This window comes from Neltuma alba, unplaced genomic scaffold (genome assembly GCF_004799145.2).
Source record: "Neltuma alba isolate B1F8T4 unplaced genomic scaffold, ASM479914v2 tig00010380_pilon, whole genome shotgun sequence".
Lineage (NCBI taxonomy): Eukaryota > Viridiplantae > Streptophyta > Magnoliopsida > Fabales > Fabaceae > Neltuma > Neltuma alba.
Window position 1 is genome coordinate 202,462 of NW_021635284.1, and position 144,179 is coordinate 346,640.

At 32.6% G+C, this 144,179-nt stretch overlaps 4 protein-coding genes, 1 long non-coding RNA gene and 3 pseudogenes across 5 annotated transcripts; all 8 read right to left on the reverse strand.

Moving 5' to 3' along the window:
• Positions 1-24,084: 24,084 nt before the first annotated feature.
• LOC114756264 (uncharacterized) lies at positions 24,085-25,127 on the reverse strand. Its single transcript, XR_003741434.1, has 3 exons — positions 24,993-25,127; positions 24,671-24,878; positions 24,085-24,298 (listed from the first exon to the last, which is right to left on the reverse strand). It is a non-coding gene; the product is annotated as an uncharacterized LOC114756264 (long non-coding RNA).
• Positions 25,128-25,971: 844 nt separating this feature from the next.
• LOC114756269 (G-type lectin S-receptor-like serine/threonine-protein kinase At1g11300) lies at positions 25,972-27,046 on the reverse strand. The gene is made up of 2 exons (XM_028945194.1): positions 26,638-27,046; positions 25,972-26,537 (listed from the first exon to the last, which is right to left on the reverse strand). Exons 1-2 carry the CDS (start codon positions 27,044-27,046, stop codon positions 25,972-25,974), a joined length of 975 nt encoding a protein of 324 aa, XP_028801027.1.
• Positions 27,047-37,910: 10,864 nt separating this feature from the next.
• On the reverse strand, positions 37,911-54,469 carry LOC114756270 (uncharacterized). Its single transcript, XM_028945195.1, has 16 exons — positions 53,185-54,469; positions 52,682-52,789; positions 52,234-52,397; positions 51,951-52,161; positions 51,270-51,507; positions 51,043-51,193; positions 50,645-50,926; positions 48,532-48,789; positions 42,289-42,410; positions 40,611-41,453; positions 39,918-40,063; positions 39,509-39,672; positions 39,215-39,422; positions 38,572-38,809; positions 38,338-38,488; positions 37,911-38,222 (listed from the first exon to the last, which is right to left on the reverse strand). Exons 1-16 carry the CDS (start codon positions 54,467-54,469, stop codon positions 37,911-37,913), a joined length of 4,881 nt encoding a protein of 1,626 aa, XP_028801028.1.
• On the reverse strand, positions 40,290-41,639 carry LOC114756263 (G-type lectin S-receptor-like serine/threonine-protein kinase At1g11330). The gene has a single exon (XM_028945191.1). The coding sequence runs from the start codon at positions 41,600-41,602 to the stop codon at positions 40,298-40,300; it is 1,305 nt and encodes a 434-aa protein (XP_028801024.1). The 5' UTR covers positions 41,603-41,639; the 3' UTR covers positions 40,290-40,297.
• A 21,984-nt stretch (positions 54,470-76,453) lies between the features above and the next one.
• On the reverse strand, positions 76,454-79,119 carry LOC114756262 (G-type lectin S-receptor-like serine/threonine-protein kinase At1g11330; annotated as a pseudogene).
• Positions 79,120-84,139: 5,020 nt separating this feature from the next.
• On the reverse strand, positions 84,140-87,535 carry LOC114756271 (G-type lectin S-receptor-like serine/threonine-protein kinase At1g11330). The gene is made up of 7 exons (XM_028945196.1): positions 86,176-87,535; positions 85,959-86,066; positions 85,604-85,809; positions 85,294-85,504; positions 84,936-85,173; positions 84,703-84,853; positions 84,140-84,597 (listed from the first exon to the last, which is right to left on the reverse strand). Exons 1-7 carry the CDS (start codon positions 87,455-87,457, stop codon positions 84,289-84,291), a joined length of 2,505 nt encoding a protein of 834 aa, XP_028801029.1. The 5' UTR covers positions 87,458-87,535; the 3' UTR covers positions 84,140-84,288.
• Positions 87,536-90,741: 3,206 nt separating this feature from the next.
• Positions 90,742-93,807, reverse strand: LOC114756272 (G-type lectin S-receptor-like serine/threonine-protein kinase At1g11330; annotated as a pseudogene).
• Positions 93,808-116,413: 22,606 nt separating this feature from the next.
• Positions 116,414-119,608, reverse strand: LOC114756273 (G-type lectin S-receptor-like serine/threonine-protein kinase At1g11300; annotated as a pseudogene).
• Between the last annotated feature and the right edge of the window lie 24,571 nt (positions 119,609-144,179).

Here is a 144,179-nt window from a genome sequence, read left to right on the forward strand (position 1 = left end):
AACTTCTAAGGGCACTGGGAATAAGGACGCTGAGAAGATTCGGATTTGAGAGAAATTATCGCCAGAAAGAGGGAATAAGGATCAATGAAGAATATACAAAAACTAACACTGCACACCATTTCAAATAGGGAAAATTTCAATTAATGGTCCACTATAGCAAATTTATTTCAAAGAGGCCCTAAAACAATTTGAAATGTCATTACAGGACCAAAGGAGCAAATTAATATTAATTTAAGAACAAAAAAGACATTGTTACCCCTTAAAACTATGACCTTGATATTAGGTCAAGCTCTTCCCCCCTCACTCTCTTAAACTTGTCAATGCCTCAAGCTTTTTCCTCTCTCACTCTCTAAAAAATCCCCTGCACACGTTAAAAGAGATCCTTCGCTATCATTCTTGTTATGGTAAGGAGAGTGTTTGTTGTCCCCGCTATTCTATTAAGGAGAGCTTTTGCCGTCTGTGCTGTTTTGGTAACAACAACCTTCGTGTCGTTGTGACCTCTTTCATTGCCTTTCAATTTGAAAATTTCTATATAAATATTGTCAAATCCTTCTCCATTTTTTCTATTATAGATTTTATGGGTTTGGTTTGGGCTGTCATTATATTCTAAACTAGTGAGAAATTTTTTTACTACTCAGATTTCAGATAGAATTATTCATTGGATTGAGTTCAGATGGGTAAATCTTTCAATTCCTATCATGGATTATATTATGAACTTGCAAATTTCAATGGTCTAGGGAATGGTGATTTGGTGTTTTGAAAACTTGTATTTCTATTGTAAATTTGCAAATTTCTATTGTAAACATATATTGTGTTTAATTATTAAAAATTGATTAAAATTGATACTTGAATGATGTGCAGCAACATGTTATATATGGTTAGCAGCAGCAAAAAACAACTATTTTGCATCTTCTAGGTGAGAGGCAAATTTGTGAAGACCTTAGAAGGCAAAATGATATAATGAAGTACTACACTAAAATTGAATGGCAACTATGTAAATGCAATACAAATTAATCTGCTTGCAAATGGATGTATTTACATTGTTAATAGGCATATCCGTATCGTAAATGTCCTAGTTCCACATGTGAACCATCACCCCTAAAGTTGTGAACTGTTTGTTCAACTTTATGAATGAAATAAATCTACTTGCAAATGGGTATATTTATGTTGTCAATGGGCGGATCTGTGTTGCAAACATCCTGATTCCACTTGTGAACTATCGCTCCTAAGCTTGTGAATTATTCTATTCAACTTTATGAACAAGATAAATCCAGTTGCAAATAGACATATTTACATTGTTAATAGGCATATTCGTGTTGTAAATATCCTATTTCCACTTGTGAACCATCGCTCCCAGACTCATAAATTTTTCTATTCAACTTTATAAATGAGATAAATCTATTTATAAATAGACGTATTTATGTTGTTAATAAGTGTATTCATATTACAAATGTGCTAATTTTGCTTGTGAACTGTTGCTACTACACTTGTGAATTGTTGTGTTCAGTTTTAATTAATCAACTTGCAAATGGACGTATTTATGTTGTTAATGGGTGTATCCATGTCACAAATTTCCTAATTCCACTCGTGAACCATCGCTCCCAGACTTGCAAATTATTGTTAATGGACATATTTGTGTTGTAAATTGCCTAATTCCACTTACAAATGAACATGTTCTTGTTGTTAATGTATGTATCTGTCTTGCAAATTCCCTAATATCATTCATCAATAGTACATCATATACTTGTTAACTAGTGGGGATAGGCAAAGGATTAGAATTAATTGACATGAAACATACTCATAATAATACATACTCTTTAAAACTAAAATTGTACAAATTCTCTATGCACAAATTTAAACACATTCTAAAGTAATTTAAATTGTACAATTGCTATGTCATCGCTTTCTTTTTAGTTGTGCCTTTATTTGTTGAAATAGTTTTGCAACTGTGAGTAACAAACCATCACAACAACTCAAATTTTAGTGCAATGTGTTCTTCCTATGGCACAAGGATAAGAACCATCAATATATTTGCACTTGATGCAACAATAAAAACCCAAAATAATAAACGAACTCATAAACATTTAATTCTACTACCGTTGGCCATATATAATATGTTGCTGCAAATCATTCAAGTATCAATTTCAATTAATTTTTAATAATTAAACACAGTACATGTTTATAATAGAAATTTGCAAATTTACAACAAAAATACAAGTTTTCACAACACCAAATTACCATTTCACTAGACTAGTGGAATTTGCAAATTCACAATACAATCCATGATAGGAATTGAAAGGCATACACTCAACATTCAACTGTGTGAATCTGAACTCAACCCACTGAATAATTCTATCTCAAATCTGAGTAGAAAATTTTTTTTTTCACTGGGTCAGAGCACAATGACAGCCCAAAACCAGACTCATGAAATCTACAATAGAAGAAATGAAGAAGGATTTGATAGTATTTTATGCAGAAATTTTTGAATTAGAAGGCAGTGAAAGAGTTCACAGCGACAACAAAGGCTCTTGTTACCAAAAAGCACAGACGGCGAAAGCTCTACTTACTAGAATAGAGGTGACAAGAAACACTCTCCTTACAAAAATAGCAATGACAATGAAGGATCTCTTTCAGCGTATACAGGGGATTTTTTAGAGAGTGAGAGAGGGAAAAGCTTGAGGTATCGACAAGATTAAGAGAGTGAGAGGGGGAAGAGCTTGACCTAATATCAGGGTTATAGTTTTGAGGGGCAACAACGTCTTTTTTATTTTTAAATTAATTTCAGTTTGCTCATTTCGTCCTGCAGTGACATTTTATATTGTTTTGGGGACCTTCAAAATTAATTAGCTACAATGGTCCTTAATTAAAATTTTCTTTTTCGAATAAGTGCCGCGGCCGCACGTTTCGCAGATTGGGAATTAATTTTACCTCAACGTATGAGATAAATCTGACCACTAAGATCAGCGCAATTCTTGCACACCGCACAAAGCACATTTGAGGTTATCCGTAGGTGCATCAATTTTTTTAGTCTAAAATAAAAAAAGTTTTTCAAAAAAATTTTTAAATGTGTTTTTATTACATGTTTTAAGAACAAAAAATGAAAAATTATTCTGAAAAATCAAAAACTGAAATATATTTTTTTTTACCAGAAATTGAAATATATTTTTTGATGTTTTGTTATCTTTTTTGTTTTATTCTCCAATTTTTTTTTTGCCAGATATTCAAAAAACTTAAACAATGCGTGGAGAAACATTACATATTTTTAGTGACACTTATGTAAATATAAAAAAATAATTTTTCACTTTCCATTTCATTCTTTTATATATGTTTTTTAAAATACTTATTCGAACAAAGTTTTCAAATATTTATTTTCAAAATTTAATCTAAAAAATTAATTTACGGAATTGTATGCGGAACATGAAAACAGAAAACAGAATTAAAAAATCCGAAATGTCCATAAATGCTCCAGATTTTTACCTATTTTCCTTTGAATTTAAAATTTCCAAAATATACCCTAAAAAATTGATCATACTTTCTTTTGGACAAAAAAATTGATCATTCTTTTGTTGCTAAAGCACTTAATTAAATTAGGTCCAAAATAATTATGTAACTTAGAATCAATCTAAGTCATTACTTTTTAGGAGCAAGTTATGGATTTTCTTTATATATGAATTTAAAATAAAATGGATCTAAACTAGAATGCAAGACACTAATATCTAAATGTAATGAAACTAAACTAGAGCACACTATTGGAACTTTGGGGTCTTTATATATAGGAAGAAAAATTAAAATGCTAAATAAAAGAAATGGAGGGCTAGCTAAGCAAATTAAACCACTAAAAAATTAACAAGGATTTGATCTACTTAGCTTGAAAGGAGATAACTTATAATTCACATTAAGTTAATTTTTCTAACCTAATTCAACTGACTAAACGAAAAGGGAAATAATAAGTAGTGAAAATAATGAACTTAATTACCTAATTGAAGTCTGGAAACTCTCAAGCGGTATGGCTAACCCCCATTCCACTAGAAAACTTATGATAGAATAAATGCTAAACTATGAATTAGGATCATTGTACCCATTAAAAATCAACAATAATTAATTCAAAGTAATTCTAGAAATTATTATTCAAATCAATTCTAGAAATTATGGTCAAAATTAGCTAATTAAACCCAAATTTGTAACTCAATTATAAAATTAATTAAAAATATAAGGGCTTTTTAAACATAAATTTCATCAAACATTAAGCACAAATCTAAACATCATTCAAATCCAAAAATAAAAATGTTTGCAATCTGGAACTAGATTGTCTTGAAGCATTACAACTCAGCTATTTGATGTATGGAAAATCATCCCCTTATGATCTTGAAATGTAAGTCCAGAACTCCAAATTCCTCCATACTTATCCCAAATTCCCTCCCACTGCTAATTCAAGCTACAATCACTACGAAAAGAAAAAGAGACTCTTAGTGATGACTTTTAACTGCGACTCAAAATGTTGCCGCTTGACATTTAGTGTCAGGCAACCCTTAATGTCATCACTGAAAGTGACTTTTTAGAGTCGCTATTGAAGGTCAATTTTTGAAAATGACACTTTCAGCAACAACACCTAATGTCGCCACTAAAAGTCACTTTAAATGGTGTAACATCTCAAAATTTTGAACTTTAAAGTACAAAAAGGAGTCTAAGACACAAAGGCTATTAGATGCCCTTTAGTAAGGGTCCTAGAGGTTTCCTAGAGGAACAGAAGACTTCCTAGGGATTAAATCGCAAAGCAAAAATTTTCTAGGATTGAGAAAAGAGGAAGATAGAGACTCCCGTGAAGTCTCAGGTGGTTGAATATGAGGAATTGAGGAGATTAAGGGCTAAAGGTTGTGCTAGGAACATCAGTGAGATGATTCTTGAGGTTAAACCCGAGAAGGGACCTATTGTAAATTCAAAAAGTTTCAAGCTGGAAAGGGAAGTGATGGAAAGTATGCCCAAAAATTTATAAAAATGGAAAATCAAGTTCAGAGGCCCATATGAAGCTAAAAATGACAAAAATATTCCTGGAAGGAATTTGTGGAATTCTTAGGGTTTTGGCTAATAATGAATATTAGTGAAAATTGAATTATTTAAAATACAAGGAGGCCTCAGATATTTGGAAAAAATGGAAAATAATATTTGGGAAATTATCATAGATTTTAAAAATAATTGCATCCCCAGAAAGCAAAGAGGTTGGCTTTAATAGAATTAAAAGCCTATTTACACACTATGTAGGGGAAGTCAAAATAAACTGTCTAAATCACGTAAGTATGTACACTTGCATCCATCTTGTATGCATAAATGGTAATGTTTGCTACTGAAATTCTTCTAAATCTTATTGAGTGATGGCCCGAGAAAATTCACAGATGATTTTACTCTGGTAGCGTAATTAGTTTTTGTATATGGTCTTAAGGTCACCTCCTTGCCTTTTCCCTTTGATGTTGCATTGATACCCAGAGACGTATTCTCATAGTTATGAGCTAATAGAAAGAATCCAGTCAAGTTTATTCTGAAATAAATAATATCAAATGATTTTAATCAAAGATAGAGGAAAAGGAATTTCTCCCTTCATGGCAAGCATATATAATGCTATGTGGACCTATTTGAGATGAGAAAAAGGTGCCAGAACATGTCCCAATGGTTCTAGACAAGTCAGGACCTAGAAAAGTACCTGATACAATACAGAACGGCAAGATAGGTGGAGGAATACCTAGAGGCTGCATTTTGTACAAATTTTCTATTAATTTCCTCTATATTTTAATGTCAAAATGATAAGGGGACATGCAAGGGATTATGTTTATGGTTGGATAGGAGGTAAAGGTATTACATGTAAGGTTAGATGGAAGATGAGATAAAAGGAGAGACACATGGCATACTTGATGTAAGCATGATGATATAAGGCACGATGATGTCATTTGACATTTGTCAATTTTGATTACACTTGGCAAGATAATAAGGAAGGAATCAAAAATCACCAAGATCATGCTACACATACATAAGATCAAGGGCTAGGATTTAAGCAAAATTTCTATAAATACCTCCCCTCCCCATTTAGGCCAAGTTTTGGCCAACATAGAGAAAGGAGAGGGAGAAACCAAATTGAAGAGGAAGAAGGAGAAGAGGAAGATCAACGGAAACCAAGCAAGATCAAGCTCCAAAACAAAGTATGTTCATGGTTTTTGGTATAGTTTTATTACCCTTATTGTTGTTAAGCTTGGTTATAGGTTTTGTTGGATTTTGAAAGCTTGAAACCTAGGGTATAGTGCTGCACAAAATTAATTGAATAAGAAAAAGATGAAATTGAAGTTAGAATCATGTTTAAAGCCTTGAAAGGAACAAGAATTAAGTGGTTTTATGATGAGTTTGCAAGAAATCCAACTTTCCCTAACTTGGATGAATTTTGGCTAGACTTAGGGTTTAAGTTACATCTATATTTTGATGATTCTGATGCTTTCAATGAGTTTATAATGAAAATTATGTGGAGTAAAGGTGAGAAAGCAAGTTTGGAAGCAATAGAATTGAAAATGAAATTTTTGCCCTAAAAACCTATAGTGTTCGGCCAAGTTGAGTTGAAAGGGAAGAAGTTGGAGTTTGTTTATTTTGAGCTTGGAAATGGATTGTACATGTAAAATTGTGTGGAAATAGTATATGAAATTAAATTTAGAAAGATTAGAAACCAAGCTCAAAAGTTAGAAGTTAGTATGAAGTTAAAAAGGATTAAGTATGAATGTGTTGATTAGAATTGTGATTGAGAATGCCTTCTTGAATGCTTGATAGGCACTAGGTATTGGCAAGAGCAAAGCTCCAAGAGGAAGAAAAGGAGGCAAGAGTTAAGGCTTCAAAGAGGTAGCAAGAACCTACAACTTAATATTAACTTGCTTTGTGTGTTGTTTGTTATTTGTCTTATGCCATAAGGTGGTTGAGCTAGATGTGTTATGATGTGTGAAACTCTTTGCATTTGATGCCTTGGCAATATTCATAGTTGAGTTGTGAAATAGAATGGTATGATGGCATGCTCCCTTTCCAACGCATGGTAATGAAATAATATGCATGAGAAGTGCATAATGAATATAATGATGCATAAGATGTGCATTGATATATAACATGGCATGCATTGCATTGTTGACATTTTGTTATGGTTTATTGCTACTAAGATGTCCTCCAAAATTTCACCCCTTCCATGTTTAAATTATACCATCTAGGGACTGAAAATTCAAGTGGCAAAGAAAAGAAATGAAGTTGGCATAAAGACTCCTTTGATTAATGACGAATTATGTTCTTGAGACTTGTTTTATATAATTTGTAAAAGTTATGTATGAAAGAACTAATGACTATGTAGTGATGCAAGACATAGCTAAGTTGTATTTAGTGTCATTATATTTGAGTTATAATTATATGATTTGAGAAAAGCAAGAGTTCTCAAGAAATGGCATAATAAGGGATAAAAATGACTTAACAAGGGTCTAACTTGATCACCACATGAATATAAGCAAATGGTGGAATTTAATCATGAAATTTGGCATGCTGTTAGATCTCATTTTAAGCTTTAAACTGAGTAGTAATTCATTAAAATTAGACTTTTGTACAAAAAGTCATGTTTATCCAAATTAAGCATAAATTCTGAAAAATTAGAAAATGACTAAATGACCAATACTATTTTGGCTTAAAACTGGACTTGAATGGTGAGGTAATGAGACCAATGAGTATTTTTTCCACATAGACAATTAATAGAGCTTCAAGCAAAACTTAGAGCCATGGTGTTTTGATTTTTTGACAATTAGTTATTATTTTCAAAGTTGGCTAAAATTTTAAGAGTTACCGTGAATAGTAACTTGAGAACACAATTTTTGAAAACTTGATTGTTTTAATCTTATGGCCAACAAATGTGATTCCAAATGCCTTCACTTGATGCGCTATTAGGTATAAAAGTAAGATGTTATAAGTGGCAATACTAAATGTCAATACTAAAAGCCCTTTTTTGACTCATCATATTGCCACTAAGAAGCACTTTTAGAATGGCAAGATAGTGACACATGGCATAGGCAAGGTGGCAAGTGATGTGATGACACTTGGAGGTGACATAGTGGGAGTCAGCAGTCAATGATGATGTAGCGACTGTACTATTTTTCTTCAATAACACTTAACTTTGTGCCGCCATTGAAAGGGTCTTTTAGTAGTGACTTCTTTGTTGCCATTGAAAATGACTTTTACCAGTGACTTGTTTGTCACCACTAAAGGGTATTTCAACTGCGCCTCACTTTAACCCTACTGAAAAGTGTAACATCCTCATTTTTAGGCCTAAAAGTATAAGAAATAGCCTGAATGAGTAGGCTACCAAAACCTTTTGGTAGGAGTTCGAAGAGTTCCCTAGAAAGACAAAAGGATTCTTAGGTATTGAATCGCGAAGTAAGAATTTTTTTATAATCAAGGAATGAGAAAGATAGAGATTCTAATGAAGTCTTTAGAGTCTAGTATGAATATAGACTAAAAGTTATGATAGGGATCTTGATGAGATGGTTTATAGGGCTAAACACTAGCAGGGACTTGATTGTAATTTTGAAAAGTTTTTGGTCGAAAAGGGTAATGAAGGAAAGTATGCCCAAAAATTTTAGAAAATGGGAAATGAGGTATGAAGGCCCATTTGAGGTTAAAAATGACAAAGATACTCCTAGAATGAATTTTAAAGAAATTTTAGTAAATCAGTTAATTTTGAAAATTTTGGCTGATTGAGGAAAAATTTGTCAAAATTGATTATCTAAAATATGAGGAGACCTCGAATAATTAGACAAAAATGGGGATTAATTATTTGAGGAGTTATATAAAATTATAAAATTATCTCTAACACTTGAAAGAAAAAAGGTTAGCTTTAGAATAATTTAAAGCCAAATCTTATAAAAAGGGTATTCGAGAAAAGTCAAAATAGACTACTTATATGCCAAAGTTTGATTTGAAAAAAATTAGAGAAATTCCCTCTGATAAAAAAAATTTAGTGGAACCTAGAGATAGATTTTTAGAATCATGGACCGTTAGAAAGAATTTGATCAAATTAAATCCAAAATAAATCTTATTAAATGCTTAATAGGGGATAAAGGGAAAAAAATATTTATTTTCTCTTGTACATGCATATATAACACTATGTGAAGTTATTTGTGATGAAAAAAGAGTGTTAGAAAATGTCCCAAGTTTATCATTAGGACATGAAAAGGTACTTGATACATTGTAAGATTATAAGATAGGAGGAGGAATAGTCAAGGGTGAAAAGGAGCACGAATTTCTCCCTATTTTAATGCTAATTTGATAAAGGGACATTAATTTAATTTTAACTTAAAGTAAATAGTAACTAAAGCCTTATAAATAGTCCTTTCTCCCTCCTATTTGTGGGTTTGGATGGCTAAGAGAGGAAGAGCAAGGGGAGCACGAAATTCTAAAGCCAAGAAGGAGAAGGGGAAGAGCTTCAAGTTCTATGCAAGACCAAGCTTCAAGACAAGGTAAGATCATGATTTTTAATATAGTTTATGATGCTCTTTGTCTTGTAAAGCTTAGGTATGATTTTTAATGAGACTTTAAAGCATGAAAACCTAAGATGATATGCTGTCCAATTGTGTTTAAACCATTGAAAGGATTAATTGATGTTAGATTAGTGACTAAGAGAAAGAAAAGAGTAAGAATTAAGTGGTTTTGTAATGAAATTGGAAAGAATCCAACTTTCTCTAACTTCATGAGGACTTTGGCTAGACTTACGGATGATTTTAGGATTGGAATTTGATGATTTCGATGCTTTCAATGTGTTTGGAATGAAAAGTTGTGTAGGATACAAGTGAGAAAGCAAGTTTACAAGCATCAGAATTGAAAATAGAATTTTGAACCCTAAACCCTATACAGTCGGACTTATTGAGTTGAAGGGAAAGGAGTTAGATTTTTTTTAATTTGAGTTTAAAAATAGATTCTTCATTCAAAATTATAGAGAAATAGCATGTGAAATTTAAGTTTTAAAAGGTTGAAATTAAAGCTCAAAAATTAAGGTTAAAGGGTTAAAGTGTATTTGAGGGAGTTATGTATGAATGTTACTTGTCATCATGGCTCTAGTGAATCAATGACAATAATGTGTTTAGGTATTTCGAGTCATGAGACATTAAGAAAGAGAAATGAAAAGATTGATCAAGCAACATTGATGGTTGGAATAAAAAAAGAGCAAGAAGAAAAGTATAGAGTTACAAAGTAGCGAACTTACCCTTATTGTGTACTTGATATATATACTTGAATGTTGACCTTTCTTGGTGATGATTTAGAATATGAAAGATTGAATGTTACTCTGTTTCTTGTATGTTCCATGGCCATGTGTGAATAAAACATTGAGCATGAAAGTATGTCATTTTTATAAGCACGACCATAATAGCATTTATCTTGCATGCATATTGGGTAATGTTTGCTACTAAAATTTTCCTGAATCACACCCTTCTTTAGCCAACCATAATAGGTATGATGTGTAAAGGAAAAGGAATGCACAAAGAAAACAAAGAAAGAAGAGAAGAAAATGATAATTGTGCTTACGTATTTAATGTATTTTTTTTTTATGTTAATGTATATATAAACAGGCCAATGACGTTATGTAATGTTAAGTGATGATAATGGCAAGGAAGATTGAATGTGGTGATACATGAGTATGATTTGTGTAATGTCAGAATAATTATATATATGCAAGAAATGAATATGAATTTTTAAATTTGAGTCAAGGGGGATAAATCGCTCATAAGGAGTAGGCAAGTTGAGACACAGTAAAAGTAAAGTAAATAAATAAATCTGCCCATAAAATTTAATGAGTAACTAGTACACATCCTGAGCTTAAAATGGATGTGTGTGCTAAGAGCTATGATTGCCCAAAGTTAGAGCAAAAACTCTAAAAAATACTATTTGACCAAATGAACAGTAAAATTTGGCAAATTAACTGTATGAATTAAAAAGGTTTAAGTCCAGATTTATATTTTTTTCCTATAAAGAATTAAAAGAACTTTAAATGGGGACTTAGATCATCTCAATATGATTTTTCTATAATTACTTACGAATTTTCTAAGTTGAATCAAAAATATAAAATTTACCAGTAAATAGTAACTCAAGAATCAAATTTCAAATTTCCAATCTGCATGCTTATTTCACAATTCACTTGTATCATAACACTTCCAGATACATGCTAAAAAGGATAAATGGAAGAATGTTTCAAAAATTATCAGTGACAATTATTATAGCAACAACTTGGTGATGACTTTTTGTCACCATTAAAACCTTCCAGAGACGATTTTTTGACTTTCAGCAGCAACTTTTGTTGCAGTTGAAAATGAATTTCTTCTAATACATGAAAATCATCCTTCCAAACTCCCTTGAGCAAATCATAGACATGAAGAATAACACAAAGGAATAAAAGGCGGAGGTTAGATTATAATAATATGAAGATCCACATGCCCTGCTCAAAAAATCTTTGAGTAGGACATGCTCATCCCCCAAACTATAGCGTTTGGGTGATGAGACAAGAAGGACTTTTTTTTAAAAAAAAATTTTATTAATTTTTATTTTCTATTTATTCGAGTTAAGTTATATTAAGCATCTTAAAATATTTTTCATTATTATCTAGTATTTTTAGTACATCTAACATTGTAAAATATTTTTTCAATGACACTTAGTATCCTAAATTCATTTCTAACATTATAAAATATTTTGTTAGTAGCACTCGGCATTCTAAATTAATTCCTTTTTAGTGCATCTAGCATCTTGAAGCGTTTCTCAGTAACACTTAGTATCCTAAATTTATTAATTTTTAGTGCATCTAGCATCTTGAAGTATTTTTTAATAGCATCTATTATCCTAAATTTAATAACTTTTAGTGCATTTAGTATTCTCCAATATTTTTCTAATAGCATCTATTGTCCTAAATTTATTAATTTTTAGTGCATCCCAAGCCCTAAAATATTTTTTTAATAACACCCAATACCTTGAATTAATTAAATTTTATTGTATCCAGCATTTTGAAGTATTTTTTTTGTAATACTTAATATCCTAAATTAGTTAATTTTTAATACTTTCAGCAGCTTGAAGTATTTTTTTTTCAGTCGTACTAACAAAATTATCATAAAAATATATGAGTAGGGTGTGATAAAATATAAAAAAAAATTATCATTATCAATCGTCCATGTAAATCTTGATATATTTATATTTTAAAAAGAAAGCTGCATAACGCTTGTAGAGAGGGATAAAAAAATAAGGTTAAAATATACAAAATTCTCCTAAATTTTAAGTCAACTGCACATGATGTCGACTCTCCTATTGTTAAAATTATAATTAAAGTTATAATTTTATATTTTTTATTGTATATCATAACATTTAAAAAAATAATATTTGGTACTTAACATGTAATTTTAATATTTTTTATAATTAGAAAATACCTAAAAATTTAAAATATTTTTTGACCATGTCTTTTTTAAATAAAATAAAATAAAATACTTCAAACTAAATTTCAAACACACAAATATTATTAGGAGAATAAACCCCCTCGGTTGCTAATTAATATCAGTCAACTCCCAAAAGATTTTAACATTTTAATCCACCCCTAGGACCAAAATAAAATTAAAATTTAAGGATAAAAATATAATTATACCACTCCTTTAAATAAATATTAATTGTAGCCAGAGCTCTGGGTACCTGAGCGTTGGTGGCCGAACCTTCGACCTCCGATGGCTAGTCACCAAAGCTCTAGTAACCAGACAATTTTTTTTAGACAAGGTGGCCAAGGAAGAGTTTAAACCCATAACCTCTTAGCGTAGCAAAAAAAGGAAAAAATATAACCACCGAGCCAGCTAATCATCTTAGTCACATGATGCAAAGAAAAATATACGTAACAAAACAAATCCAAGTGTCAAAGTGTGAATAGGCAAGTGAAATTTGATGATTTACAAAAACATAAGGGAATTTATAAACCCAAATATAAGGATTCAAATGTGAATGAAGAAAGAAATTCAGTGATTTATAACAAAAATTTATCTGTTCACAACTCAAATTTCAAATTATAAGAAACATGAACACTTGTATTTGGGTTATAAATTCTCTTATATTTTTTGTAATTTTAATATTTCTTGTAAATCATCGTATGTGAGTTATGAACCAGTGAATTTTGCAAATTGTTAAATTTTATTTGTTCATTCACACCTAAACACTAGCATTTTAGGTTATGAATTTTCTTATATTTCTTCCAAATTGCCAAATTTGGGCTATAAATTGCTAAAATTTTGTTATAAATTGTCAAATTTCACTTGTTCATTTATTCTTAAACGCTTGTATTTAGGGTTGTGAACTCCCTTATATTTCTTCCAACTAGAATTTTTTGTTGTAAATCTTCAAATTTCACTTATGCATTCACATCTAAACACTTGCATTTAGGGTGGTGAATCCTCTTATGTTTTTTATGAATCACTGAATTTAGATTTTAAATCATTGAATTTTTATTGTAAGTTACCAAATTTCGCATATTCATTCACACTTGGACACTTGCATTTCGGGTTATAAATTTTCTTGTGTTTTTTTTTTTGCAAGTCTCCAAATTTTAGTTGTGAATTGCTGAATTTTACTTGTAAATAACTGAATTTTACTTATCCATTTATACTTTGATACTTGCATTTATTTCATTATATATATTTTTCTTTTCATTATATGACTAAGTGGATTAATTTGGCTCAATCATCACATTCCTTTTAGTGTGAGTAGAGGTTATAGGTTCCAACCCCTTTAGCCATCTTATTTATTTAAAAAAAAAAAAATCCTCTGACTACTAGCTCTCAAGTGGTCAGCATCAAAGGACAATTAATATTTTTTAAAAAAAATAAAAAGGAGGGGTATTATTATAGTTTTGCTCTTAGATTTGAGTTTTATTTTGGTTCAAGGGTGTGCACTTAAAGTTTGGAATCCTCTTAGGGTTGACTAATATTAATTAACTACTGATGGGATTTGGAAATTGTTCCAGTATTATTTTTGAAAAAATCCTTAAAAAATACTTCTAAAATTTCAAAATCTCATATCAAGAATGACTACAAAAATAAATATTTTGTCATTTGCTTTTCAAATATTGTCAATTGTTATTAAAATATAGTAAACAAGACTAATATGGCATTTTGAAATTCAAAAGTTATTTTTTGGGATTCTCCCGTTATTTTTCAAATGATATGGTATATAATAAAAAATATAAAAATTATGACACGTCAAAAATTATTAACTTAAATGACCGTAGGAGAGATGATAGTTAAAACATGAAATATGTTTTTAATTTAAACTTTTAAAGTAATGAAAGTGATGTAAGCTGACATAAAATTTAGGGACTTCTATATATTGTAGCTTAAAATTAATGAGTATAAAAATATTTGTCACCTATGAAATAATGAAATGAGAAAACACTTACAAAAAAACTCTTAATTTTTTGTATATTTGACGATTCAATTTTTAGCTATTAAAGAGATTGAACTTTTGTGCTTTCAGCAGAAATTTTTGACACCGAGAAAGACGAGGTTTCTCAACTAACTTCAATTACAAAACATGTGGGACAAAGGAATTTTGAAAAATCACTGCACTGCAGAGGCATGCGTTAAAATTCTTTTGTTGGGAAAAAACTGGAATCGACGAATGATAAGATTCAATGGCTGACTAAATAGGACTGGTTTAGTTAACTAAACCTTGTTGAGAAGACTGGAATCGATGAATGAGAAGATTCAATGGCTGACTAAATAGAGGAGAAAAACTGGTTTAGCTATTTTGAAGTCTTTGGCGTGGTGATCAAGGCCTTACGACTATTCCAAATTTTTGCAGGCTTTCTTCTTCACCACTGCAGCAGCAGTTCAAGAAAAACTAAAAAGTTTAGAATGCTATGCATATTTAAGATGTAGTGATATTGCTAACTTTTCTTGCAGAGTAGGATGACCGAAGTAGAAGAGGCTGCTGGTTATGCTTCATACCATTTCGAAGCTTATCTTCTTCCTCACTTCCGATTATCATCATGTTCCTCATGGGATTCAGTAGAGATATTTGCTCGTCAATTTCTTTTCTTATATATTTGTTATCTTTTATTCTTCTGGTCTGTTCCTTGGACACCATCTTGCCGCCTGTGTTGATCCATGAACCTGAAACACTGAGCTCAAATAATGGCATCTTCAAACTGGGATTCTTCAGTCCGAAGAATTCAACAAATCGCTATATGGGAATTTGGTTTATGTCTAAATCCAATCTCATTGTTTTGAATGGGCAAAAACAAATTGTTTGGTCAACAAATGGCTCACATATTGCAGCAAATTCTAGTGCTCAACTCTTGGATTCTAGAAACCTTGTCCTTATAGATAAAAAGTAGAATGACAAAAAAGATGCTGGAAATTACTAAATCCCAAATCAGATTTAGTAACAACATTTTATTTGTTATTGACAACACTGAATTTACAAATGACAACAAAATTTTGTTGATATTTTGTATTCGATATTTACAAATTTTCAGCTTATTTTGCTGTCATTTTCACTGGATAAAACTAGAGGAGTATCCATGTGGCAGAGTTTCCAACATCCTTTTAATACACTATTACAAGACATGAAAGTCAGTACTAATAAAAGAACAGCTGAGAAAGTGCAACTTATATCATGGAGAAGTCCATCTGATCCATCTTATGGAGAATTTTCTTGCTGTCTTGAAACGCGTAATGTAACTGAAGTATTTGTGTGGAAAGAAAATCGTCCTTCCTTTTGGACTGGTCCCTGGGATGGCATTGGGTATGTTTCGATTGTCATTCCAAACGCTAAAAGCACATAGGAAAGGCTGTAACGGAGGTTGGTGGCTTATTTGAGGCAAACTGATTGTTTGGACGAGTTGCTTTTGAAACTGACTTGTAACAAAAAGCAACTTATTTTCGGATGCCCCCAGCTCCAGCTTTTCCACCGTTCAGAATGCATTTTACCGTTACTAGGGCAATTAATGGGTATTATTTCTCTCACCTATCATTTTCACCCAACCCGAAGCCTCAGAACACTCGACCCTCAACACTCGACCGAGCTCTCTTCCTCTGCATTCGGCCTTGGAGATCACTCTCGGCACTCTCACGCCTTCTCCCGTGGGTCTCCGTCTGTCTCCGTCTGTCGCTCTCTGGCGTCCCCGTCTGTCGCTCTCTCCGGCGTCTCCATCCATGGATCTCGGTGGCTGTTCTCCCTCCAAGGCCGAAGCGACAGATCTGTGTCATCCTTCCTTACCATCACCGACGTGTGCGCACAAGGAATCGCGGTTGTCTTCCTCCGCCGATCAAGGTACCATGGTTGCCTTTCTGTTATTTTTCCTGAACCTTAGAACCACCCCAAAATTCAATATTAATTTAAACCCGGCCTCTGTTTTTGGACTTTTGGTTGTAATTACCAGTTGAAATTTATATACATAATCGACAACATTCATCAGACGTCAAATGTTCTTGTCGAAGCGGGTGTTTTTTTTTTCCCTTTCTCCTCCGATCAAGGTACGAAGGCCGAAGTGGGTGTTTTTTTTTTTCCCCTTTCTCCTCTGGTTGTAGCTGCTGTTGTGTGTGCAAAGAATCATGTCCTGTGTTTTTTTTCCCCTTCTCCTGCGCACGTTTAGTTTGACCGAAGTGAACCAGTGCCGGTGTGCCCCTGTCGAAGTGAACCAGTTTCTGATCTGTGGATATAATATTTAGCTAGGATATGTGCAATTTTTGATCTCCAGTGCAAACATATGCTTCGGTCAAAATAGATATGTGGATATATTTAGCTAGGATATGTGCAATTTCTGATCTCCAGTGCATACATATGCTTCGGTCAAAATAGATATGTAGATATATTTAGCTAGGATATGTGCAATTTCTGATCTCCAGTGCAAACATATGCTTCGGTCAAAATAGATATGTGGATATATTTAGCTAGGATATGTCCAATTTCTGATCTCCAGTGCAAACATATGCTTCGGTCAAAATAGATATGTGGATATATTTAGGTAAAATTAATTAGAGACGGAATGAATTTTAATTTATGTTCATGTTTGTCCATTATATATATTTAATTAATTATCTAAAATGTGTTTTTAAATTTTTTTATCTTATAATCTCACAAATAAACTATTTTTATTTTATCATAATAATTTTAGATATTTTTTAACAATTATCACATTAAAAATATCAAATACTACTATTTAATAAAATATATGTCCTTTTTAGTCATTTTACAACTGAACTAACTTTTTTATTCATCCAAACAACTTTTAACTTTTCCAACTGACTTTTTAAAAGCACCTATCCAAACATACCATAACTGACTTTTACTCTAACTTCAGTTACAAAAGTCAGTTGGACTAGAAGTCAGTTTTGCCCAACGCCAATCCAAACATACCCATTGACTTACTTGGGATACCTGGGATAGTTTCATCTAACTCCCAAAATGGGTTCCAGGTGAAAGGAGAGGAAGGGAGTTTTGAACTATCTTTTTATGTAGACGAGTCCTTCTGGACTTTTACATTAGATTCTCGAGGCAAAGTAGAACAGCGTTGGAATTTCCAGACAAATATATGGGAACTTCAGCGAATAATTGGTTCTTCAGAGTGTGATGTTTATGGCAAATGTGGCCCATTTGGGAATTGCAATTCGCAGAACTCCCCAATTTGTAGCTGCTTGAGAGGGTTTGAACCAAGGAACAAAGAAGAATGGGGAAAGCAGAACTGGACCAGTGGGTGTGTGAGAAGAGAAGCACGTCAGTGTGAAAGAGACAAAAATGATTCTCAAGCTAGCAAAATAGATGGGTTTTGGATGCTGAAGACAGTGAAATTACCAGATGATACACAAGTGTTACCTTCTTACCTTGAGGATATTGTAGATTGTCAAACTTCATGCATACCTGAATAATTGCTCTTGTATAGCTTATGCCCGTGAAAGAAGCCTTGGCCGTATGATCTGGAACGCAGATTTACTTGATATACAGAGCTTTCCAGATGGAGGAGTTGATGTTTAGATACGTTTAGCCAACTCAGAGTTAGATAAACAATTTAATTATAGAAAGCTTTTTAGAAGACCCAAGAACGTACTTGTTTTCTTTCCAACATGTCTTCAATAATCAACTAGGATTTTTGTTCCGCTTTAAATTTCGTTTAAGCATTATATATCTTGTTGTATTATATCCGTGGGAACCATGTTATTTCTTCTTCACTTATTTTCAATTCATGACGTTCTTAATTTCTTCAAATGAATTATAAAATCTGAGGGCAGTTTTCATTCAAGAAGTCTTGAAGTTATTGTCGGAAAATGAAGGCTCTCAGAATATTCTTTTCTTTGGTACAGGCATTCGCAGTAGTAAAATGACAGACCTATATCAGTTTTGATAGGAACAGGTCTCATTATTGTGTCTGAATATTTCTCATGGAAAAAAATTCTTAAAGCAAAAAGGTGATTTTCAATTTTCAATTTCACTGTAAGAGTTCATTCATGGGATTAGTGATTGATAAACCATATTTTCAATATGCTTAAAATGTGCATTTTGGGCTATTTTAGGGAGCTAATTAGATAATATTTGCATTATTGTTTAAATAATATCATGAATGCACATGGGTTGAGAATTTAATCTAACATGATACTTTATTAGTGTTTTGAATGAATTTCTAGTTTGGGAATTACATTTGAATTAACTACAGGCGCAAAATGGGAAAGAGAGCACATTCTGGATCTGCAGAATTGCTAGACGGTTTTGGGCCAGGAACAGTGACAGAGCTCAAGCCCAACCCAAAGGGAAGGACTTGCTGATTAGTGAAGCGTAGAGTTTCAAGGGAGGAAAAAGCGAGGGGATTCTGTTATGGATCGTCGGAGGGAGAAGTGGTTTTAACAGATCAGATACGAAGGAAGAAGTGGGACGCTGATTTTAGGCAAGCGGGGAACTGATTTGCTCTCCATTTAGATCTGAGATTCGATTCTCCATTTTCCTTTCGATTTCTCCTCATCTATGGCTGTCGCATCCATGAGACGAAGCCTTTTCCAAATCCAGATCATACGTAGCTGAACTTTTTGGTTCTCTTTAGAGATGTGAATGCACCGGAGCCTTGGATCTTTGAGGACGGGGAGTTTCTCCTTCTCATATAGACTTGAGCTGAGTTCTTCTATTTTGTTGGATGAGTTGTAAGACTAAATGCTAGAATTCAAAATTGTGATGATTGATACTATCTGAGTCGTTGAGATTGATAGGAATAATGATTGATGAATCATTCGTAGGCTCCAGTTGATGTTTACTTCCTCTGTATAAACTGATTTGCATCTGAACATTTTTCGAGTTGCTTTATTGTTCTTGAATGAATTCAGTTAGTTTCGAAATGAACCGAGTCGGTCATTGGTGCAGGAATTGATTTGCTGATTATTATTCCTAGGCCGAATTATCTGTTACTTGCTGTGATTCCTTCGAGTTGAGTGTTCACAGTTAGCAAGCTTGCGAGTTGTGAGTCAATCTTTTATTCCGTTTTCAACTCCTGCTATCAATTAGGCGAGGAAGGTACAGATTATCTCTAAGGGAACATTCTCACCATTGTTTTTGCTCAAGTGTTATCGTAGTGTTTGATCTCTTCTTCAATTGACAACTGTTTTTCTGAATATATAACTGAAGTTCCAACACCTTTCTTTTAGTTCAGTTAAAGTCAGAAATTTGCAGAAACAATCCTTTTCTTTTGACATTCTTTACAATTTTTAAATTGTTAACTTGTGGTTCATTGGACCTGTTAGGGAATTTAGCATTAGAAAGGCTCCTTGAGACATGACCTAGGCTAGTTCCTACATTGCTGCATTTTAGCTTAGAATTTTGATGGGCATTACGACATGCTTTTTCAGTGATTTTGTTTTAATCGTTTATATAGGTTACAAAATCATAACTTTGTCATCTTAGATAACTCTCAATCGAATAGTTGACTTTCATCACTTTGATACAGAATATATGAGAATTTCATATAGCTAACTTATTACATATCAATGAACAGTATTAGAATAGCAATAAATGTTTTTCAAGGAAATAAAATGGGAAAATCTGCACACAAAAAAAAAACATAAGGGTAATGCAAATGCAGACTCAAGACCAAATAAGGGTTATGTCGCTGAAGCAAGTCCATATTTTAGAGCTATTATTATTTGATTTGAAAGAGTTGGCAATTTGATTTGAAAGAGTTGGCAACTACAACCAACAACTTTAACATAGCAAATAAACTTGGGCAGGGTGGCTTTGGTCGAGTTTACAGGGTGACTTCCATTTTTTTTTTTTTAAAAAAAAAACTTCATCATCTTCCATTTCATGAGAAACTAATGTATTTTATCATCTTATTTTAGGGAAAATTGAAAGATTGACATGAAATAGCAATTAAGAGACTGTCTAGGTCATTTGGATAGGGCATGGAAGAATTTATAAATGAAGTGGAATTGATTTCCAAGCTTCAACACTAAAACCTTGTTAGACTTTTTGGTTGTTGCACTGAAGAAGAACGATCAAGAATAAGTATCTGCTTCCATGGATTGATGATCTGTTAGAGCAGCTAGCTGGCGCAACCATATTTTCCAAGATCGATATAAGATCTGGATATAACCTGCTTAGAATTAAGGTAGACGATCAAAGATCGCTTTTAGGACCTGATACGAACATTATGAATTTTTAGTGATATCCTCTGGTTTGACTAATACACTTGCTATTTTCATAGACTAAATAAATCAGATTTTTTGATTATATCTAGACTATTTTGTTGTATTCTTTATTGACAATATCATGGTTTACTCCAAAACTTCTGAGGAACATAAGCAGCATCTGAGAATTATTCTAAGTACCCAGAAAGAGAAGCATTAATGTTTGTTAAACTCAGTAAATGTGAGTTTTGCTTAAATCAAGTAAAATTTTTAGGCCATGTAATCTCACGAGATGGAGTAGCCATCAATCCTAGTAAAATAGAAGCTATATATTGCAATGGGAATAGCCTAAGACAGTTACGAAAATTAAAGATTTTCTAAGATTAGCAGGTTATCACCGGAGGTTTGTTTGAGACTTTTTCTAGATTGCCCAACCACTAACCAGACTTACTAGATAGAATCAACCTTTTATGTGGGATGAGAAACATGAAGCTAGCTTCTAGGAAGTAAAAAGGAGGTTGACTTCAACTCCTATGCTGATTATCCCAGATCCTACACAGACTTACATCCTATACACTGTTGCTAGCAAGCAGGGATTGAGATGTGTACTAATGCAGCAAGGTTGAGTGGTCACCTATGCCTTATGACAGCTCAAGTCACATGAAAAAATTATCCCACACATGATTTGAAATTGGCAACAATAGTATATGCCTTGAAGATATGAAGGCATTACTTATACGAGGTAACCATTGAACTATATTGTGATCATAAAAGTGTCAAATACCTCCAAGATCAGAAAGAATTGAATATGACACGAAGGAGATAGATGGACTTACTTAAGGATTATGATTATCAAATCAAGTATCATTCAGGTAAAGCCAATGGTGTGACTGATGTGCTAAGTAAAAATGTTGTGCAAGTGGCGTCACTAATGGTCAAGAAACATGAATTATTAGAAGATGTAAGAGATTAGGGTCCTATCTACTAAATGCAGTTAATAACCAAAGAAGTTGGAACACAGCAGGTAGATATTTTGATAAAATTACAGATCGAGAAAGCATAGAGACAAGACCCCAGCATATTGTATTTTACCTTCTATATTATTAATATTTTGTCCCCTTCTATGAAGGAAATAGAATAGCTACTTTCCACTTGAAGTTGACATCTTTCATATCAACCTATAATATGCACTTATTATTGACAACTAAATTAGTTATATTGACAACCTTTGATACATCTATCAACACCATTTTTCTTTTCACATGCCTATCATATTCATTCGTTTTCACCAGAAACAAAGGATCATATACTAAAAAACAAAGAATAAATTCATAACCCTACCCGCAAATCATGAGACCACACTTAAAATGATTAAGACCACATATGATTAAAATGGGTCACTCCACATGAGCTGAATCATCTCCTCAATACCCACACATCCACACCCAATTAACTTCCAAACCAAGATTAATCTTTCAAAGATTGTGGGGAAAAAAAAGATAAATGTTGTTAATGATAAGATCTACAAAGAAGATAAAGCAAAAAAAAAAATTGCCTGGAATAATAGAGATGGTTGCAAATTTTCTTTCCTCCTTTACCAAGCTTCTCTTCCTCATGTAGCAACAAAATAAGAGAGAATTGAACCCTCTTTCCTTTTCTTTTTCCTTTTCAATTAATAAGGGCAAAATCATCTTTTCATAATTATACTATTTTGTTCTCAGGTTCCTAGGAACTCAAGAATAATTTGAGGATTTGAAGAGATTTTGGATTACTAAATTGTGTCGCTTGGAACCTGTGTGTAATTTTCTCAACCATATCAACCAATACTACACACTTTTACTACTCTAATGCTGCAACACAAGCAGTGAAAATATGAAGACCGTGTTTAATTAGCGAGAACAGCTTCTCTTGTCTATCCTTCCCTTCCTATATCCTCTTCATCACCATTGGATCAAATCTTAATTGTCCATATTTAATATTTTTTAAATATTATTATTATTTACCAAAAATTATAATTTTACTTAAAAGACACAAATAAATTTAAATTGCTAAAATTTGATATGAAGATTTACAACTATAAATTATTATAACAAAATAGATTATTTTCTTAGCAATGTTCAGATCATATTTTAGCAGTTCAGATTTATTTATGTATTTTTGAAATGAAATTATAATATTTTTTGTCCAAAAATAATCATGTTTTTTAAATATTAAATTTGGACCATTGAGTGTTGATCCAATGGTGATGAGGGGAGTAGAAGAGGGGTAGAGGAGGGGAAGAACAGAGGAGAGAAGCTGAGAACTTTGTTAGCGTGGTCATATTTAGAGAGGATCTAATAGTACATGAAAATAAATGGTCAGCGGATCAAACCAATAAGTCAAATTTTTCATTTTTAGGAGGGACCATAACTCCAGGTATTCATTATATACCGTAAAAACATTTTAAACAATTGGGGCTAACAAAATAATTTTTTTGTAGCTAGAAACAAGGTTTGCAGCTACCCTATTGAACATCATCAAAGTATGTGTATATCAATATCAATGAAGAATGCATTTTACATCTTTCAAATGATACATAATGACAACATATTAATTACAAACAAAAAAACAAATTAAATGTTTAGGCCTAACAAAATAAAATAAAAATTGTAACTAGAAACAATGTTGTTAGCTGCCCTATTGAATATCTTGAAGATGAATAATTTATTGTATTTTACATCCCCAAATGAACAAAAATCAATTTGTACCCCACTATCTCCCCTTAAAATTTGAGAGAGTTACATTATTGATGGACCACAACTCATCATTATTTGGAGTTGGCCATACAGTACAAGACATAGTTTGCCTAATCATGGATGCAAGTTTGCTTGGTGGAGAAATATCCATAATCTCACTTTATAGCATTGCCATTACAGAGGACATAGGGGGCCTATCTTTTGCAAGTTCTTGCACACATAAAAGACCTATATGTATGCACCTCAACAAATCCTTGTAAAAGCTTGCTTCACATATTTGTGGATCTATTAGAGGTATAATATTGCCATCCATCCATAATTTCCATGCCTAGAAAAATTTACAAGAAAAAAACAATTACAGTAGTCAAATTCCAACATTGTATTCATCAAGACAAAGGCAAAGGCAGTTAAGACCCTTTGCAAGAAAGGAAGATAAATTAAAGAGACTTACAAAACCTAGAAGTGTAAAAGATTCGGTATCTTTGTAAAAGCTAGTATTTTTTTCTTCCACTAATAATCTCTAGTAATAAAATGCCAAAACTAAAAACATCTAATTTCTTTGAATAGAGTCCTTCTGTTGCATATTCAGGACAAAATGTAGCCGCTGCATTTAAACACATTTTTGAGCTCTTAATATGCTATCAATATTCTTATCTAGGATAAAGGGAATGCTTTCTGTATTTGCTTGGTCTTGACCACCTTTGAAAAGTTTAGCCATTCTAAAATATGATATTTTTATATTCATCTCTTCATCTAACAATATGTTACTTGCCTTTAAATCTTTATGTATAATTCTTAATCTTGAATCTCTATGAAGATATAGTAATCCTCTAGCTAATCCCTCAATTATGTTGAAACACTTTCCCCAACCGAAGCATTTTTGTTGCAGTGGATCTACAAAAAGATTTATTTTAGCAATAAGTGATGAAGAAGGGAAAATTTTCAGAAGAAGACTCCTCATTTACATCCAAAAATATGGCAAAAAATATTAAATATAATGTTGGTAGCATTTAGCATGTGGTAGGCGACTTCTTGTGACTTGGTTATCTCTACCTTAACAACTATTGAAATCACACATAAATAGATGTGAAAGCAACTTTATGTGGCTACAAATATCAAAGAAGAGGTAACACGTATAAGGTAAAATAAGAATTGAAGTGCAAAACTTGTATTTCTTTAAATAATATTCTTGGACGCCCAATCATGTTTTCTTCCTGTCCCCTGTTTCTTTTGCAAGGCATGCATGCACAAAAGATGGGAACTAACCAAAGATGTATGCATCTAAACTTTTGTTTGGTAGATATTCATAAACCAGTATCTCTTCTCCTTCAATGCAACAATCAAGAAGTTTAACAAGGTTTCAGTGTTGAAGCTTAGAAATCAACTCGACTTCATTTATAAATTCTTCAACACCCTGTCCAGATGATCTTGATAGTCTTTTTACTGCAATATCTTGTCCATCTTTAAATTTCCCCTGAAATAAATTGACAGAAAACCTCTTATAAAAATGATAAAAGCCTTAGTCTAATTAATTTCTTATGAATTGGAAAATGATGAACAGGAAAAGAAAAAAAACAATGAATATCACCTTATATACTGGACCAAAACCACCCTGCCCAAGTTTGTTTGCTATGTCAAAGTTGTTTGTTGCAGTTGCCAACATTCTAAAATCAAACAGTGATATCTCTTGAATTTTCACTTGCTTTAGTTCTGTAATCCTTCTTCTGGTTTGCACATTTCCAACCGTTTCATTAATATGTCATCAAAATTATAACAAGCTACAGTTTACAAGTCAGATGTAGTATATCGTTCATACTTTCAAAAGCACAAGAAAGTGTGTCTAGTATTAGCTTCTTTAAAAAAAAGTATAAATAATTAACTACATTTTTCTTATATAGTATGTGTTTTTAGACGGGGAGAGAGTAAAAAGAGAGGGAGAAATGTCCTTCAGTCACCCAAAACAAGGATTTATTCACCTTATGTCTCAAATAATTGATGCCTTGAATGAATTCTTAGAGTAAATCACAGAGTATAACCTTTCTGCTTTGACCATTTTTGGCACAAGAAAAATCCAAAGACTGTAATGAGAACTGTTCCTGTCAGAACAGATATTAGAATTGGTGTTGTCATCTTCCTTTCACTCGTGCCTGTGGGTTCTGCATGAAAGATAAGAAGAAAATTCGTTCAGACTTCTTTTTCTGACAACTCTATACTGCACATATTGCAATCAAAAGAGGTTAAAGAAATAGAGAACAAAAAAAGCCAATAAGGCATTCAAGTGCATATATATAATTCAAATTCGTCCATAAATATATAAAACGTGCCGTTGTTTGCATTCAATGATCACAATAGTTAACTCCTTAGAAGAACAGCACCCCATATGTCATATATATATTGAAAAGGCATACAAGTTCTGCACCAAGTCCAATGTAAATTAAGCAAAACTGGTCTATTCCTAGGCGTTTCAGTGAGTTTTTTATAATTAAACAGGGTACCTAGTTCTGAGGAAGCAAGACGTCAGTAAAGATCCACCCCTCCAGGTGAGTTGCTTATTATGTCAACTAAATCTACGTTCCAAACATACAGCCAAGGCCTGTTTCGTATGCATAAGCTTTGCAAGAGCAATTCTTCGAGCACGGAGTTTGACAATCTATAGCATTTGAGAAGTTATAATCAGGTAACATTTCTGCATGAGCTGGTACTTTTACACTTTCCAACTTTAAAAACCCGTCTACTAGGCTACCTTGAGAACCATTATTATCTCTCTCACACTGAAGTGCTTCTCTCCTCACACACCCACTGGTCCAATTCTGCCTCCCCAATTCTTCTTTGTTCTTTGGTTCAAACCCTCTCAAGCAGCTGCAGATTGGTGAGCTCTGCTTATCGTAGATCCCAGATGGGCCACATTTGCGATAAACATCACACTCAGAATCCACAATTGTCCACCCAACTTCCCATATATTTCTCTGGAAACTCCAAAGCCTTTGTTCTAATCTACCTTGAGAATCTGTTGTGAAAATCATCAACAAAGACTTATCCGTGTAATGAAAAGATACTTCAACACTTCCTTCCTCTTCTTTCACTTCAAGCTCGTTTCCAAAAGTAGATGATTTCCCAGGTGTTCCAAGAAAGTCTACACCATTCCACGGACCACTCCGAAAATAAGGACGATTTTTTTTTCCACACCAATAATTCTGTAACATTACGGGGTTCAAGTTCAAGAGAAAATTCACCTGAGGACGGATCAGATGTACTTTCCCATGATGTGAGTGTCACTTTCTTACCTTTTTGTTGATTAGTGCTGAGTTTCATGCCTTGTAAGAATGTATCACAAGGATGTTGGAAACTCTGCCACAGCGTTGCTCCAGTAGCGCCATCAACGAGTACAAGGTTGCCAGAATCCAACAGTTGAGCACTGGAATTTGATGCAATATTTGAGACATTCGTTGACCATATACCCTGTTCTTGCCCATTCAAAACAAGAAGATTGCCATTACTCCACGATGTTGTGAGAATCCCTGAAGAATCCCTTAGTGGGTTGTTTCTATTCGCTACCCAAACAACATTGGATTCAGACATTAACCAAATTCCCACATAGCGATTTGTTGAATTCTTCGTACTGAAGAATCCCAGTGTGAACATGCTATTATTTGAGCTCAATGTTTCAGGTTCGTGGATCAATACAGATGGAACGATGGTGTCCAAGGCACAGACCAGAAGAGTAAATGACAACAAATATATAAGAAAAGAAATTAATAAGAAACTTTTCTACTGGAACCCATGAAGAACATGAAGAAAATCGAAAGTGGAGGAAGAAATTGGATTTGGAATGCTGCGAAGGATAACCCGTAGCCTGTTCTACTTTGGTTATCCTACTCTGCAAGCAATGCCAGCAATATCATGACATCATATAATCCATAGCGTTTTGAACAATTTAGTTTTGCTTTAACTGCGACTGCACTGGGGAAGAAACAACCCTGCAAAATTTTCGAATCGCTTGGGGCCTTGATCACCAAAGACTTCTAAGATAGCTAAACCAAATTTTCTCTGCTATTAGTGATTTTTAATTAGTACAGCCTTGTCATTCATCGATCCTAGTCTTCGAAACAAGAATGTACAGTATACCTCTGCAGTGCAGTGAGGAATTCCCCTGCCCCCACATATTTTATAATTGAAGTGACCTGAGAATGTCCAGTATCTCCTGGTATTAAAAAAATTTGGTAAAAACAAAAGAAAGTTCAATCTCTTTTGTAGTTAAAAAGTTTAATGGTCAAACTTAATATCAAAAACTGAAAATTCTGTATGCGTGTTTTCTCTCTGTTTTTTTCATTATAACATTAACATATCCCTTTGATTAATAAAGGACAACAATGTAAGTTCTGCATTTTAAAATCTGATTTATTCATTATGACTAATTTAGAATTTATAAAATTCAGATGATTTTTGGGCTTTTGAAATTCAACTATCATTTTTCTATAAATTTTCCCATTTATTAAACCCATCCACGTGACTAACAGATTGTTTTTTTTTTTTTTTTGCCATCACCAACGGATTGTTATTCAGTAATTGTGTGAGACCAAAATATGAAAATTCCAAGAAACATTATATATAGCCTCCATCCATTATTGATCAACATGTATATTTAGATTTGATGCTATAGATAATGTTATAATATCAGTCTTCCATTATTTTTCATTTTATTATTTATCTACCCACAAATTTTCAATAAAGCAAAACAGTGACTTATATATAATTTATCATTAGTGTTGCGTAACACTTCTAATTTAATTAAGCGCGTAGATCAAGTCAGTTTGTCTGACTTATTCTTTGTGGCCAAAAAAAAAACAATTTTCTGACTTATTCTTCGGAGATGATTTGTTTTTAAAAGGAATTCTTTTTACTGGCAATCTATTAGGAGTGGTGCGGGTTCAGATGCAAGGTGGCCATGCGTCAGAAAAATTATTAATGACGTGCCAGATGCGACTGCAGTTTTCTATCCATATGCTTAACAACGTTCTCCCATAGCAAAAAACAGTTTTGACTTAGGTTCGCTCAATCTCAGACTAGGCATGGAGACTTGTTTTTTTTGAACAGGATGGTATCACTAACTCCTCCGGTATCCCACACCATATTGGGTGAGCCCATGACATGGTAGGAACGTGGCGCCTTGCCTTTCCCGTTTGCGACCAGTCGGACCTGTCCTCCCGGGCATGGAGACTTTTTTTAATTTGCAGCCAAGCACGGCACTATTTGACCCCACGCTACCCCAAAAAACAAAAACAGCATTTTATAACGGTTTTTTGTAATGGCCTTGAAGATAATAAGATAATTAATTAATTCTCGATTAATATTTTAATCATTTTTCGTAAATTTCTAACAAAAGTAAATATCCCAATCATGTTAAGAGAATAATTTTATTATGGGCTAAAATATACATTTGGTCTTTTAACTTTATATAAAGTTCAGTTTGATCTTTTAACTTTAAAAAATATACTTTTAGTCCTTTAATCCTAAAATTATTAGTCTTAAATGATGTTTTTTGTTTGCAACAATTATGATTGTTTTGAATATTAAACTTGATATGTAAAGATTTAGTAATATTTTATTAGCATTTAAGAGTTCAATATCATCATTTTTTGTTAACAATTTTAGGGTTATAAGACTAAAAATTTACTTTTTAAAGTTAAGGGATTAAAATGAAACCTTGTATAAAATTTAAAAACTAAAAGTATAATTTAACCTTTTATTTTGTATTATTAGTATGAAATTACCATAACGCTCTTGTGTAATTTTGCCTACGCTTGTTTCATAGCTTCTAGTCGTGCTTGCTTGGTTACTTACCTTTTGTGTTTAGCTTTGAGTCATGCTTCATTGGTTAATTATTCTCGTGAACTGTTTGTTCACGCTTGTTATCCATTTTAAGGAAGTCTTATAAAAAATGAGATTTGAAATTTATTGATTTTTAACTCATACGGTTGAACAAACTATTTAATTACGTGTTTGCTTTTATTCGTTTAATGACAATTTATATAGTCTCTTGTATATATATGATTGTGTATTTGAGAAGTCGAAATTTGTCATGTTTTTGTTACTCAAGGTAAAATATATTTTAATTCATTCTTTTAGTATTTTTTTTTTAATTTCGATAAGTGGGATGTTATTTGCTGGAAAATAATTTTGGCCTAAAGTACTTTTCATGTGTTGATCAAGCTTATCTTCCCGTCACACATTTCTCCTTCTAAAACTCATTAGTCTTGCGTTTTTCATTCTTCAGTTTATAGCTTTCTTAATTCTTAGATAAACAATAGTAGTTTTTTGTAATTTAATCAAGGATTTTTCCTTTCAAGACTTAAAGCACAAAACGTTTTTTTGTCTCTTCCAACAAGTATATTTCTTGAGATTTAAACTTGTGTTCTTCGTCTTAGGAGGTGAAGTTGCATACCACTTCAATTAATAGTTTGTTAGTAGTTAAGCAATAGTATTTCTAATTTATGATATTGAACCTTAATCTTAGTGTTTAGTTTGGCTTCGTTCTCAACCACGACCTTCTTGTGTAATCATAATAAACCATGCAAAATGTAATTTATCACAAATTCAAAATAAACTCTCTTTTAATCCTTTAAATTTAAAAAAATATATTTGTAGTCCTTTAAATTTAAAATAGTTAACATCTCTAATGAAAAATGCTGATTAAGCAATTTCAAAAGATAAAATACATAAAACTCAAATTTTAGATTAGCTAAATATTACCTCTCTAACCTTTAAAAGTTTAAAGTAAAGATTTTGACGTTTCGTGGGTAGACCATCAATTCTTCTATGGTTAAAATTACCGTTAAAGTTATGATTTTCATGATGTCATATTTTTTTTTATTATATACCATTTCGTTTAACACATAATACTTGGCATGTAATTTTATATATTTCTTATGCTTAAAATAAAATACTTTAAAATATAAAAAAATTTAAAATATTATTTAACCATGTCTTTTTCAATTTTTTTTGGTAAGATGTCTTTTTCAAATTTAAAAATCTTAAAATTACATATCAAATGCCAAATATTATTTTTTTTAAATGAAATGATATATAAAATATAAAAAGTATGACATCTAAAAACCCGCTAAGCTTAGCGGCAACTTTAATGATAGGCGAGTTGATAGTCAAAACTTGAAACATCAAGATCTTTAATTTAAACTTTTAAAAGATAGGGAGGTGATGTGCAGCTGATCCAAAGTTAATCAAGAGATTTTTTTTTCCTTATTTTAGTTATTTCAATGCCTTAAATAAGATTAATTTCTAATAGGAGGATACCTATATGTAGCCAAAAAAATGATAATGTTGACATGTTAATTTTTTTAATTAAAATATGTAAATTAAAACGTATTTAAAATCAAACATAATTAAAGGTGCCGTCAAGCATAATTACTTCCTACTGCGAAATTTTCTAACATAGTTTTATAAGATTTTCTCTTAATTTTTCATAAAATAAATAATTTTAAAATATTTTAAATTGTAACTTTAAATTTTTTATGATAATCTTGTTAAATTATGATGGTAGATCTAGTGTAAAAGTTTATAATAATGCTAATCTCCCAAATAATTATAATTTTTGAAATGTTTGAATATAAATGTTTAAGACCAATTAGATCATTTTTTCAATGAGTAAAGTAAGAAAAGAAAATTGTTTATCTCATAATTATTAAATTGTGTATAAATTGTTGATAAAAGTAATGTTTTATTTTAAATATTTTTATTTTATATACTTGAATTGAAAATTAGTATCTCAACATTTAAATATTGAGTCATTATTCTAAAATAATTGAATTAACATTTTCCATTAGTAAGATTAGTGATGTTAAGTCTAAAAGAAATATATTTTTAAACTTGAGGAACTAAAAATGTACTTTTTCTTGAAAAACTAAGCTGAAACTTCGATATAAATTTAAAGGACTAAATGTATATTTTAATGGGCAATGGAGTTTTATAAAATCCTTTCTAAAGAGGAGAATGTGAGGAGAAGAATGGCAAGGTTGGTTCCTACCATGAGCACTTTTCCAGCACTCGCTGAGGAGAATTTGAGTACAATGAGATCCGCTGTTATGAAGGATGAAGTGAGAGAGTCAGTTTTCAGTATAGAGGTTTTTATGGGCCCAGGCATGGATGGTGATTCAACTATTTTTTCTTTTTTCAAAAGGAATGGGAAATAGTTGGTGAGGAGGTATGGAGGCATATGCAGAAGCTTTGGAAGGGTGGGAAGGATATGCAAGAAATTAATGAGACCTTATAGGTGTTAGTACCAAATATTGAGAGACCTGAAAGTTTGAAGCAAATGAGACCTATTGCACCGTGTAATGTGGCTTATAAATGCATCCCTAAAATTGTAGTGAAGAGGATGAATGATGTTGTGAGGAATGTGGTTGCTCCTAATCAAGTGAGTTTTCTGCCAAGGAGACATACATAGGACAATATTGTGATAACTCAAGAAACTCTTCATATCATGAGAAGTCTAAGGGGGAAGAAGGGGTTTTTCGCTATAAAGACTGATCTAGAAAAGCCTATGATCGATTAAAATGAGCTTTTGTAAAGGAGGTTCTAGAGGAATTGGGGATAGAAGTTTATTTCAAGAATCTGGTCATGTGATGTATTGAATTGGCGCTTTTGTAAAGCCAAGTGTTGTGGAATGGCGTGAAGACAGAGGATTTTTTCCCGGAGAGGGGAAATTCATCAGGGGAATCCCTTATTCCCTTTTATTTTTGTCTTGGGTATGGAAAAATTGTCCCACATTATTCAAGATGCAAGAAGAGAAAGGCGATGGAAGTCGATTAGAGAAGGGAAAGACTGAAGGTGAATCACTTAATGTTTGATCATGACCTCATAATTTTTGGGCGAGTTACAGAGAAGCAAATGGATTGTACTTTGAGTTGTCTGCAGAAATTTTGTAAGTTTTCATGGCAGAAAGTGAATTTCATGATTTCATGAAATCGGCAATACTGTTATGTAGAAATGTGAATAATGAGGAGAGGAAGAAGTCAGCGGGGATGGCAAGTTTAGAGGTTGTAGAAGATTTGGAGAAATATTTGGGTACCCAAATATAGTAAACTTGGGTTTATTTTGGATAAAGGAAGGGGTCGGTTAGTTAGTTAGAATGCAAGATGCTTGAGCATGGTAGAGCAAATTACCTTGCTAAATCTATAATTAGGCTAATACCTATCTATCATATAATGGTCATTGAGTTGCTTAAAGGTTGATTAATGATGCGGAAAGATTTTAAAGGAGCTTTATTTGAAGGCATAATAAAAGAGATCAAAAATTGCATTTGGTTAATTGGGGAAGAAATTCAATTGCAGAGGCAGTATGGGGGGAGAGGAGTGTTAAGCCTCCATGACATGAACAAGGCTTGTATGATGAAGTTGGCTTGGAAGCTTAAGACACGAAAAGAGGGACTATGGAGAGACGTTATAATCCATAAATACAATGAAGGGGCAAAGCTGCCTTTAATCCCAAGGGTTTTAGCATCAGTGTCTCCAGCTTGTAGAAGGAGCTAGCAGAGAATGAGAGCTAGTGAACCAGTTTTCATGGAACGATGTTAGAGATGGGAGAAGTACTAGTTTCTAGAAAGAGACTTGTGTAGACATTGAAATTATCCTGGATAACTTCAAAGAACTAACAGTGAGGGAGTGGAGGATTGGAGGGTAGTGGGTGTTGTGACATATGAAGAAAGCTGGAATTGGTGTTTGCTAGAGAGTCTGGCTAAGATGAGGCTCTACAGCATATTAAAGCTGAAGTTCCTCCTAGAAGAGATGGGAATGAAGATTTAAGTTTGTGGGCAAGCAATAGAAGTGGGGAGTTCTCAGTTAAGAGTGCTTCTAAGATTCTGTGTCAATATAAATGGGGGCAAGGGGGGGGGGATTCGGGAGGTTTTGTGAAAATGGAAGGGACCAGAACGCATCAGAGTGCTCCTCTAGTTAGCAGCTCATGTTCACTTGTAGACAAATTCTTTGAGGAAGAGAAGATTGGGTATGGATGGGAGATGTCAATTTTGCAATATATGGGAAACATTGATGCATGTTTTTTAAAGGAATTCACCAAGGCAAAGGAGGTTTGGAATGAAATTAGAGTAGAGGAATTGCAATCAAATAACTAGCAAATCCCAAAGTGGGTACGACAAAATCTTTTAAGTAGTAAGAAGGTAAAAGGCGTATCTTGGAGCATTGTGTTTAGAGTCACTTATTAGACCCTCTGGAAATTAAGAAACTTGAAGATATTTAACCCAAATAGGGCTTATGAGATTACCTCTAGATAGGTTAAGTTCATCTGGAGTTTCAGTTTTCAAATAGCAACAACGAAGAATAGTAAAAAGGAAGTCTTAATAAGGAGAGTGGATGAAGAGGTGGAAGGAGTAAGCATATGGAGGGTTCTTGAGAGGGGTTGAACGAAATAATGTGGGTAGAGCTTGCAGGGCTGATTTGGGATCCGCAAGATGTGGAGGAATCTTAAGGGATAGTTAGGATTCTTGGTTTGAGGATTTGTCTTCCCAGATTGGGATCTACTCGATGATGGAGGCCAAGTCATGGGGTTTTTTTGGGGTTGGAAATGGCGCGGGACATGGGGATAAGAAAAGTTCAACTTCAACTGAATGCTTTGGAGGTAACTAGGAGATTAAGGGGGAAGGAGAAAGAAGATACCTTTAACTATGGTTTGTGGGCTTGGTTCTAGGAGTTCATGGAAAGAGGATGGGATGTGAAAGTGAAGTGGATTTGTCAGGATGACAATAGAAGTGTGGACATAATGGCAAGGTTGAGTTTTGATGGAGGGGAGAGGTTAAAGATTCGGAGAGAGATGCCGATTGAAGTTGTGAATAGTTACAAGGAAGTGCAAGCTTTCGTATTGTTTCAAGTTGCTGTGGAGGAAAGAAGAGATACCGTCGGCTAGGGTTCTTTTTGGTTGATTGGGTTTGGGCCTCCAATCTGAACACAAAAAAAGTATACTTTAACCCCCTTTATTTTATATTTCCAGCAAAATAGAAAGAATATGAGTAGATTTTGTAAAAAGAGTAGCTTTATCCTAATAATTAAATTGAGGGGAAGTATATAAAATAAATTAAATGTACATAAAAGTTTTATAGATATGACATAATATATATGACATCTTTACTTATTTAGGGTAAAAGGTTTAATTTTATCCCGAAAGTATTTATTTAAGAGTTATGGGTATCTGAAAGTTTTTTTAGGAATAATGTTGTTATGAAAATGTTAAAGTCGTAGCAATATCTCCCTGTCCTTTGACAAAGTTAATTTTGATCATTAGGTGACACGATTTTGTTGAGTTGGCACATAGGATATAATGCCATGTATTACTCACCTAGTATGCCACGCTAGCATCATCTTCCTTCCCGCCCTTTACTTGTCACCCCTGTACTCGTGGGAATTCAGCTCTGCCCCACCTCCTACTTCTCAAACCTTTCTTTCACTCCTTCATCCATTTCCTCCCCTCTCAAGTTCGACGCCTCCTCTTGCCATCTGTCTCCCCTTAACCTGGCCGGCAACAAGAAAATAGAAATCACTCTCCAGCAATGTCATCTCTAGCCTCACCAAACTCTTGCTCTTCAATATCTCTTCCCCGTTATCCACTGGACCCCTCACTATTCCCTCAACCTCCTTCGTTCTGATATCATCTTTGGCCTCACCATTGCCAGCCTGGCCATTCCTTATGTCAGTTTCTTCATCACAACTTCAACATAAATTACCACTTGCCTTCCATCTCTCCTCCCACACCATTAAAAAATCAGTCTTTCGGTTTTCTTATATCTGTCACCATCATGACTGCTTAACCTATTATGATTCTGAATATGAATTTAAGAATAATTTTGCCTTGAACTGCCGCTTGGTCAAAGTATATGTGTTTGCAGGTTTTTTGGAGTTCTAAAGAGAGAGAGGGAGAGTGAGTGAGTGAGAATGAGGATCACCTCTGTAGTTAGCACCGTAAAACAGAGCAATCAGGAAACAACAAAAAATGAAGGTGATAAACATGAGAGGGCTAGGAGTGGATGAAGGAATGAAGGGAAGGTTTGAGAAGAGGATGGGGCCGAGTCGAATGAGTACAGGGATGAAAAAGTGAAGAGAAAGAGGATGATGCTGACATGGCATAACACAACAGGTGATAATACGTGGCATTAAATTCCAGGAAAATTTGTAATAAGATCCCACCCAAGAGAATTAAATATAAAAATGTTTTTTAAAATTATCAAATTATTTTGAAGTCCCAGGTAGTGATGAGCACTTGGTTTTTCAGTTTGGTTTTCAGTGATAACCGAATTAACCGAATAGAGTGAATTTTAAACATCAAATTGAAACAGATTAACCAAATTAACCGAAACCGAATTAACTGAAATATTTCAGTTCAATTAACCAATTAACCGAAATATTTCAGTTCGGTTAACCGATTTATCGAAATATATATAATTGTGAAAGATAATTTTAAATTAAATAATAATAAAACACTATTACAACCATTAATTAATAATATTTCATCATTTAATGTGATTTATTATAATAATATTTATTATAACCATATTTATTGAATATAAATATATTTAAAGAGTTCACATACATATTTATTATAATAATCTTTATTAAATATAAATATATAATATATTTATCTCACTTTTAACCAAATTTTTTTCTACTAACCGAAACCGTACACTGAAATCAAATGTTTAAAAAATAAAAATCAAATTTGTAACCAAAAATTGAAATAAACGAACTGAAAAGCCAAAATTAAATTCAGTTTCGTTCGGTTTTCTATTATGGCTTGGTTTTGCTCACCCCTAATCTCAAGGGACCTCATTGCAATAAATTCCATTTGTTTAATTACCAAGTTGTCTTTTTTTTTTAAGTACGCATTGACAACTGAAAGAGTATTCATTAACAACTTAAGGTATAATGATGAACAACTATCGTGACAAGTATTAACAATACATTTTCTCAATACATCACAAAATGTAATGCATGAATTGTTAATAGCTGTCACGATAGTTGTTAATTGTTATACCTTGAGTTGTTAACGACTGCACTTTCAATTGTTAATGCATACTTTTAAAAACAGATAAGGGCAATTTGGTAATTAAATAAATAAAATTAATTGTGATGAGATCCCTTGAAACTTCAGATTAATTTGATAATTCCAAAGGACATTTTTACATTTAATTCTCATATGTAGGACCTTATTACAATTTTTCCTAAATCCTATGTGTCAGGGTCAACTCAACAAAATTTGGTCAATTAACGATCAAAATTAATTTTGCTAACGAATGGGCAACATTGTTACGTTGTTAACATTTCTTGGGTAACATTGCTCCTAAAAAAACTTCTGAATGCCTATAGTTCCTGATCTAATACTCCAGACCAAATTGGACATTATTCCATTATAAAATATACACTTATTTATATCTACATCATAATTAACAATAATACCCAAATGAAATGTGTTATTAAGGGGAAAAAACTTAATTACTTCATTGATTTTATGAAATAACTTATAAATAAAAAGATTAAAAAAACTTTTAAAACATGTAATGCAAATAGAAACATAAATGACTTATTTTTGGCCAAAAATTAAAAAAGAAGATAATTTATATGTAGACAAATATACAAGCGACATCGACTTTCTAAATTTAATCATTAGGATAAAAATGATGCTCTTTTTATAAAATTGACTCATATTCTTTCCATTTTTCAGTAAATAAAATCTAATCATTTTCTTTTTATTTGGACGAAATATAAAATAAAGGAACAATGAAAGAAGATAGTGAATGGGGAGGGTTATTAACTGCAATTCTTTCCAAAATATAAAACGAAAGAGAAAGACACTAGAGAATTGTAGTTGATGAAATGAGGTGTTCAGATGTAATTTTTATTTCTTATTGATGAAAAAAAGAAGGCAGCTAAGAGATAAAGAGACAATTTGTAAACTACTAGATGAGTTCAAATCGTTCTCTTAATGAACGACTTCTTCAATATTTCAAACGCATTTTTCTAATGAACGGTTTTTAATGTAGTATTTTGATAAATATTTTTAATCCAATAGCATTTTGATAATCTTTTTTTTTTATTGTTTAACCTATTTTGACTATAAAAAAAACCCCATGTTCACTGCGAGGTGGTCTTTTGATGCTGCAACACGGGCAATAGAAATAAAAAGACCACGTTTAATTAGCATTGCCATATTTGGAGAGGATCTAATAACATATGAAAGGAGATAGTGAATGGAGCAAACCAATAAATCAAATTTTGCATTCACAATTGAGCATTCAAAGGAGGGAAAATGATTCGAAGTATTCATTGCACGCCAAAAAAAAAAAACTAAAGTGTTAGGGCTAACAAAACACAAACTCTCTTGTAATTAGAAATGAGGTTTGCAGCTGCTTTGTTGAATATAATGAAAGTATATATATTAATTAAGAATGTATTTTAGAGCTCTCAAATGATACATAATCACAATAAACCCTAGTCTATCTCCCCTTACAATTTGAAATGGTTACTATATTTATGGAACATAACTCATTATTGTCTAAAGCCTGCTCTGCTGCATAAGACATAGCTTGCCTGAAGATGAATGCAGGTCGGCTTGGAGAAGGAAGATCCATCATCTCACTTTGAAGCATTGACATTATAGATGCCATAGTAGGTCTATCTTTTGCAAGTTCTTGCACACACAAAAGACCTATATGTATGCACCTCAATATATCATTGTGAAAGCTCAGATCATATATCTGCGGATCTATTAGAGGTATAATATTGCCATCGACCCATAATTTCCATGCCTAAAAAAATTAACAAGAAAAATAATAATTGTTAAACTTTGATGTTATATTCTCTGGGATAAACGTATTTTTAGAGCTTTTCTAAGAAAGGGATGTATGAATAGGAGAGGCTTACAAATCCTAAAAGTGTCAAAGATGCTGCCCCTGCATAAAAGCTAGTGTTTTTTCTTCCACTAATAATTTCTAGTAACAAAACACCAAAGCTAAAAACATCAGATTTCTCTGAATAGAGCCCTTCAGTTGCATATTCGGGAGAAATGTAGCCACTATAAGTAAACATTACATCTTTGATGAGCTCTCAATATACTATTAATATTATTACCTCAAGCAAAGCAAAATGAGCACTTACTATGTTCCAACGATTCTTTCTGTATTTGCCTGATCTTCATTGCCTCTAAACAATTTAGCCATCCCAAAATCTGATATCTTTGGATTCATTTCTTTATCCAATAATATGTTACTTGCTTTCAAATCTCTGTGTATAATTCTTAATCTTGAATCTCTGTGAAGATAAAGCAATCCTCTGGCTATTCCCTCAATTATGTTAAAGCGCTTTTCCCAATCAAAGGATTTTTGTTGTAGTGGATCTGCAAAAGATTGATCTGGTAAATATGTGATGAAGACAAATGTTCATAATAAGAATTTTTATTCATTTCCTGCAACATGATAGTGTCTGATATATTATTATTTGGATTGCGAGGTGACCTCTTGTAACTTCGTTTCTTGTACCTTAACTTGGTATCTGAACTTGCACATCAATAGGTATAAAAACACACATATACGTCAAAAACAGGGAATCATTTCTAGGAATGTCAACAAAAATGGAAGCATCAAGAGCATCAAGTCAATTAAGCAGTAAGTATTGAATTCGTGTTTCCCTAAATATTTATCAATTCTCAATGAAGTCCCCCCCCCAAAAAAAAAAATCTGATGCAAAGCATAGAAACATTCAATTTAACAAACTATCATATGCATAGAAGATGTTCACTGACCAAATATATAGGCATCCAAACTTTTGTTTGGCATGTACTCATAAACCAATATCTCTTCTCCTTCAATGCAACAGCCAAGAAGTCTAACAAGGTTTCGGTGTTGAAGCTTGGAAATCAATTCCACTTCATTTATAAATTCTTCCATGCCCTGTCCAGATGATCTTGACAATCTTTTTACTGCTATTTCCTGTCCATCTTCCAATGTACCCTAAAGTAAGATGATAAAATATATTAATTTCTTATGAAACGAAAGATGATAAAAGTTCCCAAAAAAAATAAACAAATGGAAGTCACCTTGTAAACTGGACCAAAGCCACCTTGCCCAAGTTTATTTACTATGTCAAAGTTGTTTGTTGCAGTTTCCAACTGTTTCAAATCAAACAATAATAGCTCTGGAATATGAACTTGCTTCAAGGACATAATCTGCCTCTTTTCTTTAGTCTGCATCTGCATTTCCCCTGTGTTTTACAGATTTTCCCCATTTCATTTCCCTTGAAAAGCACATATTGCTATTCTAATGCCAAGTTCCTCGAGCAATGAGTTAGCCATATGAAATTCTCACATATTCTTGATCAAAATGAAGAAACGCAAATGTTCAATATATTATCTGAGATTGCAAAGTAATGACTCTATCCTGTATAAATAATTAGAAACAAAATCACCGATCCCTTGAATGAACTCTTACAGTGAAATTGAAAGTTACCTCTCTGCTTTGAGCACTTTTTCCATAAGAAATATCCAGCCACAGTAATGAGAATTGTTCCTATCAAAACTGATATTATAATAGGTGTTGTCATTTTCCTACTGCCTTTACCTGTATCAAAGATCAAAGAAGAATATTCAGAGAGCCTTCATTTGCTGACAATAAATTCGAAACTCCCTGAAAGAAAATCTTCCGCACGTTTTAAAATTCTTTTGAAGAAATAAAAAACAATACAATTTGAAAATAAGTTCAAAGGTAACATCGTTCCCAAGATATATAACATGGCATATCATGTAAAAAGTCATACAACAAGATATATATAATGCTTAAATGAAATTTAAAGTTGAATCAAATCCTAGTTAAGTGTTAAAAAGCTTTCTTTAATTAAGATATATACATAGTTCTGAGTTGGCTAAGCGTATGTAAACATCTACTCCATCTGGTAAGCTTTGCATGTCAAGTAAATCTGTATTCCAAATCATACATCCAAGGTTTCTTTCATGGGCATAAGCTTTACAAGAGCAATTCTTGAGGCATGAAATTTGACAATCTTCAGGATCCTCAACATAAGAAGGTAACACCTGTGCCTCACCTGGTACTTTTACTTTCTCCACCATAAAAAACCCATCTATGTTGCTGGCTTGAGAATCATTTTTGTCTCTTTCACACTGAAGTGCCTCTCTTCTCACGCACCCATTGGTCCAATTCTGCCTTGCCCATTCTTCTTTGTTCTTTGGTTCAAACCCTCTCAAGCAGCTACAAATTGGAGAGTTCTGCAAATCACAAATCCCAAATGGGCCACATTTGCCATAAACATCACAATCTGAAGAATACATTATCCTCCGAAGATCCCATGCATTGGTCTGGGAATTCCAGAGCCGTTGTTCAACTTTGCCCTGAGAATTTAACGTAAAACTCCAGAGGGACTTGTCTGAATAAAAAGATAGGTTGAAACTCCCTTGTTCTCCTTTCAATTGGAACCCAGTTTGGGAGTTAGATGAAATTGTCCTAGGTATCCCAAGGAAGTTTACGCCATCCCAGGGACCACTTCGAAAATAAGGATGATTTTCTTTCCACACGAATATTTCTGTAACATTACGAGGTTCGAGACCGCAGGAAAATTCTCCAGAGGATGGATCAGATGCACTTTTCCATGATGTAAGCCTCACTTTCTCACCTGTGTGTTGATTAGTACTAAGTTTCATGTCTTGTAATAATGTGTCACAAGGATGTTCGAAACTCTGCCACACCGTAGATCCAGTAATACCATCTACTAGTACAAGGTTGCCAGAATCCAAGAGCTGAGCACTGGAATTTGATGCAATACTTGAGACATTTGTTGACCATAAAATCTGTTTTTGCCCATCCAAAACAACAAGATTGCCATTATTCTCTGATATTGTGAGAATTCCCGAAGAATCTCTTAGTGGGTTGTTTCTATTAGCTACCCAAACAACATTGGATTCAGACAAAAACCAAATTCCCACATAGCGGTTTGTTGAATTCTTCGGACTGAAGAATCCCAGTGTGAACATGCTAATATTTGAGCTCAATGTTTCAGGTTCATGGATCAACACAGATGGCTCGATGATGTCCAAGGCACAGACCAGAAGAGCAAAAGACAACAAATATATAAGAAAAGAAATTAAGAAGCATATATATCTACTGAATCCCATGAAGAACATGGTGATAATCGGAAGTGGAGGAAGAAGATAGGCTTCGAAATGCTATGAAGGATAACCCGTAGCCTGTTCTACTTTGGTTATCCTACTATGCAAGCAAGGCTAGCAATATCATTACAGCATATAATATATAACAAAATTTAGAAATGTCGCGAGGCCTTGAACACCAAACACGACTAAAATAGCTAAACTAAATTTTCTCTTCTATTAGTGATTGTCAATTAGTACAGCCGTCTCATTCATCGATCCTAGACTTCGAAATTATGGTGTGAACAAAAGAATTTAAAAGCATACCTCTGCAGTGCAGTGACGAATTTCCCCCGCCCCACAAATTTTATAATTGAAGTTACCTGAGAAAGCTCAGTCTTTCCGGGTTTTAAAAAAATGGTAAAAAACAAAAGAAAGTTCAATCTTTTTCATAGTTAAAAAATTAATGGTTAAATTAATTAAGAAACAAGCTAGGAATTTTTTATGCGTGTTATGCGTGTTTTCTCCTTTTTATTATTTCATTGTTTACTATATATTTACTCACAATATACTCAAAGAAAGTTCAAACGAAGTGCATTAGTTTATAGCAGGTAGAACATTTTATATCACTTTGATTGATGATGAGGTGCTTCAGTTTCTACAATCCTAATCTCCTAAACAAGTCCTGGACAATAGAATTTAACACAATTTTGTTTAGTTACCCAAAGAATAATGGATTCAGACGTGAACTAAATTCCGCAGTGGCGATTTGTGGAATTATGTACAGTGAAGAATCCCAGCATGAACAAGAAAAGTAAGTGATGACAAACAAGAAAGCATTTTTCTGTACTCAATCCCACCATAAACATGATGATTATCAGAAAATGTGTCTTCAAATGCTGTGAAGGGTAAATCCTAATCTCGCATAGTATAGTTATCCGACTCAACGAAGCAGTTTCTCTGTATAAAATTGATAACTAAATGGGTTAAGGTTTATCTAATATTGTAAAGTATTTTTTCATATGAGCCTGACACTTCAAAATATGATGCGATTCATTTAATATTTCAAAGTATTTTTTTCAAATGCACCTAACATCTTAATATTTTAACAGCAAAGTTGCACCATAAAATATGATAAGGTGCTAAACATCTAAAATAATATTCTAGGGTGCTAAATGAACTAAAATATACTCTTTCGGTTCTAAATATAAGACTCATTTTGTAATATAAAATACACTAAAAAATCGATCTTATATTTAGAACCGGAGGGAGTACTTTGTAGTGTTAAAATCACTTGGCAAGGTCACATCATAATATATTTTATGGGTGTTTGACCTATATCCTTTAGGCTAATGAATAAATCTTAACCATAATTAATTTATAAAGATTAAAATAATTAGTTAAATTAATTATTTAAAAGACAAACTAAAATAAAATATTATAGTTAAAAAAATACTAATATTTAGAAGAGTAAATGTAAAAATTTACACTAATGCATCCAGTGTCCTATTTTTTTAGTAGAACAATTTTACTCATAATATTTTTCTGTGCAGCACTGAAAGATGAAAGGTAGAGTTGCATAAAAGATTATGGCTGAAACAGCAAAAAAGAAAAAAGGAAAGAAAAAAATTATAAGTAATATTACACTGTAAAAATTGGGTTGCTGAATATATATACCTGAAAAATAAAATACGTGTAAAATTGCACATTTATGCTATTTAGACTCAGTCAAGGGATCTTAGTGCCCTCGTTATCAACTTTTTTAATTTCCTTATTGTTTTCCCCTTTGGGCAAGACCGGTCATATTTATGGTTTTAATAATTGCCACTTCAAGGTCTTAAAAATATTTGAAGCTGTTGAAACTAACTTATATTCTGCGAAAATTATAATATATTTATATATTTTGCCAGCTGCAAAAATTGTATTGTCAAGCCAATTAATCATCTTCTAGGTGTATGTGAGATAGATGACTTGCAAACAAGGGTAAGCGCAGCTTGAGGAGGAAGGGGGTCCAATCTTTTTAGTATAAATATATATTTATATGGCGTGCACAATGTAACTACAATTATATATTTTTGTATATTTAATAATAATGCCCCTTTATCATGCATAAGGGTAAGATTAGATTGGGTTTAATTGGCTTTGCCATTTATTAAAATCCATGTGACTTTGAGTATTCAGAGATGTTTACGTTATTCCCAATAATAGGGCTCGGTAACAGATCGCTTCTTCCAAAGCACGTCCCGTTCGTTCAGCTCGCAACAATCCAATTAGTTCACCGGGTGAAAAAACATTAGACATTCCATCTTCTGAAACCAATACTTTTGATGTTATTTGACTAGCGAATTGTTATTCAGTGATTATATTTGACCAAAACATGAAAGTTTGAAGAAACATTATTTATAGTCTCTATCTATCTATTATATTTAGTTATGTATCTGCGCGCAAATTTTCAATGAAGCACAAAAATGATCTGTGTATAATTTATAATTAGTGTTACGTAATGCTTAACCTTCCAATTGGATTTAGGGAAAATGACAAAAAAAATTAAAAATTACTAAATGTCAACACAAATTTGGTGCTGTCAGTACCAAATAAAATGTTGTTACCAAACTTGAACTGAAATTTAGTAAATTTCAGCTTTCTTTTTTTGTCATTTTTTCTTGGATTGACCGTGTAAATCAAGTCATTTTGTCTGACTTTATTCTCAAATATTGATGTTTTTAAATAATTTTTTTGGGAAAGATGTAAAAATCTCATAAACTTTTAACCAAAGTACATTTAGTATCATAAAGTAATACCCATAAATTTGCAAAATCAAAATTAAAAAAAACACACGTTAAAGTTGCCTAATGGTTCTTAATTTTTGTGGTAAAGCCTATACTTTAAGAAAGTATCAAAATATTTCTAACTTAAACAAAAAAATAGGATAAAAATATAAAAATATGTATAAACTTTCAGTTAAAATGCGTCAAATACCCTTTTTTTTTTTGCATATGCAAAAGTGTTAGTGGCAATCTCACCCAAGAAATAGGTAAATTGGGTGAGTTATAAAAATTTTACGAAATTAAAACAATGAACTAACAGAAACAGAGAGTGTGAGTTGGAGAGATTTCACCGTAGAAAAGTGGACACAGAATTTATACTGGTTCGGTCTCAACCATTTGACTTACATCCAGTCCTCAAAACACCTCTGAGTATTCCACTATGTTCCAAGATTGATCGGGCTCTTGGTGCTGTAGTACAGTAGTTGATACTCTCAATCATTCCCTCTTACTTCTCGTAAGGTTACAATCGCACTCAAGAGTCCACATTCTTGAGTATCACACAAGACGTGATTAATGATGAAAAATATAAACTCTCTTATAGAATGAATAAGTGATAATCACTAAAGTTCGGTGTATAGAAGAACAGAATATTGAATGTAACAGTAAATAATCAACAGAGGGTAGCTGCGTATTCAATCTGTTCATTTAATGCTTCTTCGCGCCTTTTATAGTTGAGGTAGTTTAGTAACCGTTAGACGGAAGAGCTTCTAACCGTTGAGAGTCCGATTGCGTATTTTTCCAGTTGCAATGGTTTTCGCCATTAATGCTTCTGACAAGGTAAGTTACAGGCTACTTAAACAACTATTGGAGAGCCATTGGTTTTTCTTTGCAATATGCAATAATAAGTTAATTCAATAAGTTTTTTTCTTTGCAGAGTAAGATCAAAAGCAGAACCAAACAAATGATAAAGTGAACATTCATAGTTTACAAGTAGAATCAATCAGTTGTTAAATGTGCTGAGCAATAACTGAATGTGCTTGATTGAAGTGATGATCGATTACTGGTTGATCGATCAGGTTATTGATTATTCAGAGTAAGAGCTTTTGAAACAGATAACTAAGTTTATCGATCAAGTGATAGATTAATGATTTATCAATCCACTTATCGATAAAATGAACAATGGCTTTATACTGATATGCAGAGAAAAAGAAGATCAAGGTCACTTTTGATTTTAAATATCTTCAAATAGAAAATTAAGATAAACATGAAGACTGAAAAAAGCTTAAATGAAATAGATGATAAATTTTGAGAAACATCGTGACTGGTTGAAGTTTAAACTAAAATCGCTCCATGATCGAACAAGTGATCGAACACTTGTTGATCGATCAAGTTATCGATAAACATGGTGTTATAGAAATAGATTTTAAAACAATAATTTTCAAACACATTATCGATAAATAGATGATGGATAACCTTATCGATAAACAATAAGCAAAAGTATATTCAGTGAAAACTCAGGCTATGTGGGTTAATCGAATAGGTGATCGATTAATGAATGATCGATCAAGTGATCAATAAAGAGGTTTAATCCTGCAAAGTCAAAAGAACTGATTTATATCGATCACGTTATGTGAAAAATAAGGTAGATATGTAAGTGTGATGATCGATCATATTATCAATAATCTGATTATCAATTCAGTGATCGAAGAACCATGATTTAAGAGTGATGTATTGATTATCGATCATGTGATCGATAAGTTGTTGATCAATCAGGTGATCGATAAGCTTCTGAAATAAGTACCTGCACACAGTGTTATGAAGTAATGTTCGATCATATTATCAATAAATGACTGATCGATAAATGGTGACTAAAACAAAACATAGAATGAGTAGAGCGCATTACCATTTATCTGTCTCTTCATCGATAATCTATTTATCAATCATGTTATCAATAAATGCCTATCAGATTTGTATTCCTTTATCTGACAGATGTTCAATCATCCTGATTATCGATCAAGTGATCGATAATTTACTCCAGACTTTTATACATAACTAAATTAACAATGATTGATCAATTGATTGATCAACACATTATCTAACAAGTTATCGATCAAAGTTTCTGCTAAGTTACTTGATTGTACAGAGATATTATCTATTAGCTTATCAATAAGTCCTTGATCGATCAGATGATCGATCAACATACTGAAACACAAATTTCTTATTTTGTTATCATCAAAACCTTAATCCTAACAAAAAGTACCTATGATGATGGAAATAAATTAATTCTTTTAGTTTTGGTCAAAAATAAAACTCTATTAAAGTTCATTATACTATTATAATATTAAGAAGTTTATGGTTAATGAATAAGTTTGATCCTTTTATTTTACATCAAGTTTTTAATTTAATTCTTTAAATTCATAAATATATTTTCAGTGATGGTGAAGAAAATAAAGTACAGTTTCAATCACTTAATAGTAATATTGTCAGTCTCATTAAAAAAAAATACTAACTCAATGAATTTAGATGGCAACTCTACAATTATACTTGGTGAAATGAGGAGATTTACAATGAACATATTTACAAGAAATATAGGGATATTTACAACAATATATAAGGGAATTAACAACATAAAATAGGCCTCATGTTTCTTTTAAATCATCTAATTTATGTTGTAAATATCCCCTTGTGTTTCTTGTACTTAGTCTCACTTTTGTTGTTAATTTCCTTATGTGCCTTATAAATTACCTAATTTTTATAGCTAATTCTTTTATGTGTTATTAATTTTCTTATACTTCTTATAAATTGTCTAATTTTCGTTTTAAATTCTCTTATTTCAATTGTTCATCTACATCTTGATATGAACATTTTTCTCTCCACAAAACCTCCAATGGGATCTTGCTTTGTAAATCACTTTATTTTGCTTTGTAAATCATCTTATTTTACTTGGTTATTCATAGTTGGACATTTATATTTGTTTTGTTACATAAATTTTTGTTTGTTTGCATCATTAAAGGGATTGGATGACTTGATGGCCATTGGCCACAATTTTTCTTCTTGGATCACCAAAACTCCAGTTGGGTAGTTGATCTTTCCTTCAACCAATTTTATTTCTATTTAATATATATATGTTTTTTTTAAAAAATATCTACGTTACAGTAAATAAAAGATAAAATAGTATATTTACATTAAAAATTTAATGAGGTGGTTTATAAAAAAAAAGTACCAAGAAAAATCTTTCCTCTTCGCTTCATAAACAGGACTAGAGGAGTATTTACTAACCAAAAAGCAAAACATACATACAACATAATTATTTTTTTAGTTTTGTAATTTTATTTAAATTTTAATATCATAAACACTATTTGAAACTTCATAAGGATATTATTGAAAACAAATTATAATTGCATGTTAAAATTTGAAACAAGAGTATATCTAAATATAAAATTAAAATTAAAATTGGAGTTAAGACGAATAAATAGAAAAAACAAATTATTAATTTTACAATGAATAAAAAGGTTATCGAATATGATTAACATAAAGTTAATTAATTTATCACTTCTTCTCATTTTTAGCTATCCTTCTAGAATACATTTGATTAATTATCGTAATTTATTGCTATTTTATTTATATTTTTAAAATTTAAAGATGACATTATTTATCAATATCACTATTTTAAATTATATCTTTATCTTCACTTACCAATTAAATTTCAAAATCTAAGGAAGCATTAATTATGCATAAAAAAATAAATTAAAAGAGCACATAAAAAATAATAACATTAACTAATTTTCTTATATTATTATAATTACAAGTTTCTAACAGGTTTTGACCAGCCTGACAAGCTGAATAGGCTTCTCAAAAAAGACATCGTCTATTAAACTAAGTCCTTAAAAAAGTTGTGTTCCTAATTTTAAATAGGTCAAGCCTAATGTATGTTAGATCAAAACCCCTAATAGGCTGTCTGATCTATTTTCATTTCTAGTGATAAGGATCTAAAAATGTGTAGAGTTAGGAGAACAAACTGAAACATGCATAAAGTTAAATCATAAAATACATAATTTAGGCCTTTTTTCCCCCCGGAAAATCTGAGTCAATGATAACCCATCCTATGTGGCACCAAGACTCTTAAAATTGGCCCATTTAATCAGCGCCACATCAGAAACCCTCTGCTTTCCAATTGGCGGCGAGTCGGCGACTCACAAAAGCAACGCTGGTTTGACTCACAGCAACAGACAAGGACGTAAAAGAAGGCGACAAAGATGGCGAAGAAGTAGCAGGTGGCGACGGCGGCAGCGGAGGAGCACCACGTGCTTTCCTTGAGGTACGCTTTACGTAAATCAGATTCTGGTATCCCTCTCCATGCTTTGTCTTCTCTCCCCCACAAATTCCTGTACTATTCCCTCCCGGCCCCGCCCCCCTGTTTCTTTTCTCTCCCATACCCCCTCCTCTCTGTTGCATCTGTAGACTTTTTACATAAATTGAGGTTGGTCAAGGATTAATAATCAATAAATTAATAAATACGAAGTAGATGTTCAGATGATAATGATTATGGAAACTAAGTGTATACAGACCGATATATAATATCATTGTTATTTCGATGCTCTAATTCTCATAGGTTTTATGTTTCATAGAATGCTTAATTCATTCTAATTAACAGTTCAATCCTTAAAGCTTGTTACTGTAGAAGGAGGGGTTTCTGATTTTTGGTCACTTAGTGCCTGTTTGGCATCACTTATTTTGAGCTTATAAGTAGCTTATAAGCTCTATAAGCTCGATTGACATAATATGTATGTTTGGATCATCTTTTCTGCAATCGGGCTTTTGTCTGAAAAGCTACAATAAGCTATAAGCTAAAATTAACAATTTATGACTTATAACTTATGGCTTATAACTTTTGAAATATGGAGAGAGAAAAAGTTAACAAATTTATTACCTCTTTTGGTTCTTATTATAAGCCTCAAATAACTAATTTGTATATAATAAAAAATCAGTTAAAATTAGTTGAAAGTAATGAATAAGTTAGAAATATATTTTTATTTTTAAATATGCTTCTAAAAATATACTTTTATTTTTTCATGTTTCACTTTATATTTAAAATATTTTTTATGACTTCTTCATATTAAATTATTTTAATTTCATTGTATTATGTGAAATTATTTTTTTAATCATGTTTCATTATTTATTAAAAATCATATATATTTTGGTCATTTTACAACCAAAGTTACTTTTACTCAATTACAATCCAAACAACCTTTTACCAATATCACTTTTGTAATCTAGCTTTTCTGAACTCTAATCCAAACACAATTCAGCTTATGCAATTTAGCTTTTATCTAATTTCACTTTTCTATAAGCTACTTTTTCAATGAGCTACTTTTCCAATCGCTGATCCAAATGGACCCTTAGTTTCTGATTTTTGGTCACTTACATTGAACAAAGTATTGAAGCCCAAACCAAGAATCCCTGGCCTATGGTTCATGCACCATTCTTTGGGAGCTGTACTGAGAAGTTTGTTTAAAATACAATTTTAAAATATCAAGTTTGTTTTGGCCTGTAGAACTTTGGCCTCCCTTTTGTCTTTTTATTTTATTGGTTTGTTTTGCTTCTTGAATGTATGATGATATCATATACTACTAGATATCACCACTGATACACTGAATATAAATTTTGTCCTTAATTTGAACTGTATGTTATCTTCAGCCAGATATCTGAAAACTTGTTCTTGGAATATGAAATCTGTTGTGAAAAATGCAGAAGGGCTACATGAGTTTATCTTCTTTCCAAATACAACCAAAACAGTTCAATCCTGTCATAACTTCCTATCAACACGTGATTCCTTCCGTTCCCTTTTGTATGCTGTTCTAACCTCGTGTCAAGAGGAAAAGGTATTATTAGAGCTTGTGGAGTTCTTAATGATGATATACCCTTTTGGAAAATTCACCTGAAAGCAATAATTGTTCATCCTACATACTCAGATGCTACACACATTTGTTATGCTGCAACACAAACATTAGAAGTAAGGAGAAGTTTTTATTTACACTTTTTCATATTTGTAAAGGATCTAATAGTATAAGAATAGATGTGTTGAACAAAATTACAATGCAGCACATTGAAGGAGGGAGAATAACCATACATATTCATTAAATACAGAAAATATTGAACATTAAAGAACAAGACAGCAGATTATGTAGGAACAAAGGTTTAGAGCTACACTGTTCAAGATCTTGAAATCACTTATCAATGAACAATGCTTCAAATGAAACAAGAACATCGCCAACCCCTTCTATCTCCCCTCAAAATTTGAGATAGTCACTTTATTGGTAGAATATAAATCATCATTTTTTGGAGTTTGCTTGATTGAATGAGGCATTTTCTGTCTGAGGATGAATGCAGGTTGGCTTGGGGGAGGAATATCCATGATCTCACTTTGAAGCATTAACATTATAGAGACCATGCTGGGCCTATCTTTTGCAAGTTCTTGCACACATAGAAGACCTATGTGTATGCACCTTAATATATCCTTCTGAAAGTCTGGATCATATATTTGTGGATCTATTAGAGGTGTAATGTTATCATCAATCCATAGCTTCCATGCCTGTAAACATTAACAACAATAAAAGATGATTCTAGGTAAATTTCAATATTATGTCAATACTAGAAAGGGCTTTGAAGTTTTTGCAAGAAAGGAAGTCACAAATCGCAGAGACTTACATATCCTAGTAGTGTAAATGTCTCTGCATCTTCGTAAAAACTAATATTTTTTCTTCCACTTATAATTTCAAGCAGCAAAACGCCAAAGCTAAAGACATCAGATTTCTCGGAATAGAGTCCTTCTGTTGCATATTCTGGAGAAATATAGCCACTACATTTAAACAAATGTTTTAGCTCTCAGATACTACTGATATTATTATCTAAAACAGAACAAAAGTTGCACATACTATGTTCCAACAATTCTCCCTGTATTTGCTTGATCTTCACTACCTCCAAAAAGTTTAGCCATCCCAAAATCTGAAATCTTTGGGTTCATCTTTTCATCCAACAATATGTTACTTGCCTTCAAATCTCTATGTATAATTTTTAATCTTGAATCCTTATGAAGATAAAGCAATCCTCTAGCAATTCCCTCAATTATGCTGAAGCGCTTCCCCCAATCTAAAGATTTCCGTCGTAGAGGATCTGTAAAAGATTATTTTAGGAGGGATGTTGGAGGAAGGTAACTGTTTTAAGGAGACTCCATTTAATTCCTGCGATGTGCAAGCAAAGAGTGGAAGTATTTGGTACGCTAGGTGATAGGTGTTCTCTTGTGACTTAGTCACTTGTGCCCCTACCATTTCTCATTAGATAAACCACATGAAATGTCCATCCACTACCTTGGACTTGCACATCCAAAGATACAAAAAGACACATGTACTAAGAAACTCGAGAAGCATTCTACGATGTCAACAAAGTGGTAGCATGAGTAAAAAATATGAGTTGAGGTTTCAAACCTGTGTTTCTTTAAATGTTCACAAACATTCAGTCCAGTTTTTCTTTATCCGCCTCTTCCTCTTATGTACAGTGTAGAAGCTAAAAAAATCAGATTTAGTAAACTATCGTATGCATAGAAGATGTGTACTAACCAAAGATATATGCATCCAAGCTTTTGTTTGGCATGTATTCATAAACCAATATCTCTTCTTCTCTTTCAATGCAATAGCCAAGAAGTCTAACAAGATTTCGGTGTTGAAGTTTAGAAATCAACTCCACTTCATTGATAAATTCTTCCATACCCTGTCCTGATGATCTTGATAGTCTTTTCACTGCTATTTCCTGTCCATCCTCCAACTTACCCTGAAATAATATATAAAAAATGCTAATTCCTCATAACTTACAAGACGATGAACTTTAAAAATTGAAAATCACCTTGTAAACCGGACCAAAACCACCCTGCCCAAGTTTATTTTTTAAGTCAAAGTTGTTTGTTGCAGTTGCCAACCTTCTATGGTCAAACAATGATAGCTCCTGAATTTTGATGTGTTTAAGGTTTGTAATCCTTCTTTTTTCATCAATATGCATCTCCATTTCACCTGTATTTAACACATCTTTTTCCATTTAATTTTCATGGAAAAACAGACATTGCTATTCTAATACCAGGCTACTAGAGCTTTAAGTAAGCATTTTGAAGTTCCCATGTAATTTGTAAGGAAACATGGAAACTAATACAAGTTGTGATAGCATGATAACTTTCTCATTGGCATGTTCCTTTTTCTCTTCGTATGCTCTGATAATCATGTCAATCAGGAGCTTTACAGTAAGAAACAAAATCATTGACCCCCATAATAAATTCTTGCAGTAAAACATAAAACTTTACCTTTTCGCTTTGTTATTTTCTTCCATGAGAAATATCCAGAAGCAGTAATGAGAATTGTCCCCATTAGAACTGATATTACAATAGGTGCTGTTATGCTCCTAGCTCTACCTGTATGAAGGAAAATACGAAATATTCAGATAGCCTTCATTTCCTGACGAGAAGTTCAACATTCTACAGTATATATGTTCATCAAAAGAAGTGAAGAAATAAGATAAAGTTCCACAGTTATTTGTTATCTCATTTAGGTATAAATACAGAACATGTGGAGTTGTTTTACAATCAAGCACCACACTAGTACGTTGACTCCTTAAAAGGAATATAGCACCACATGTTATAATTCTATTTCACAATCTAACAACAACATCAATACCCAAGTCAAGAAGCACCGCCATAGACAAATAGGTAAACCGACTTGATATGACTCCTGTGACAAATATATGATGCTTGAATCAAATTTGAAGTTATTTATCAAATTTTGGAATTTTTCTAACTAAATGAGGTACCTAGTTCGGAGTAGGCTAAACGTATGTAAAGATCAACTCCTCCTCCTTCTAACAATCTCTCCAGGTCAACTAAGTCTGCATTCCAAAGCATACAACCAAGGCCTGAGGCAAATGCATAAGCTACACAAGAGCAATTCTTCAGGCATGAAGTTCTACAATCTACAGTGCCTTCAAAGTTGAAAGGTAACGCCTCTGCATGATCTGGTGGTTTTATCCTCTCCAGCTTTATAAACCCATCTGTCTTGTTAACTTGAGAACCATTATTTTCTTTCTTACACTGAAGTGCTTCCCTTCTTATGCACCCACTGGTCCAGTTCTGACTTTCCCATTCTTCTTTGTTTTTTGGTTCAAACCCTCTCAAGCAGCTGCAGATTGGTGAGCTTAGCGAATTGCAGATCCCAAATGGGCCACATGTGCCATAAAAATCACACTCTGTGACACCAGTTATCCACTCAAGCTCCCATATATTTGTCTGGGGATTCCAACGTTGCTTTTGTATTTTACCTTGAGGATCTAGCCTAAGAGTTAGCAACAATGATTTGTCTGTGTAATGAAAATATATCTCAAAACTCCCTTTCTCTTCTTTAATCTGAAACCCATTCAGGAACGTAGATGAACTCTCAGGCACCCCAAGAAAGTGTGTGCCATTCCAGGGACCACTGCGCCAGTAAGGATGATTTTCTTTCCATATGAACACTTCAATAACATTACGAGGTTCAATACTGCCAGCAAATACTCCATAGGATGGATCAGCTGTACTTTTCCATGATGTAAGTTGCACTTTCTCACCTGTTTTCTGAATAGTACTGAGTCTCATGTCCTGCAACAATGTATCACTAGGATGCTGGAAACTTTGCCACATGGATACTCCGGTAGTTCTATCTACAAGGACAAGGTTTCCAGTATCTAACAGCTGAGCACTTGAATTTGATGCAATTGAGACATTTGTTGACCAAACAACTTGTTTTTGCCCATTCAAAACAACAAGATTGCCATTCTCTGATATTGTGAGAATCCCAGATGTATCTGTTAGTGGGTTGTTTCTGTTAGCTACCCAAACAACAGAGGATTTGGACATGAGCCAAATCCCTACATAGCGATTTGTGGAATTCTGAGGCCTGAAGAATCCCAGCGTAAACATGTTATTGTTTGAGCTTACTTTTTCAGGTTCTTGGATTAACAAAGATGGTGTGATGGTGTCCAAGGCGCAGACCAGGACACTAAAATAGTACAACAAATATGCGAAAAAGGTTAGTAACAAGCAAGCTTTTTTACTGAATCCCATAATAACTAGACGGTTATCCGAAATGGAGCCAGAAAATGGGTTTTGGAATGCTGTGAAGGAGAACCATCGACTGCTTTCTTATGAACGAAGCAATGCTTCTGTCACAGTTATATCTTAACATGCTACACAGCTATTTTATTCGTACTGTCGTCATTACAAGTTTTTTCCTCCCATTTTTCTCTTTGGCTATGACTGGTTCTGTTTATGGTTTTAAAAATTTGCCCCTTCATCCATTAAAAATGGTTGAAGCAGTTGAAACTTGCTTGTTCTGCTAAAATGACTTCATTTTATATTGTATGGTCAGGTGGATTATCTTCAAGAGATTATTTGAGATGACTCCAGCAAATTATTTGACCAAATCAATGAATTTCCAAGAAATATTATGTGATCTCAACTCAGCATCTTACAAATATTTAGATGCAAGATGGTCCATAATATTGTGGCATCTGACTGCTATTCTTTAATTTTTCTTAATAAAAATTATTTTTTCCATAAAATTTTAGTTATGCACGTTGACATACGAACCTCTGATTATTATTAGATCTTCGGTTAGATTGGATTAACAATGTAAATTGTATCGCTTTGTCTGACATATTCTTTTACGTGCGAATTGGCCCAGTTTAAGCAAAATGATAAATGGCCTGCGAAATTTAACTATAATTTTATTTTTATACTCCTGTGGTCTTTAGTATGAGATCTATTTAACTAATTTGATTAAATTAAAAAAGTTAGGTAAGTTAGCTAATTGTAAGAAATATGACACGGTTTTTGTAAAATGCCATAATCATCTTCTTTGATATTCTCTCTCTCTTCTACTTGATTATGGTTGAGAAAGTATCAATAAGAATAATTTAAGAAAAAATTGATAAATATAATAAATAATTCTTATATTTAAGATTAAGATTAATACAACAATTATATCCGACATTATTAATGGCAGAGTATGTTTTATTTCATCTTTAATGAGTACATTTAATAACAATATAAATTAAAAAAGTCAGGTTTGAATGAAATATATTTTATTTTTATGTCAGTTTCTCTGACTTATTTGAACATGATCTTTTATTAGGAGTGCTTTTTTTTAATATATTTTAGTTTGGGTTAATATAATTTCTGGTTCTTAAAGTTTTTTATTTTTATTTTGGTTTTGATCTTTCAATTTTCAAATCTTGGATTTTGATTCTTTAAGTTTCTTTTTATTTAAAATATTAGTCTCTATAGATTAATAAAAATTTGGACCATTTTGTCCATTAAGGGATCAACTTGAGGCGCCAAAAAAAAATACATAATCTTATATTTTAATATGTTTCATGTTAGGAGTGATTCACAGAAGTTGGCCTTCTATAAGCAAAATGATAAATGGAATTGCAACTACAATTTTTATATTTATGTATTTAATAACGGTGATGAGGTATAATAATAACGTTTTGCAGGGATCAAATTAGACGGCCGTCTTTTCAGCTCAAAAAAAACAAAAAAGAAAAAGACTGCAGTATCCCAACGAGTCGGTCTTTATACCCATCTCATTAAAATTAAAAGAAAAAATTCTTGAAAAAATGACATTGAATCTTCTAAAAACAGGAATGGCAGGCAAATCGTCAAATTTTGGGGGAAAAAAATAGGTTTTTTTGGGCCGGAATTAAATTTTTTCTCAGTTAACTTTTTTCTAACGTCTTTTCTATTTTCCAAACACATCTTTCATATTTTCAGTTCTAAATTTTTCAATAATTTAGAAATATTTTTAATATTTAGCTTCCATGTTTTTAATTAAATGTAAATTATAAGTACTAAAAATATTTAAAATGACTACCTAAAAAATTAAAATTGATTACTAAACTATCTGCTATTACTTTTATTGTTAATTTATTAATGGGAATTGTCAAGTCAAATAACAAGGATATGGATTAAACAATTTAGTCGAGTGCAAAAACTTGATAAACATTGCGTCAGTTATATACAACTCCTTTGATATTTCAAAATTTAAATTTACACTCTTTAGAATTTTAATTTTTAAACATAAAATCCCTGCTGTTATTTATTGGAGAAATGACATGAAAAAAAGTTGAAAATTACAATATTCCAATTCAGGCACCTAAGAGTTCAAAATCCTAGAGGAGGAAGTGGTACCTCATTTGGTATTTTGCAAATGTAATCTAATGACTAAAATGTCCTTGTATCAGATTAAAAAAAAAAGGCTATCAAACTTGTCATTGCTAATAAATTTCTTGTAATTAACTGTTTAATACTTGTCATTGCCAGTTCAGAACTTATTAATAAATAATATGTCATTGTCTACACATTTTTTATTATTTGTTCTTTAATAGTTGTCATTTCAACTTATACAAGGGCATGTTTGCCATTTAACTACATTTGCAAGATACCCGATTATGCATCACTTCTTCTCCTAGAATTTTGAAGTCTTAAGTAGCTAAATTGAAATATTATACTCCTCTGGTCCTAAATATAAAACCCTTGTACATACTACAAAAAAAGTCTTATATTTAGGACCGGAGGAGTAATTTTCAACCTCAGTCGTTTTTCTTTACCTATTTTCCGTTTTTTTCCCGCCATCGTTACTTATTTCCCCATTTAATGCGTATCAAAATGAGTTCATTACTTTCATATGATTGGATAATTCTATTTTTTAATAAATTATGTCATCAATAATCTCTTATTCTCCTTCCATAAAAAATATGTTTTAGTTTTTAAACTACGATGAGTTTATTTACAAATTCATTTCTTTTAAATTTTACTAAAATCGTTAATATTTTATTTAGAAGTGCTTGATACTTGGGAGTTGTGAGGCAAAGCAATTAGTCAAAAATGTCAATAAATTAAGTTATAAAAGAAAACAATAAAAAATTTTGATCATGTGAAAGCAATGAATTGGTTTAAATAGGCATTAATAGGGGGAAACAATAAGAGGAGGGATTTAGTATTAAAAATAGAACTTTTGTAAGTTTTAAAATGAAATTCTGAAATGTGTTAGATTTTCAAGTATTATTGAGTAAAATTTTTGAGATAAGTTTGCACCTTTACACAAATTAAATTTAAATTCAGGAGTTTTATGAACTCTTGCATGTTTATTATTAGGCCTTGCTCTTAGCTGCTGATCCAGTTTGATCTTTTTGAACATCTTTGTTTTAAGCTATTAGTTTGAGTTTCAAAGAATAGAAATTTTGGATGTCGTCTCCAACGTGATAATGGCGGCTTTGATTTTACTTCCACGTGAGCTATTGTGAGGAATTACCTTCCCGTTTACTCTTCTAAAGTAAGGATATTCAATCTGTTCCGTTGGTAGGCTCACTCCAGTCCCGATCATTTTAAGAGAGAACGGGATAAAAAAATTTCCGAGATGAGATAATTTCGGATTGGGAGAGATGGGAACGGGACTGAGTCTTCCCATCCCGGGATGTGCAAAAAAACATTTTGCAAAAATTAAAAAAAAAAAAAAAGCCCTAAACTAATACTCCCTCTGTTCCTTATTATAAGAGACACTTGATGCTTATGCCATGTTCCTAATATAAGACACTTACAAGTTGTCTCTACTTTTTTGTGTTTATATTTTACCCATATTTATTATCTCCAACTCACACTCTCTCTTTAATAATTTAATTGTTTTTCTCATGTTTTCTCTCCTTATTAATGAGGATATTTTAGAAAAAAAATTATTTTTATACATTAATTGTTCTTAACTAACTTACTTTTTTTCAAATCAACGTATTTCGGGTCTCTATAATAAGAAACGGAGGGAGTACCAAATACCGTCTCCCTCAGTCCCTCTCCAGCCTCCAGTTCTCTACACCCCACACTCACACGGTACACGATCCATCTCCTTCTCGCCTTCGCTCTGAAATTGCCCCTTCCTGTGCTGTTGCGTAGCCGTGCCTCGCCATGTCTAATGCCTCATCGTAGTTCTAAAAGGACCTTCTTGCGTTCGCTCTGCTGTCGCTGAAGCCTCTAATGCCTCGCCGTGACTTCTCGCCAGCTCGTCTCTCCCCGCGCCGTTACCGTGACTTACTCCTTCTTGCCTTCCCTCTGAACTTTTGAGTCTCATTGCGCCGCCGTTAATCCTTCTTGCCAGATCGCTCTGTCTCTCCCCGCGTCATCGTGAGACTCATTCCTTCTTGCCTTTGCTTTGAACTCTGAAGTCTAAAGTCTCATCTCGTGAATCCTTCTCAGTTCTATTCTGTCTCTCCCTGTGTCGCCCTGAATCGGCTCTGAACTCTCCCCGTGCTCACCGTGAGTCGTTCCTTGCCTCCACAAAACTCTCCCTCCAAACCCACCAAAAAAGGAAAAAAAAAAAAAAAATCAATCAGGGTCAGATTCATGCCTTTAGTTTGATTGAATCCAATAATCTTACTTCTCATTTGTTAAAAGAAAAAGGTCAAAATAACGCATGAAGGTTGCCAACAATCCACACAATTTCGAAGTCCATAATTTTCCCTGGCCACAGCGACAATGTTAGGCCCCAAAAAAAGACAAGAAGTTTTTCGACACTAAATCAGGCCCCAACAAAAAACTAAAGACAGTCCAAGAAAAAACAAGACGGGACATTCACGGGAAGGGACACAGAACCAAAACCCCGTCCCATCATTGTTCACAAGGACGGGACAGGGACGGCCCTGTCCCAGTCCGTCATGTCCCATAAACACCACTACTCTAAAATTAGGCTTAGAGGGTGTTTAGATACTCTAAAAAATACTTCTAAAAAGCACTTTTTCGTAAATCGAGATAAACTCTTCCATATATTTATCTCGTAGACCGTAAAATCACTTCTGAAACCATAGTTTGGTTTCCATCCAAACATCCCCCTTAGAGTTGTTCACAAGATTGTATTTCTATCCTGTGTCTCATATCATTTAATTTTTTTCAAAAAATTATAATTTTGGGTATGAATTTTTTTTTTAATGTTATAATGCTTGTTTTTCGTTGGGTTCAATGTAAAAAAGGTACAACAAATATTGTAAAAAAATACTACAAAAAATATTGACTTTCTGAATTATTTTATTAAGGAAAGAGATTTTGTTGAGATAACATTGTAATTTAAAAGCTGAAAATCACTGTAAAAAGTAATTATTATTATTAATAAGTGAAATGAATAATTTAATAATAATTATTGCTTAAATTTTTTAAATAAAAAAAAATCCTGAGAAGAAACGGGAAGGGATGATCTTGTCTCGTGTCTTATCTCATTCCAACTACTTTTTTGTCCTGTCCAATAGTCATCCACTTTCAAAATTCTTTTCGTCTTGCCTCGTTTGGCTTTAAATTGATTGGGACCGGAATGGGATAAGTTAAACAATCCTAATAAAAATTACTCCAATTCCTATTATCCATTTGTTTGGTGTTACGTGGTTCGGGTCAAAGTTGCCAGATTTATTTCCTTTTTCTTCCTGCAAACCATTTTTAACTTTGTTAGTTGTGTTTCTTTCGTATTTTTAACTTTCTTCCTGCCCACCTAATTCGCGCGTGTTTGGATTGGCGTTGTGAATTCTCAACATGATATGGAAGAGTTAAACACGCTTGAGTTTGACGGTTCGTTTAAATCAGCTTTTTCCAAATTAATTCTTGCAGGAAAAATTCTTTTAATGCAGAAGTCATTCCACGGAGCGTCAAGGACGTGGAAAGAGGGGGGAAAAGATGATAATAAAAAAAAAAAAAATTACCCCAACAAACCCAATAATTTGATACTATTTGATTCTTAGTATAAAACATAATTGACTAATGTAAAAAAGTATTAAATTACTTAATTATAACATGTATTATATTATTTTTTTAAATGGCTATACGTATCACTAGATTATATATGCAATTATAAGTAAGACAAATTAATTTGAATAAAAATAATAAATATAAATATTTTAAAGTGATTTAGCATCTGTTTCGGTTGTCGTTGGAGGGACCAAACATGTATTAGAATTGATAAAGCTACAGTTTGTGGGTAAGTTGAATTTTTGAGTTGTTTGGATGGCCTTTTCATCTAACAAACTTTTACTTTAAAAGTTGGTTGCCTTGGAAAGTTGTAATTTTTAATTTTCGCAGCTGCACCATGGAGAGAATGCAGACAAGGATTTAAAAAAAAAAAAAGGTATTTAAGTGGGTCCTACTTGATCCAATAATTTGATTTTTAAGTAATAATTTAATTATTTTTCATTTATTATTTTTCATAAATTTATCAAATTATATCATCAAATTTTTTTTTGTCAAATTATATGCATGTGATATACTGTGTCGAATCCTTAATATAAGATCCAATAAACTATTTTGAAGAGATTATGAAAGCACAATAAATTACTTAATTATGTTATACGTTATATGATCTCTCTAAAATACTTATACATATAACTAGATTACAAATAAATTTATAAGTTAGGCACATTAGTATGAAAAACGCGATACTTTTTTCAGACATTTTACATCTGAACTTACTTTTCCATTACTTATCCAAACAAGTTTCAATTTATTAAACTGATTTTTGTAAAGATCAATCCAAGCATAAAACACACTATACTAATTAACTTTTACTTTAACTCACTTTTGCAAAAGTCATATGGAATAAAAGTCAGTGTTGCCGTTACTAATCCAAACACACCTTTAACAACTTTCTTCGTCTCCCCAGATTAGTTAATTGAATCTTATATTAAATAGCAGATGTAGCATTTATAAAAGTATTCAAAGGAGGAAAATTTTAAATAATAAAATGTAGAAAAGAATTAGGAAAAATTCCCTATTAAAAATTAAAAATTTAATTAACAAGAAAACCTGATAAATTTTTATACCTCTAGAGTATTGGTATTTTGCAAATTTTGTACACACAAAATATCAGTGTTTAGTACTTTGATTTAGTTCCTTTTCACTAATTAAATATTCACTATTTTTATTTTTAAAATTTAAATTATTTCCTAAGAATTATCACTTTTTAACTGCCAAAAATTATCACATTATAAACGTATAATATAAATATGTATTATTTGATAAAACTTATGTTCAAATAAGTTTCTATTGGCTATCTAAATAAGTTTCAATTTGTTAAACGAGTCTTTTTTTATAAAAATTAATCTAAATAAAAATCACATTATACTAATTGATTTTTATTTTCACTTACATTTATAAAAGTCACATGGAATAAAAACTATTTTTGTCACTGCTAATTCAAATTCACCATTCTTTAGTTCATTTGTAATTTGTTCAAGTTAACCAATGATTTGCTCTTTTAAGTTGTAATTTACTTGCTTTAACGAAATTGTTTGTTGCTCAGCCAAAAATAAAAAGCTGCTGAGAAAATATTGGAAGGGCCTATGTAAGGAAGTCCCCACCAAGACAAATCCGCCAACAGAGAAGCCGAGGAGATTGCAATCAACGGCCCTGCCCGGCGGCCAGAAAACATCAGGCAAATGCTGTACAGTGCGGGCACGCAAGACCGTTCTCTCCTCTGATAAGCGACCAGATCTTCATGGCATCCTCTCTCTAGTAATGAAATACTGCACGAAGCATTCTGAGGATAGGAATGCCAACACAAAGGCGTCGCCGATAGGTATGGACTCTTCCCTTGGCTTCATTTGTGGAACTTATACGCGGTCACTTTTTTTTGGATATGGGGATACATTTTGATAATCTCATCTTGAAAAGAAAAAAAGGCAGGTACCAAAAAATGGACAGGATGTTCAATGGTCAATGGTGGTTCTAGCCTTCCTGGGTCACTTATCACTACAAAAAAAAACAGCTAATTACTGATGAAATAAATGACGGAATAATTTCCGTCGCTAATTTCTGACGGATTACCCACGAAAACTCCGTCACTTAACTTAGTTATGGAATTAGCGACGGAAAATTTTTCCGTTGAAAAATTCTGTGGCTAAAATTTTATAATTAAGATTTACGATGAAATACTTTTTCATGGCTAATTTAGCCATGGAATTAGTGACGGAAATTTATTTCGTTGTTAATTTCCGTGGCTAAAATATAATATATAATATAATATAATAAATATATAATTAAATTGTATATCTTATGAATGTGAAATAAAAGAATTAAATTTAAAAAATATATTTATGAAAAAATTATTTACTATTTAAAATTCAAAATTAGTGTCATTGGAAACTAATATTATATTTAAAATAATTTTTTAAAAATAAAGCATTATAAAATAAATTGTAAAACAAATATCTAAAATTATTTTGTTATAAAAAATAGTTATGATTAAAATTATCATAAAGTTTTATTTTAGTTTCTAATAATATATGTGTATATATAATTATTTGTGTAAGAGAATATTATATATATATATATATATATTTTACATAATAAGTCAGTAAGTTCATTGCAGCTCAACTGGTAAACTCGCATGCATTCACAAATGAGGTCTTCGGTTCGAGCCGTGAAGAAGTTATTTTGAGGAGGAATTATATGGTGGCGACATGTGACAATACAAGTTGACATGTGAGATAGCACATGTGGCAAATAGAGTGTAGAGGTGACAGGGACACGTGCAGATGAGGTTATCACATCTAGTAATATGACATTTAGGAATAGGGATATTTCTAAATAATTAAGGGTCAAAAGTGACAAGGAGCAATAGAAGAATTTTTGTGAAAAATAATTATTATAATTTTCCAAGCCAATTATAAAAAGTTTGACTAATTAAAGAAAATTGGTCAAGAATAATTATGGAAAAATATTTCCAAGCCTCCGAAAATTAAGGAAAAATAAGGACAATATTCCTTGAGAATTATATGGGATTATAAAATTGGTTTTATGACCAAATTACCCTTAGAGAAATTACAAAGGAATTTAAGGGCGATTTAAGCTAGTTTAAGGTCCTTTATTTGGAAAATTCCAAATAAATATTTTTAGGGAGAATAAAATCCCAAGAAAATTCTTATGATATTCCAAGGAATTATGAGAGATTATGAAATTAAAAGAAGACCCTCAAGTATCCAAGATTTTTTCCAATTCCTTTAAAAAGAGGAAAAATCACTAAAGAGAAGGAAAATAGTTTTTCTTTTTTATTTAATTATTTGGAAATTAAATTTGAGACAAAGAGGGCAATTTAGGAAGATAAAAATAAGGAGAATAATTTATGGATCTGATAGAAGATAATTACAGAAGCTAGAGCACTGTAATTATAGAAAAAGAATTAAACCTGGAGTAAAAGTGCACCAATAAAGTGTTAATCAGAGTCTTGCACTTTACTTGGCCCATAAGTCGCCACTTGTCAAGCCTCTAATGGATGGAAATTAAAGCTTTCCAAGTGTCAAGCTACCAATAGAGAGGATCTTGACTTTGGAATTTAATTACATTGTGATTTAAGTTAATTAAGAGAGAGGATTAAGGCTAAGTAGGCTTATGACACTTGGCTTCTCATTAATGTGGGTAGATGGGATATTTTTGGTTCATTAATGAGATCTTCCTCCCCCCTAAATCAAATCATATTTCGTCCAAAGCATGAAGAGAGGGTAAAAGAGAGAACTTGAAGGGAAATCAAGCAAAAAGCAAGCCTATTTGACCTTCCAACTAAGATCCAAGCTTGGTAAGTTGTCTTAAGATGTTGCTTGCTTTGTTTTATTGATTTGTATGGTTGGAAAAATCACTTCTTTCCCTTTTTGTTACTGGCCGAAATGGATATAGTGTAGGGAAGGAAGTTTTGTTGTTAAACATAGTTAGAACACTATGATTTAAGATGGTTTCAAGTGGTTTAGTGTTGTTTTGAAAAGCTTTTCATGGTTGAACTTCAAGAGGTATGGTTCGGCCAAAGCTAGATCTGGGCCCTAGGATGTGTTTTTCAAAGTTTTGACGCTTCCATTATGTTCAAAATGAAAAATGGTGTAGGATAAACCTAAAGAACAAGTGTTGGAAGTCATAGAATCAAAGTTGTAATTTTTGGATTTTTAACCCTAATGGTTCGGCCAAGCTGAAACTGAAAGAAGGAAATTTATTTTGTTAAATCCAAGTAGATATTTAGAATCTACATGAAAAACTATGTAGGAAAAGGTCAAGAGGGGATTTTTAGGGTTTGTGGAAACCAACTCTAAAAATTCAAGAACAAAGATGGAAGCTTTAAGGGGTTTAGGAATCACTTGAATTATGTTATTGATTTTATATGGAATGGTTGATGATTCTTGCTGCCCTTTTTGTGGATTGCCATGTTAGGGTTTGGCATTTGTGGAAGCAAGAAAGAAGAACAAGAAAATCAAAGAGCATTGGATTAAGGTAGTAAGATTTAATTGACCTTAATGTTGAATGTTGCATTGATTGCTTTGCAATTTCATGTGCTATTATGTGGTTGAACTAAATGATAAGAATGATGATTGTGTAGCTATACTCCTTGCTTTATGTGCCTTGGCTATTGCATGCTAGAGTGTTACATGTATGAGGTAAAGTAGTTCCCTATTAATAGCAAAAGGTTGGAATGCTTGTAATTGATGCATGTTAATGTTTTGGTTGATTGATCTTGCTACTGGGATTTCTTAAAATCTCATCCCCCAATTATAATGTAACATTTTAGGGCCTAAAACTCCCAAGAGCAAGCTGCAGATTGGAGGCTAAATTATGGTGATACACCATAAAAATTCACGGACATTTGGTTATGTATAATTATCAATGGTTGGTGTTGTAACCCTTAAGCAGGACGGTAGTTTAGAGCCACGTTTTATTTAGTTATCGAACGAATTCCTGCACGAAATTTATCATGGTTAGGGTTGATGTCCTGAGTTTCAAATTGATTGGTAGAACGTTAAAAATGGCCAAGTACGATTTTTAATGATTTTTCAAAGTTAAGGTTCAGAATCTGGAAAAAGGGTTTTTGGCAAATGGACAGTGTTACCTTTCACAAAAACCTGACGCTTTTTCCTAAGGAATTGGATCATAAGATTATTTTTTCTTGAAAGAGGACTTAAATAGTTTTAAATATAATTTTGAACCCCCATTTCGATTTTTGTGGAATAAGTTATGAATTTTTGAAGTTGAGCCAGAAAACTGGATTTTTACCCAATAAACAGTAAAAATCCGAAAATCAACGTTTTTATGAATTTTGAGCCCAAGACCATCCAATGTGATCTAAAATGGTTTTAATTAAACCCTAAGTGGATCCGATAGTAAGGTGTGACAGAGGTCGTGACATATGACATAGCTGACAGCGGAGTTAGAGGTGAGGTAGCAGCGACACATAGTAGAGGTGAGGTGGCAATGACACATGGTGGTGAATGTGAAACGGTATCGACACGTGGAGATGAGTTAGTGACATGTGGCGGTAAAGGTGAGGTGACATTTAATTTTTTAAAAAATTAGCAACAAAATTGGAATTCCGTCCGTAATTAGAGACAAAAAAATTCCGTCAGTAATTAGCGACAGAATTTCAATTCCGTTGGTAATTTCGTCACTAATTTCGTCTGTAATTACTGACAGAATTTCAATTCCGTCAGTAATCCAATTAGTGATGAAAAAATTAGTAACGGAACCAATTCTGTCACTAGTTCCGTCGGTAATATGATTCCGTCGCTAATTCAGTCGCTAAATAAAAATTCCGTCGCTAATAACATGTTTTTGGTAGTGTATTCAAATGGAGCTAGCCCATTATTAAAATAATACTACCTCCGTTACTTATGACTCTTTCGATCCTAAATATAAAACCCTTTTTGTAGTGTAATTTACATTAAAAAAATGGTCTTATATTTAGGATCGAAGGAGTATAAGAATTTGATTGATTTTTAATTTGATCATAAATATAAGAATCATATTTATTTTATTTTCATATTTATTTATTTTTTTGAAATAGTCCTTATAATAGTTGTGCATGTTAAATGTTTTATTAAATAATAATTCTAGCTAATATACTATTTTGATTATCAATATAACAGCTAGTTGACTAATTTGAGTAGATAAAAAAAACTAGTTAAATTAGTAATTTGTAATAAATAGTTATTGTCTTTCCTAAAATATCTTTACTAATCAAATGTATCAGTTAGAATTACTATTGTTACAAGAACTATCTAAAAAAATGGATAAATATGAGAGACAAAGTGGATAGGGGTTTTATATTTAGAACCAAAATAAAAGTCAAACAAACTCTTATATTAAGGACTAGAAGTAGTACATGATTAGAAAAGATATTCTAGAAAAGATAACATATATTTATAACAAATAACCAACTTACTTAATTTTTTGATCTCCTCAAATTAGTCAATTGGATCTTATATTAAAAATCGGAGATAGTATAATTTAATAAGATATATTTAAATATTTTTATAAAGTTATGAAAAGAGTATTATGAAATACAAAATATTAATTCAAAATTAAATAAAATATTTATGTATAAACCACACAAAAATCCAACAAAATAAAATTATTAAAACATAAATAGGACATAATGCTATTTTTAAACTCAAAATGATGTAATTTCAGGTTTAACAAGGGAAGAGAAAAAATATAATAAAATACAACTGGGCCAACTCGTCCAAGACTCTTGACGCTAGAGAGAATTGGTTCACTGATTCACTACTTGGGTTGATTTTAATTTATCATGTTATAAGCAAGATTTTGTTTTTTTTTTTTTGTTTTTTTTTTTTTTTTTTTTTTTTGCGCCTTTCTTTCTGCCTATTCGAACTTGCGTTTGCTGTTTAGTGCAGCGCGCGCAAACCAGCAAGCCGCAGGTCATCAAGACTATGAAGCAACATTTAAATATACAAGAAAGTCATCCGAAAATGGCAATGTTTTTTATTTGTTTCAGATGCCACAACTACCTTCTTCATGTAAGTCCAAACCATCTTAAGTGATTTTCTACCCCTTTTTTCATTTTTTATTTTTAACAGATGCCACTCCTACTCTTTCTCATGTATGGTCATTACGAAACACATCCATCATTGTAGTTACCCTCATTTTATGCTCATATCATCCATTTAAAACCCGACACTCACTATCATGTAGCATCTACTTTTCAATTATACTATCTTAAAAATTTATCCAAGCACCCTATTTTTAAATCAATTATGTTTATTTAATCCAAGCACACTTGCAATTGTCATTCTAAATGCAATGCCTTTTGTCATATGGTTCGCTAAGGGATACCATAATTTTTCTAGCACCAGATTTTGTTGGATCATGTCTTTGTTTCCATTAAGCCTCTGTAACTTGAAGAGAATATTGGATGTTGATAAGTGCAACTGATAAGGGTATGTTTGAGATCCAAACTGATAAGAGAATATGGAATATTGTCTCCGTTTTAAGATCCAAACGTGCCTTGGAAAATGGAATAAGTCAGTTGGGGGCTTTCTGAAGGTAAATGGTTGTTTGGATAGATAGCTTTTGAATCTAACTTCTGAAAAAAAGGAACTTATTCTTCAACGCTATGGGAAGTAGCTTTTCACAGTTGCAAAATGTAATATACCGTTAAATAAGCATTTAATGAGTATTAATTTCTCTCACCTATCCGGACCGAGCTCAAGCCTCTCTTCAAATCAAAACAGAGAACCCGTGCTACTACATTCGGCTTCGTGTGTTCACCTCCCTTGCTCTTGGCACTCTCCATTCGTTGCTCTCACACCGGTGTCTCCATCCATCGATCTTGGTCTCGGCTGCGTCTCCATCCGTAGATCTCTCTGGCGTCTGTCTGTGGGTGTCGCCGGCTCTACACCCTCCATCAAAACAGATCTGGGTCATTGTTCATGCCATCCCTGGGTGTCTGTCCAAAGAATCGCCGCTGTCTTCCTCAACTATCCGGACCGAGCTCAAGCCTCTCTTCAAATCAAAACAAGAACCCGTGCTACTACATTCGGCGGCCGTGTTCACCTCCCTTGCTCTTGGCATCTCCATTCGTTGCTCTCACCGTGTCTCCATCCTCGGTCTTGGTCTCGGCTGCGTCTCCATCCATCGATCTCTCTGGCGTCTCTGTCTGTGGGTGTCGCCGGCTCTACAACCTCCATCAAAACAGATCTGGGTCATTGTTCATGCCTCGCTGGTGGTGTCTGTCCAAAGAATCGCCGCTGTCTTCCTCACTATCCGGACCGAGCTCAAGCCTCTCTTCAAATCAAAACAGAGAACCCGTGCTACTACATTCGGCCGTGTTCACCTCCCTTGCTCTTGGCACTCTCCATTCGTTGCTCTCACCGGTGTCTCCATCCATCGGTCTTGGTCTCGGCTGCGTCTCCATCCATCGATCTCTCTGGCGTCTCTGTCTGTGGGTGTCGCCGGCTCTACACCCTCCATCAAAACAGATCTGGGTCATTGTTCATGCCATCGCTGGTGTGTCTGTCCAAAGAATCGCCGTTGTCTTCCTCTACTGCTGAAGGTACCGTGGTTGTTTTTCTTCTCTTCCCTATTCGACTTTCAGATCCTCTATTCTCCCTGTCAATGGTCACAGTGGCTGAAGGAGGCTTCGTTTTTTTTCTTCCTTCTCTGATTGTAGATGCTGTTTGACTGACACATATAATTTATTTAGAGTTCTCGATGATTCATCGAACTGATCTACCACTTCAATGTATGTGCACTCTCTTAATAAATTGAAACCTCTCTGTTACTCCTTCTTCGTGCTTTTGCAGGATTTTTGGACCTATTTGTGCAGTCTATTCCAGTAACAGCATTCCAACTTTCATATAGCGCTGCTGTGAGGGGTAAGCTAAACATTTCTTCCCTGTGTGCATATGTGTGGATGTGAACTGAATGGCTGTAATTAACGGTGTATGGTGTTGGTTTATGGTGCAAGATTTATGGACGTGTGAATGCTCTTTTGACCAAAGCATATGGGTGTTTGGCTTTTTTCGCTCCTCTTTTTGTTGATCGGGGAATTTTTACTTGATGTGTTATTTGATCTTGCTGAGAGTAGTTTAAGTCACTAAATTAAATCATATGTCACAATGTAGTATAGCTAGAAGCCTATCTGATTACTCTTGTTCTCATTTTCTTTTCTGTATTGCATAGAAGTATTGCCATCAGAGTCAATGAATGAATGAATAAAAGTGATGGGAAGATGGGGATGAATGAATGTGTGAAGCAAGGGGGAAAAAGAAATTATATTTTGTTGAAATTGCCTTAGTTGTCTGCATTGAACTATAGTTTGGCCTTAATTTTGTTAGATATTATGCTTTAATGCGTGGTTGAATTTTTCAAGTTAAAGGAAAAGAGTATTTTTGGTGCTATGTGTTGATGTGTCATGATTGAGAATGGATGGCTGTATTGTGTGCGATGTTTTGAACTTTGTGGGGGAAAAAACAGAAATGGTAATCAAGGATATGTGGATATATTTAGCTTGTACCTGGTTCAATGACCAAACAATAGGTAACTTTTATTGATTTAAGAATCTATAATTTCAGCTTACCCAATGTTGATTGCTGTCTCCATCTTATCGCTGGTCAAAACCCATAGCTTAATTCGAGCTTGGTTTAAGCTTTTGAGTAAGTTGAAAATTCTAATATTAAGGTTAGCTAGCTTATGAAAAGGAGAAAAAAAATAGAAAGGCAGAGTTTGGCATATTCAATTGGGCAGTGATTAAAATCGCATTCGTCCAAAGATGTCACCTTGGTCATATTATTTTAACAGACAAATGTTGTGTGTAGTGTCCATATTAGCTGGTCGGATTGGCAAGTATTTGTTCTTAAACCAAAGTTTCAAATTGTATAATTGAGAGGCCACTTTGAATTCAGATACAATCACATTTTTGCTGTAGTAGCAGCGGGAACCTTGTTCGTAAATCCAAACATCGATAAGTTCCTATTTTTCTGCATGTTTGTAACATAAGGCAGAGTTTGAATTAATTCACTTTTGGTGATTTGATTTACATATATTGTGGGTTTATGTTGCTTGATTATACTGCTTGATTCTTGACTAATTATGGGTTTGATATATATGTAATTTCAACAAGAACTATGAGTAACGATAAAAGGCAAAGTACATTGGGATGTGAGCACCACAGGTGTGTTTCTCAAAATATGTTTTGACCAGATTTATAGCAAACTTCGTCAAGGATCTTCATTCACAAGACAAGGTTGGGACAACATTCACAAAGAATTCAATGAAAAGACAGGGAGAGGATATGAAAAAAAAACAGCTAAAAATAGGTTAGATAACTTGAGGAAAGAGTGGAAGACATTTGATAAACTAATTGCTAAGGAGACTGGTATAGGGTGGGGCCCTGAAAGGAACACAGTGGTGGCATCTGATGAGTGGTGGGAGAGGAATTACGGTATGAAGTAGCTTATGTTAATTTATAAGTAGTATTATACTTTTGGAATCGATTTAACTTCGGTTTACTTTTGACTTTGCAGGAAAATCCAGCATATGAAAAGTTTAGGCACTATGGGTTAAGGTTTCTCACTATTTGAAACTATATTCAAGGACACTATGGCATTAGGAGATGATATGTGGGCACCACTTGGACCGAGCTTGCACCACAGAGGGGTGATTAGCCAAATGACTACCAACTAACAATGGATTGGCAAGAAGGGGTTAGGGGATAGTGAAGATGACACTGGACGCCGTGCAGAAGTTTTGGACTATTTGGACGGCATCAATTTAACTGCAAACACATCGAACATTGCACCCCTCTGTACCTAGTGCTTTAGGGAGTCAAGGGAAGAGGAAGAGAGGTGAAGGGTTGGACAATTACAAGAAGAAAAAATGCCAGCGACAAGAATAGTAGATGTAGTAAGTTCGATTGAGAAGGCTTCAATTAGTATAGTAGAGGCAATAAACAAAATCTCCAACAGTGATAACACTACTGAGCTCACCGCTGATCTGCTGAGTATGCCTGAAATCGTCAGTGACACTCATCTTTGTGTCATTTGTTGTAATCTGCTGGCAAACAAGACATTCAGGGACATATATGCTAGTCTGAGAGAAAATCGGGAGGTATTAGTAGCTTGGTTGAAGCACAATGCTGCGAACCCGCTGCCATATGCTGCATCGAAGAATCCTTGAGTTCTGCCTAGTGACTTATTATGATTTTTGTTTATCTATCTTAATGTATTTGGTTATTGTGTGTCATAACGATGTGTTTAATTATTGTGTGTTTAATGACTTTGTGTAATGTTGTGTGCTTTATGACTATGTTTAATGTTGTGTTTCATGACTATGTATAATTATTATGTTACAGTTTAATGGCTATTTATCACTTATCTTTTCTCTCTCTCTTGTTTTTTTTTGTGAAAATGTTACTCACATTTAGTATTAACTACTCACAGGTAACATAATCCATGTCTGATTCAATGGCGGGTTGGGGTGAGGGTTGGGGCCTTGGGATGAGGGTTGGGACGACGAACGGTCTCAATTACTTCCTACTTTACATGAACACACAACACAGGTATCATAGCTAAGTGTGCTAATGGGTCAGTATATGACACCTTTTCTATGCAAACAGCCATGTAGAACTAGCGAATAAACAAGTTATTTATGCGTTCAAGAACTTTTGCATGGGCATGAAGGACGGTCTAAGGAAATGTTTTGAATGGAAACAGAGACATTCTATCGGTTATGTTCTAAATTGGTTGAACATGGGTTGCAAAATTCTAAGTACATAGGTGTCCATGAATCTGTTGCCATGTTCTTGAATACAATTGTGCATGGTCAGTGTAATAGGATGATTCAAGAAAGGTTTCAGCATTCAGGAGAAACTGTCAGTCGGCATTTTCATAGAGTGTTGGATGCTTGCCTCAATTTATCTCAAGAAAATATCAGGCCCACTGATCCTACATTCTCCTATTGCCACCCAAAAATAGCAAATGATCCACGATACTTCCCATTTTTTAAGGATGCAGTCGGCACAATTGATGGCACCCCATAAAATGTCAAGTTAGTCAAGCTAGCAAGACAAATATATTGGGAGGAAGGGATTTTCGAGTCAGAATGTCATGGTTGTATGCGATTGGGATATGTGCTTCACGTTCGTGTTGGCAGGCTGGGAAGGTAGTGCACATGTTGCTTGTGTCTTTCAATCAGCTATTTCAACTGCATCCATGAGTTTCCCTCATCCACCTGAATGTATATTTCTGTAAATTTCAAATCAATTATTTTAAAATTAAGCTTCAATTGCATTATTTTCACCTTAACATAATTGAGTCATGATTTTCTAGGCAAATTTTATTTGGTTGATACTGGTTATTCATCACAAGTGGGATTCCTTGGCCCGTACAGATGTGAGTGCTATCACCTTCTAGACTTTAATCATTAGCCAGGATTTAGAAATGAGAATGAGGCCTTCAATTATTATCATTCAAGTTTGAGATGCACTATTGAAAGAGCTTTTAGGGTTTGGAAGAATAGGTTTGCAATCTTAAGAGACATGCCCAGATTCAAGTTTCAAGCACAGGTCCACATAGTTTGTGCAACAATGGCTGTCCATAATTTTATCAGGCAAAATTCTCCAACTGATGACCGCTTTATACAAGCTGAGGTGGAAGTATAATAGATGAAGATAATAATCATCCAGCTGGTGAGGCATCCTCGTCAAGTTTAACATCTACTGCACAAATGAATCGTGTTCGTGACTCAATTAGAGACCAAATTGTGCAAAGCTTACGATCTAATTAGTTATGTGATTTTATTTACTTTAATTAGAGACCAAATGAATTTTAATTTAATTTATGTTTATGTTTATCCATTATTATATTTAATTAAGTACGATCTAATTACTTAGGTATTTCATTTACTCTAATTAGAGACGAAATGAATTTTAATTTATATTCATGTTTGTCCATTATATATATTTAATTAATTATCTAAAATGTGTTTTTTAAATTTTTTTGGTAACAAATATTTTTATTTTATAATCTCACAAATAAACTATTTTTATTTTATCATAATAATTTTAGATATTTTTTTAACAATTATCACATTAAAAATATCAAACACTACTATTCAATAAAGTATATGTCCTTTTTAGTCATTTTATAACTGAACTAACTTTTTTATTCATCCAAACAACTTTTAATTTTTCCAACTGACTTTTTAAAAGCACCTATCCAAACATATCATAACTGACTTTTACTCTAACTTCAATTATAAAAGTTAGTTGGATTAGAAGTCAATTTTGCCCAACGCCAATCCAAACATACTAAGTCTTTGATGACTAACCTTTTTGAATAATATTTTTATGGGTAGAAGTGAAATATTAAAAAAACTATAAGGTATAATGGTCCAAAAATTTGGCTCTCCTCCAAAAACCCCCAATTTGGAGGGGAGCCAAAATGGGGGGAGGAGGGAGGGGAGGGGAGGGGACATTTTAGCTCCCCTCCCCTCCAAAATTTTTAACCAAATGAGGGGAGGGGCTCATTTTCCCTCCCCTCTCCCCTCCCCCCTCCCCCCAACCAAACAAACCCTAAAATTTAATATTCCACTTCTACCCATAAAATATATTATTATAATATTTATTTCAAATAAAAGATATATTATCCTAAGTAAAAAAAAAATATATACATTATTATAATTTAAAATATATTATAAAATATTTAAAATAAAAAATTATTTATAAAAATTATAATATTATAAATTAATTGTTTTTTATAAATATATTATTTATTAAATATATTTTAAAGCTGGAAAAAAGATAGCCTAAAGAGAATAAAATTTTATTTTTCTTAGAGTATATAAAATTTGTTAATTTGATTATTTTAATATATTATTATATTAATTAGAATAAAAAATTACTTTACGATTTTTTTAATACACATATTAATATGATAAGACTGAATTTTTATTAAATTATATGATTTAAATTAAGATGTAAATTAATTTATATAATATCAATAAAAACATAAACTAATATGTAAGGGTAAAATGGTAAATTGATTATTACTATCCTTCCCCTCCTCTCCTTGAACCAAATAAGGGATCATTAAATATTTTCCCCTTCCCTCTTTTTTAATCAAACCAAACAAGGTGAGGATGAACTCCCTTCTCCCACCCTCCCCTTAAACCCAAACAGGCCCTTAAGGAATGATCAGAACTTCTAGCACCTGAAACTCTGGTGAATTCTGGACGTTTTACATTATGAAATGGATAACAATATTACTCTTAAAACCTGGAGGTGAGGAAGAAAATTACGGAAAATTCTCACTACTGTGCAGTTATACTATTGTGGGGTGTTCATCAAATCTAAGATATACCTATTATTCTTTAATCTCATTGAACTTATCCTTTTAATTTCTTAAATGTTTTAGATCAATTCTATGCTGTCCAGTGGTTGTAACCATAAATAACTGTGAATCATCAAATAATAAGTAAGATATGGGCAAAGACAAAGGCAGCCTGTATTTACCTTTGTAAGATTTAGGGTGTCCCTAAACTCGAAAACCAGAACACAAATCTAGTCGTCAATTGATGCACACAGAAATAACATAGGGAAGATACTGCACCTTGTCTGGGGAAGAAAACTCTTCCGTACGTGGATTTGCCTGCATTATGGTGTCCAAACAAGACTAGAAGATTGAAAGAGAACAAATATGTGTGGAAAGTAAGGAAGAAGCAAGCCTTTTGAAGTAGGAAATGGGTTTTGGAATACTGCTGTCATTAGGATTGCTTTTTCCCCCATTTTCGTATGATTGGTTCTGCTTAGGGCTCTGAAAAATGCCTCTTCATTCATTACGTGTGAAAACTAGCTTATTCTTATCACCCCAAAAAAAAAAAGCTTATACTGGGAATTCAGAACTTGAGATGTCTTCTGCACATGATGTGATCAGAACATAGGATCCAGTTTCCGTGCTTCTGTTAAAAGAAGCAGAGACAAAAACCATAACCATCCACTGGATCTTAGGTTGTATGTGTTGCCACTTGTCATGCAATTTAAGCCATTAATTTAAAGCAAGGGAGTTTGGAATAACAAGGCAAGTGAAATGTTCATTGTTTTCACAGAGATAGCAGTGGATATTCAGTCACTTACTGGATGTAAAAGCTTCTCATAGTTTCTTAAATAAAACTACATTCTTTAATCTAATTTTTTTCAACTGCCAATGCATTGGCAAAAGTTCTCACTGCAAAGATTTGGATTAGTCAGTGACTTCGGTGTTTGAGTAGAAGCAAAACTATAGTTTTAAAAGTGCTTTTACTGTATATGAAGTAAATATATGGAGGAGTTTGCCTTGATTTGCGGAAGAGTGCCAAAGACTTTTAAAACAGCCGAACCAATGTTTTTTCATAATATTGTCCAAGAACTTTTGAATCTTCTCATTTCTTCTATTAATTTATGTTAAGTGTGACTCTTATAAACAATCCTACTATCAATTTATGTTAACCGTGACTCTTTTAAGCAATCCTAGCCTTCTTAACAATCTATAACTTGTAGAATTCTGATACATACCGTGGCAGAGGTATGATGTTCTCAAATTTCCATATCCTAGATGATTACTAGAGAAACTGTATTTCTTTTTATTATCCTTTTCACAGCAGAAAGCACTAATATAAGGGAAGAAGAATCTTTGTTTCTATGTGTTTTCACTTTTTCCCATGTTTTTTCCTCTCCTTATTCATTTTCTCTTTTTAAAAAATTGCATATTATAATTTATGGTCAATAATAAACTAATAGTAGTTTATTGACTCTCAATAACCTTCTATTTTTCAGAATAAAGGAAAACTGGCTAGTTATTTCCATTTTAAATTAAAAAATTCAAAATAAACATTGATTAATTGAAAGTGTGTTATTTCAGCATCAGCCCATCATACTTGGCCCAATTAATTTAAGATTAAAAAATCAGAGTCTTCCCTTATCTTTCAATATCATCTTGTTTATTTGCTAAGCAATATTATGTTTTTGTTGACTTTGGAAAGCTTAGATTTCTTGCATAGCATAGCTTTCCCCATCTGACCCTCGCATCCTGCCAAAGTATAACTATTGACCACTGTATTTGACATGACTAATCTATAAAGCATAACTTGCATGTTTTGACATAGCCAAAAAAACATTACAACTCGTAGGTAAGAAGAACTTCTTCTTTTCTGGAATATTATTTCTATGTACATATAAGCAAGAATGCAAATATTTCTCAATTACATCATTGGAAGTACTCAAAAACTAAACACATCAGATTTCTCTGAAAACGATCCTTCCATTACATACTCTGGCGACATATAACCACTGCATTATTGAGCAAAACTATTTATTATTGGAGTACTCCTTTTTTTCTCATTGTTTTATATCACCGAATAGCGAGTTAAAACTTACTAGGTTCCAACAACTCTTCTTGTGTTAGCTTGATCTTCACTCCCCTTGAAAAATTCTTGCCATCCCAAAGTCTGATATTTTTGGATTCAAGTTCTCATCTAACAATATATTACTTGCCTTTAGGTCTCTATGTATAATCTTTAGTCTAGAATCTCGATGAAGATAAAGCATTCCTCGAGCTACCCCTTCCATTATGTCAAAGCGCTTTCTCCAATCTAGGAGTTTATGGTTTGGTGGATCTACAAAATCAAAAAAGGAGGGATATATGTACAAATATATACTAAATACAGAAAGGCTATACGTTTATTAACGCATATGACATGACAAGAAAAGACGGGATCAAAAGAACAAACCAAAAATAAATGCATCTAAACTTTTATTTGGCATGTACTCGTAGATTAACATCTTCTCTCCTCTTTCAATGCAGCAGCCAATAAGTTTGACAAGATTACAGTGTTGAAGCTTGGAAATGACAATGACCTCATTCATGAATTCCTCTAGTCCTTGTCCAGATGCTCTAGAAAGTCTTTTAACTGCTATATTCTGACCATCTTGCAATATCCCCTTAATGAACATACCAAGTACAGTAACTACACATAATGACAGAAAAACAGCTATATGCAATGTCCACAAAATTGATGAAATTAGTATGAATTAATGTACCTTGAACACTGGACCAAAGCCACCCTGTCCTAGCTTATTGGAGAGGTCAAAGTTGTTTGTAGCAGCTGCGACCATTTCAAAATCATATGCCAATACCTCTAGTAGTCTGACATGTGATAGTTCTCCCATGATTTCTTTTGTTTTCTCTGAATGCTTATCACTTTTATTTAATCGTAAGAACCATTTGTTCTTCCATTTTGTCTCTGATGTAAAATAATGAATCCATTTTAGAAAGAGCGAACACCATAGAAATACCCCATAAGAAAAATGAAATAAAATGATTTACCAAAGAACACCTTAATAATATGATTATTGCATTTAAATTTTTTGAGATGATATAAATGGTAATTTACCTGATTGTTTTCCTATCCTTTTCCATAAAACATATGCACCAAAAGCAATGATAAGTGTTCCTATGATTACTGTAATGATAATGATCATTCTGGTATGTCTATCCTTTTCTGAATTTAAGAGGAAACAAAGAAAGTTATAACCGATTCAATGTTATAAATAGAAAGTTATAACAGAGCGAGTTATAAATAGAAAAATGTTAAAGAACTAGATTTTCAACATTTGACGGAACAAAAAGTTAACATACCAAGATCGGAATAGGCTAGACGAACATATAGATCAAGTCCACGTGCTGGAAACTGTTGTATATCCATTAGATTCCCCTTCCAAGACATGCAACCTATTTCAGGACTATATGAATAAGCTACACAAGTACAATTTTCCAAGCACTGGCTTCTACAGGTCTCCTCTAAAGCAGAAGACAATTCTGCAAAATCTGGCACTTTAACCATCTCCAACTTCAAAAATCCATCTTTGTTGACTTGTGCACGTCCATTTTTCAACTCCTCACACTGTAAAGTTGTCTTTCTGACGCAACCGTTTGTCCAATTCTGCATATCCCATTCTTTTCTATTGCTTGGCTCAAAACCTCTCAAACAGTTGCATATAGGTGAACTGCTTGGGTTGCAGCTTCCAAATGATCCACATAAGCCATAAATATCACATTTTGAAGTTTGAATACTATAACTTCGTTGTGGTTGTACTGTGTCATTAAGCCAATCTTTTTCATATAGTACGCCTTGAAAGTCTAAGCCAAAGAACATGAATTCCCTCGCATCAGGTAAACTAAAAGACAGGTAAATAGTCCCTTCCCCATCATCTATGACACGAAACCCTTTAAGATAAAAGGCATTCATATGGTATACACCTGTAAAGATCTTACCATTCCATGGACCACTGCGCCAAGATGGGTGAGCCCCATTCCAGATGAACAATTCTGGAATATCTGGATGTTCAATTGTCACGAAGAAGTTTCCAATTGATGGATCTGACAAGCTTTTCCATGATGTCACCCTTAGTTTTTCACCCGTTCTTTTCTTTCTTGTAAGTTTCATTTGGGGGAGGAATGAATCAGATGGATGCGCAAAACTTTCCCATAAGATGTTTTCTGCAGAATCTTTGAGGACAAGATTTCCAGAATCTAGAAGCTGACAAGTTGTATTGAGGGCAATATTTGACACATTTGATGACCAAAGGACGTCGTTTCGCCCGTTTAATACCACAAGATTGCCATCCTCAGATATTGCAATAGTCCCAGTCCCAGAGGGATCCGTCAATGGTTGGTTTCTGTTAGCTACCCATATGATATTGGACTGGGACTTGTACCAAATTCCCACGTATCGATTTGTGGTATTTTCTGGACTGAAAAATCCCAATATGAAAAACTCTACATTGGAATTAACAGTTTCAGGATCCTTAATGTATTGTGATGATTCGATGGTGTCTTTGGCACTGCAAAAGTCAAAAGAGGAGCAGCAAAATAAAATCATTACAACGAGGGGGATTGTATGCCTGCGAAAGAATCCCATTGCTGAAGTGAGTAGTCCTTGAGATGCAGCGTAAACAAAGATGACTAAGACCTGCTGTCATTGGTTGGCCCTGCCAAAATTAGTTAATATCTACCAACTTGAATTCAGACGCCAATTTTGATTCTTGTTTAGCTTCCACTTCTTGTTAATTGTCACTGTTTTGTATTTGAATATGCATTGGTCTCCATAGAATAGTTGAGGTCATATATAAACTATTCTTAGTAAACGGTTGACATAAACCATGCATAAAGTAAAGGCAGTTATTGAATACTGAATTTTTAGTGTCATTTGCTGAATGGCCAAAAATTAAGGTAGAGAGTCACCAAAAAAAAGAAAGGTAGAGACTTTTCAACATTCTGCGGGTATAAAAGTCATAAAAAACTAGAAGGTTTTGAAAAGCGAAATTTTGTTGACTGTAATCTATATGTGATTAGTCATGGTCATATACTAGATGGTTGATCAAACTTGCAGGTGAAGTTTGATTTGGCGGTGGAAGAAAGAATGAAGCCCACAACGCGGCTCTGGCTTTTATAAAAGAATGAAATCCGCAAGACAGTTCATCTTTTAGCACGTGGCCCCAAAGACGAACAAGCTCAACTGCATTTGTCCACATTGAGGCCCAATGAAGGGGAAACAATCTGTCCCTCGTGAAAGACAACGTGGCCGGTAATAAGGACAGAATTGTGGTGTGTTTTATCCCCAAGAAAAAGGGTGGTCTGTAATTTTTCAAACTTCGATATTTTTAAATACCAATATTTTCTCTATCTAAAATCTAAAAATAGGTAAAAAAGTAAGAATTGATAATTTAGCAATTAATGCATTTGCTTTTCTGACCAAACAGAAGCTCCAATATTGGATCCACCTTGTCCGTTGCTCTGTGGTAGAGATGTTGTGAAAGTGGCAGATTTGGACCGTTAGCATGTGTGTACGCATCAATGATTTTTAAATTAAAAGTAAATATTTCGTAAAATAAAAAAAATAATATTATAGATCTAAGCTTTTTTAAAATGGTGACTATAGCTTAAAAACATAAAGAAAAAGATAAAACCTGTACCAGTTAGATTGATAAAATTTAGACCATGCAAATTAAATATGTTAGTTTATACATATACTTTACAATTTTTTTGCATTTGTTACTGTGCCAACACGGACATCCTTTGTTTAATATTTTTTTTAAAATGCCATTGTTACCGCTTGGAAAAAAACAAAAGAATGACTTTTCTTCCTATGAAGCAGGAAAGATAGAGCACGTAGTTTAAAATGGTACAATCACTTTCTTGAAGCCGCTGCTTCATTTCCAGATGCTTGCTCTAGGCTAAGCATACAGATATATTTTTAATAGGCTAAAACAACTTTTGAAGCTTGTGATTTATTTATTTTTTATTCTATAATTGACTTTGAATTTAGGAAAAATGATAGTGAAATGATAAGTAAACTTCATAATATCAAAAAATCATCTAAATTTGAAAATTCCAATTTCGTTATAAATGATTAATTTGGCATTTATAAATTTACTGAAATGATCATATTGTTCTTTATTTTATTTATTGTTTTTAAAAAACCAAAGCTCCTACTGGCTAGCCGGTCGTCGGAGTTCTGGCGGCGGTGACGATAGTCACCGAAGCTCCGGTGACCGGTTGACAATTGGCACCGAAAACAATGTTTTTGAAAATTTTTACAATTTCAGTATAATGGTTAATAACTTTTGTAACACTATTAACAACTTTAATATAACAATTAACAATAGGCTTTTCGAGAAATTCAACAATTAGTCGTCGGAACTTCGATGGCCGAAAACAATTTTTTAAAATTTTTACAGTTTCAGTATAAACGGTTAACAACCTTTGCAACGTTATTAACAACTACAGGTTTTTCGAAAATCAAAAAGTAATATTTTTAAACTTCAATAATGTCGCTAATAAGTTTTGTAACTCTATTAACAACTTTGATATAGTATTTAACAACAGTTTTTTTAAAAAAAAAATTAAAAAACAATGGCATTTTTACAACTTTAGCAACTATTTTTTAAAAAAATTTTTTAAAACTTCAGTATAACAGTTAACATCTTCAATATAGCAGTTAACAACATGTTTCCAAAAAAATTCAAAAAGTAGTATTTTTATAACTTCAGTAATACTGTTAATAAGTTCCGTATCTCTATTAATAACTTTGATATAGTATTTAACAACAGGTTTTCTTAAAAATTAAAAAAAATGGCATTTTTATAACTTTAACAACTACTTTTTTAAAAAAAAATTTACAACTTTAGTATGATGGTTAACAATTTTTATAATGCTATTAACAACTTCGGTATATCAGTTAACAACAGGTTTTTCAGAAAATTCAAAAGTAGCATTTTTACAACTTCTGTAATACGTTAGCAAATTCAAAAACCTGTTGTTAACCGCTATACTTAAGTTGTTAATAGTATTACAAAAGTTATTAACCGTTATACTGAAATTGTAAAAATTTTTAAAAAATTGTTTCCGGGCGCCGGAGCTCCAGTGACAATTGTTGAATTTTCTGAAAAACTATTATTAACTATTATATTGAAATTGTTAATAGCATTACAAAAGTTGTTAACTGTTATATTGAAGTTGTAAAAATTTTCAAAAAAAAAATTTTGGCTGGAGCTCCGGCGATCAATTGTTGGCCAGTCGCCAGAGCTTGGTGACTGCGACCGCCGCTGCTATCAGAACTCTGGTAACTGGCCAGCCGGTGGTGGTTTTGGTTTTTTAAAAATCAGAAATAAAATGAAAGCAATATGGTCACTTCAGCAAATTTATAAATGTCAAATTAGTCACTTGTGACTAAATTGATTTCTCAAATTCTGGTGATGTTTTTGGCATTACAAAGTTTATTTGTTATTTTTCTGTCATTTTTTCTTGATTCTTCTTATATATGGTTCAATTGGTAGCGAAGTGAAATCTATTTCCTAAAAATTTAAGGCAGCAAGTTAATCCTTGCAAGTGATCATAACTTTCTCTTATCCTCCTTTCTATATATTTGATGCCAGATGCAAGCTAGTAGAAATCGAAGGCCAAATAAAACAAACGCTGCCTACGTACGTCATAGAAATGAACTTGCTTCTTTTCTAGGCACAAATATTCATCCGACAAAACCATAATATTATGCTCAGGTGATGTTAGAATAGTTTCATTGCATCGTAAAAAGTAAAAATGATCCAGTTGATTATGTTTTCTTTTTTTGTTGTATTTTTTGGTGACAAGTTGACTATCTTTTAGATGCACTTGAGATGGCATGCAGCTTCTATACTCCTGTTAAAAGGAGCAGCGAGAAGTCAGAATCATTCACTTAGTCTAACGTTGGATGTGTGGCTTCTCGTCATGCCATTTTAGCCATTAATTTAAAGCAACCTGGCCTGGGGAGTGCTTATCAAAAGCAAGAGAGTTTGCAATGGCAAAGCAGGTGAAATGTTCATTGTTTTCATAGAGACAGCAGTGGATGTTTTGTCACTTCTGGATGTAAAATCTTCTCACTGTTTCTTAAATAAAACTACATTCTTTGATCTTTAGTTTTTAACTGCCAATGCATTGGCAAAAGGTTCTCACTGCAAAGATTTGGAATACTCATGGTGACTTAGTACCAAAGACTTGCAAAACGGCTTAATCATTTTCCCCATAATATTGTACAAGAACTTTTGAATCTTTTCATTTCTTCAACAATTTATATTAAGTTTGACTCTCTTAAATAATCCTAGCCTTCATAACAATCTGTAAATATAAGAATTTTGATAAATATCTTGGCAGAGGTATGATGTTCCCAAATTTCCATATCCCACGTGATTGCAATAAAGAGTTACTAGAGAAAATGTACTTCTTTGTTAATTTTCCCCCCCTCACAGCAGAAAGCACTAATATGAGAGAGGAATTTTTGGGACTGTTTATTTTTGTTCTTCGTTTTCTTGTTCTTAAACAGTTTTGTAAAATTGTTTCTCAGAACAAGTTTTGGAAACAAAAAGAACAAAAGAATTTTTTGGATAATAATTTAAAAAAATCATGTTTAAAAAAAAACTATAGAAAACCATACTTGGTAGGTGATAGTTGTTACTAATGATAAGTGATGGATAGTAGGTGAGAAGAGAAAAAGATTTCTTAAAACTTTTCAAAACAAAAAAATAAAATATATAAAAACAAAAACAAGAAAACATTTAAAAGTTGTTTTAGTTTTTAAAAATATGTTATTGTTTTTTACTTTTTAAAATAATCAACTAAAAATAAATTACCAAACAAGTTTTTTTTTTCTATTTTTAAAAACAAAAAATTGTTTCCAAAATAAGAAATCAAACAAGCCTTTTATTTCTATGTGTTTTCACTCTTTCTGTTGTTTTTCTATTCCCCAACCCTATTCTTTTTTGAAAACTATTTTCTAATGTTTGTGCTCAGTAATAAACTATGCTTAGCTTGTTCACTCTCAATAACCTACTATTTTATAAAATAAAATAAAACTGACAACTTATTTTCATTTTAAATTGGGAGAATCCCACAAAAGGAAGTTTAAAATTATTGAATTCCAAATGTCAAATTTATGCAAAAATGTACTGTTATTTACAAGTCTGGTGATGTTAAAACCTATTAAAGTATTGTTTAGAAATCTAATTTGAGATTTCGTAATTTTAAACTTCCTTTTGAGGGATTCTCCTTTTTAAATTCCAAATTTCAAAATAAACATTAATTAATTAATTAAGAGTTAATTGAAAGTGTGTTAATTCTTTATTAGCCCATGATATTTGGCCCAATTAATTTAAGATTATCTTTCTCTTATTAGCCCATGATATTTGGCCCAATTAATTATCGTGTTTTTTATTAAGCACTATTATGTTTTTGTTGCAACCAAAAAAAAATTATGTTTTTGTTGAGTTTTGAAAGCTTAGATTTCTTGCACAGCATAGTTTTCCCCATCTGACCCTCGCATCTTGCAAAAATGTGTCACTATTGACCACTGTATTTGACATGACTAATCTGCAAAGAATAACTTGCATGTTTTGACATAGCCAAAAAACATTACAACTCGTGGGTAAGAGAAACTTCTTTTTCTGGAATATTATTTCTATGTACATATAAGCAAGAATGCAAATATTTCTCAATCATATGATTGGAAGTATGATATTGTAGTTATCTGCCATGTATCTCTGTAACGCTAACACTGTTATTTGTAAACAATCTCTGACTTTCTTCATTAGATGATGAACATAGCAAACTCTGCCATTCGATGAATGCGGGTTGTTTTGGAGAAGGAAGGTTTACAATCTCACTGCTAAGCATTGAAACCACAGTGCTCATACTTGGCCTCTCTCTTGCAAGCTCTTGCACGCATAAAAGCCCTATGTGTATGCATCTTAATATGTCTTTCTCCAGGTTGTTATCATATATTCTAGGATCTATTAGCGTTGAAGCATTCTCCTCATTCCATAATTTCCATGTCTAAAACGAAACATGTATAAATATCAGCATTGAAATCTAAAGATAAGAATGAAATTAAGCATTACAATTGAGTATTGAGAAGGAAAATGGACTATAGTGACTTACCAATCCTAAAAGGCTGAGAGAATCCTCATTGATAGAAAGGCTTGAGTTTCTTCTTCCAGTTGCAATCTCTAATAGTAAAACTCCAAAACTAAACACATCGGATTTCTCTGAAAATAATCCTTCTATTGCATACTCCGGTGACATATAACCACTGCATTATTGAGTAAAACTATTAATTATTAGAGTACTACTTTTCTTGTTATTATATTATTGGACAATAAACTAAAACTTACTAGGTTCCAACAACTCTTCTCGTGTTTGCTTGATCTTCACTCCCTTGAAAAATTCTTGCCATGCCAAAATCTGATATTTTTGGATTCAAGTTCTCATCTAATAGTATGTTGCTTGCCTTTAGGTCTCTATGTATAATTTTTAGTCTAGAATCTCGATGAAGATAAAGCATTCCTCTAGCTATCCCTCCAATTATGTCAAAACGCTTTCCCCAATCTAGGACTTTCTTGTTTAGTGGATCTATGAAAGCAAAATGGAGCGATATAATAGATTTGTACATGTATATGCTAAATACAGAAAATTCTATAATTTTAATAATGCATATGACATGGCAAGAAAGAAGGGATCAAAAGAACAAACCAAAAATAAATGCATCTAAACTTTTATTTGGCATGTACTCGTAGATTAACATCTTCTCTCCTCCTTCAATGCAGCAGCCAATAAGTTTGACAAGATTACGGTGTTGAAGCTTGGAAATGACAATGACCTCATTCATGAATTCCTCTAGTCCTTGTCCAGATGCTCTAGAAAGTCTTTTAACTGCAATATTCTGACTGTCTTGCAATATCCCCTTAATGAACGTACCAAGTATAGTAATTACACAAAATGACAGATAAACATTCATATGCAGTGTCTACAAAATTGACGAAATTAGTATGAATTAATGTACCTTGTACACTGGACCAAAGCCACCCTGCCCAAGCTTATTAGAGAGGTCAAAGTTGTTTGTAGCAGTTGCAACCTTTTCAAAATCATATGCCAATACCTCTGGTAGTTTGACACGGGACAATTGTCCGATGATGGTGTCTTCTGTTTTCTCTAAATATTCTTCATCTTTCTTTAATCGTAAGAACCACTTGTTCTTTGATTTTGTCTCTGATGTAAAGTAGTGAATTAATTTTAGAAAGAGGGAACACCATGCAAAAAACCCCATAAGAAAAATGAAATAACGTGATTTACCAAACAACAATTTAATAATATGAAGATTGCATTTAAGATTCCGAGATGATATAAATGTAATGTACCTGAGTGCTTCACTATCCTTTTCCATAAAACATATGTACCAAAAGCAATTATAAGTGTTCCTATTATTACTGTAATGATGATGATTTTTCTGGCATGCGTCTCCTTTTCTGCATTTAACGATAAAGCAGAGAATGTTAGAACCGATCCAAATCTATGAATAGGAAAATGTTAAAGTACTAGATTTTTAATATTTGACAGAACAAAAGATTAACTGACCAAGATCTGAATGGGCTAGACGTACATATAGATCAAGTCCACCTGTTGAGAACTGCTGTATATCAATTAGATTTCCCTTCCAAGACATGCAACCTATTTCAGGACTATATGAATATGCTATACAAGTACAGTTCTCCAAGCATTGGCTTCTGCAGGTCTCCTCTGAAGCAGAGGACAGTTCTGCAAAATCTGGCACTTTAACCATCTGCAACTTATAAAATCCATCTTGTTTGCCTTGTGCACTTCGATTTTTCAACATCTCACACTGCAAAGTTGTCTTCCTCTCACAACCATTAGTCCAGTTTTGCATATCCCATTCCTTTCTCTTGCTTGGCTCAAAACCTCTCAAACAGTTGCATATAGGCGAACTATTTGCATTGCAGCTTCCAAATGATCCACATAAGCCATAAATATCACATTCTGAAGTTTGAATACTATGATTTTTTTGTGGTTCTATTGTGTCATTAAACCAATCTTTTTCGTATATTACGCCCTGAAAGTCTAAGACAAACAACGTGAATTCTGTCACATCAGAAAAACTAAAAGACACATAAATAGTTCCTTCTCCATCCTCTATGATACGAAATCCTTTAAGATAAAGGGCATTCATATAGTATATGCCAGTAAAGATCCTACCATTCCATGGACCACTTCGCCAATACGGGTGATCTCCATTCCAAATGAATATTTCAGGAATATCTGGACGTTCAAGTGTGATAAAGAAGTTGCCCATGGATGGATCTGACAAACTTTTCCACGATGTTAGTCTTAGTTTCTCACCTGTTCTTTTGTTCCTTGTAAGTTTCATTTGGGGGAGGAATGAGTCAGAAGGATGTGCAAAACTTTCCCATAAGATGTTTTCTGCGGAATCTTTGAGGACAAGATTTCCAGAATCTAGAAGCTGACAAGTTGTATTGAGGGCAATATTTGACACATTTGATGACCAAATGATGTGGTTTTCCCCATTTATTACCACAAGATTGCCATCCTCAGATATTGCAATAGTCCCAGTCCCAGAAGAATCCGTCAATGGTTGGTTTCTGTTAGCTACCCATATGATATTGGACTGGGACTTGTACCAAATTCCCACGTAGCGATTTGTGGTATTTTCTGGACTGAAAAATCCCAACATGAAAAAACTTCCATTGGAACTAACAGTTTCAGGATCCTTAATGTGTTGTGATGATTTGATGGTGTCTTTGGCACTGCAAAAGTCAAAACAGGAGCAGCAAAATATGATCAAGACAGCGAGCAGGATTGTATATCTGCAAAAGAATCTCATTGCTGAAGTGAAGTGCCCTTGAGATGCACCATCAGGAAAGATGACCGAGACTTGCTATCAATGGTTGGCGCTCCCAGAATTAGTCAATTTCTATCATCTTGAACACAGAACACAGACACCAATTTTGTTCTTATTTAACTTCCAGTTCTTGTCAATTGTCATTGTTTCTAATTAATTTATGGATTTGTCTCCACATAATAGTTGAAGTCATATATATATATATATAAAGTATTCTTGGTAAACGGTTGTCACAAACCACGAATGAATTAGGCGTTGAATACTGAATTTTTAATGCCATTTGCTGAATGGCCAAAAATAAAGGCGGGGCCTTTTCAACTTTCTGCGGGTGTGAAATTCATTTTTTTTTAAAAAAGAATTGAAGGTTTTGACCAGCAAAATTTTGTTTGACCAGCAAAATTTTGTTTACCATCATATATATGTGACTGTTCATACACATATACTTGATGCTTGATCAAATTTGCAGGTGAAGTTTGATTTGGTGGTTGAAGAAATAATGAAGTCCACGAAGCAGTTCTTTTGGAAAGTTTGTTCCCCACCCCCAACCAAAAAAATAAAAAATAAAAAACCAGAAGCAGACAGCGCAAGCCAGAATGGGTAGAAAATACCGAGCATGAACCAAAACTGATTGTTTTATAGCATGTGGCCCAAAAGACGAATCAAACCCAACTACATTTGTCCGCATCGAGGCCCAATGAAGGAGAAACCAACAGTAATGACTTTAAGGACTGAATTGTTGTATGTCAATTTTGCCCACAAGAAAGAGTGTTGCACGGAATTTTTCAAAATTATGATATTTATAAAAATAAGGTAGAAAAGTTAGAAGTAATAGTTTAGCAATTAATGCTCTGGCTTTTCTGAAAAAAAAAAAGAAGCTCCAAATCTCCAATACTCGGATCCACCGTGTCCGTTGCTTTTTGGTAGGGATGTTATGAAAGCGGCAGATTTGGATAATAAGCACGTATGGGAATGTATTAATTTTTTTCAAAGTTAAAAAGAGATGTTTCTGTCGAATAAAAGAAACATTATAGGTCTAAACAATTTCAATATGGTGACTATAGGTTAGACAAAAAGAAAAAGATAAAATCTATACCAGCTAGATTTATAAAATTTAAACCAAGCAAGTTACAGATGTTGGTTCATGTGTTTTTTTCCTCGCAATGTTTTACATTTGTTATTGTGCCAACATGGGCATCCTCTTTTTAATATTTTTTTTTAATGAACACTTTGATTTTTTCTCATGTGCATCTTACGTCCCAGTATTATTTTTCTAGTTACACCTAAAGCCCTAATATTTAAAGTGCTAGATGCACTAAAATTAAGATCAGTGTATTGGATGTATTAAAAAAAGATTTTGTTGTTGGATGTAACTGACAAAAGAGATTATTTTTTTAATAAAAAAATTAAATGCATTACTTATAGAAAAAAGAAATACAAGAGTATAACTAGATATAAGAAATAAAAGAAGAACCAGAGCTAAACAAGATTAACATAGGATCTAGAAAAGAAGTTACTTGTACATGGGTAAATGTACAAGTAAAAACTGAAAGAAAGTTAAAAATATCCTATGAATGACATTAAAAGAATTTGCAATAGCTCCTGCTGTAGGCAAGTATTTCTTGTTAATACAAAATACTTTTAGCTTTTCTTTACTATCCACCAAGAAAAATGGTGGCTTGTAAATCCAAACAACATTAAATGGGAGCATTAAAAAACAATATTTCTTCCTAAGCAGGAAAAACAGTGCACGTAATTTAACCGGAAAAATCACTTTCTTGAACCTGCTATTCCATTTCCAGATGCTTGCTTTTATACACACACAAACATACACAGAAAAGATTTCACCTTTTTTCAAATGCACTGTTTTTTATTAAAAAAAATAATTAAATGCATTAACTATACAAAACAGCAATACAAGAGTATAACTAGATACAAGAAGTAAAAGAAGAACAAGAGCTAAGAAATAAAATTAACCTAAGATTTAGAGAAGAAGTTGTTTGCAAAACCAAATTATCTCGTCTGTCTGCTTTGTGAACGGCTAGCAATCAAGCACTATGGAACTGACAAAATCTATGGTTTTCTTAAAATACAAGCAGACGTTCCAATACATGATAAAATCAATCATGAAACTAAAAATCAAAGAAGCAAGATTGGTAGTTCAAGGGTTTATCCAAGACTATGGAATTGATTATCAAGAGACGTTTGCTTCTACGACAAAGCTCAATATAATAAATGTGCTCATGTCTCTTACAGCAAATCTTGATTGGCCATTATACCAACTAGATGTTAATAATGCGTTGTTGAATAGAGATCTTGAAGTGGAGGTTTACATTAAAATTTTCTTAAGGCTAAATAACAAAATAGGCAAAAATAAGGTATGTAAGCTAAAGAAGTCCTTATATGGGCTTAAACAATCTCTATTGAGTATTGTTTGGGAAGTTCACATATGCAATCAAGGATTAAGGCTTTAAACCGTTCCAAGAGGATTATACTCTGTTTGCAAAGCATAATTCAAAAGGAGAGGTAGCAATCTTGATTATATATGTGGATGACATTATTACAGCAGGTGATTGTAATGTAGAAATTTATAAACTTAAAACTCAACCACCTAGGAAATTCAAGAACAAGGATTTGCGGAAGTTGAAATATTTTTTGGGTACGGAGGTTGTGAGAAATCAGGATGGAATTTTAGTATCATAACAGAAGTTAAATCTTTTTGAGGAAACAAAATTGTTGGATTGTGGACCTGTTAGGACACCCACGGAGGACGCCCACGGAAGAAGACATACATATATACCAATATGGGCTTAAATGGGCTGGACCCATAAAATTCAACACATTCCTATATACAGGCCAAGGATAAAAATTTCTTATGTGGTTTTGGGTTCATAATCACTTTTGATATGAAGGGTGTCTAGATCTTGTCTTAAAAAAACCATGATTTTGACTCTTACAGTAACAATAGCTTAGCCTCACATTTGGTTGAGATAAAAATGGTACAATTTCTGGACTGCCAATCTATAAAAAATTGAAGAATAGATAGCATGGGATGAAATAATGGATTCAAGAAACCTAAAATTAAATGAAACTATCATCCATAATTCACAATAGATAACTATATCCTAGTGAAGTTTTACAGTCATTTTTCATTACATGTGCAATATTATCTTCCAATTATGTCAGTAATGCTAACAAAGTTGGCGGAGTGCGAACCTTGCATTTCTGAAGTTGACTGAGAGTTGAATCATATCCATCTCGTTTAGTACCTATGCAGGTTGTCTTGGAATAGGAAGATTGGCAATCTCACTACTAAGCATCGACACTAAATTGGCCATAGTTGGCCGCTCTTTCGCTAATTCTTGCACGCAAAGTAATCCTATGTGTATACATCGCAAAATGTGGTCATAAGAATCTTGACATTGTATTTTCGAATCCATAAAACATACCAAGTTATCTTCATTCCATGGCTTCCAAGCCTGAAAATAAATAAAAATATGTGCGTCAATCTACAAAGTTTATATCAACGTCAGTAAGTACATAAGACACTTACATATCCCAAAAGGGTTTGTGATCCCTCCATGTTATACAATTTAGAATTGCTTATTCCACTAACAATCTCTAGTACCAGAACTTCAAAACTGAAAATATCTGACTTTTTTGAAAATGGCCCTGGCATTGCATATTCGGGAGATATATAGCCACTACATGAAATACTTATCAAGTTAACTTGCATTTCACTGACATGATACTTTTTTAATAATTAAGAAAAGATGACAAGCTTACTATGTCCTAACCACTCTTTTGGTATTAGCTTGATCTTCATTGCTTCTAAATATTCTAGCCATTCCAAAATATGATATTTTTGGATTTAGCTCTTTATCTAACAAGATGTTGCTAACCTTTAAATCTCTATGTATGATTTTTATTCTAGAATCTCGATGGAGATAAAACAAACCTCTAGAGATTTCTTCAATAATTTTGAAACGTTTTTCCCAATCTAGTTCTCACTTTTTGATTGAGTCTGTAAACAAAAAGGAGATTAATTAGGGAACTAAGAGTAAGCGCATTCTTAAGAGAATCAGAATTCATGGAATTCAGCAAGTTATTAAATATTAAGAAAATCAAAGAGTAAAGCATCTTATGTTTTTAAACTCACAGTATGGCTTCAAAACAAGATGAACTATATTAGGCAAAAAAGAACTAACCATACAAAATCGCATCCAAACTCTTGTTCTGCATGTATTCATAGATTAATATCCTTTCAGCTTGCTGAATGCAACAACCTAGAAGTCTTACTAGATTGCGATGTTGAAGCTTTGAAATCACAACCACCTCATTCATGAACTCTTCTTGCCCTTGTCTGGATGCTTTTGAAAGTCTTTTGATTACGATTTGCTGTCCATCTTTTAATTGCCCCTGGAAAACAAAGTAAAACAAAAAGTCAGCATTTCTTCCTAAAAAAGGTTCACAACAGTGTTTTTTTTTTTTAAAGAAAAAGCCTTGCACACTGAACCAAAACCGCCGCGTCCAAGCATGTTCGATGAATGGAAGTTGTTTGTTGTAGTTACAAGATCTCCAAATCAAAAAGTGGAAGTTCATCCATCTTGACTTTATCTTGAGTAATCATTCTTTGAGATTGACTTTGGGAACCTGTCTCACCTATATTGAAAAATAACAAGGCGCTTTCTTTAATTATTTTCAGCATACATAATATTAATAATCATAGCAACCTTACTCATAGCTACAGGTTTCAGAATTTTGATGGAAAACAAATGAAATCAGGGATTGATCCACTCATGCTATGAGCAAGTATGGATAATGTTGAATGAAAACTAAAACTATAATTTATTACAATACCTGCATATTTAGCCGTCAATTTCCATAAGAAATATGCACCTGCTATTAAGGTAATAATTCCTATTGTCACTGTAACTGCAATGATGATTGTTCTTCTTGGTGAACGTTTTTCTTCGTTTCATAATAAATAGTCAGATAGCTTCAATAAAAACTTTCTAGTATGATGGAGCATTAGATTTCAAACAGAAAAAAGTTACCAAGTTCAGACAAAGGCACACGAATGTAAAGATCAACCCCTCCACTTGACAATCTTTATATGTCAATCAAATCTGTACTCCAATGCATGCACCCAATGCCATTTGAATCATATGCATATACCATACAAGAGCAATTATCCGAGCACTGCGTTCTGCAATTATCTTCGTTAACACTTAACCTCACTAAAAAGTATGGCACTTTCATGTTCTCAAGTTTCAGAAATCCGTCCTTTTCATCTGTTTCACTTCTATTTGCAAACCCCTTACATTGAAATGGCTTCTTCCTCACACACCCACTAGTCCAATTTTGCCTATTCCATTCCTCTGATTTCTTTGGTTCATACCCATTCAAACAACTACAAATTGGAGAGCTTTGTGAGTTGCAGCTTCCAGATGCTCCGCATGCGCTATAAAGATCACAATAAGTGCCATTATACACGTCCCTTAAAACTTCTCTTTCGTTATTCCACCATGCCGTCCAAAGTTGCCTTGTGGGTTCAAGCCAAGAACTGCAAAGGCAGTATCATTTGCAAAAGCATAAGTTACATAAACAGTTCCATCATCTTCATTTCCAGCGCTCCATCCATACAGGTAACCATTTGACATCATGGGTAACCCAATAAAACTCCTCCCACTCCATGGACCAGTTCGAAAATACGGACGAGTTCCATTAACCCTGAGAAAGACCTCAGGAGCATCTGCGTGTTCAAGGGAAGCAGAGTAGTATCCAATAGATGGATCAGAAAGGCTTTTCCATGAAGTAAGTTTCACCTTCTCTCCAGTTCCTTTGCTGAAGCTGAGCTTCATCTTTGGAACTAGAAGATTAGAAGTATCTTGGAAACTCTCCCATATAGTTTCTCCTGTGCTATTATCATAAAGAACTAGATTTCCAGTGTTTAGAAGTTTTGCAGTTGAATTAGTTGCAATTTTTGAAACATTTGAGGACCAGACACTCATATTCTGTTTGTCCAATACCACAAGATTACCGTCCTTGGAGATTGTGACAGTCCCAGAAGCATCAACCAGTGGCTGGTTTCTGTTAGCCACCCAGATTATGTTAGATTCAGAAAGATACCAGATTCCTACATAGCGTTTTGTGGAATTTAGCGGAGTAAAGAACCCAAGCTTGAAGTCACTGGCATTTGAACTTAATATTTCATGGTTTCTGATGAACTGACCTGAGGTTATTTTGTCCAATGCATAGCTCAAACCCAAATGGAAATTTAAAAGCGAAAGCAGAAGATTTCTCAAGCTGAGACTTCTGGTTGTGAATCCCATAGCTGCAATGAAAAAGAAGACATACCTTTCTTAGGTTGCGATGGAATTGAATTCCTCATATTTGAGCCTATGCTGCGGAGTGACTTTGTATAGCACGAAACGTCTTTGAACTATAAATTTGAAAGTATTCGCTTCATATACAGTGCTGAAGATATTATTAGAAGACGTCAAAGTCGTATTACAATCTTTTCATATCCAAAAAAAGGGGGACCAACTGCTAAAGCTTTGTTCATTTGTAGGGTAATTATTCCATGATAAAGCTGAGATCAACCTACCACACTGTTTAATATTATTTTCTTGACTAAATTTGAATGCTAAATATGGGATTGGTTTCTAGAAATGATCATGGCCAAATTTGCTGCTACATGAATAGAACCTACTTCGAAATAACAAGCCCTTTTTTGAAATTAAATATATCTCTCCTATTTGAATTCATATCAAATTATTGTAAGATTTTTTAATTAGAACTCAAAAACAACTATTTTTTAAAAAAGAATAATAACATGGAAAAATTAATTCGCGGGTTCTTATAGTAGGGTCTGATTATTAATTAGCCTCATATAGTTTTTCTTTCTATTTACTGGGTCCTTACATTTTCTTTAATTGTAGGCGTTAATCCCTCAATATATTAATTAGAGTTTATGTGGATGCCAATTAAATGATATGAAGATTGTCATAAAATACAAAATAAAAACAGATGTTTTTTCTAAAATAAAATTTAGTCATTTCTAACATAAATTGAAAATTATACTATATATAATCTGTAATTTTATTATTTTGATCTTATTTAAACCCATGCGGCAAAATTAATCTAACTGCTCTATGTTGAGTGAGAGCCATGTCATCAACTATTAAAGTCATTTCTCTTACATATATATTTATATTTATATATTAATAAAGAAGAAATATAAAGAAGAATCATATAGAAGAAGAGATGATCAACAAGAGAAAGTATTTCTCATTCAATTCAAAAGTGCTCTATTTATAGGCACAACTTTACACCTTTGATAAAATCTACAGATTACATAATAATATGAGATAGCTGTGGGATACAGAGATAATAGGAGATATTAGAGATTATAGGAGAAATAGGAGATAATGGAAGATATATGGACATCCACAAAGATATTATTATATTCATAATACTCCCGCTTGGATGTCCAATATATATGAATGTGCCTTGTTAAAAAACTTCAACTAGGAAAAACCCTGTGGGACAAAAACCTAGCGAAAGAAAAAGAATACATCATTCATTGATACACTACGCAATGCTGCTTCATTAAAAACCTTGCTAGGAAAACCTAGTGGGACAAAACCATATATAAGGAAAAAAGAGTACAGCGTGTATCAACTCCCCCTTTTGGTAATATCAGTTGACATCTTCGAGCCTGCAAAGTCTAATATAACGAACAATCCTTCCAAATATTGTAATGAGATAAAAACGTCAAATATGAATTTCATGATCTTTTGAAAATCATGAGACGAATAGTCCTTTTATGGTTTATCCACATATGGATCATACTATAATCTCTTGACATGAGTATCAAACAAGAATACTTTATCTATATAGCCATTATGATTAGTCTTGGATACTTTTAGATAAAATAATATTACCTCCACGGTATCTTTAAAGTAATGAAGAATATTTTTAACTTCATTCCAACATCTTCATGTTGATAAATAACTATATCATGCTAATCAGCAAATGATAGCTCAAATTCTGTACAGCTAGATAGATATATAAATGCTTCAGTGACACTAAGATATGGTATTTCTGGACCAAATGTTTATTCATCACCTTCTGGAGGTCTAAATCGATCTTTAGTCTATATCTAAAGATCTTGCAACTATCGAAACATATAATGGATGTTACTTATCCACATAATGGATGTGACTTATCCATATGTATTTTTTCGAAAGCTTTTATTTCAAACTTTTTCTTTATGTAATTTGCAACTTTTGAAAACTCATCAGGAGTTTTGATACTATCATCATAAATAATACTGATAACAAACTCATTTTGAATCTTTTCACAAACAGACAAGTTGGAATATGTTTACATCATTCCTTCAGTCAATATTAACCACATATGTCTCATATAGAGACTTACTTGAATAGTGTTCTTGAGAACATAATTATATGCTTCTAGAAACTTAAATCCTTCAAGGATTTTCATACATTATGATCCATATCTATTCATATATTGGATCGTTTGAATCTATACAAGGATTTGAATCCTTCAGGGATTCATATAAAATTTCACTATAAAGTGAGTCATACGTCATGGTTATATATTTCTAAGACGCACATGAAAAAGTTTCATTTATTACCAGACTGCCAGATTGATAAGACATGTAATTTAATCCCACTACAAGACTTTATTTCTCTTTATATTGTACAAATGCCTATTTACATAATACTAGCATTACACTTCAAGTGCATAGGGCAGGGATACACAAATCCCTGTTACATTGCGTCTTTTCTTTTCTGTTGGCCAATCATTTTTCTATTTGTATCTCATGACAGATTTATATATAAGATCCTCATTTGATCATGTGATATCATCAATAAAATTATTGTCAACAATTTTATTCTTTTATCGGTCCCATTTTCTTTTATGACATACTATATTGAGATCTCTTTATTGCTTTCAGAAATTTAAACCTCTTCAGGGGTCAAATAGTTATGTCTTAACCTCTTTTGCAATTTATGCCTCCTTAGTATGATCATCATGATCATTTGCTCACTTTTTTTTCTTTTGGAACCGATCATAATCTCATGCTTTTAGCATGTCTTCAAGAATAGGAGCACTTTTAGCTAGAATATAAGAATTAAGAATTCTTATTTTGATCAGTAATTACATCTGGCAGATATTAATAATATTTTATGAATACAATACTTTATGAACTTCTTGTTCATACTACTATATTTGAGTATCTACATTTGATAGTAAAAATACATTCTATATATTCTCTTTTCCAACTACACATTTTCTCCCCCCATATTGAGAACATATAATGTAGATCTCCCAAAGCTATAAATCTCCTTTAGAAATATTATTTTGTTTCATTTAGAGACAACCAAGAATAAGGAGATTCTATCCACCAGTGATCCCAACTTACTTTTAATATCCATCTATATGCGTTATTGCGGTGGAATAATAAATATCACACATTTTAAGATGAAAAATGTCTGGCTCCTAACCAAAAGCCAATTATAATGGGAGAGTTCACAATACATTGTTGGCTTGATGCATTTATGTGCAAAAATATATAAAATCAATCATCCCAACACTCAAATAGGAATTCTATTCTCATAAACTCTGATCTAGCTATTCATGGAGGCTTTTATAAAGCATATAATCATCAACAACATGAGGAATAATCATTAGCAATCTCAACGAGAATCATATTGATTTTATAATCAAAAACTTATGTACTCAATGTAATTATCTGAACATATTTGCAAACTTGAAGTTGCAAGTTGATAATAAACACCAGTGACCATTTTATAGATGCATCTTTTACTTACAGAGTATTACTTTGATCCACATGGTGTCTAAATGGGCCCATATATAAAGTTGATATATGATAAATCTGTACGGATCTGATTTTGAGCATAGCTAGTGATGTTATCTTTGAGAACAAACAACACATAAAAATTCTTGAATTATATATCATTTTTAAAGAATCTTCTAGTTCTTTAATAAATGACAATGCATATTTTTCATGATATTTTGCATCACTATAATCCGGAATGATCTAACCGGTCATGCCAAACTATAAATGTATAAACTTCTGGTTTATTATAAAATTATTCTCAATTATTAGTAAACTCTTTATTACCATGTCATATTATTCATTTTTCACCTTAATATTTCATAAGGAATATGCTATCAATTATAGATTTTATCTTCAGGATAATGAATCATGATATAGCTCTTCTAGAGCATTATTTTTCATCTTTTACCCAATGGTAAAAACTTGTGTACTCATAGAAGGTTGAGCGCTATTGACTCTTTTGGAGCCTTTTTCAAAAGGAATATGAGATATAAGGAATGGAATTAATATTAATAATAACAAATTCTATCCAACATAATTCACACTTGTATTTCAACAATCTCCCCTTCAAGTATGAGTCATATAAATATATTTTTCTTATATCTATATTTCAAATAGAGTGAATAGCATATAGTAAGCTAATAATTTATCTTTAACTTAAAAATCCAAATGCTTCCTAATTCAGATATAATAATGAATTTCAATCCAATTGCACTATCACCTTAAAACCCTTTGATAAACAAATATTCTAATGTATATAGTTGTTCAAGAACTAACATATATTATTTTTTCACTATATGATATACTTTACTTCTAGTTATGCTTTTTCAAAGTATGAAGTATATTTTTTTTTTCAAAACATAAAATTTTATGGATATTTCATTATTCAAAAACTTCACTTCTTTGTATCTATTATGTAATGCTTCAAAACTTATTCATAAAATTATAAATCCAACAAAAATTTGAGAAGATCTACAAGGATTAAAATCAAACTATATAGTTATGAAGATTTAATTCATAAGCCTTCAGGGCTATTTATAAGTTATTAGTCTTTAAGACTCTATATAGTAAATATATATTTTAAAAATCATCTATGTCCCTTAATATTTGAACTATAAGCCTTCGGGGCTTTTAAAACATCATAAATTGTTATTTTCTTGTCATTCAATAATATGAGTATAATGACTGATGGCCATTTAGTAATGGGAAATTATAATATTAATAAATATCAAATTGAATGTGAAGAATATATGAGAATAAGATAAAAACAAAACTTAAATTTTAAATTAATTAAATGTAACATGAAATAAAGAGAAAAATGTAAACTCTTTTACTAATACATCCTTCACTATATAATCATTAGTTTTTTGGGCTACATTATTTATAATTCTAACTGTCATAATTTTTCTTTTATAAACAAACCATATAATGATCCTTCTCATAATCAAAACTATATGACTTCAGGCCATTTAATAAAAAAAATAAAGATACATGGCATCTAGCTATTTAATAAAAAAAATTAAAGATATATGGTTTCTGACCATAAGATTAAAATTTGATGTTATATGGCTTCTAGCCAATTAATAAAATAAAAAAATAAATATTTATGACTTCTAGCCATAAGATAGAACATCAAAGATATATGGATATGAGCCATTTAAGAAGATATAGAAAAATTATATATATATATATATATAGCTTCTGGCCATAAAATAGGAAATTCAACATGATATATATAAATAAAGATAAATTAAATATATATGGCTTCCCATAAAATAGAAAATACAAATTATATGGCTTCTAGCGTTTTAATGAGAAAAAAAATTCAAATATATATGGCTTCAAACCATTTAAAAAAATAGAAAATTAGCCATATATATATGGCTTCTAGCCATAAGATTAAAAAAAAAAAAATCAAAGCTATATAGCTTCTGGCTATAATATAGAAAATCAAGATCATATGGCTTTTAGCCATTTAATTTGAAAAGAATAGAAAATTAGAGTTATATGGCTTCTGGCTATTTAATTTTAGATGATAACTCTTTAAGGATATTGCTAGTATCTATTGGGATTTCGGGTTCTATCAAAATAGTGACGTTAGGTCAATAAGAAATAGAGGGGGGGAAATCCTCTCATCATAATTAGTTCGGAAGGTATAATATTTATGTCAAAATTAAATTGTAGCACTAAAAAGTAAAGCAAAATCTCCAATCATAGCCATGGAACCCGATGTTTAAAACAACAATAGATAATCCTTTTAATTCCATATAATGACTTAGATTATCCTAGATAAATTAAATAGGATTATGGATACTCTGAAACACTATATATGTGATGCTCGAGATATTTTTATTTGAACAAAGCAAAAGATACTCTACAAAAATAATAGAGATGATGCTCTAAAATTATGTTGGGGCAGAAAGGTATATCATACGCACCTTGGTTAGAGTTTCGTGCTGATAATGTGTTATAAATAAAGAAGAATCATATAGAGGAAGAGAAGATCAACAAGAGAGAGTATTTCTCATTCCATTCAAGAATGCTCAATACATTATACATGGCTTCTATTTATAGGCATAGCTTTACCCTTTGATAGAATCTACAGATTATATAATAATATGAGATAATTGTGAGATACAAAGATAATAGGAGATATTAGAGATTATAGGAGATATAGGAGATAATGGGAGATATATGGACATCCACAAAGATATTATTATATTCATAACAGTCCTTACATTTTCTTTAATTGTAGGCGTTAATCCCTCAATATATTAATTAGAGTTTATGTGGGTGCCAATTAAATGAGATGAAGATTGTCATAAAATACAAAATAAAAACAGATGTTTTTTCTAAAATAAAATTTGCTCATTTCTAACATAAATTGAAAATTATACTATATATAATATGTAATTTTATTATTTTGATCTTATTTAAACCCATGTGGCAAAATTAATCTAACTGTACTATGTTGAGTGAGAGCCATGTCATCAACTATTAAAATCATTTCTCTTATATATATATATATATATATATTAACAATTTATGGGCATTAGCACTAATGTCTATAATTGAGAAAATTATAAGTATTCAGCAAAAAAAAAAAAAATCTACAATGGCCTACTTAAATACTAATTATTTTTTTGAAATAATAATAATATTTTTTTGTTAACTCATTTTTTCAATAAATCATGAAAATTTCAGGCAAAGAAAAAGAAAAAAAATACTAATTTTTGTAAAATATTTAATGAGTGCCAGCCTAAAAATCGCAAAATAGTTAATTTTCTAAGAAATAAAAACTCCGCGGAGAGGAGATTCACCAAACAAAGTCATAAGAAATCCCTTATACATACCTATAGAGAATTATCAATATATCATTCCAACACTAGCAATCATTGTACAATTGAGGTATATAATCTTGAGAAAATTAGGGATAAATCCCTTATTAAAAATTTAATTGGTAAATGAGACCTAAAGACTTTACGCAATTTAACCTCTATTATGCACAACTTAATTTTATTTGTGTGCAATTTATCTTTTTTTGTGTACAATCATCTTCTTTTGTGTGATGTGCAACTCAATTTCCTTTTGTGCAAATAAAATTTTCTTATGTGCAAGTTATCTTCTTTATCTGCAAACTAATCCGTTATATCCAAATAATGTTTATGCAAACCATCTTCCTTTTGTGCAACTTATCTTCTTTTGTGTGCAACTAATCTTCCTTTATGCAATCAATCATCCTAAAGACCACTTACCAATTAAATTTGTAATGGAGGATTTATTCCCAATTTTTCATGTAGTCTTTGCAAAGGTAAATCTTGATCCCAAACCTTCCTAATAGCAGCGCACCCCTTAGGGCTTCTTAGTGATGTCATACCATACCATTTTTCATGTACATATAAGAGCAATAATAAAGACAATTTAGAGACTATTTAATCCATTTCCGATTCTAAAATCTTCAAACAACTTAGTTTTCTTGGAATTATTTTTCAGGCCACTATTTATTTAATAACTCCTTTATTTTTTTATTCTAAAAAAATCAATTTTTAATAGTTAACTATAACTAGTATAACTCCTTTATTTCTAATAGTTAATTTTTTGTTTAGGTAATATAATTTTAAAATATGGATTGAAGTAAAATCCAACATGGAAAATATAAATTTTATATTTTAATGGATATAAATTTTTTAATATAAATAGTAATATAAATATATGAAAATTATTTTATCATATTAATAATTGGAATTATCATATAATGTATGTGTTTTTTTTAAATAACCAAACATATATTTTGTAAGGCTTTCAGCAGTGACATTCAATTTGTCATTGAAAGTCCTTTTCAGCAATGGCATTTGAATCACCGCTAAAAACACTTTTTAGTAGCAACATGATGGGTTACCGCTGAAAGCCCCTTTTAACATCAAGATTCAGTGTCATTGCTAAAAGTCTCTTTCAGCAAGTTGTTATTGAAAGGACCTTTCAGAGGCAAACATGGTTAGTTCCCACTGAAAGTGACTTTTAGTAGTGGCAGTAGGTGTTGTCACTAAAAGTTCCATTTTCAAATAGACTTTAAGGAATGATTTTGAAAAGTCATCACCAAAAGTTATTTTTGTAGTGGTTAGAGGGACTTACCAGAATGCTAGAATATACTAAAAGAAGCTCCTCAGATTACCTACACAAAATCCTAGCATCTCCCCACTCTAAACTCATGAAAATATGTTAGAATCATCATGTGACATAGTTTAGCTTGTTTGTTGTGGCAAAGAGTCAATTTTACTGTAACAAATGATACAAAGATACTCATTCCCTTTAAGGGCTTTTACTGCAACAAACTACACATAATGCAAGTATACAATTTTGGGATGTTACATCATGCAATTTGAAATTATCTTCACATATAGGTAAGCACACTATTCCATGTATAAGTAGTGTGGATGGGCAACAAACGAGCATATTTGGTCAAGTAGTCAATGATTACCAAATTGGCATCATGATTGCTAGGTGTTCTTATGTCATTGTCTCCAGATTCTGAAATAACATTAGGGCTTCTAAGGCTCAATTTTGACCTTCTAACAAGTCAAGCTATCATATCCTTTTTCATTACATGCCACCAATAATTCAGCTTTAAATCACTATATATCTTGGTGATCCCCGTATGGATAGTGTATTTGTCTTTTATGATGTATTGCTTAGAATTCTCATAATTAGTGATGCAAACCCTATAACGTCACAACTTATAACCCCAAATAGAGCCAAAACATGTCAAATGGAATCACATTGCATCATGTTAGGGTTAAAAAATCAAACTTTGGAAAATCACTTTCTCTAGTTACTATTCACTTAGTAACCCTGAAATTTTGGCCAAGTTTGAAAATTTATAACTAAATCAAGAAAAGTCAAAATGAGGTAAATTCAAGTTTTGTTTGAAGCTCTTCCATCTCTTTACATGGAAAAAAAATCCATCAGCCCATTACTCATTTCATTTGGGCGCCATTTTGTTTCCAAAAAGTAATATTCATTTGGTTATTTTCAATTTTCAGTTTTATTACCATAGTTTCAAAAATTCACAACTTTCTGTGCATAGCTCCAAATTAAGTGATCTACTACTTTATTTAAAGCTTGACATGTGAAATTTGAGATCACTAAATCTCATGGCCAGATTTTATCATTTGTCTAGAAAAGTCGCAGCCTCAAGAGTAACTTTTCAAGCATTCTATTCCCTTTTAAATGCATTACCTTGAAAGAATTAGGTCATCATCATGCTAGATACCAATTACCATTCATCTTATCACATATTCATGTAATAATCATACTTTCGAAGAGATAGAAACCTAGTCTCTTAAACCATTCCTTAGGGTTTATACAAATTAAATTTTCTATTCAAAAGTTCATAATACATAACATAACATCTCATGCCAATTTGCCTCAAGCTTCCTCGTTCCTTTCCTTTTGCCTTAAGGAGCCAGTCCTAATGGTGTGTCATTTTGATATAAAGTGGGGTGAGATTTCAAAAAAATCTCATTAGCAAAGAACAACAATAATAATGCTAAAATGCAAGGTTATTTCATACTACATGTAAATCAACATTTTCGTGCATTCTCTTATATTATCATGTAATAGAAAGAAAGCACATGAACATACCATTAAGCAACTAAACTATACATATTGCCAAGTACAAGGAGTTAAACACATTACATCATAGCTAGCTCAACCATATCATGGCATAAAACACATAGCAAAACAACTAATGCAAAGTAACATTAAAATTGTAAGTTCTTGATATCTTTCCTCCTCTCTTGTTCTTGAGGCTCTTCTTGCCATGCTTAACTCTTGTCAAGCATATAATAGAGACATTCTATATAACTTGATATAAACCCTAACCCTTATCTTTGATTTTAGGCTTTTTGTATCAAATTTCTTGACATAACTCCTATAACCTTTTCTTATATGATTTTTTATGTAGAATCCATATTTGAACTTAGATTCACCAAATTTTAACTCTTTCGCCTTGTTTCACACTTGGTTGAGAGGTCGGGTTCTTGAGTTCAAAATTTTATTTTTAATTTTAATGCCTCCAAACACATTTTCTTAACATGATCCTGCACAATTTCATCTTCTAAACTCATTAGAAGTATCAAATTAAGATGAATCAAACCCTAGCCTTATGTTCTCCTCTTGGCCAAAACACACCCACACATGTAACAAGTTAAAAGTCTTTCATAAATCAAGTTGTAATACAAGTTTCTAACCTTTTCTTATCCTTTAATTCCTAAGTCATCTTCTAATTATTCATATCTAGTTATATGACATCTTGGGCAGCACATTATCTTAGTGTTTTTTGCTATTTTTCTCCATCAAAATCAAAACAAAAACAATCACTAATCAAGGCAATTAACTCCTTAATGGAAGCCTTAACTTACCTTAGATAATAGCTTGAACTTGTCTTGGTTTCCTTCTTCCTCTTTCTCTTCTCTTTTCCTTCAATTTGAGAGCAAAACCTTTCCTCCCTTATCTTCTCTATTTTTGGCCTAACTATGGGTCTTGGAGGGGGTATTTATAGGTAAAATTTTTGCCATAATTTCTCATTTTGCCCTTAGTAAATTATTAAAATTCTCATGACCACTTGTCTCATGATATTGTCTTCCCTTTTATGATCATGCCCTATCTCCTCTTGCCTTTCTAACATGTGATCAATAAGCATTATTAAATTATAATTTAGCCTCTTCTAATTATGCCCCTTAACAAATGGCATAATCCTAACATTGTCCTTCTCTCATAAAGTGGCACCAAAATTTCTTCAAAAAGGGTAGGAAAAATTATCCCACCAAGTTTTAGGTTATTCCATTGTATATTTCACCATATCAGTTAAATTTTTCCCAGATACTGTCTAATCCAGTGGCTCCAAAATTTCATTTCTCTATGGTAATAATTCTCTTTTGTTGAGGCGAAATTCTATAATTTTTCTCAGGATAAAATTAAACTTGTAACTCTTTTTATTTAAATTTTCCCAAAATCGGTCTTTTACCTGCATAACTTGACTTTAAATATTTTTAAAGCTAACTTCTACACTTCTAGAGGTGACCGTGACCTTGATACAGAGCTGGAGCTTCTAACTATGATGAATGCGCTAACTATGGATATGATGCCGATGCACTTGCTAGTACTAGTACATCTGAGAATTTTTAATTGGTTAGTTAAAATAGCCCTGTCAAAAATAATTTTACAATTTGCTATGAACTCTCCACTAATTGTCGAAGCCTTTGTACATTTAAAATGATTCATTTTGGCTAATATTCCCTTAATTAGCCAAAAATACCTGTAATTACAAAAAAAATCTCTAATAAATTATTTTTATCCTATTTTTACTTTTTGGGCTTCAAATTCTATTCTAGATACTTTATTCTATTTTTTATGAATTTTTAAAAATTTTCAGGAATTTTGAGCATATTTTCCAATACTGCCCTTCTTTAATTGGAACTTTTCAAAATGATAGTTTGGTCCATATCCGGGTTTCACTTCAAAAGTTATTTCATCTCTGTAACAGCTTAATTTACCACCCCTTTTAAATCAAGTAGAAGCAATTAGGACTGTTTAATAAGTCTTTAAGTTGAAAATTTTTAAATTAATTTTCTCAGGTTACTATTCATTGTAACCCTAAAAATTGATTCAATTTTGAAAAACCAAAGTTATGAATTTAGCTATGTGCCCAATTTCACGTCAATGTGTACTATTCATATGGTCAGTTTTCTAATTTTTCAAAATTTATACCTAATTTTAGATAGACATAACTTTTTGTAAACAACTCTAATTTTAATAAATTACCACTCATTAAAAATGAGATCTATTGATCTACCAAATTTCATGATCAAATTCTTCCATTTACTTAGAATTTCATGCGGCCAAACTTTGGTCCATTTTTGGTCAAATTTCATCATTTAATAGGTTAACTTGATAGAATTTTTCCATAACCATTCAAAGCATGACTTTACCATCATTCATATCATTTAGCAAGCATTCTTCACAAATGTTACATACCACAAAATAATCATCAAGATATCAAGTCATAACCATTGCATTGTAGTAAAATGTTCATAAAGTTCCATATGATCATTCCTCAAGGTAGGGTCACTTCCTTGCCTTTTTCTTGACCACTTACAACCTCTAATGGTGTTAATTTGAGCATAAAGAAGAATGATATTTAATAGGAATCTCAGTAGTAAAGTACCACAATTACCATGCTAATTAAGCAAGGCATGGTTCATGTGATTTCAAAAAATATCAAACAACTTTCATGCCATCAAAAGGGAGCAATAAAATATTTCAAAAGTTAATTCAACAATGCATATAGCCAAGGCATATAATTCAAAAAGTAAAGCATATTACTATCTAGATAGCTCAACCCTATCATGACATATAAACAAAGAATTACACATAGCAACAAACTAAGCAAGTTAACATCAAATTGTGAGTTCTTTGTTACCTCTTAATCCTCTTGATCACATGGCCTCTTGTCCTCAATTTTGAGCTCTCACTTGCTCAACAATAATGCCTATCAAACAACAAGAATAATGGCATTCCACATCAATTACATCATTTCATAAAACATTTGACTCTAAGAGCCTCACCCGTTAACCTTTATTTTAGGGTTTTAGTATCATCTTCTTTAACATAATTTTCATATACTTTTCCTACATAATTTTCTATGTAAAATCCATATATGAACTTAGATTTATCAAAATCCAAGTCTTTCCCTCACTTTGCAATTTGGCCGAGAGGTAGGTTAGGGTTTCAAAATTTTCATTTTTAATTTTAATGCTTCCAAACATATATTCTCCACAGAACCCTACACAAATTCACTTTCTAAACTAATTAGAAGCATCAAAATAACAAAAATCAAACCCTAACACAATGAACCAGGTCTAGACAAACAATACCACAAGATTATACAAGTTGAAATCTTTCAAATAATAAGGTTTAATCATTATTAAACAACCATTTTCTATCCCCCAATCCATATATCAAATTAGAATTAATCACATTCCATCATAAGACCATTCAAACAGCAGCCTCTCTCAAGAGTTTCAACCATCAAACTCTATCAAAATCATATTTAAAACCATCAATCTATAGGAAATCATGTACTAGAGAGGATAATCATGCTTTTACCTTGATTAAGGACATGAAATCACCTTCATTTGCCTTGTTCTTTCTCTCCTCCTTCTTCTCTCCCTCTAGGCTGAATGCTTCTACTCTCTTAAGCCCTAAGAATGACAAAAGAAAAAAAATGGCCAGAGAGGAAAAGAGATAGTATATATAAACTAGTCATTAAACCTTGTTATGTGGTAACTCGGATTACCATTCATTTTTATCACTGTACACATGGCTTCATCCTCTCCCTTATTCCTTAAAAACATGCCATATTCCCCTTTAGGTGTCTCCCAAATTAAATGAAGGTGCCATATCAAGGGACACATAAGCACCCATATGTAAAAATCCTTATATTTTATTTATAATTCCAACCTTCCGATCCTATCCTTCAACAAATTGTATTATTCCAGTTAGGTCCTCTCCCTCCTCAAATGATGCCATTTTGATCAAAAGAATGGGGGAAAATTTGGCCTCATCAAGTTTAGGGTTATTACACTGTACAATTTCATGTTATCGGTTAAATTTTTTTATCCTTTTAAATCCAGCCTCAAAAAATTCATTTTCTTATGCCAATAGCTTCCTTTTGATGAGAAGAGATTTTTCTAATTTTATCATATTTTATTTTTCCATGTAACTACTTCAATTAAAATTTTTTCAAAATCAGTGTTTTACTAGTATAATTTGGTTTTACATAATTTAAAGCTCACTTCTGCATCTTTGGTCAAATCCCAAGAATTTTCATCTGGATATAAGGAGTCAAAAATTGGGATGAGGGCCAATGTAGAAACTAGACAGGGAGGAGAAACAACTTTTGATGTGAAACCCTGATAAGGTCCGAACTGACATGTTCGTAATTATCAGTCTAGGAAAGACAAAACGAGAAAAATTGAGAAAAATTCTGAAAAATTCCTGAAAAATAGATAAAATAAAAATTAGAGGCTTTGGAATTTCGGTTGAAACCCAAAGGTAGAATTATTATGAAAATAAATTGTCATGGAATTTCCCATAAATGGAGGTTTTTAGGGGAATTATTAGGAAATCGGAGGAAAATAATTATTTTAATTAGTTATAGGTCTCAATAATTTTGGGAGATATATGGAAAAATCATCTAAATATTTTTTTGAATTTATAAAATTATTTTTAGGCCTTGGAATTTTAGAAATTAATTTTAAGGAATTTATTTTCCCGCAGTGACATCAATAGAGGCATAATCAGAGAAAATTCAAAATAAATACCTAGAGGTGGCAAAAAATTATAAAAATTTTTAGATCATGTTCTTATATTAAAAGGTGAATTATCATGGAAATAAATAAATTTTTAGAGGCCTAAAAAAACTATGAAATGTTACTAGTGAATAGTAACTGATAAAGTTTCAAAATGGTTTTGGATTTTGATTTGGGTTCTGAGCTATCTTTTTGGAGCAGCCCACACTATTTGTTAGGTCTGCATTGAGCCCAATAGAGGCCCAATTTTGTGTAGCTTCTGCACCCTACTATTTTTAATTAAAATAAAACCCAAAATTGTTGGATAATTGTTGGAAAACTCTAGTAATAGACACTTGTATAGATCTGAAGCTATATTGCATTTGATGGCTGCCAACTCATCCTATTATGTGGCATTTTTTGCAACCAAATTGGGGAGGAAATGGCAGGTTGGTTTGTCTATAAATACCCCTCCCTAAAATACAAGAAAAATGTTAGAAAATTAAAAAAGTAGAGGGAGGTGCTGCCACCTTGTGTCCAGACCAAGGAGACTGAAATTTGTGAGGTATTTGGGCAAGGAATCATTCAGTTTTTAATCAAGAAAGCATCAAGGTATGTTCAAGCCTTCCTATCCTTAAGTTTTAAACTAGTTTAGTTAATGTTTTGGCTTGAAAAAAATCAAGTGGTGATGCCGCCCAATTTTTGGCCTGATCCTGTGATGTTTAGGAAAGGATAGAAACCTTAAATATCAAGTGAGATAAGCATGGTTAAGTAGTGTATGAATTGATTTTTGGAAGGAAACCAAGTTAGGGTTTTTAGGATGCAATTCGACCAGATATTGTTCATGGTGCAGGAAATTATTTCACCTTGATTTGATGATTCCAATGAATTTAAAATATGTTTTTGTGTAGGGATATACTAAAGGGAAGTGTTTAAAATCATTTGAATCGAAAATGGAACTTTTGGAAGTCATATACCCCTATTCGGCCATTGTAACTTGAGAGGGAAGGAGTTTGATTTTTAAAAATCTGATTAGATATTTGGATTTCTCATAAAAAATTGTATAGTAATGAGCCAAAAGATTGTTGGATTTAAAGGAGGAACCATTTTGTTAAAAATCAAAGAAAAAGGGGGGAAAATGTTAAGTTAAAGTTAAAGTGTTGTGTCTAAATTGTTTGGTTGCTAATGTAGCTTGTATTTATGCTTGAGTTAATAGTTTTGGGGAAGAGGATACAAGGGGAGGATAATTACTTCAAGGAGGCTGAAACCTATTAAGCGTGAAAGGTAGCATTGAATTATAATTTGATTGTTTATCTTGCTTGCTTAATGTGATTTGTTGTTTGCTTGGATTGAGGAATTTGTGTTGTCATCTTGTTTGATTAGATGAATTTGGGTTATGCTTTGGCCAAATGCATTGAATTATGTTATTGTGAAAATGTTGGTGTTCCTCTCCTAGCCTGATGTTGAGCATGATTTTATGTGGCTTGAGGATGTCTTGAAGTTTATAACATGTCACATGGTAACTTGCTTGATTTACATGATAATTATGGTTCAATTGCTACTGAGATTTTCTTGAAATCTCACTCTCCCATGTCAATTTACTTATCAATTAGGAGGTGGCTCATCTATGGAGCAAGGCAAGGAATTGATATTGGGATAAAAGAACTTTATGAATATTATGCTATTTTGGAATGTTATGTAACGTTTTAGTGAATTTTATGTTAAGTTTGTAATGAGTTTGGATGATGATATGATGTAAATTATATTTTTATGACATACCCTAATGTTGGAATATGGAATGGTGGAATGCCTAAAGGGTATGGAAAAAGAAAAGAGAAAACAAAATTCAAGGAAATGGTAAAAAGGGGATAAAAATACCCTAAATAGGGTCAAACTTGTGCCACATAAAATAATAAGCAAATGATAAAATCTGGACCTAAGATTTTGCAGGCAATTAGATCTCATTTTTAGCTTTAAATCAAGTTATAGATCACTAAATTTGAAGTTGTGTGCTAAGATTTATGCTCTTCCAAAGTTGGGCTAAAATACTAAAAATTCAAAAATTGACCATATGAACAGTATACCTTTTCAAATTTTCTGGTGCTATTCTGAATGGAATTAAGCTTAATGAGTATTTTTTTTTTCCTCTAAAGAACTCTTAGCAAGCTTCAAGTAAAAATTAGAACCACCTTGTTTCAATTTTTCTAGAATTAGTTGTGAATCTTCAAAGTTGACCTAAATTCGGATGAACAGTGAATAGACAAACTAAAAAGGAAAATTTTGGAATTGAAATTTTTCACTTGAAAATATTGAGAAATGCATTATAATGGTTCCAATTGATGTATAATGGGAGATTAAAGGAGGTGTTACATCTTAGAGACTGAGAACAATTTTAAAATTCATAATAATATCTTAAATAATTTTCTTAATTTTTCCAAGAATTATTGAGGCCCTTATATATTTTAAATAATTCAATTTTAGCCAAAATTCCAAGAAAATACAAAAAATTCTAATTCTAAAAATAAATTATTTTCATACTATTCTATTATTTAGGCCTCAAATACTATTCTATATCCTTTATTCTATTTTTCATGATTTTCTAGAAATTTTCTAAAATTTTTTACTCTATTCAATACTGACCGGATATTTTAAAAATGATAGTTCAGTCCTTAGTTTGGCTTCAGTTCAAAAGTTGTGCTGGCTATCTACCAACTACCCTACTTGACCCATGCTTTATTTTAGATTCCTCATTTCTAGGGTTAACATTAATAGGATGTGACAATCTCTACCTTTACTATTTTATATGGCCTTTAATCAGGTCTAAATTCCTCATTTGATAGGTTAAAATTAACAGAGTGTGACATTTGTCCCCCTTAAAAATGAATTTCATTCTCAAAATTTAAAATGTATATTATATGAAAAGCTTTGGATACTTTCTTTTCATTCCGTCTTCCATTTGCTATGTTGCCTCCTCCTTTGTCAAATCCTTCAAGATCATCTTTATCAGCAAAATCATCTTGTTTCTCAACTGTTTGTTCTTTTGATCTACAATTAGCTTCAGTTGTACCTCAAAAGATAAATTATCTTGCAATGCAATGTTATCATATTCAATAACTTGTGCTAGATTTAGGTGGTATATTTTTAGCTGGGAAACATAAAAGACATTGTGTATTGGCTGGGATTAGGGGGTAGGGTGTAACACTTTATTTTTATACCCAATAGCACATCAAAAGAAGCATTTGAAACCATATTTGTTGGCCACAAGATTAGAAAATCAAGTTTTCAAAAATTTTGTTCTCAGATAACTATTCACAACTCCTCTTAAAATTTTGCCTGATTTTGAAAGATCATAACTAATTGCAAGAAAATCAAAACACAGTGGTTCTAAGTTTTATTTGAAGCTCTATTAGTCGTCTATGTAGAAAAAATACTTATAAGTCTCTTTATCTTACCATTCAAGTCCAGTTTTAAGCCAAAATGGTACTATTTGTTTGGTCACTTTCTAATTTTTTAGAATTTATGTCTAAATTTGGATAGGCAAAACTTCTTGCATGAAACTCCAATTTTAATGAATTACTATTCATTTTAAAGCTTAAAATGAAGTCTATTAGCTTATCAAAATTCATGAGTAATCTCCACTATTTAATCAATTTCATATGGGTACAAATTCTGACCTTTATTAAGTCATTTTTATCCCCCTTACTATGCCATTTCTTAGGGATTCTTGCTTTTCTTAAATCATGTAATCATAACTCAAATATAATGGTATATAATCACAACTTGGTTATAGTTTACATTGCTATAGAACTATTAGATCATTCATACATAACTATTTACAAATTATATGAAACAAGTCTCAAAACGTAATTCATCATTGCTCAAAAGAGTCCTCATGCCAACTCTATTTTCTTTCCTTTGCCACTTGATAAGTCAACGCCTAGTTGTTGTAATTTAAATATGGAAGAGGTGAGCTTTCATAGAAATTTCAATGGTAATGTATCACCACAAAATGTCAATAATGTAATGTATGTCATGCTATATATCAATGTACATCTCATGCATAGCATTTCATCATCATGCCATGGAAAGGGAGTATACCATCATACCATTCCATTTCACAACTCAACTATGCATATTTTCAAGATATCAAATGCAAGGAGTTTCATACATCATAATACATCTAGCTCAACCACCTTATGGTATAACATAAATAGCAAACAACACAACAAACAAGTCAACATTAAGCTATAGGTTCTTGCTACCTCTTGCAAGAGTCAACCCTTGCTTCCCTTCCTTTCTCTTGGAGTTTTTCTCTTACCAATGCCAATTACCTATAAAGCATTCAAGAGGGCATTCTCATCAACTCAATAATTCCATTAACACTTTAAGCTAAAGCCCTAACCCTTTAACCTTTATTTTAGTGTTTTAGTATCATCTTCTTTAACTTGACTTCCATATTCTTTCCTTACATAATTTTTCACGTAGAATTCATATCTGAACTTAGATTTATCAAAATCCAACTCCTTCCCCCATTTCTCGCTTAGGCCAAGAGGTACTCTATTGAATTTTAAAATTTCATTTTCAATTGTAATGCTTCCAAACATATGTTCTTCATATATCCTCACACAATTTCACCTCTTAAACTCATTGGAAGAATCAAAATAACAAAAATCAAACCCTAGCTCTAAGAACTACGTTTGGCCAAATGATATCTCTAAATTACACAAGTTGATATTCTTTCAAAAACAAGGTTTAAACATCATTTTCCAACCATTCTCTATCCCTTAATCCATACATAACCTTTAAATAATTCATATCTCAACAATAACCATTTTGGGTAGAATCTAAACTTAGGGTTTTCATGCTCAAGCTCTATCAAAACCATAGTTAAAGGAATCAATCATAGAGTATCATAAACTAGGGGAAAATCCAAGTTCTTACCTTAGTTTAGCTCTTAATTTGACCTAAGTTTGGCTTGATCTTCTTCTCATCTTCCTTTTTCTCACCTTGGCCGAATTCTATCCTCCCTTTTCACTCTTGGGCTGGTCGAAAACTTAGCCTTGAAGGAGTGAAGCGAGTATTTATAATGTAAACCCATTTACCTTAAGGTTTCCAATTTCATCATTTACATTCACCACATATCACTTGTTCAAATTTTGCTTCTTCCTCCTTCAAGATCACGCTACATATGGCCCTTAGATATCCTTCTTATTGAATGAAGATGCCACTCATGAGCACCTCAAGTGCCACCTATCACACATGTGAAGATATCACCAAATTTTTTTATTTATAATTTTATTCTTCCAAGTCTACCCTTCAACAATATGTATTTTTCACTTAGGCCCCCTCATCAAATTTGCCTTAAAATAGGGAGGAAAATAGGAATAAATTCGTGCTCCTACATACCCTTGACTATTTTTCCACCTCTTTTATGATTTTATGTCATATCGAGTACTTTTTCTATTCCTAACTTAGCCAATAACCCTGTGACATGTTTTGACACCTTTTTTTTTTCTTTTTATCGTAGTTAACTTCACAAGACATTATATAGCATGCCTAAAGAGGGAATGATGCTCTTCCCTTGTTTTTCTATTAAAATGTTTAATAATATTTATTTCAAAGTAAACTTGACTGAATTCTCTCTATCGGTCCATGACTCTAAGAACCTATCTCTGGGTACCAATACTATTTATTCATCACAAAGAATTTGTTTAATTTTTCTCAAGTCAAAAGTCAACTCAAATATTTTATTTTGACTTTCCTTAGATAATGTATAAATAGGCTTTAAATTTTTTTAAAGCCAACTTCTTCACTTTTTGGAGACAAAATCATTTTTACAACTTGTTATAATTCCGCAAGTATTATTCCTCATTTTTTTCCAATTATTTGAGGCCTCCTCATATTTTAAATAATTCAATTTTGGCTAATATTGATAATTAGCCAAAATCCTAAGAATTTCATCAATGTGCTCTAGGGGTATTTTCATCATTTTTAACCTCATACGAGCCTCAAAACCTCATTTCTTATTTTTCTATAATTTTTCTAAATTTTTAGACATGTTTTCTATCACTGTCATTTTTTGCCCGAAACTTTTCAAGTACACCCCCTGTTTGTTATCAACACTTTAATGAGAGATGTGTCCAACCTTACTGCAAGTAAAATAAGTCTAACACTTTGACTTAATGATGCTTACCATACCCAAAGCATGTAGGAGATCGAGTAGTGTTGGATGCAAAAGTAGTGGAGCCTCAAAATGATAATTGGCTCCCACTAGCATTACTCCGTAGAAGTAAGAGGTTTTTGAGACTATCTCTTATGAAAACAAATCTTCTCTCTAGAGCTTCCAAAATTTTCTTGCCAACTCTACCTGTAAGCCTCATAAATGAACTGAAATGACTTTGAGAATCCCTCTTTAACTCGGTCTCATATCCATAACCTCTTATCTTGGTGGCAACAAGGCGAATTTAGGTATACATGTTATCAAAAGAAATGATTTAGAGTGGCACTAACTGTCTCCTAAAATTTGGTTTGGCCTTCTGCGGCAAACTTTTTGCCATCTACTTGCCAGCCTCCTTGGATTGTCTATAAGCTATATATTTGATCGATTCAAAAAATCAAGCAATGAAAGCATCCACATCTATACCACCTTGATCAACGATATAACACTGTCTCTTTGAGTAACTAGAGGGCTGCAAGAAAATAGTATTGGAAGGTTCTATTAATGGTCTGATACTTTCCCATCATCTTTAGTAGCATCTATGAACAATAACACTACTTTTTGTACTTTGTGACGTGAGGTGCTTGGGACCATAATTAAACCATGAAAATAAAATAAATTTATTATATATAACATTTTTTGGCCATATATCTATATATATAACTTTTATTACAATAGAGTTTATATTGCGCCCCACTGGACTTTGCTAAAACTTTTGCTTTAATTTGCTTTACGAAAAAGTTTCTTATATAAATTCAGCCCTTATCTTTATCAAGTTCTAAACCCCAAAAACTACTCCTTCGCAGTTGAACCCATTGCGACGATGTTGTCTAATAATTCTTTTTTCAAAGATTGCTATCATTACAACTTAAAAATAACTTTTCCTCCCATCAAGCGAGAAACTAAAATAAGCATTTCATTGAAGCTGCTTCTTCATTTCCAATTGCGTGCTCTATTGTCTTTTTTTTTTTTGGTTCCTTTCCCCTTGTTGGAATCGGCTACACCAAGTTTTGAAATTTGTCATTTGATTTATTTTACTTTTCTTTATTTTTTGCGATTGACTTTGAATCTTCTTATGCGGAAGTCAATTGTAAGTGAAATGAAATATATTTTACCATGAGCAAGGGTGTTACTTGTAAGTAATCATACTCCTCAATTTCTTTATCATTCCTTGTGTCAGAGATGCAAGTTTTGGGTTTCTTGAAATATTCCCAATTAACCTTTTTTTAGTGGAGTACAAAGTCAACAATGCAATTGAACCATGATATTGCAAAACTTAAACGTAACTCGGGCGATTTGAGAAAAAATTCACTACATCATAAAAAGTAGTACAAATGATCAAAGTGACAGCAATTACTACCACTGCTACTACAAAATTGTAATTTAGGAGAAGACAAATTCTTTGATAAATTAAAACTTTTCCTTGCTATAAACTGCAATTAGTGAGGGAGAAATACAGTATGTCACTATACATTGGATGGCAAAATGTAGAGAGAAAAAAGATAGTAGGAAGGCATGCACATATAATTTCCTTCTTGATAAAAAAAAAAATCCTTTTTGATCATTTCTTGTGATAACAATAATGCCTAGAAGTGTTGGTTCCATTTAGAATGATGAAATATAATCAGTGAGAGAACTGAAATATAAGGAGAGCAAGATGGAATAAGAAAAATATATAGTACGTGAGATCAGTACCAAGTACTAGTCTACATGAGCATCTTATATACTTGAAGTGAGAATGGTGGCTAGACACGCACTGATGTTTATGCTAGCAATATGTAAATAAAAGGTAATCTTTTAATATCCCAATTATTCAAAATGAAATCATGTCAATAGTATCAATGCAAGCTTTATAATTAGATCAAGTCAACACTATTGTTAAAAGAAATAAAGGTTGTACATAACATACAGCAAAGGTATAATGATATAATTATCCATGACAACTATGTCCTAGTAAAGTTTCACAATCATTTTCCATCGTGTTCGTATGTAGTACAAAGAATTATTATCTCCCAATTACATCTGTAATGCTGACAAAGTTAGTAGAGTGCAAAGTCTGTGTTTTTGAAGCGGAATCTGGGCTAGATCTTGTCTCATTTAGTACATATGAAGGTTGTCTTAGAGGAGGCAGATTGAAAATGTCACTGCTAAGCATTGACACTACATTGTCCATGGTTGGTCGCTCTTTTGCTAGTTCTTGTACACAGAGAAGTCCTATATGTATACAGCACAAAATATCATCACAAGAAACTTGATAATTTATTCCAGAGTCTATAAAGGACACAAGGTTATCTTCGTTCCATAGCTTCCATGCCTGCAAATGTACAAGAATTCATGCATGAACAACAAAATTCATTTCAACAAGTATTGAAGATACTAACATATCCTAAAAAAAGAAAGACACTTACATATCCTAAAACGGTTTGAGATCCCTCCATATTCTGTAATCTAGAGTTGCTTCTCCCACTAACAATCTCTAGGAGTAGAACTCCAAAACTAAATACATCTGATTTTTTTAGAAAATTGTCCTTGCATTGCATATTCAGGAGATATATAGCCACTACATTAAGAAGTAACCAAGTTAAGATGCATTGTGGTCATTGGCATGATGGTTTGGTAATTAAGAAAAGAAGACATGCTTACAATGTCCCAACCACTCTTCTTGTACGAGCTTGATCTTCATTGCTACTAAATATTCTAGCCATTCCAAAATCTGATATTTTGGGATTTAGAGCTTCATCCAACAAAATGTTACTAGCCTTTAAATCTCTATGTATGATTTTTATTCTAGAATCTCTATGTAGATAAAGCAAACCTCGAGAGATTCTTTCAATGATTTTAAAACGTTTTTGCCAATCTAAATTTTTCTTTTTGATTGGATCTGCAACCAAAGGAAAGATTAGGTAGTGCAAAGTAAGTTCGTTAAGAAAATCCATATTTGCCTAAATTAGCAAATTTTTTAATGTTGAGAAAAATTAAAAATATTTTATTTTTAAAGTCATGTATAAAACAAGATGAACTATGACAAAAAAGGAGGATGAACTAACCAAATAGAGTCGAATACAAACTCTTGTTATGCATGTATTCATAGATTAACATTCTTTCATCTTGTTGAATGCAACAGCCTAAAAGTTTCACTAGATTGCAATGTTGAAGCTTTGAAATAACTTGAACCTCATTCATGAACTCTTCTTGCCCTTGTCTTGATGCTTTTGAAAGCCTTTTGATTGTAATTAGTTGTCCATCTTTCAATTGCCCCTTTAAAAGAAAATATAAAAGCAAAAAAAAAAATAGCAACCATAATAATTCATTTTCTATATGAAAGATGATCCTCTACATAAGAAAAACAAATCACCTTGTACACTAAACCAAAACCACCGCGGCCAAGCATGTTTGTTGAGTGGAAGTTGTTTGTTGCACTTACAAGCTCTTCAAAATCAAAAGGTTGAAGTTCATCCATTTTGATTTCTTGTTCTTGATGAATCATTCTTTGAGACTGACTATGTGAATATGACCCACCTGCTTTGAGTAGATAACACCCTCTTTATTTGGTCCAAAAACACATCTTATTTTCAAAACAGGTGTAATATTACTAATCACAACTACATCAATGAAAATAAATCCCATCTTCACATCAAGAACTTAAAAACTATGAGAAAGTATGTGAATAGTCATGCATGAAAACTACAATTTATTACAATACCTTCATACAAGGTCAATTTCCATAAGAGATAAGCGCATGCAATTAAAGTAATAACTCCTATTGCCACAGAAATTGCAATGGTTCTCCTTTTGCGTGAACTTGTTTCTGCATTTGAGAACAAATATTCAGGCAACTTAGGTGAAAACTAATATAACGAAACAAGTTAGATATCAAACATAAAAAAGGTACCAAGTTCTGATAAAGGCACGCGAATGTAAAGATCAACCCCTCCGCTAGAGAATCTTCGGAGGTCAATCAAGTCTCCACTCCAATGCATGCATCCAATGCCATTCAAATCAAATGCATATGCCACACAGGAACAATTATCTAAGCACTGTTTTCTACAATTATCTTGATCTGGAGCAGTTGACCTTATCAAAAAGTCTGGCACTTTCATGTTCTCAAGTTTTGAAAACGCATCATTTTCATATACTTCACTTCTATTTGCCAACCCCTCACATTGCAATGGTTTCTTCCTTACACACCCACTAGTCCAATTTCGCTTATTCCATTCCTCTAATTTCCTTGGTTCATACCCATTCAAACAGCTACAAGTTGGAGATCTTTGTGAATCACAGCTTCCAGATGCCCCACATATGCCATAGTGATCACAGTAAGTGGCATTATACACCTCCCTCAATACTTCCCTTCTGTTATTCCACCATGCCGTCCAAAGTTGGCCTTGTGGATTCAAGCCAAGAATTGCAAAAGTAGTATCATTTGCAAATTCAAAAGTTGCATAAACTGTTCGATCATCTCCATTTTTAACACTCCATCCATATAGATAGTCATTCGACATCGTAGGTATCCCTATAAAAATCCTACCGTTCCATGGACCAGTGCGAGTATACGGGTGAGTTCCATTAAACCAAATAAAAGCATCAGGAGCATCTGGATGCTCAAGAGAAGCAGAGTAGTATCCAAAAGATGGATCAGAAAGACTTTTCCATGCTGTAAATTTCATCTTCTCTCCAGTTATTTTGTTTATACTGGCCTTCATCTTTGGTACAAAAACATCAGAAGGATGCTGAAAACTATCCCATATGGTATCTCCTGCGTTGACATCAGAGAGGACTAGATTCCCAGTGTCTAAAAGTTTTGCAATAGAATTGGCTGCAATGTTTGAGACATTTGTGGACCAAATAATCATATTCTGTTTGTCCAAAATCACAAGATTCCCATCCCTAGAGATTGTGACAACCCCAAAAGCATCAAACAGTGGCTGGTTTCTGTTAGCGACCCAGATGATGTTAGATTCAGAAAGATACCAGATTCCTACATAGCGGTTTGTGGAATTTTGAGGACTGAAGAATCCAAGCTTGAAGTCACCGCTACTGGAGCTTACTGTTTCATTATCTCTGATGAATTGACCTGATGTGATGGTGTCCATTGCAGAGCTCAAATCGAGATGGAAATTGGAAAGTAAGAGCAAAAGCTTTATCAGATTTAGACTTCTGAATTTGAATCCCATAGCTCTACTGAAAAAGATGAGAACATACGCTTGCTACAAAGTTGAATTTCTGATCTGTACCCAGTTATGGTCTCATGGACTCGCGTTTTCTTACGCGTCTTAAGCTTTTTGCTATTTGTTTGGATGTTCTCGCTTCGTGGTCAATGAATTATCATATTAGAAAACCAAATCACCGAAGCTTTGCTCATTTATAGGTTAATTATTTTACTTGATTTATGGCATCTGATGCTTTGCTCATTTATAGGAAATTAGTTTAATATTTTAATTTAAGGTATGGTGAGATAGATCAATCCATGACACATTTTATAATACTATTTTCTTGACTTGATTTGAAAGCTACACATATCTTTCGCTTAATGAATCTAATCAAATTTGGCTGCCGTATAAAAATAACTTATTTTGGAATAAGAAAATGCCCATTTTCTTGAATAAATGCATATTACGGTGTATTTATCACGCATTATGATTCTCAGATCCTGGATCCAATTATATTTCATAGAAAATATAATGTTATCTTTAACTTGGAATTTTATGCCAAAAAAAGGATGACATTTAGGATTTGAAAGTTTGAAACTGATTATTCTCCCACTGTTTTAATATTATGTTATTTGTTGGAATTATATCCAAGTGAAGTAGGCCTAATTAGACACGAGATAAATGTAAGATGATATGAAGTATGTGTGTGATGTTGTGGCTTGATGGATTGAATATTTGAAGCTGAGAATGTATTAGAAACCTAGTGTTCGACGTTTCTAAATGGTAAATAAGAACCTTAGATGATTAAAGTATTCTTAAAGATTCTAAAATGAAGGTTAAGTCAGTGCTCTTGAAGCTGGAATTTTCTGAGTGAATTAGGGTATAATAGCACCTAAGGGCTAGTGGTTATACCTTGCATGATGTAAGTATAAATTTTGGACATGAATGTTGTCAAATTTGTACTTGGATATGGTTTCAAATCCGGGAAATTCCAAGATTTAAGAATAAATCTGTGCAAATGATTAGAAAAAGGCCAAAGTGCTCAAATAGCATAGAAGTTTTGTGGTATAAGAATTATTCTGATATATGGTAATGAATGTGTATAAAATTTGAAATTCTGAATCCCAAGACCGAAGAGGACCTTGATGTTTTGATTTCAAGCTTCTAAAGCAGGAGACAAACTGCTTTAAATTGATGAACTCAGCACGTTTGATCATTCAAGAAGCTCCTTTGGCAGTATCTGGTGATAAGAGGTCTAATTTTATAAACCTTTTGCACTATCCCATGTTTTGGCTAGCCCCGGCCCATTTTATTAAGAAAGGATTGAACTTTTATTGAATTTAAGTGCTATAACGAGTTTGGAAGAAGAAATAGTGTAGGGGGAAATGTTAAGAGTTCGAATTAGAATCCTTGACTATAACAATGGTATTTTCATAAAATCATGTCTGTGGCTCGGCCTACGGAGTTAAGGAAGAAGGGCCGGGTTAGACCTTCATAATGTAGACTTTACAAAATGCAAAAAGGAAAATTAAAAAAAATAAAAAACCCTTGTGCCGTGCATGCCATGAAGAAAGAATTTCCAAGACAAAGGAATAAGCGAGATTAGAAATTAAAGATAAAGCAACAAAGTTATAAGAGTTATATTGAGAGTGACATTGCGGGGCCTTGAGAGAAATTATATATGATTTTAAAGTATATAAAAATATATATTAACCTGCCTACATATATAATATGTAGGTTTTTACTTAGCTTGCACCTACTTCAAATCTAATTAAGAAATAATAGGCCATTCAAAGCGTTGCGCATTTGCAGCGGTTGGTGCAAGGCTCTTCAAATGTGAATATGCAATATAGTAGTGATTGAAGGGGGAAAAAAATACTATTAACAAAGAAAGGATGCGAATTTGCAATGGTTCTGATATAACGACTGCAAATACGTGACATATTTGTGGCGATTCTAACAAAAATGCTGCAATAATGTTTGAAGCTTGTAGTGATTCAGTCAAAACCGCAGCATGCTACAGTCATTGTAGCAGTTTTGTCAGAGCCACTACAACTACAACACGGTTGACATGGTTATAGTAGGGAGCCCCTCTATAAAAAGGCTCCTTTCTCGTGTTTCTTGTTTTGGTAATCTTTGTTTCCCTCTCTCTGCGTTGCCACATTGGCCTCTTACTCTAGCTCTCTCTCTCTCTAGTTTAGTATTTTTAACATTAAGTAATTAAAATTTTATTGATCTTTTTAATCAATTAAAAATATATCTATTTTTTCGGTTAGTTATTTTAATTAGTTAGAGTTTATTAGTTGTTATTTGAATGTGTTTAATTTAGACTGTATAATCATTTTTTTTTTTTTGCAGTTTTTAATTATTCATAACTTATCTATTCTTTGTTTATGGAAGTACTAATTACTATACTGTTTGTTAATTAAAGATTAAAGGAATAGAATGATTAAAAATTGATATTTTAGTTTAATTGCATAATTAAAAATTTATTTCGGTAATTATTATTATGATAAAAATTGATATTTAGAGTTTAATTGCCATTCTTCGTTTTATTTACAAAAATGCCACCGCCTTTTTTTCCACGTCGTTTTTCTGCTTAACCGCCGTTATTTTACGATGTTAAAAGTCTTTTTTCTAATAGTGTCATTTTATAATTTATTGATTGTTTATTTAATGTTATAATTTATGTTTTGATTTGTATATTTAAGTTTTATTTTTATCTATATTTGTTTGATTGTTAATTATTAATTGTGTTTAATATATTTTATGATTTTTAATTATTTTATTATATTGGATATTAAATAATTTATAATTAAATATTTCACTTATATATAGTTATAATTATATCTCGCCGTTATGGAAAGCACCTATAGAACAGTGAAAGCTGTCTTAAGTTCGAGCCTGCGAGGAGGGCACTTCTCCATCCCATAGTAAGGAAGCTGATGAGGACGAGATTGATGGTAACTTAGATTTAGATGGCATAGATATTAAGATCTTACAACAACCAGAGTTTTATTCATGAAGATACAGAGAAGGAGCAAAATGTTCCTCGTCATTCCACTAGCAGGGGAGGGAATTTCACATCCAAGTACAATGTATGTAAAATTTTTCTAGTTTCCAAGTAATTTTTTTTATATAATTTAATTTAAGTGTGGTTTTTAATTGTGTTGACCCTGAGGGACATATCTATGAATCGATAATGGTTATGCGACAGGTATATGTGTTGCCATCAGGCCATTATATCACTGTTGACTAGGATGAAGGGACGAGTTAGCCAATTAGCCTTAGTGGTACTGTGTTTAACCAATTCCGTCCAGAGTTGTGACACAATTATATTAATAATTTCCCCATACATTATCAGAATTGGCATAGGATGGAGTCAAATACTTCATTTGGAACGCGGTTGTGAAGGTAATTAATGTGATCTTTTAATTATTTGTAGTGTTCAATTACTATATTTAGTTTAAAAGTAAATCTAAATAGTTTTTTTATTTTGATGTAGAAACGATTTGTTGTGGTGGATGAGTTAAAGAGTTATATATGACCTCTTGAAGATGATGGGTGATGCAGGGATGAATTCAAGAGGGCACATGTGAGGGCTGTTGGCTTGACACTTTGTTTTGATTTTTTTTATATCTAGTTATAAGTTTTCAAGGCCAGCTGAAATTTTAGGGTTACCACATGAATAGTAACCCAAGAAGACCAAACTTCAAATTTTGATTTCTTAACCCTAATGGCATCTCCTCTGGTCCTATTTACAAGGTACTTCTAGTATTTTTCACACAGACAAAAAAAAACCTTAAACTTCATTAACTCTCATTTAAAATTTAGTAACTTTTTAACTTTATTCCTATTTAATATATATTATACTTCATGTAAACAAAGTCAACACAATAATAAATAAGAGGTAAAATTGTACATCTATACAAAAAATTTCTCTCAGTGTCCTATAAATAGGACTAGAAGAGTAAATTGTATTACCCAATGACATGATTTTGATGCTTCCAATGAATTCAAAGTGAAAAAATATGTAGGGTACAAGTGAAAAAACAAGTTTAGAAGTATTAGAATTGAAAATCAAATTTTGTCTAGAAACTCTAACTATTTGGTTGTGAGCAATTAAAAGAGAAGGAGAGAGCAACTAAAGGGAAAGTAGTTTGATTTTGTTAAATTTGAATTTGAAAATAGATTATAAATGCAAAAGTGTGTCAGAATAGCATATAGAAATAATTTTAGAAAAAATGGATTGAAAAGCTAAAAGTTAAACTTTAAAGTTGAGTATAAACAGAGCAAGTTTAGAATGTCACTTGCTTCCATGGCTCTAATTAATTAAATGAATTTTGTGATGAAGTAATTAGTAGGGCTGCACAAAGACTGGATTAGATTGGGTTAGATACAAGCTCAGAGTCTAGTCTAGGTGATAGTTAGGCTAGAGTTTGCAGTCTAAGGACCGATCCAGTTTGGTTGGACCCGGGACTAAGACCGAGTTAGACTTAGTCCACCAGGTTACAAGACTAGTCCTGTTAACCTTGATTTCATGGCTCCTATAAGCTTCCCATATAATACATACTAGACCAATAGGCCTATTATACAGAATGTCGTGTTAGGAACAATGGAAGAAACATTGAAAGTAGGAGAGAGAAGTAAAAGTTTGATAGTTACATGTATTCAAAATGACAGTTTGGGAGGGGGAGAGAGGAGTGAAAGATTGAAAGTGAGAAGGACATAGGATGTTGGATGTGGGAGAAGGCATTGAGCTGGACTGGACCACTTAGATATACTAGCCCCAAACCAAGTTTGACCCAATGACTAACCTGGTCTGGTTCAGTCTATTTCCTACTCGGGTTGTTTTTCTTCAAGTTGGATGGGACCGGGTTTCATCAAGTTGGATTGGGTTTGCTGTACTACATTTGTTTTCATAGACCTAGTAATTAAGACCATATGACATAAAAAAGGTTGAATTTGGAAGATTGTTTAGTACTGTATAATGCTGAGAATGGGGACAAAACAAGGCCAGTATAGGAGGTAATGAGTAATGTCCTAAAGAATGTCTTGATTAATGATTAGGCAAAATTCTTATACTTTAGGAGATCCCTTGAGCAAGTGGAAATTTGTAAGTTTGTTTTTATTTTTTATTTTCATTTGTACAAAATTCAAAATGATTGTTTTACTTATTTTGTATGTTATACAACTAGTTTCTTAGAGAAGCAGAAGGAGTCAACCATGCCAGAAGATCCACCATACTAGTGGATTAAAGATTTTTGCTGTGAGCATGAGCGAGTTGGTAAGTGCATGTATTTGATATAATTATATTTTATGAATGGTTAATTATTATATTACAATTATAATATGATTATTTTCTATGTAATTATGTAGGAAGAACGAGCTAGAAGGGAAGAGAGGCAGATAGGTTTTTGTGACCTGTATACTGAAACTCACCGGCATAGGGATGACACTCCCACCTCACAAGACACTAAGGACCTTATTAAGTAAATAATAATATTTTGTTATTATTATTTATTATTTATGAACCAGTATTTTAATTATTAATGTAATTTAATGTAATTTGGGAGGATCAAACAAAGTATTTTCCAGACTGAATTTCGTGAGTCACAGGGTATAGTAGAGCCTACGGCTTCCCTCAAGGCAACTATGGATCAACCTGCGCATCTTGGTTGAGTTTGCGAGCTTGGTTTTGGTGATTGACCTAGGAAGGTTTATGGCAGGAGTAGAAGTGAGGTCTCATATTTTCATGAATTATTGAGGCATTTACATATTTTAAATAATTCATTTTGGTCAATATTCTCTTAATTAACCAAAATCCTCTTATTCACACAGATGAATCAGAAGATAATGAGCCATATACACTTGCTTTAGAGGCACAACCGGCTTATTATGTGGATAATAAAAAAATATAAAAATTGGAATATGTTGTCCATGTCAAACCTCAAGCCTTTTATGACATGAGTGATGGTGATGACATCAACTACGAGAGTAAGTCATTCCACCCAACTAACTTTCACAACTATTTTCCAAATGGTAATGAGAATTTACCCCTTCTCTGGTGCATTTTACTCAACTAAAATTTTTCTTAATTACATTTTATCCATATATACTTATAATAAATTTATTTTAACAACTTTTTCTAATTTATTTTCTCAAGATTGATGATGACAAATAAAATGTTGAAACATCTATATATGTATCTATAATTTTCTTTGAGAAAAAAATGTACATGTAATTTTTCAAAAAAATATTCTTTGAAAACTGCTACAAATGTTTTTAGGAAAAAATGGCTACAAAGGGATAAATTGTTTTTGAAAACTTTTTTTCCATTTTTGTAGCTGTAACAACCACCACAAATTTTTTAAATTTGAGGGTGTTGTTTCACAAACTACTACAAATGAAATAAATTTTTAATACTTTTTTTCCATGTTTATTGCGGTTCATCAGAACTGCTACAAATTCAATTGCCACAAATGTAAGTTTGTGGTATTTTTTCAACCACTCCAACCACAACTATATAATTTGCTTCTCATGTCATATACCTATTATAAATACTTTCTTCCCTATTTCTTTTTTTTTTTTTCCCTTTTCATTCTTCTCTCTCACCTCTCCTCTTCTCATTCCACCCTCTTTCTAGCTTCAATGTTTTACAAAAGATAAAAAAAAAAATATTATCTTTTCCATTTCATCCTTACTTACATTTATTTTAGAAAAATACTGTTCTACACATCTCCAGAGGCCAGGAATAATTTTAAAATTTGTAACAATCCTCTAAATAATTTTTTTTCATTTTTTCATGAATTATTGAGGCATCTACATATTTTAAATAATTCATTTTGGCCAATGCTCTCTCATGTAAGAGTGGCTGATTACCCAAGGGGGTGAATTGGGTGTTAATTAAAATCAAAAACCTTTTCACAATATAATGAAATTCATAATAAATTCTAAGTATAAAAACAATGAATTGACATAAGCATAATCACAGTAGTAAAATGATTTAGCTGGAAATATAAAGAGGTAAGGTAAGAGAAGATGCAAACTATGATTTATTTTGGTTCGGTCCTCACTGACCTACGTCCAGTCCCCAAGCTTCCCCTGAGATTTTCAATCCACTATCTCCCTCAAGTTTAACACGGGTACTTGAAAACCACTACAACCACAAGTTTGATTCGGGCACTTGTGACGCCACTTACAATCCTTAGACTAACCAGTCTATTCAACAGTAACCTCATACTGAGGTAAATACTCCCCTTTACACACCGTAAGGATACAATCTGATAATGATAATGAAAATTGAATATTTCTTCTTTCAAAGAAGTGATAGATGAATCTTAAGCATGTTTGGGAAACTCTTCTCTCTTTCTTATGAATACATATGTTATAGTCTTTGAAGTACAGAGAAAGGGAGTTTTCTCTCGGAGCTCTAAATGAGAATATGTTGATTCGGTATTTTAGCATTTGATGTTGTAAACTCAGACTCTTCCCCTTTTTCTTATTTTGAAATGCTCTTCTATTTATAGATGATGTTGGGTACTTGACCGTTGAGCATTTTTTTCCCGTTTGGCTCGAAGAATATGACCGTTGAAACTAGCTGTTGGAAGCTTCTGACAAAAGTTGATTCTTCACATCATAAATTCATTGTGTCTCTTTACCTGAAATAATCTTCCTCAAATCAAGTGATAAGTATCTGATAATCTTAGAAACAATAAGTTGGAAATCCTGGAATCAATCATCAAATATTCAGATATTCAAAAAGTAAGATGAACTTACTTGACCGATGTCTTGATTGATAAAGCTTTGATCGATCAAGTTATCGATTAATTATATGAAGAAAAGATATAGCAGATATATGCAATTATCGAATAGATTATAGATCATATGATGATTGAACAAATGATCGATAAATGATGAAGCATGAACACAGTGAACTCCAAATGAAATACGCAAGGTTAATCCTTTTCAAGTTTTGTTTACCTTCGTGTCCTTTTAATAGAGAGTTATGTGTAAAAAGAAGGCTGAGAAAAGCTTAAAGACAAAGAGATGAAAGATTTTGAAGAACATCATGAATAGCTGTTATGAAATGAACTAATTCAATGATCGAATAAATGATCGAAAAATATTTAATCGATCATATTATCGATAATGCTAAGTATGAGAGAAATAGATTTTCAAAGAGTATTGATCAAATATTTTATCGATAAACGGATGACAGAAAATTTGATCAATAAAAAAAAGTTTAATAAAGATATCCATAAAGAGCACAAATCCTAAGATGATCGAGTAAGTAATCGATTAAAGATTAATCGATTAAGTGATCGATAAAATATCATTGAAATCTCTTTTCAGAAAAGACCAGGAAAGACTTTGATTGATCATGTTATGTGAAAATAGAAGATTAAGAGATTTGAATGATAGATCATTTTATCGATAAATGAGCGATCGATTAGGTGATCTGAAAATGGCTTAAAACAAGTAAGTGCAGTGAAGGTGATGATGATCGATTATTTGATCGAAAAACAATTGATCGATTAAAGACCTTGAAAGAAAATTTTGATAGAACATATTATTGATTAATTAGAAGTAAATTACCCTACAATGTTTGAACAAGTTAACGATAAAATAATAATCGATAAATTGATGGATAACAAGCGAACTGTTCAATATAGTAAATAAGTTAAGGAAGCTTACCAGATTATCTAAGTCCTGATCGATAATGACTTGATTGATCAGGTGATCGATATTCCTATTGTTGCATGAAATGAAGTTTATTCCTTTTCCGATAGCTTATCAATCAACCAATTATCGATTAAATGATCGATAATTTACTGCAAAATCTTACACTTAAACAATTCTATCAGTGATCAAATATCTGATCGATTAACCTTTAATCGATAATGTTATCGATTACTTGTGCTTTCATATTTTCAAAGATAGATTATAAATTGAGCACCTTAGAAATATATGTGAAAATATAAGAGAAGAATTGAAGAGATAGTACCAGGAACTAGATAAAGTGATCAAGTATGTAGTTGCTTGATCATCAACTCGAACTTCAGTTTACTTGATAACTGGCTTCGAGTAACATCTAATAATGGCTTTTCATTTCTTCATTTCTTCTAGTGCTTTTACTCAATAACATGTTTGAGTAGCATATTGCTCGAGAGCTTAATCGGTCAATGTAGAACTTCTGGTCTTTGCCTCAATAAATTCTAATTCTAATTCTAATTCAAGCAAAACGAAGGTCAACTTTGAGTGATCATAAATATTCCAATTCAACTCCAAAATTTGTAAATGACCTATCCCCATAAAGCTCTTTGAGTATAATTTCTAATGCAATACGAATCACCCCAAAATTCATTGTAGTCACAAAGTTATCTTCATCACAGTGACTAAAGGTTGGAATAAAGGTGTTAAACCCAACTACAATGTTTCGAGCAACATCTCCCTCATATGAAACTCTTTGAAGCTGATTTTAGTGTCCATGAACCATGTTCTGAGTCTAGTTTCATATTATCAAGTTTCACCTCAAACGGATTTGTGGTTTAAGAGATATTAGAGAAATACCGAATCTATATCAAAGCTGAACGAAGAACAGAGCATAACAGAGTATATGTTTTATCGATAAATTGATTGATAAGTGGCTGATCGAATAATTGATCAATAAATGCCCTTGAAAATCACCTCTAAAGCTTATTTTCAATATTTATATGAAGGGTGACTCAATATATGATGATATAACTTTCGGTTTGTGCATTTTAGCTTCCGATTAAGTCATACAAACTTCTAATTGAGCATAGCAACTTCTAATATCAAATCTATGAATTTGAATCTTGATATTTTCATTTGATCTTGCAAATTCTTCTTTTCTCAATCTCTCTTCTTCTTCTTCCTCTTGATCATTTTCCATAATTCAGAGTTTAACATAATAACTCATTTCTTTTCGTGAAGAAACTACACAAGATATTAAGTACGGTAGCTAGTTAAAGTATGAGACAAATAATTTATGCAAACTTTTTGCTCTATTATTTGGCATAATCAAAACTAATCATATCTAACATCTTAATTAACCAAAACTCTCTAAAATTGCAGAAAATTTTAAAATAAGTCATTTGTACATTGTTTTCACCTTCTGGGCCTTAAACCTTGTTCTACACTTTCTCTATTATATTTTCTATGATTTTTCAAGGATTTTTTAAAATTTTTGACATAATTTCTAAGTCTGTCATTTCTTAACTAAATATTTTGAAAATAACAATCCGGTTCCTGCTCAGCTTTCAATTTAAGAGTTGTTTTGTCTATCTGTCTACTATACCCCTTAGCCCACTGTTTATTTTATATTTCTCATTTTCAGGATTAAAATTAACAGGATGTGACATTTAACATGGGTGTCACTCCTAAATCTACCATTCAAAATCTATTTTAATCACTGTAAAAGACCTTTTCTATGATAGTAAGTGTTGTTATAATCGTATTTCAACTCGTGAAATCACACAATTTTCTAATGTTACATATTATGTTCTATTTAACTTGAACTAAGAAACAGAAATCGACAAACTTGCATAAAACTGATTTGAAATTGCGGCTTCTTTGTAAACGCGAGTTTTCTAACTGACTTTATGAGTTCGTATACAAATTGAATGTAATCAACTATTTTTAAGAGCTATTTATTGATAGAGTTAAACTCTTAGGAATAATTATATTTTATAATAGTTAATTTTTTCAATAAATATTTTTCACTAATTATATAAAATTTAATAATTTAAGATTTACAATTTAAAATTTATTGCATTCATAGTTAATTTTATATTACAAAATATTTTATAAACATAAAAATTATGATATCAATAGTAATATTAATGTATGAAAATTATTGTTCCATAATAATTGTCAAAAAAATCCATGTGAATTTTCAATAATATATCATACAAAAATAAAAAGTAAATATACAATATAATATAGAAAAATCCCAAAAAAATAACTGTTAAATTTTAAAATCCAAATCAGTATTAGCTACTACACTCGTAAAAAAAATGACTATACTCGAACAGCAAATCACAACGCATTTGTCTAGTAATTCCTAATTTAAAATTTTTATATTCAACGGTCATTTTTTTAGGATTTTTCCTATAATATAATACATTAATATATATACATATATAAATTATATAGTTGATTAATTTTAATTAAAAACAAAAAAATTTCAAGACTCGCTAAAACCTATAACTATAAGAAAATTGATTTAGGATGCAAAATTTAAAATTTGCCTACTTTGAAATTAAGTTTTTATTGAAAATTATAAATTAATTAGCAATGCAAATATACAAAAATTATTTTTTAATTATAACAATTAAAATTAAAACTGTCATTTAATCATTTTTTAAAATATTATATATGTAAACAGATATATATATTTAATTATTATGTAATATAATATTATATATATAATTTTGTCTTTGAAAGCCATTATTGCTCAATTGACAAAGGTTTTGTTGCGCTCATTCCCAAACACAACACTCCCACACTTTCCCCAAACCATATGGGAATTTGATCCGCGACCTTCCTCAACAAGAATGCCAAGAGCTAAGCCTCGTTGGCATAAATAACGTTATTTTTAATTGGGCCTTCCACCTTGATAGTTATCTTATGCTTCTCAGGTTCTCAATATAAGATCTAATTAGAAGATTGATCTTGATCTTAAATATAAAATTTATTTCTTATATTACCAATTCTTTCTTAAATTACCCCTATTAAATAATTAAATACTATAATAATACTTATTACTCATTAATAATACACCTATATATTTTATAAAGTGGGTGAGTACTTATTACTTATCAATTCCACCCATACATCAATTCAACTACCTTATATTTTTAATAAAATAATTTTAAAAAAAATTTCATACAAATACCCATTCAAGGTGATTGGATTTCTTACCTCCAAAGAATAACATAATAAAATATTAATCATATTATCTATTTTCTCTATGGCTAGAAAAACATAATCTTTTATTTATAACCCAATCAAATAGAAAAAATTCCTCCCAAAAGAAAAAACAAATTAATTTTTTTTAATAAACAGGGAAATTAAAAAAGGACGGTGTTTGAGCCAGAAGAAGTTGGATGACATCAGATTGGAACGTCAGAAGCGAATTCACCAGAGTCTAAATTTTTTTGAAATATCAGTTTTTTAATGAAGTTTTAACGGAGGGTATTTTGAACAAAATATGCCATATTTATGATTCTTACATAACTTAACTAAATTTTTTAATTTAATCAAAATACTTAAATAGGTTTTATATTAAGTACCGGAGGAGTACTACCTCTAACTTTTAATATAAGAGTTAGATAATTTATTAGGGGATATTATAAAAATTAGTTCAATTAGTTATTTATGATAAATATATGTTGATTTTTCTATATTATCCTCACTCAATCATGTATATTAAAACTACACTTAGGTGGAAATACATTACGATCAATAGAAATATTTTTAAAAACACATTATAAATTTGAGAAACAAAGTTAATTAAAGTCTTATATTTAGAACAAAAGATAGTAATTTATTTTGTAATATTTAATAAATGGGTTTGGTGGCTCGTACTAGGGCTGTGCATTGGTAGGGCTGGGCAGGGCAAGCCCCTTGCCCGAAAAATGAGCCGGCTGCATTTTGCAGCCCCCTGCCCGGCCTTGCTCAATAGAAGCCCTAACCATTTTGGGCAGGGCAAGGGTGGCCTGGGCCGGGTAGGGCCAGCTTAATGACACCATGCCTTATATCATATGTAGAAAAAAAATTCAATTCACTACAAGAAAATGTTGAGTTAGCAGCGGAACATTTCTAGCGGTTCAACCAAAACTGCTAGCAATTCCAACATTTCTAGCGGTTTTAAGAAAAACCGTTGTAAATTAACGACGCTTTGACCATTGCCCGCATATTTCTAGCGGTTATAACCTAACCGCTAGAAATTCAGAGCTAGAAAATTTCCCAGGTTTTGGCGGGAACTTGGCGCCAAAATTGTAGCGTTTATTTTCTAGCGGTTCAGGCCAATAAACCGCTAGATACGGAAAATTTCTAGCAGTTGACACATGAACCGCTAGAAAAGTTTTAATTTCCTAAGGAGTTTTTATGTGACCGTTGCAATGTAGAGACACCGAGAGAAATTTCTAGCGGTTTATGTAAAAACCGCTAGAAATTTCTAGCAGTTTTCACATAAACCGCTAGAAATTTCTGTAAATTCCCGAGGTGCTGTAAATGGGGTGGGTGACCGTTAGCCTTTTGTAGCGGTTTTGTCCAGAACCGCTAGAAATTTCTAGCGGTTTTTACATAAACCGCTAGAAATGCTCGGCCTATATATACCCCTCCTTCACTTTCACTTCTTCAATCGTTCAGGAAGCGAAGCTCTGCTGAATTTTCTCCACAAAATATATCCGAGTTCTGGTTCAGTTGCAGATCCTTATTTTTAGGTAGAAGTAGTAATTTATTGATAGATAATTTTTATTTTTATGTTTTATTTTATTTAATTTATTATGTTGTGGCTTATAAATAATTTTTCTTTTTATTTTATTTATAAATAATTACTATTTGTTGTTATTAGGATGAGTCGTCGGCCAGGGAAGGAGCCAGTTGATCCTGAGAGAGCTGGACCCAGTGAGGATCATCATGATGCTGGTGAGCCATTCCCCAGCATTCATGACTACGATCTCAGCGAGGAGGATATCCTCAGTTTTATGGAGTAGGATGATATTGAGCGGACTGAGGAGGCTCATTTTACTGGGGATGAGCAACCCCATGCTGATGCTGATGCTGCTGACGAAGAGGAGGAGGAGGAGGAGGATCAGGGGAATGAGAATCCCCAGGCTGCGCAGCGTCCTGCTCCCAAACGTCAGGCTGGTTTTGAGGTGGAATTTGTCGGTAAGTATCTATTTAACTTTTTTAAATTTTGATAAGTATTTAATTTATATAGAAATTGTATTAATTCATTGATATATAATTTATTTCTTAATTAAATTTTGCAGACACTGAGGGGAACAGGTCCTATAGGAGGCTGACAGCCAGAGAGCTGTCTATGATGACGAGCGGACGAGTGGTTGTGCCGCTCAATGAGTTGGGCCAACCGACGAAGAAAGGTGGCCAGTTGTACAACAAGTACGTGCGCCTCCTTGGTCAGCAGTGGACGCTGTTCCCCATCTACGTGCAGGACTGGAAGAAGATCACCTCAGAGAAGAAGCAGCAAGATTGGAAAATGATGAAGGTAATATAAAATTGTTATTTATAATTTTTTTAATTTAAATAAATGATTATATATTTTGTTTTCAAATAATTTAATTGTTTGATTATAATTTTTTATTTATTTAATTTGTTTGTTATTTATAATATTTTTAAAAGTAGTTAAATGAATATATATATATTTTATTTAAATTATTTAAAAGTAGTTAAATGAAAATAATTTGTTATTGATTTCATTAATTTATTACTTATAATAATTTTAAATTTAGTTGAGTAAAAATATTTTTCATTTAAATTACTTAATTGTTTAATTATTATTTGTTTTTGATATAATTTATATTTTATTTATAATATTTTTAAATTAGTTAAAAACTAAATATTTTTATTGAAATTGCTTAATTGTTTGTTTATAATTTGTTATTTAGTTAATTTATTATTTTAATCATAGAGTAAATTTATTCTGGGGGAGGAGTTGAGAGCTGACACGATCAAGAGGCTTGGGATGGCATGGAAGAACAGGAGGGCCGACCTATGGAGGGAGAAGAAAGGTGACGGGACGAGACCCCTCCAGGAGATACTGGCAAATGTACCTGGTGGAGTCCCGAAGCAAGACTGGTCCAGTTACGTCTATTTTAGGATGACGGCTGACCAGATGGTATGATAATATTGTATTAATTATAATTTCTTTATTTTTTATCCGACTTGACTAATTTAATTTAATTTTTTTACATTTTGCTTCAGGCTCTTTCTAGGAGAAATGCTGGGAGCGTCAGGCATCAGACGATACGTCATAGGGCTGGATCCAGGAGCTTAGCGATCACTTATGACGAGATTGTGAGTACTTGAAATAAATTTATTAAATATGTATATGTATTTAATTTGTAACTAATTATTTCTTTGATTTCATTTACAGAGGGAAAAAATACGGCAGGAGCGGGGATACACGACCACTTATGGCGAGATGTGGCCGATGGTGTATAGACCTCGAGACGGGCGTGCGTCGGATGAGGTTGAGGAGATAGCGGTAAGTAATAAATTAAATATTAATATAATATCACAGTGTAAATATCATTATATTATAATTAACTTCTTTATATTAATTTTGGTAGGCACGGATGACTCAGGTCGATACCGAGTTGCGTGAGTCTCAGGGGTCTGCCTTGGATCCCACCGCCTCACTTTTAGCGGGTCGTGGCCGGCCGCAGCACCCTGGTCGAGTTAGCGGGCTTGGACTTGGACCTACACCGACTAGGTTGCCCCGCTCAAGTGGCGCTGGCCCTTCATATATTGCCGGGAGCTCTCAGGCGAGTGCGAGAGCGAAGCGACCGGGTTCCTCATCGTCAGAGGAGTTGCGAGAGGAGCTCAGACAAGAGTTAGAGGCCAGCATCGAGGCCAGGGTGGAGGCCAGCATCGAGGAGCGTGATCGTCAGTTGCAGGAGCGTGATCGTCAGCTGTAGGAGTGTGATGCTCAGTTCCAGGCGCAGCTTGACCAGCTCTTGGTAGCTGCTACGGCTATGCGTCATGTGGTGGTTAGTATGGCTCCAAACATCTCGATTCTTGAGATCCTCGACCTACGCCTGCCACCAGTCCCGCCCCTACCCCCCCATCCGCCAGTCCAGTCCTAGCAGGTTGAGCGGCCTGCCCACCCCCCGCCGAAGGATCCAGCAGAGGATGATCACGATGATGCTGCTTCTACCCCTCACCCATGATTTATCTTGCTTTCATTGTATAGGATTTTATTAGAATTTTGATTTTATGATTTTATACATTATTTAGATATTTATTTAAATTTTATATTTATTTGTTTACTTTATTTATTTATTTCTATAATTTTATTTATGTCAAGTATTAATTAATATTGAAATATTTATTTATTTATTACAACATGAACATTACAATTTATTAAACACGTTAAACATGTTAATTAACCAAAATAATTCTATAATTATTTATTAATTTAATAAATATTTATTTTTGTAATGTTATTAATTTATTACGTAGTATTTATATTTAATATTTAAAAATAATATCATTTCTAGCGGTTAATAAACCGTAAGAAAATCAAGGCGAAATATTTCTAGCGGTTTTAGAAAATTCAACCGAATCTCATCCGATTTTGAAACAACGCGAAACTTTTCTAGCGGTTACAAAACCGCTAGAAAATTATGAAATTTCTAGCGGTTTGTAACCGCTAGAAATTTCAAAACCGTTGGAAATGAAATTCCCGTTAAAACCGCTAGAAATTTCTATCAGTTTGTAACCGCTACAAAAAATATTTTGAATTTCTAGCGATTAATAACCGCTGGAAAATGAAAATTTCCGTTAAAACCGCTACAAATTTGTAGCGGTTTTGTAACCGCTACAAAAAATTGACCGTTCCACTTCGTTGGCAGCCTCCTTTATAAGCTGAAGCACTCCAACTGAATTCCATTTTAACTTCTCTTTGAGCTTCTTGTGTCATATATTCACGAAATTTGAGCAATATTAGTGATAGATAGGTCGTGGATCAACTTGCACCGGTCGACTCCGCAATACTTGGCTAGTCTAAACTATTTCTTGGATTTTGCTTTCGCCAATGTTGCCGTAAATGGTAAAATTCAGTGTCCCTGTCCTAAATGTAATTTCAAAAAGTGGCATCCCAAAGATATTGTTAGAGAACATTTAATCTTTAAGCCCTTTCCGCGAGAGTACGTATTTTGGCAACTACATGGGGAACGGCTAGATATGGGTGCTGAGTCAGTTCCAGTAGTTTCACGGATGGGAGTTCGAGTGGATGAAGCCGATGCCGTGAATGATGCTGTGCATGATGCTTTTGGTGTTCACGAAAGCCTGAATCCGAACGAAGATTAAGTAGAGGGACCTCAACCGGAGTTTCTAAGAAACGAAACTGCTCGGGAATTTTTTGACCTCATGACCGAAGCTGACAAGCCTCTTTATTCTGGGTGCACAAAGTATTCGAAGTTGTCATTCTTGGTGAGGCTGTATCATATCAAATGCCTGTGCGGTATGACTGACAAGGCGATGTCCATGTTGCTGGAATTACTGGGAGATGCTTTCCCCCAAGCTGAATTCCCTCCATCTTTTTACGAAGCAAAAAAGATTATTAACAAGCTTGGCTTGAACTATAAGAAGATAGATGCATGCCCAAACGACTGTATGCTATACTGGGGAGATGATGCCAACAAAGAGATTTGTACGAGATGCAAGACGTCACGCTATAAGTCGGTACGGAAGGGCAAGAAGCAAAAGAAGAAACCGGCTAAAATTCTCAGGTACAAATTATTACAGTGTGTTACTTGTTCCGTCTCTAAATATTCGATATTTGAAATTCTTAAAACAATTGATTATGTTATCAATTTTTTTAAATTGAGTCGATATTTAGTATTTAAATATTCGGTATTTTAAATTTTGAATATATTATTTTCTTAGATACTTTCCTTTGAAACCACGGTTGCAAAGAATGTATATGTCATCAAAAATGGCTCAGCACATGAGGTGGCACGCGACTGAGGAAAATCTAGATGGTAGGTTAAGGCACCCACGAGACTCGGAGGCGTGGAAAGCATTTGATGCGAAATTTCTAGACTTTGCCAATGATCCTAGAAATGTACGTCTTGCATTGGCAACCGATGGTTTCAATCCCTTCGGAAACATGAGCACAAGTTACAGTATCTGGCCGGTGGTGTTAATTCCATACAATCTACCACCTTGGATGTGCATGAAGCAGAGCTCCTTTTTGCTTTCCATGATCATTCCTGGAAAGAAAGCACCAGGAAATGATATTGACATATACCTGCAACCGTTGATACACGAATTGATCGACCTATGGACGAATGGTGTTGAGGCATATGACTCACATGACAAGCAACTATTCAATCTCCGTGCAGCCTTGATGTGGACAATAAGTGATTTTCTTGGTTTGGGAACTTTGTCTGGCTGGAATGTGCATACTGGGTTGGCCTGTCCTGAGTGCAATTTTGATTCTGTGCCATGTCGCCTTCCAGACGGTCGCAAGTGGTGCTTCATAGAACATCGACGGTTCCTTGATTCCAAGCACAGACTTAGATTGCAACGGATTCGCTTTGATGGGAAACAGGAGAAGAGAGATCCTCCTGTTACTTTGTCTGGTATGGATATTTTGCGGCAGTTAGAAGATGTTAATGTCGAGTTTGGTAAGAGTGTGGATCCCGAACGATTGGGACGACGATCTCGTGGGACATCTGATATGCAACCTATGCAATGGCGGAAGAGAAGCATATTTTTCACTCTTCCTTATTGGGAATCTAATTTGCTACGACACAGTTTGGATGTTATGCACATTGAAAAAAATGTGTGCGATAATGTGCTATATATGTTGCTTAATGAAGCTGGAAAGTCCAAAAACCATCTCGCAGCTAGAAAAGATTTACGAGCCTGGGGAATTCATGAAGAGGCTTGGCCTGATGAAAACGACAAGTTTCAACCAGCTAAATTCACCTTGACAAAGCAGAACAAGGATATCTTCCTCTCGACGTTGAAGAACATAAAAGTACCAGATGGATATTCTAGCAACATCTCAAGGTGTATCGATCTGCAGGCTCGAAAGGTTACTGGGTTGAAAAGTCATGACTCTCATGTTCTTATGTAACAGTTACTTCCATTGGCCTTGAAAAACACACTTCCTTCTGATAAATCAGTGGTTTTAGTAGAATTATGTTCATTTTTCAAGAAGTTGTGTGCGAAGGTCTTGATAGCGGAAGAGCTTGATCAGCTGCAAAATAAAATTATTCTTACACTTTGTCACTTGGAGATGATATTTCCTCCATCATTCTTTACTGTTATGGTTCACTTGACTGTCCACCTTGTTTGAGAAGCAAAGGTTACTGGCCCAGTTCACTATCGATGGATGTACCCTATAAAGAGGTACTAGATTATCTTTTATTCCCGCCTCTTTAAATTTCACATTGTTCTTTCATTTACTCGTAATTATTAATGCAATTTTAACTTACAAGTACTTGGGAAAATTAAAATCATATGTTAGGAATAAGGCATGGCCTGAGGGGTCAATAGCAGAAGGTTATTCCGGAATGAGGTCCTAACTTTCTGTTCAAGGTACTTTGATGACATGGAGACATCTTTTAACCGCCCGCGTCGCGTAGATGATTCTCCTCCTGGTCCTTCCACGTCAACTTTATTTCCTCCTGTTAGGAAACCAGTTGGAGGATATGAATTCTTCAGACTCACTCCTACAGAGAAACTCCAGGCACACAGACACGTTTTGATAAATTGCAGCCAAGTTGAACCCTTCATGCAGTAAGTATATATATCATATAAGCTCACTAGCTTTTACACTTTATATTTGTTTCTTATTGACTCTTCTAACAAATTACACTTTACTATAGTGAGTTTAGGAGTTACCTCAGGCGTCAGCTACGGGGGCGTTCACGTTCTGCTGACATTGATAAAAGAGTTTACAAAGAGTTTCCCAGTTGGTTTACACGTTGAATACGTAATGACAACAGCCCATACACAGATGAATTCAAAGCTCTTTCTCTCGGTCCGTTAGACCATGCACGAAGGTTTACCGCGTATAATGTCAACGGCTTCAAGTTCTGTACGGTTAGACGTGATCAGGGATTGCTCACACAAAACTCTGGAGTTTGCGGGACATTCGGAACGAGATGTTATGCTAGCAGTAGTGATGGCGATATGCGCTTTGGAGGCGTCACTTACTATGGAAAGCTAATTGACATTATTGAGTTGAGTTACCAGCTTTTCACCGTGACACTGTTCAAGTGCTCCTGGGCAAATACGACAACTTCACGGGGACTTGCTACTGACCATTTGGGCATCACCTCAGTTAATTTCTCTAGACTTATTCATACGGGGGCATCTGAAGATGATGAGCCATATATCCTTGCTTCTGAGGCACACCAAATTTACTATGTCGAGGACGAGAAACATAAAGACTGGAATATGGTCGTTCACCTCAAGCCACGGGATCTTTATGATATGGGTGATGGTGACATTATTTACGACAGTGAATCCTTCCAACCCTCGAATTTTGAAGACTTCTTTCCTCAAGGAGATGATAATTTGCCAATTATCAGGTACACGTCTTTTCTTAAATTATTTAAATAATTAACTACTAATTACTAATTTTTTTCCAAATACATTATAAATTTAACAAATTTTTTTAAAATGTGTCCTTTCAGGCCGGATGATGATGGAGAATAGCAGCATCCAAAATTTTTATTATTAAAAAAATTTTCCGTCCATAAATACATATGTATAAATTAAAATTCGTACAGATTTTTAAAAAATAAAAAAATAAATTTGTAGCGGTTACATAACCACTACAAATTTATTATACAAAATTATAATTTGTAGCGGTTATTAACCGCTACAAATATAACCGCTACAAACTACTAGCGGTTATGTATACGCTAGAAAATGACTAACAGACACAAAATGCAATAAAACGCTACAAAAAAACCGCTACAAATGTGTCGCTGGTCTCTATAAATCTCATATCTTCTCTACATTCATTTACTCCATCTCTTTTCTTTCCTCTCCTATTCTTCCTCATAATTCTCTCTTTTTTTCTTACTCTCTCATATGGTGGTTTCTTTCTCTTTACTGTATGGTAAGTGAATTTTATTTTATAAGTCATTGTATCTTTTATTTGTTTTTACTTAAAATTTACTAACATATTTATTTCTCCTTTTCTTTCAGATTTTTCTTCCTCACACTTGTCATGTCCTCCTCAACTGATTCAAATACTTCTCAACCTAACACTATAGGTTCAATATTACAAACTATCTCACCTTCAATTCAACTATCTTATTAAATATTTCATTAATTATCTTATTAAATTAAATTCACTTCCTTTGACACACTCATAATTTAATTACATATTGTTTATTACAAAATTTAAATATATAAAATGTAACACAACTAATTATACAAATTAACAAAAATTCTTCAACATAATCTATTTAATGGTTTTTAAAATTATAATATTATATTTTCTAATAATGAAAAACTACAAATTTTTTTTCTTGCACGAAAACATTTCTAGCGGTTGCAATCCGCTACAAATATTTCGTGATTCCAAAATTTCTAGCGGTTCAAACCGCTAGAAATTTTTTTGGCGCCATTCCAAAAATTTAATTGGCGGGAAAATTTAATTTCCCTAAAATTTCTAGCGGTTCTATAACCGCTAGAAATTTTGGCGCGCTAATGAAAATATTTAATTCCCGGCAAAATGAGATTTGGTTTAGAATGTTTCTAGCGGTTATAAAACCGCTAGAAATTTTTTTCCTTTCAGCATTTTCTATCGGTTACAAACCGCTAGAAAGTGTCTAGCGTTTTGACCATGCTGTGTAGCGGTTGCCATAACCGCTAGAAATTTTTTCTTGCGCCTGGTTTTCTAGCGGTTTTGTTAACCGCTACAAATGTTATTTGTTGCGGTTAAAACCGCTAGAAATGTGTCACTTTAACCGCTACAATTGACATATTTTTTTGTAGTGATTATCGTGTTTTGAGACAAGTGAGAGGAAAAAAAATTATCGCGAATGAGTCTATCACTCATATATATATATATATGAATATATATAAGGCCTATGTAGTCTTGTTCTTCAGCTTTTGATTTCTTATAGGAGGTAAAAAAATATATATTTAATAATTAGAAGATTTAATAATTAAGCTAAATCAATAATTCAATTCCTTATTTTATTCACATAGATGGCGGATTCTTATGATCATGTGAAAGCACAAAATTTGAAAGGTGGTCTTATTTTTCTTTTTTTTGTTTTAAAAAATTGGATGTAAGAGAAAAAGAAGAAAATTTGACTTGGAGTAATTTAGCATATTGAATCTTATATTTTGATATTTAGCTCTTTTATATAATTATAATTTTTATGTTTCATTCATTTTTTCTAATTTTACCTAATTTTTTTAGCCAAAATAAAAAAGATAATTGTTGAAAATAATATTATCTTATATATATAATTATATATTTCTTCGGATAGGGCCAAATGGGCAGGGAAGCATACCCTGCCCGCGACCTTGCCCTGCCCGTGAATCAGCCCGACCCGAAGATGCCCATTTTTGCTTGGGTAACTTTTTACTGGGTTGGGCTGAGCGTTTTTCTTGCGGGCTCGGATAGGCTTATTGGACATGTGGACCTCATGCACACCCCTAGCTCGTACCAAATTTGCCCATCTTGGCAACAAAAAATAGTTGCTAGCTACTACGCTCAGGGTGACTAGAACTTTTTTTTTTAAAGGATAATATTATAAATTTACAAGCATTTTAAAATGATAATTAATTTAGAATTTTGCAAATTGAAATAATATTTCTTAGTTTTTGAAATTCAAATGTTATTCTTTTGAAAAGTTTCCTGTCATAAAAATGCAAATGAGCAGAGACAAGCGGCATCACTTAAGATGTAAAATTTTTGTCGGTGGAACTATAATTGACATTATGTCCCCACTCACTTTGTGGACCGAAATAGTATTTTTAATGTCCATCAAATCGTTTTGGCCCAACAAAGTCTAGATCAAATATTCAGAATTTCAGGCCCAAAAATAAAGATAAAAAATCTTCAGAATTATATATAAACCCCAACCAACAGGGATTGAGTCTAACAAAAGCTAATCTCCCACAACGTTCGAATCTCTATTGAGAGATGTGTCTACATTTAGTGCCTGTCAATGCCTCGAATAGTATTGTCTCCAATAAGAAGATACCTATGCTTTAGCTAAAAAAAAAAGACTACGTCCAATCTTCAAAGTCTGGAGAGAGGAGAGTTGCTGGGGATTGTCTCTTTTGGTGTTTTTTCCCAAATTCTTTTCTTTATGATTACTATGATAATGTAACGCCTGGAATATATCAAGATACAGGCTAAATTATACAAAAGTCCTCTGAATTTTGACACGATTGCATATAACTTTCTTAACGTCTCAAGGTTTAAATTTAACTAGCTTGATCTCTTACTGTTTTATTATGGACCCTTTACCATTAACTTACCATTATTTTTTTAACGGAATTTGCAATGCCAGATCAATATAAAACATTTTGCATCCTATGTGGCATCTAACTTGCCTAATATTTCAATACTAAACTCCCATCTATTAATTTTGTCCTATTTATTTAATGTTTATCAAAACCAACTCTTTTCTTTCACAGTAATATTTTTACGATATTATGATCTTATTTTACAATCTTAATAAATTTATTATGATTTTGACAATCATTTATTAATTAAAATAGCAATTTTGTATGGCAAAACATAGAAGAAAAATGTTATTTAAAAATTTATATTGACAAAAAAATATAAGAATAAAAATGAGTAAGAGTTTTTTTAATGATAAAATGACATTGTAATCCTTATATAAAAATGATATAATTACTATAAAATAATTATATTAGATAGGATGCCACATAAGACGCCACATAAGATACAAAGTGTCTTATATTGATTTGATATGACAAATTTCATTAAAAAAATGACCGTCAGTTAACAACAGAGTATCTATAATAAAAAGAATAAAGGTCAATTTTGCCTTAAAAATTTTCACAAAAAAGCACTGACAAGAAGTTTTTTTTTTTTTAAGCAATGTTATTTTGAAAGTAATAAAAACGCAGCAATGTCGCCCTCCATTAGCAAGCCCTAATGGTCAACCGTTAGTTGACTAAATTATGTTGATACAACTTGCCACGTGGCATAATATGCCACCTATTATTTCACATAATATGCCATGTCATCATCACCATCACCTCTATATTGAAACCCTTTTTCCCATCTAGCCTAAAATTGCAGCTCGCCAGAGATGATTGTTATGAACCCCAACAAATCCTTCTACTCCATTGATTTGATTCGCCAATCCCCAATCTCCCAAAATTACAAGGAAAAAAAGAAAAAAAAACAAAATAACTTCCCAAATAGATAATGAGCTAATGAAATTGAGCAAGAATTCTATGTCTTGTTCTCTTTCAAATCCAGCTCGCACTCGTTTATCAACAAAATCAAACAGAATGGAATAACAAATCACATCTAAAATTTAAAAAAAAAAAAGAAAAAATAAAATACCCAGATTTAAAGGGATGGGGATGAACACGATCTGAGGATGAAACTCATCGAGCTATTGAACCTCAGATCGTGATCTACTTTGCTCCCAATCCCACAAGTGTAGAAATTGGTTTGCACGATCGTCTTGTCTTTGTCCAAGAACTCAAAGTCTCGACGAAGATGAACCCAGTGGAGGAGGTTCACTGCAATCAGTGATGATAAAGATGAGGGCAATGGCGAAGTGGAGAAGGTGAGAGAAAAAGAGATAAACCAGCATAAGTAAAGTGAAAGAGAGAACAAGAGAGG

Bases quoted from the DNA above. Each gene is read 5' to 3' on its own strand.
- LOC114756269 (XM_028945194.1), bottom strand. From the start codon at position 27,046: ATGTTCACACTGGGATTCTTCAGTACGAAGAATTCAACAAATCGCTAT. The intron at 26,538-26,637 runs GTGAATTTTCTC...GGAATGGTGTAG, and splicing joins TACATCTGATCCGTCCTCAG to ACTTTCTTGGAACACCTGGG.
- LOC114756263 (XM_028945191.1), bottom strand. From the start codon at position 41,602: ATGTTCTTCATGGGATTCAGTAGATATATATGCTTCTTAATTTCTTTT.
- LOC114756270 (XM_028945195.1), bottom strand. From the start codon at position 54,469: ATGGGATTCAGTAAAAAAGCTTGCTTGTTACTAACCTTTTTCGCATAT. The intron at 51,194-51,269 runs GTATGTGCAACT...GTTTAAATGTAG, and splicing joins GGGAGAATTGTTGGAACATA to TGGCTATATTTCTCCAGAAT. The intron at 39,423-39,508 runs GTGACTTCCATT...ATCTTACTTTAG, and splicing joins GCTTTGGTCCAGTTTACAAG to GGTACATTGGAAGATGGACA.
- LOC114756271 (XM_028945196.1), bottom strand. From the start codon at position 87,457: ATGAGATTCTTTTGCAGATATACAATCCTGCTCGCTGTCTTGATCATA. The intron at 86,067-86,175 runs GTCAGTTAATCT...CGTTAAATGCAG, and splicing joins TCTAGCCCATTCAGATCTTG to AAAAGGAGACGCATGCCAGA. The intron at 85,174-85,293 runs GTTTGTTCTTTT...TTGCTTTCATAG, and splicing joins TTTAGATGCATTTATTTTTG to ATCCACTAAACAAGAAAGTC.